This window comes from Zonotrichia leucophrys, chromosome 3 (genome assembly GCF_028769735.1).
Source record: "Zonotrichia leucophrys gambelii isolate GWCS_2022_RI chromosome 3, RI_Zleu_2.0, whole genome shotgun sequence".
In the NCBI taxonomy this organism is placed as follows: Eukaryota; Metazoa; Chordata; class Aves; order Passeriformes; family Passerellidae; genus Zonotrichia; species Zonotrichia leucophrys.
This window is the reverse complement of record NC_088172.1, coordinates 102,531,329-102,639,480: the sequence shown is the minus strand read 5'-3', so window position 1 is coordinate 102,639,480 and position 108,152 is coordinate 102,531,329. Positions and strand designations below refer to the sequence as shown.

General features: G+C 45.5%; 1 protein-coding gene and 1 long non-coding RNA gene across 6 annotated transcripts; both read right to left on the bottom strand.

Moving 5' to 3' along the window:
- Window positions 1-11,703: 11,703 nt before the first annotated feature.
- LOC135445052 (uncharacterized) lies at window positions 11,704-33,508 on the bottom strand. The gene is made up of 2 exons (XR_010439443.1): window positions 33,425-33,508; window positions 11,704-13,438 (listed from the first exon to the last, which is right to left on the bottom strand). It is a non-coding gene; the product is annotated as an uncharacterized LOC135445052 (long non-coding RNA).
- Window positions 33,509-34,984: 1,476 nt separating this feature from the next.
- On the bottom strand, window positions 34,985-105,035 carry CCDC85A (coiled-coil domain containing 85A). 5 transcript variants are annotated; one of them, XM_064709730.1, is made up of 6 exons: window positions 104,904-105,026; window positions 104,238-104,626; window positions 100,851-101,766; window positions 51,883-51,959; window positions 42,356-42,475; window positions 34,985-36,957 (listed from the first exon to the last, which is right to left on the bottom strand). In XM_064709730.1, the coding sequence occupies exons 2-6, from the start codon at window positions 104,454-104,456 to the stop codon at window positions 36,868-36,870; spliced, it is 1,422 nt and encodes a 473-aa protein (XP_064565800.1). In that variant the 5' UTR covers window positions 104,457-104,626; window positions 104,904-105,026; the 3' UTR covers window positions 34,985-36,867. The 5 variants fall into 5 exon arrangements, with proteins under 5 accessions (XP_064565800.1, XP_064565801.1, XP_064565805.1 ...); XM_064709731.1 differs by lacking the exon at window positions 42,356-42,475 and having other exon boundaries at window positions 104,238-105,035; XM_064709732.1 differs by lacking the exons at window positions 34,985-36,957; window positions 42,356-42,475 and adding an exon at window positions 51,492-51,704 and having other exon boundaries at window positions 104,238-105,035.
- Between the last annotated feature and the right edge of the window lie 3,117 nt (window positions 105,036-108,152).

Here is a 108,152-nt window from a genome sequence, read left to right as displayed (position 1 = left end):
CCATTGAAAAGTCCATTCAGCTCGTTGTCAGTTTCTCTGTTGATGTCTGAGAGCCTTTGTCAAGGTAGTCCATTCGTGGTTTGGGCTGCGGGACTATGCAGGAGATCGCAGGTGGGACGATCACGAGTAGGACGAGAAGCAGGCTCGGTCTCATGACGTCTCGAGGCTACACACGAACAGTGGGATCTAAACTGGTACAAAAACTTGAGACAAACATATATTACAAACTATTCCAGATAGGAGGCTTAAATGGAATTTCCTCCAGAGAACGTGCGCGGCGTTTTCTTCTCCAGGCAGCGTGAGCAACCTGGGGTGCTTCTGCAGATTTCTCTGAGACTTTGGGAACATAGGGCTTTACCCATTTGGAAGGAACCCACCTTAAACCAGAGGGGGTGGACACACAGGCGTATCCACGTCCCCAAGTAACCAATTTGTAAGGTCCCACCATTTTCCAAGTCTCAGGGTCCTTTACTAAAACTGGAGGTTTTTCTTTCATCAACCTGTGACTGTTCCCCCCAAAGTGGCGTAGGATGGGAGGGTTCAGGCTGTCAAAAGAACAATTCAGAAAATTTATTGTGAATAGCGCCCTGGATAACCGGATGTGGGGAGGTTCTACCTTCAGAACCTGTTGTTGCTGGTCCAGGACCCTTTTAATATCACGGTGAGTTCTTTCTACAATGGCTTGACCTGTAGGGGAGTAGGGGATGCCAGTTTTGTGCTCTACTCCCCATTGCTGCAGGAAGCTCCCGAATTCCTTGGATCTATAAGCAGGCCCATTATCAGTTTTCAGCTCCTTGGGGATGCCCATGAAAGAAAAAGCCTGTAAGAGGTGCTTAATAGCATCAATAGATGATTCTCCTGTGTGGGCAGAAGCATAGACCGCTCCAGAAAAGGTATCTACACTAACATGAACATATTTCTGCCGTCCAAAAGCCTGTATGTGTGTTACATCTGTTTGCCACAGTTCACAACTGTTCAGTCCCCTTGGGTTTGCTCCCGTACTCACTGTAGGGAGTGCATGTTGTTGGCAATTTGGGCACGTGGCCACAATCGCTTTGGCCTGTTCTCGAGCGATGTTAAACTGGCGAACCAGGCCAGGTGCATTTTGGTGGAAAAGCTGGTGGCTGATTTTTGCCTGTTCAAAAACATTTGGGAGAGTGGCCATCACTGCAGGCGCAGCAAGAGCATCTGCCCTTCTGTTGCCTTCAGCGATAAACCCTGGCAAGTCAGTGTGTGACCTGACATGCATCACATAAAAGGGTTGCTCTCGGTGAGTGACTAACTTTACCAGTTTGGAAAGCAATTCAAAAAGTGCAATGTTAGATACATCTTGCAGTATTGCTTGATCTGCTCTGGATACTACTCCTGCCACGTATGCAGAGTCTGTAATCAGATTAAATGGTTCTGAGAACCTTTCAAAAGCCCTAACAACTGCAGCCAATTCAGCAACCTGAGGTGAACCTTCCACCTCAGCAATGTCCGTCTCCCACTGCTGGGTTTGAGGATCTTTCCAAGTCATAACAGACTTGTGGGACCTCCCGGACGCATCTGTAAAGACAGTCAGAGCCCTTTTTAAAGGTCTCCTACTTAGAGCAGTTCTTAATTTTAAAGTAAATTGAACATCTTGTTCAAACAATTTGCAAGCGGGCCGTGCTACCGAAAATTGTCCTGAGTAGGAATCCAGAGCAAACTGCAACACTTCATTTTCTTGAAACAATTGTTCCAGTATTTTCATAGTATTTTGACCTGATTTTAACTCAACTGGAATGTGAATGCACTTAAAATCACATCCTGCTAACTCCCTGATCCGGGTCCTTGCTTTCCGGATCAGTTCTGCTATCAGCTCTTGAGGCTTTGTCAGCCTCTTGGACCTTTTGTGACTGAGGAAAACCCATTCTATGATCAAGAGAGAGTCCCTCTGGTCCCGGTCCTTTTTTGGTGTGTCCTTTGCCTTAGGTGTTTGTTTTTCCTCCCACTGGAAAATAATTCCATGGAGGTGTGGCAACTTACCTAGGATGATAAATTTGAATGGCAGATCAGGCCGGCATCGGTGGGCCTGTCTTGTGGACATTGCAATCTGAACCTTTTCTAGAGCTTTCCGTGCCTCTGGGGTAATAGACCTAGGAGCACCTGGGTCCTCTCCCCCTTTCAGTAAATTGAAAAGAGGGGCAAGGTCTTCATTAGTCAGACCAAGCCATGGTCTTACCCAATTCAAAGACCCACACAACTTGTGGACATCCGCAAGGGTCTTGATCCTTGGATTGATTTCTAGTTTTTGAGGAACAATGGTCCTATTTCCAATTTCTAAGCCCAAATACTTCCAAGGTGGCATCTTTTGAATTTTCTGTTCCTGGAGCTCGAACCCTGCAACAATCAATGCATCGATCGTTAGGTCAAGCGCATGTGTTAGTAAATCATCATTGGGGGCACACACAAGGATATCATCCATATAATGGTAGATGATGGCCTTCTCTGTGGCTGCACGAACTGGGGAAAGCAGGGAAGAGACATACCACTGGCAGATAGCTGGAGATACCTTTAGGCCCTGAGGAAGAACGGTCCAATGGTACCTTTTCATAGGAGCTTCTGAATTGATAGAAGGGACAGAGAATGCCAAACGCGGTGCATCGTCAGGGTGCAATGGGATTTGGAAAAAACAATCTTTAATATCAATAACAGCTAATTTCCAATCTTGAGGAAGCATTGTTGGGGATGGCATACCAGGCTGGGGAGAACCCATATCTTCAATTACATTATTAATTTGTCGGAGGTCACAGAGAAGTCGCCACCTCTTTTTGTCAGCTTTTTGGATGACAAACACTGGAGAGTTCCATGGGGACATGGTCTCCACAATGTGGCCCTTTCTTAGTTGCTCTTGTACTAGTTCCTCAAGCACCTTTATTTTTTGTTTACTGAGTGGCCACTGTTTCACATCAACTGGTTCGTCTGTTTTCCACTTAAGTTTTTGGGTGGGGCGCTGTTGTTTAATGACTGCTGCACAAAAATGCTGTGGAGAGTCTGGAATATTAATTGTGACACCCCACTGGGCCATTAAATCTCTCCCTAACAAAGGTTCTGAATAATCTAACACAAATGGACGGATATTTGCTAATTGTCCGTTTGGACCCTCGAATTGAATAATGCTTTTGGATTGCCTTGCCAATTGCAGACCTCCTACACCTCGAAGGTGACCAGCAACATTTTGTAAAGGCCAGTGTGCTGGCCAGTCTTGTACTGGAATCACTGTGCAGTCTGCACCTGTGTCTACAAGCATCTCAATGCGTTTAGACTCCCCACCCCCACTGACATTGCACCACAATTTGGGTTTATCTGTCCCAATAACTTGGACCCGGGCGACTGTGGGCTTTTGTTTATCGACATTTTCAGGTAAAGATGGCACAGGGATAGCTTGAGCAACAATTTGTCCCTTGGGAAGAAACAGGGGTGGGTGGAAACAGTGCAGGCTGAGAACAAATTGCTTGGGATCTGATGTTGTCAGTCCCGGAGCAATTTCGATCTCTTGTGGTGTGTTTTTGTCCCCAGTGATGATGTACTTACAACGAATTTGGTTCCAAGTACCTTTCTGTTCAGGATTTACAGAGACAATATGCCAGTCAGTGTCCTTCAGGTGGAGTGACTCTGTCAGCTGCAACCTGTAAGGCTCATTGACAGAAGATGCGGTTAATACAGAATCACTTAAATCATAACAAAGCTTATTTTGTTTCACTTTCAACAGTGGACTAGCAGACTTGGTCTTTGAAGCACCTGCTTTACTTACACAAATGTTAATATTATCGCGCGCTTGATTTGTTTTGCTACCCTTATTCTCTTGGCCTGCTCCTTTTATGTCTGCACGCCTGGCAGGCTGGCGCTTTATTCTTCGTTTTTTTGTTGTTGACCCCAGGGAGGGCTTGCAGTTCTCCTCCCCTGCTATTTTTAAATTCATCAAATTCCCTTTTCAGGGGGCACTGGTTACTCCAGTGCCCTAGCTTATTGCAAAGCAGGCATGGTTTAGTGGGCTCAACCATTGCCGGTCTCCGCTGCTGCCCAGGGTACTGCTGTGCTGAAAGAGAAGGTGCAGGGCTGGCAACAGCAACACGCTGAGGTGGTCTTGGCAGCAGCCTTGGTCTGGAGTCTTCAGCAACACTCATCAGAGGCACTTTCCTGTTACAGACTAGAAGCATATCTTTTAATGTAGGGGAAGGTTCCATAGGAAGGCTCAGGATTGCTGCTCGACACTGTTCATTTGCATTTGTGAACGCTATTTCTTCTAAAATTGCTTCCCTTGCATTTTCTTTTTTAACCTGTATTTCAATGGCTCTAGTTAGCCTTTCTACAAATTTCACAAAAGGCTCTGATGGTAGTTGTTTAATTTTACTATAGGGCTCAAAAGGCCCCTCAGGTTGGAGGGAAAAGAATGCCTTTTCAGCTGCTTCCTTTACTTTCTCAAGTGTTTCTGCAGGAATTGCAGCAGCTTGGACTGAGGGAGAAGACCACTGACCCTCACCACAGAGGTGCTCAAGGGTAATAGGGTTACCATTGTTGTCTTTTGCTGTGTTTGGATCAGCCTGTAAGCTTGGGAGAGCATCTTTTAGCAATTGTTTCAATGCTGATTCCCATAATTTGAATTCCGTGGATGTCATGAGACATGAAAACAATTGTTTTAAATCATGTGGAACCACAATAGTCCTACTTAATTCAGAATTTAAAAGGCCACGGAAATATGGACTGTGTGGACCATATTCTTTATGAGATTTACAGATCTCTTTAATCAATTGTCGTCCAAAAGAACTCCAATTAGCAGTTGGGGCTGCTCCAGCTTGAGCTGCAGGCTGAAACGTAACAGGGGCCAGTGACAACATGGCACCATGCATTGGGTCTGCTGTCCCCTGCTCTGTATCCCTTAAATCAGAAGCATTGGGATCACAGCTACAGGTTTGGGGACAGGCAGTGGGTGTGTCCCCACCGTGGGAACCCGGGGAGGGGGCGGGGAAAGGGAGCCGGCAAGGGGCGGGGCAACCGTGGGAACAAGGGGCGGGGTCAAGGGGCTGGCAGGGGGCGGGGATACCGTGGGAACAGGGGCGGGGTCAAGGGGCTGGCAGAGGGCGGGATACCGTGGAACAGAGGGCGGGTCACCTGGTGACATCACGTCAGCAGCCGCCCCCTGGCAGGAGTAGAGGGGCGGAGCTGAGGCTACTGCAGGAAAGGCGGGGGAGGGGGGAAGGTGTCACGAGGAACAGGAGGAGAGGGGGATGGGGCAGGAATTTTGGATGCTTAAGAGGATTTTGGGAAGAAGAAGACCAGGTTTGGGAAGATGCCACGTGGCACCCACCATTTTGCGGACCCCCTATGGACTGGGGGCCATTTTGGACATCACTGCTCTCCGAAAAGCTAACAGGGGTTTTAGAGGGAGAGGGAGGAACAGGGAGAGCAGAGGCACATGGCTTTACATTTGGCTTTTTCTCCATTTCCTTTTGTTTGAGCAATGCTGTTCGAATTTGTAAACTCCAGAACACAAATTTAGCTGAGGGTAATTTGCCAGATTGTCCTAAGGTTATCAATTCATTCCCAACTTTATCCCAGAATTGAATATTGTGGATTTCTTCAGGGGAAATGTTTGGGAACTGCAGAAAAAGCCATCTTATAAACTGTTTCAATTTTCCTTTAGAGAATTTCACATTACTCTTGATTAGAATGCTAACAATATCATAATACACTCCCCTTTGTACAATGCTAAGTTTGGAACCCATGATAGATGTAAAAAAGCAGAGTACTTAATCCCGCCTGACCAAAAACAAAGCTAAATTCAGCTACCAATTTCTAAAAAAAACCACAGATAGAAAGCGATAACGAGCAGACAAAAGCTTCACAATGCAGCTGTATATACTGCTTTTAAAATTCCCGGGCAGCAGAGGCAGGGCACGCCCTGCCGAACAGAGGCAGACACAAAGCCTCCCCCGCGGTGGAATGCAGGCCCCCCGCGGAGCAGAGGCAGCAGCCACGCCACGTGGCAGCCGAAACCGGGACGCCCCCCCCCCGCCGCGTGTGCAGAGCACTCCCGACCCCGCAGATCCCCCGGCCACGTGGAAAGAGAGCCCCCCCCTCCCCCGCAAAGAGAAAGAGAAAGAAATCTCCTAACACGTGTCTGAACACGCTGCTGAGCCGGGGGGGGAAGGGCAGAGAGCGATCCCGCTCCGGCGCGAATTCTAAAAAACAGTGAAACACGCAGCAGGAAAGCTAAACTAGAACGCTATGAATTCTCGTCTGTGGGGCTGCGCAGCCAAAATGCAAAGGCAAAAAAGGAACAGAACTCGCGGCAGAGTCTGTTTTTGAGCTTCTGCTCTACCGAAAGCAGAGATACTCACGTGAAATGGAAGCTGTAGGCTGGGTACAGGCAGGTCTCCACCGGAAAAGGACTTCTCTCTGGGTGTAAGAGAAGCTACCCTTTTCTTCCTCTGGAAAATCTGTTCACCACAATGAAGCAGGGCTTTCCAAAGGCACCGAACAGTCCACGAAACTTTTTCTGGGAGTATTCCCAAAGTCTCTAGCTGGGAGTCTTGAAGCCAGGCTCCTTTCAGCTGGATGCACGGCTGGCAGAAGCTTCTCTGAGGAACTGCGAGTCCTTTTTCGGGCTGCAGAGTCGAGCCACCCACAGGGACGCCAATATATTGGAATATGTATCCCAATATAACCAGTTAGATGGTGCCTAGGCCAGTTCTGACCTTCGCTGCTTGGCCAGAGGCAGCACTGCGGTGTTTAACCCCAGAGGTACCTTGGCTGGCGGCAAAGTGCAGCGGGGCACAAGACAGGACTCCGTTCTCCTCAGGAGAGAGCTTCTGGCGATGGTAGAGAGAAAGGGAATGGATTCTGCTAGAAGGTAGCCAGATGTTTATTCCATGAGTACAGATACGTCTGCACTGGGCCACTGCTGGTAACAGAATACAATCCGCATGGTCTCATTCACATTTTATAAGCTCGGGGACAGGGGAAGGGGAGGGGACAGGTGAGTTACCAACCAGGTGAAGGGGCAGGGTCTCAAGGTACTAGGGACACCTATCACACAACGCCTTGCTGGTATGTTAGCCTGATTGACAGGGCACACTCAGCGAGGGGCGAGGGGGAAGGGAGAAGGTAAAACAGGATATTGCAACACACCACAACAAGAATCCTCCTGTCCAGGGCTGCCCTTCCTGCCAACTGTAGGAGCTGAAATGCACAGGAATTGCAGTAAGGTCTGTCCTTATTTTCCAAAGCGCAGTGGAAGAACCAGGACTATTGCTCACACTTTACCACTTCCCTTTAGCTCTCTGTAAGAGGCTTTCTAGAGGAAGGAGTATCTTTTAACAAAGGCAATTCTTTGACAGAACATTCCTCTGATTCATCATTTTCATCCTTTGTGTGTTTACAGAACTCATGCCACCCTTCAAACAATCCTTTTGCCACCAGATCCTGAGTGTCTCAATCAATATCCACTCAGTCCCTTACACAACTATTTTTTTAAAGTGTAAACCTCCACAAGAGATTTTAGCTTAATGCCAGAATGGCTTGAACTTTTCTCCAGCCTGAACCAGCTGATTTCCAGTGGCAGCTGGAGGGGAGAGTGAGATCAGCTATCCCTGCTCTGAAATGAAGCTCAGAGAGGTGTAACTCTCACTTAATCCAGCCTCCTTTTCATCACAGGTATTAAGGATTCATCTTCAAGCACTTATGCTCTTGTGTTTAATCTCCCCTTATCTCCGGAGTGGCCATGGAGCAGCCTCTTGGCATTAAGAGGGCTCAGTGCTAATAAGCTCAGGAACAGCTCTGCTTTGGAAATGCCATGGAACACTCCTCAGCCTCTCCCAGAGCACCTCCTGCAATCGCTTCCCTTTGCAGTGCAGTACCCACAGATCCCCTGCTCCACCCCAGCTCATCAGATGAAGGCAGAGAACAAACAAACTTCCAAGGCTGCAGGTCAGGGAGTGCTGGTCCCACGCTGGCTGCTGCTCTGGATGGCAGCCAGGGCCCACAGAGGGTGAGGGGGCTGAGGGCTCACCCAAAAGCTCCAGTGGAACAGGTATGGGAGACACTGGCTGTGCTTTTACCTTGCTAGGGTGTTTGGGGCTTTGCTGGGCTGCAGAGCTCCTCTGCACTCACAGGGGCTCAGGAGGAGATTTCCTGCACTTAAATCCCAGTCAAACCAGGAAATCTCTAGTGCTGGTTTTGTGCCTCTGTTGTTACAAGCTGCCTGGCTGGCAGCTTGAGCAGGAGATCCTTTCAGTATTACTGAAGCAATAAAGAGTTGGAAAGGAAAGATGAGAAGGGACAATGTGGATTTTTGCAAGGGGAAAGAGCAGGAAGGGCCAGGAGAGTGTCAGCAAAGACAGAGAGGGACATTTTGGCTACATCCTCACTGTGCAGCTCTCCCAGGTTTTATCCCATTCCTCACACCCATCTGGACACTCTTCACTGTGGTTCTGGAAGAGTCATGTCTGAAACTCTCCTTGTGCTCAGGGAGGGAGAACTTTGTGTAAATTAATGCAGCTGAATCAGGGAGGGCCATGGATCCTTTCCCAAGGAGCCGGCATCCATCCCTCCATCAATGTAACTGACCAGAACCAATTGTGGATCACAACAAGCACAGGATTTACCCAAAAAAACCCAGACCCAGGAAAAGTGAGGACATGTTAATTTAGGCAGGGTGTCAGTACATCTGCACTCTCACCCAGGCTGCCTTCAGCAGTTTGATCAGAGCACAACACACAGAATTGGAACAGAGCCCTACCCACAAGCAGTAAAATATATTTATTCTTGGCTCATGTTTCCACAAACCCCAGCACAAGGGTTGGTTTCATGGTAACAGCCATTCTGCACTTATTGCAAAAGAAACACCCTAAAATAGATTTCAAACTCTACCTGCAAATGAAAGGTGTGCCAAATGTGTGCAGAGCTGAGATTCCCAAGCAACACAGCCTTGTGCTCTTAGAACTGCCCTGGACAGAAATGATAAAGACATCATATAACATGGAAAGGAATGAAAAAATCCCTTCACAACACACAAAAAGCCTTCCAGTGACTTAGTGGCAGGCCCAGGAGATAAGAAACAGAAGATAAGTGAAGGCAAGCACCCCAAGAGCATTTCAAATACCAGTTCCAGTCTAGAAGAAGAAAATCTATTACTCTTCTCAGGAGAAGGAATCAGGCTCTCTATTGTCCCCAAGCATGGAAGAAAAGAACAATATCTCAAGACAGGGTTTGTACTTCTTGGGAAACAGATGGGAAAGATGTTTTATCATTTTTTTGTTGAACTTTTCTCTGAAAAAAATCACTATTTTACCAATAAATCACATTTTGTCATAGAATTTGTGCTCTGACCTGACACAGAAAAAGAATTTGTACAGAAGATGTGAGAACAGAGTTTTTCAGAAGTGATCCCACATCATTTGACTGGGTGTTACATCTCTGCAAAGACTGCAGCAATAACAAAAATGAACACACCCAAGGCTTTCTTCAGAGCCTTCCCAATGTGCTCCTACACTAATTCACACTACAAACATTCCTCATTTAAGACCAGGTGTTTTGGTTCAGTGGAGTTGGAGGCAGTTGAAAAGGTGTCTGAATCCACTGCCACCCTGAGCTACCAGAGCAGCCTGGCAGGGAAAGGACAGATGTACCCAGATGTACCCACCCAACTCCTGACTGCCAGACAAGAGCAATAAATAAACCCAGTGCCAAAAATCCACAGACCAGGAGGGAGCAGCCTGTGAACACACACACAAAAAAACCAGTTTAACCCAACTAAACCTCCAGAATCATGTTATACTCCATGTCAGCTTGGTTTGCTTAAGCAGCAACGGCAATAAACAGTTTTTGTACAGCTTTAGTGAGGCTGCTCAGCCAAATTTCAGGGACTCTGAATCAAATGCCAGAGAAAGCAATGGAAAAATTCCCATTGCATTGAAAGGTCTTTAGACATGGGCCATCTACCATAATGTCCTGGCAGAGCTATTCCTATGTACATCAGTATAAATACTGACAATTTGGGAAACCTCCTTTTTTTGCCTGTTAGTTACCTTAGCCCAGATACATCCTAGAAATACCCCATTAACATGTCTATACATTGAATCTGAAGCATGGAAGTAACTGACTATAAATCAGCCTCATGTCCAGTTAAGGCCATGATCCTGATATGCAGGATCAATTTACTTAGGAACAATGTGATTGTTCAATTTCTAACCTAACATCAGATTTTCCTAGAAGATGTTGTCCTTAATGCTCACCACTAGAATGCATAAACACCTTTTTTTGCCCCTTTTCCCTAAAGAGATTAAATGCATTTACTCCTGGAACCTACTTCTCTACCAAACTGTTACAGGAGACAACATTTTTACTAGGCTTAATTAAAACTCGTGTTAATAAGAGAAAGTGTAGTAAACTAAATATAGCTAATATTTTATTGTAAGAAAAAATGCTATTTATTTATTATATTAGTTATATTAGCTATATGATGTGTTCACTGTATGCTACATATTTATTATATTGGCTATATGATGTGCTCACTGTATGTTTAAAGCATTTAACATAAACCAGAATGTGTGGTTAATACATATAAATGTTATATATCCATAGAATCTGGAGATTCTTAAATGTAAATTGAACATCAGTATTTTCTGTAGTACACTGCTTTCCCTTGTGGCAGGTAAGAAATGACTGATTTATCACATGTAAAAGCCCTGAGGTTGTAAAAGCTTTTTTCTGAGGTCCCAGTGCAGCCTGGGCTGAGCTCTGCCCAGCCACTGATTCCTTGCAGCACTTTGGGGGCAATCCAGCCAGATTTGATTCCCCTGGAATGCAAGGCCATGCATGTACAGCCAAAGTACAACAAGCACAGCCAGATGCCCCTGCTGTGCCCAGGACATGCACAGAATCCTCTCCTTCTCATCACTTTTCACCACGTGTACAACAAACACTGGCAGCTGCCAAACCCAGCTGTGAGAGCTGCCCCTCCTGCAGAGCCCACAGCAAACAGCCCTGTGGTGCCCAGCAGATCAGCTGTGGGCAGGAATTAATCCCAGGAGAAATACTGGTCCTGCCCTGAAACCCCATGATCTGGGGTCAGGGGTGTCAGAGCAGCAGCCACTCCTCAGTGGGGTTTGTCTGCTCCCCTCCTCTTCCCTCCCAGGCACACAACCAACTCATGGCTGCTCTTTATTTGCATTTGCCCTCCTTGTGTTCGTAAGGCTCAGTCTCTACAACATCCAGATGCATTTTCCCCCACAGTAAAGGATAAAAGTACAAAAACTGCATTTGCAGCACAGATCTGCTTTCCTGGTCAAGCACAGCCCACAGGAGGCCAGGCCTGCTCTAGAGCCCACTGCATGCAAGAGAACATGGATTACGTGACCTTTTCACCATTTTGCTGGGTTTTGCTGGTTTGGTAGCACTGCCCTTCAGGTTTTTAAAGCTCATTCCAACTCCTGCTCCTCACAGGGACCAGTGAAAGAGGCTAAAGCAAGCACAGCCCTGTGGGCCCCTGCCTGGAGGGAATGTCAGGTATGTCCCACATGCTATGACAGAGGTGTATGGTCAGGAACATCTACAGTGTTTTATAGGACATAAAAGGGAAAATGGGCAGCAATAAATTGTAGAAGTTATGCCTTTTAGCATCTGGATGGCCACTTTAGAAATTTAAGACCTCACCTTTAAAAAGTGAAACAACTGAGCTATAATTCATTTTTATTTCACTTCCCCATCAAAGATTTTCACTCCACATACACCACCTTTTTTTTTCAAAAGCTGTCAAGAACATAAGAAATTTTGCCTTGAAGAAAAACACACAGCTACTTCTTTCCATCCTACAACATGATGTGTTTCAATCCAGACAGGTCTGCAGCAGCTCCATTTATGCAGATTTTATTTCAGGAGAATCCACCAAAGCAGGGAATGATTGTTGTATGTGAGAAAGGCTAATGCTCCAGAAAGGATTCTGGAAGGTAGATACTCCAGGAAGGACTCAGAGAGCCATCCTACACTACAGGCTCACCTCCTGCACAAGGCTGAAGCAGCTTCAGCACTGAGCTTATCTACTTCAGCCTTTCCAAAATGTGATTTCATGGTCACAGAGTGTCTCGTTCAACCCATTTCTGAGCACATGGCACTTCGGTTCAATGTTGGGCTGATTTTGCCGTTTCTGCCCTTACATCTTCAGCTCTCAAGGTGGAGCAGCACCTGACCCATGGACACCTTGAAGAAGCAAAGTCACATCTCTCCTGGACCACGCCCATTAGTTGCCATTTCTTCAAAAGTCCATTTTTACTGCTGCTTAGGTGAAAGGTGTTTGTGCAAAGCTCTGAGGTGCCTCCATTTCTATACAGAACTTATACAGAAACTTTTACTAATCCAAAGCAAAGCCACAGTACAGGTCCTTCACTCTTCCTTTTTTTTGAGAAGTGGAAAACCTTTGGAGCTCCTTCACCCCCGATGATGCAATGAAGGCTTCCCCTGCTTCACCCAGCAGTTTATTGTGGTGTGTATCACAGGTTCCTCCCTATGAGCCTGCAAACTCCCACAAAACATTGGGTGGGACCTATTTCTCCTGACTTTGGATTAATCCACGGTCACACACACACATCTTTACACGGGAATTAATACTGTTTAGGATCCCAGCGCCCTTTGGGTCCCATTTTGCCTTGGGCAATGGAAGCTCCCCAGGAGAATGTGGGTATTTTATGCCTCCTTTCCCAATCAATGCACCATAAAACACGCGCTGAGGTTCCTCTCGCAGCTCCAAGGAGCCTCCCAGCAGAGCTGCCGGGAGCACTCGATCTTCCTTCGTGCCTTTGCCTGCCGAGCGCCTCCCGCGGTGCCCTCAGCCGGAGGACGAAGCTGTGTCATTGCAGAGGGCTGCGAACGAGCCGCTGATTACAGAGCACAATTAAGAGACACCGTGCCGGTCCCTGCAGGCGGGTGCATCGCAACCTTCCACGCTCCAAAGGTCAGACGAGCGAGCACAGTGGGAAGTTGGATCCCTGTCACCGGGAAGCTCATTGCAAGCAGGTTCTTGTCTTTGGGGAAAGGCACGTAGAAACATTTAGATTTAATTGCGAGTGGCAAACCAGAATGCCAACGAGATGACAGCAAGCTGGTCCTCTGCAAGCATATGAGATTCAGTCACCAGCTCAAGCCAGGGAAAAAAAAAAATCAACATTAAGAGCTTAGGAAGGTGATAAAGTTCTGTCCAAGGATATAAGGATGTTCCTCAGCTGCAGTGTGGCTTGCATACATTCATTGTCTTTGAGAAACCCATCTCAAGCAGGCTTTACACCACAAGTCTTTCACTTACACCACATTTATAGCACTTTCCTGTAGAGCTTGACAACATTGGAGTTTGGAAAAGCAAAGCTCCACGTGAGTTTTCAGATCTCTGCAATTTAGGCATGTCCTTCCATATTTTGGGTTCCTATGTGAAACAGAGGCTCACAAGATTACAGCCCCCTGTGAGCAATCCCGAAGGGAACAACAGCAAACCCCGTGTGAGCACAGCTCTCCCTAACACCAGCCCAAGTCCTTGCCCGTCCTGCTGCACATCCCTGCTCCAGCTGTGACCACAGGGATCAAGGCAGGCTGATGCTGCACACCTCGTGGGCTAAGCTTTGTCTCTGTAAATAAAACCGGTGCTATTTTTGCTTTGAACAACCTTTAGCAGCTTGATCCTGCCTCTGGGAATGGGATTTCCTTTACAGAAGCACATTTGAAGGATAATTCACACAGCCCCACTAAGAGCTGAGGAAAAGCTCCAGAGGGAGCGGACCCAGAAGGTGAGTGCCACTCACTTTGATCTGCAAACTCTCACATTTTGCTCCATTTATGCAAACTTCAAAAATTCAAAGTTTCTGCAAACTTCTTATGCCAGGATGCAAACTGGCATAATTGCTAAATTTGTTTTGTGTGGACTATTCAAGGAATAAACTTGTAAATAGATGTCTCTTTTCCCCCTATGTCTTCAAGGGGTTTGATGGAGTGTCTGCTGATATTTGGGCCAACAGTTGCCAGGGGCTTACAACTGCACAGTAACTCCCACACCAGGCTAGAAGTGCTGGGTTTGCACAGTCTGATCAGAGAGAGACAGACTGACACTCTTAAAAATATTTCTGCTCAGACTTTCCCTTCTGTCTCAGAGGAATAAAATGTTTTCCAATGAGGCTGAATTTCCCCTTTTGTGGTGCCTTCACATCATTCTCTCAGGCTCCAGAGACAAAAGATTTTTAAAAAAATTCTTTCATGTCTAATTTCAGTTTAACTTCTGTTATGACTCTCTGTCTCTGGCCTTGTACCAGGATTTCCTCTGCCTTCTGAAGCAAGAGTAAACTCAAGTATTAAGCAAAACCTTCTATTTAAAAAGAAAACAATTGAACTTTTCATGTGTAAACCTACACATTTGTTCTAGAAATTTAAAACTGATCTATCATCTCTAACACCTCTATAAAAATCCCATGCTGAATGAAACTGAGGGCTTTTCCCCTTTTGTTGACAGTACAACAAATACATTCAAAACAAGAGACAACTGTGCACAGACAGTGTGAGAGTCAGAGCAGACGAAGAGTTAATATAGAAAAGCTGATTTGCTGTTCATTTTCAGTGCCTGGGTTGTCCTCTCAAGTTTCAATCTGCACGTTGTACTCAGATTTCCCAGAGATCACAAAGCCTGGCAGGCACGGGTCCCTGTGTCACAGGCAGGCGGGCCCTGCACCAGCAGCACCTGCTGGGACACCCCCAGGTGTCTGACTGCCCCCAGCAGCACAGACAGAGTCACAAAGGCAGCCCTCGCGGCTGACAGGGAGAAAGGACACAGAACAAAAAGGGAGACAATGCAGACAGAAAAGATAAGCTGAGGACACAGCACAGCCTTGATCTCTCGCTGATCTCATGCCCTCAGCACGGCTGGAAGCTCTGGCTGAAGCACAGCAGACTGACTTAGACCAGTCCCAGTTTCATTTACTTGGAAATGAAAGTTGCTGCTGGCAGAGGCTCAGCACAGCCAAGGCTCAGGAGCAGGCAGGAGCCAGCTGGGGTACCTCAGGCAGCAGCCATGGCCCCTCACACACACTCAGATAGGGGGGCTGAGCTCCTTCCAGCCATGCTGAGAGCTCTCCATGCCCTGCCAGGGATTTGGGCACAAAAGCAGCAGATAGGGAGGGACAGATCTGCTGGAGTGGCTGTGAGATCTGCAGGCACCATCAGATACAGTGGCTGCAGTCTGCTAAGTCTGTCTGAGGAGGTATGAAATCACACCCAATTGGTTCATTCTGAGAGTTGCAAATATCACTGTTTGTGCAAGAATCATCACAATATAAATGTGATGCTATAAATGTTTTTTAAAATAATCTTTTATGTACCTAGGAACTGAAGTATGCAGAAAGAAGTTTAAAATGCTGGAGCCAAAGGAGAAAGTTGTCCTCTTTGTTCTTGCCAGAACGATGCTCCAAATTCCCCAGGAATACATTGCCTCATAAAGCACAAACTCTATTTCCAAATGAGCTTAAAACCCCACCAGACACACATGTGCTCCCAGACACAGAGCTCCAGAACACCAGGAGAAACTCCTCAAAGATTCCAGCATAATTTTTCCTTACAGTGTTGTACGCAAAGCCCACAGGCCATTTCTGACAGCACCTGTGCAGCCCCACTCTCACCCCTCATCCACAGTGTGGCAATGCTGCCTTTAACAGGATGCTGAAAATCCAGCAGCACCCACAGGACAACAGCCCAACGTGTTCTCCTCCAGGGCATAAATGTGGTGCTGTTCCAAAAGTCACTTTTTGGTTTAGGTAACAACAATCCAGAGCCAAGGCCCAGCACTGCACAGCCCCAGCAGCAAGGGCATTTCATATGGAGATGTGGCATTTTAAAAGGAGTAACTTATGGCTGTATAATTACAAACAGCATCATTATGCATGTGCACGACCAAGGGAGAGGACAAACTGAGGTCACCCAGGAAACTTTGATGCTGGCATTTCTTCACCTCAGAGCATCTGACTGTGCAGCTTTAATAATATTCTTGTCATGAAGGGGTTTTGTTTAATTTATATATAGATTATGGGTTCTGTCCATTGGCAGACACCCACAGTCTTGGCTGGATGCAGTTTAAACAGCAAACCTTCCCTCTGCTGGAAACACCTGTTTCAGCCAGAAGAGCATTTCATTGCAGGTGTTACACTCTGAATGAAATAGGAACCTGTTTTGATTCTGGGATCTGCCCAGGGATGACAGCATCATTTAATGCACCCATCAAAAGTTACTAACTTGATCATTATGGAATGGGGAACAGTGCATATGACCTTTGTTTTAAATTACCATTGCAGACTTTTAACAGGTTTCTCAAAAGTTATTGTTATTAATGTGAATATTACATAAATTAAATCAGCCCCTTACAGTCAGTTATCACAGCGCTTAAACAAGGGTGATACCTGCTGAAGTATCAAGAACTCTGTTGTCCATAAAGGAGGACTTAGATGGAGACAAATCTATTGCCTGGTAGAGATAATGGTAAAGGCATCACCAGAGTTCATCAATTGTTTTAAACAGGACAGAATTTTGCAGCATGTCTGTGGTTAAATGGGCACAAGCTGATATTGGCATCTGCCACACCTGGCTGGTGGGTGCTGGATGTTGGCTGGGAGGGGCAGGGGGCACTGGGAGGGGCAGGGGGCACTGGGGCACCATCCTGTCCCACACGCTGTGAGCCTGCAGCCACCATCCCCTGAGCTCTGCAGCCACCCATCAGGGTTAGTGTCACATTTACAGCCAAGTCTAGAGAGCCACACAAGGGAACAAATTCCTAACTCACAATGGACTGCACTTCTTTGAAGATGCTCCCTTTTAATTTCAATTTCTAAACGAGGAGTGAATGAACTGTTTGGCCATTCAGAAGGAAGGACAACAACCCAGTCACATCCCACTCTGCTGGTTTGTTGTTCATCTTTCTTTGGTGCCCCCCCACTAGGATCAGGGCTCTAGTGGGTCTCACATTTGCTGTGCACATTTGATTTTTTAGTCACTGGAGGAAAAACTGCAGCAGTGGGTCTGGAAAAGGTCAGTTCTGGAAGAGCTGCAGTACACACAGCAGGGATCAGTGGTTCCCTAAGGATGTCCCCTTGCAGGTGCCCCAGTCCCTGGTGAAAGGCCCAGCCCCAGGTTCCAGGCAGGTGTCTGTGCTTTGGCCTTTTCTGGGCAGAAAGGGGTGAGTTCTGATGGTGTTCAGAATCTTTCTAACAGCCTCCCACTCCTCACAGTCCCAGTGAAGAGTTGTCAGGGCCCTGAGTGCCCTCTGAGGGGCCACTCCCCTCTTTACTCCATTTCATGTGCCAAATGCCACCTCGTGAGCTACAGTACCTTTCACAGAAATCAATGTAGAACTAAGTTACTAAGCATGTGAAATTGGCTACAAATAGCAAAGGCATTCTTCCAGGTAAGAGTCACATTTTTTCTATCATGCCATAGTTTTCAGCTATTATTGTCATTTCTTAAGTATAATTATATATAGTTGGGGCTAAACTGAGTTTACAGCCTGTTGTAATTCCATGCTCTCATCTATTTTTCTGCCCCAGCAAGCCTAACTGCCAAAACCAGGAAAAATCCACCCAATTTACAAAGAGAAAATCATTAAACCTATTTCTATCTAAACAGCAACTTAAATACCATAAATTTTAATACTGGGCATTGCAAAGGGCACTTGGATATGTACCGTGCTGCCTCCACTGATTCAGGATGTGCAATAACTGTGCAATACAAGTCACTAAAGACTCCAAAAGCTACTGGAAATGGAGCATGTCTGGACCTGTGGAGCACCATGCCAATGCTGTGTTATCCAGCTTTTTACCTGGCAGCTGGCCCAACCCAATAAAACCAATTACCATGAGATGTTTTACAAATGGAAAGCCTGCAGTTAGAGACAATCCAAGAGCTGAGCTCTGTGCAGCAGGCAAACACCACTGCCAGTTGTTTTGTTCTTGGGGAGAAAGGGACCATTTGCTCCTGCTCACTCCAACAGAGAGAGTCACAGCTCCGTTCTCTGGATCTGCTGCTCCTGGGAGACAGCAGCAGAGAGGACCTGACAATCACTGATAAGATCATTCCCTGAAACACTTGCAGATCCTCTTTCATACTATGCAATTTTTAGTTGATTTTTGCATATCATTTTTTTTTCACACATCCCTCAATCTGCCACTGCCACAAGGTTTCATCCAGTCAGGTCCAACATGCAGACACAATTTCCTTTTACAGAGAATCCCACAGACTCCTTCAACCCAGCATCAATGTAGGAGATTTCTAAAAATCCTCCACTCCCTGCCAGAGCTTTCGGATTTCACACAGGAAAGATCACACAGCTCATGGCCTCGCTGCCACTTGCTTTTGGCACGTGGCAGGAGATCACAAGTGTGACCCAGAGCTCCTGACAGGGAGCAGAGACACAAATAAAGCTGCTAAAGCAGTCCTGGTGCCCCCAGCCACCACACCCAGAACTGGTTGCCACCTGTACCACGGCACATCCCAGTCTCACATCCAGGATTCTGTTGGCATCAAAAAGCACTGTTGGTATTTACCCTGATCCTCTGAAAAATTAGTGGGAAATGAAAAACCAACACAAAACAAGGGTCTTTGCTCGGGATGGCAAAAGCAGGAAGATTATTTGATCAGGAGAGTAAATCTGTCTCCTCCACAGGCATTGATATTTGGGATGGCACTGAGCCACCATTTTCACAGTTCCAGAAATTCCCTTTCTGGGCTGTAACTACAGACAACACCATCACTGTTGGATACTCCCATCCCCTCTCCCAGCTCACACCTAACTCACCTTAACACTACTGTACAACAGCAAGGTGGCTCCCTCACCCTGTTGCCCTGATTTTTTAAGATTTTCTAAGCCTTCTGATGTTTACATTCTTGTAATGAACTTTCTCACACACTTTCTGTAAATAACTCATTTTCTTACATTCTCTTATGGAGGAGGAGAAATTTAATGGACTGTTGGTTTGTCCAGTGGAGAGGTGGCACTGTCACCCTCCAATCCAGTCACTTTTAGAAAACTATAAGTGTTAGAAAATAAACTTCCCTTTTTTCTTCACCTTGAGAGCAGCAGTGTGCACTTGTGTTCTTTCGTGTCTTATAGTGACATCACCCTGTGCCTGAATCCAGCCAGGTGCTCCAGAGCCCCCTGGCTTAGGGCTGGGGCTCCCCACTGCTCCCCACACATATCCATTGCTGTGGCTTTAGGGCAGAACAATTCATTTGCTGCTGGAAGGTTTGGTGCACTGAGTCTATCAAGTTGTTTAAATTATTGAGAATATTTCCTGGCAAGTGCCAGCACAACACAGTTTTTCACTCCTTTTTCTTCACTGTTGCTCCCATCCTAATGGACCCTTCCCAGAGCCCTCCTGGGAACCCATGAGACCTGTCCTCTCCTGCCCAAACTAGCCCAGGAAGCAGTGGCTGATACAAGGCAAGAGGCATCACACCAAGTAAATGGCTCATTAATGAGAATGTTCAGCACAAAACAGACACCAAAGATGCCTCTTGAAAGAGGGGATCTGACTGCAGGGAGAGCCAAAAATAGCACAGTATAAGGAAGGACACACAGCCAGGCTCCCAGGGACGCTTCTGCCCAAGCAGGAATCTTTCCCTGGGAGTCTACAAAAGCCATTCTTGGTGTCACCTGCTGCCCCATTTGCTGTGCTCTGTACAGGTCACAAGCAGCCAGCTCAGCGTGTTCAGGTACAATGAACACCACTGTCAATGCCCAGCCTCCAAAGCAAGGCAGGCTCCACACTGCCAGGGACACCTCCAGAGCAGGGGACTCGGACCAGGCTCTGTGTCTTCTCTAAAGTTCCAAGGGCATTCCCTTCCTCCCAAAGAAGGTTCCCTGAGCAACGACTGCACCACTTTGGAGCACCTTTCCCACTGCTGAGGGCACCTCTGCAGGCTGTGAGCCCTCAGTGCAGAGCTGCCACCAAAGTCATGCATTTGAAACACAGTGACTCTGCAGCCTTGGCCAAGGGTTCCAGCTGCACTCCCCAGCGTTATGCTCACTGTGCTAAAAAGCACCTGCAAAGCTGTTCTTCCTGGTATTTACTTTGTAAAATTAAAGTACAGGGAGGAAAAAAAAAAAAATCAGTATCTTTCTGCTGCCCCTTAGTTTGCATAAGCAGTCAATGGTAAATGTCAAATGGCAGCAGTGCATTAGAAAAGGATCACACTGAAAAATTCCATCTTCAAGGCCAGATCCCAAACCCCTCAGCAGCCCCAAATCTGCTCCAGTCTCACACACAACATCCTACATTAGGAGCATGTACACTAATGCCTAATTTAGCCACCACAGCTCCAGGAGTGGGAGTCAGGGAGACTCCAACAGCACATATGCAGAGGGCTCTCTCTATGCTGAATTTTAGGAAGTGCTCCCCTGCTTCAGACAGCTCTGCCCAGGTTCAAAGCAGAGAACATGGAATATTGTGAGATCCCAGCTCATTAGAGAAGCAGGTGGGGATGTCTGCAGCTGAATAAGCAGGTTGCTTTGGGAATAACTTGAAACAGATGTCCTGTCTTAGTGCTCCCTGAACATTTGCTGCAAATAAATTGCAAGTTCAGGGTTTAAGGCTGAGTCTGTCATTTATCTCTTTAGCAACTCCTCTTCTGTTTTCTTTTGCCTGTTTTCTTTCAGAGCAGAAAATCTCTTCTGTAATAAGATGACTTCAGAAACTAGAGAGCAAAATCTGCTTTGTGATTGAGCAAGGGAAATGAAGGACTCCCTGCTGGCTGAGTTTGCTGATATTTCAGGTGGAGAACACTGGGAGAGGCCCTGCACATCATCCAGGACAGACACACATTCAAACAACATCAAAGCTCACTGAAGAAAACCATCAACCAGGCTTTATTAAGGGAATTTCCCTTCAAGATATTTTCCCAAAAACATTCATTGTTCAGGCTGGGGAGGAAGTTGGGTTTTACATATACTAAGTTTAGCCTGCAAACTGTAATTTCAGCACAGCAATGCATTTACTCATATCAAGTGTCTGAAAGAGATGAGGGACACTGGTTCTGACCCCATACCCAAGTCCTGGGAAATACTCACTCTGGACTAGAACCATATTTGCCAAGAGATTACTTAAAGTGGATGTTAGGGAGGCTTGATTCCCCTTCATTCAGGAACATTTGCTTTGAAAGACTGAAGCACAGAGTGTTTCACCCACAGGCAGTTCTGGGAGGCTGTTTGGAGACACCCCAGCCCCTGCCAGAAAGCAGCTACTGATCATCACAAAGCCCCTTTCACTTCCCTTCTAGAAGGTGCCATTGAGATCCATTCAGGTTTGGCAGCCAGCCCCACCGGGCAAGGCCCAGAACATATTTAAAAAATGTTACACAGATAATGTACAAGAGACTAAAACAGGCAACAGCTTCTAACTCTTACCAGCACAGAAAATGGGATGTACAAGTCTATTGCCCTCACCCACAGTGGTGTGCCTCTTCTGCCTGTGCTGCTGGGATAACCTTTCCTGAGTGCAATTCTCTTAGTAATGTGTCTAACTCAAAACTCTGCAAAAGAAACTTCCAAAAGTCTGCACAGAGGACTAGCTCAAGTCTCAAGACAAAGAGGCAATAATTCAGCCACTCCATCAGCACTACCAGAATCTAATGTAAAATAAATTCCATGGGAGTTTCCAAAAATGTCAGATGACAATAATACCTTAGTGAGGCAGAGCATATTTATGCATCCTGTTCATTAGCTGAAAAGCCTGTCTGCATGACTGTTTTTTCTCATTTGAATTAATCACACTGTATATTAAGAAGAGACCCGCTGAGCTCTTTGATACATAAAGTATTTAAAAGATGTTATTAAAAAAGTTATTTTGGAAAATTGCAATTACACCTCTATGTGTACACTTGCATTTATTGCTTCTCTTCCTGTCAGCCTGCATCAAACAGGAGACACAGGAGCGTTTCCACAGCCAGAGGTTTGGAGCCATGCTAGGGATGTTTCCAGGGAAGTATTACAGTATTGTCCTGGTCAAAGGCTACACATCTTCCAACATGTATTTCATACTAAGTGTATAGAGTCCCTCAGCTTCTACACCCCTGTTCCAAATGCAGAACTCAGAAAATCCAAGCTCAGCCCATTCCATTAAGTAGAACCAACAACCTGCTGTGCATGGAACTCCTCTATGTGCAGCATCTCAGTTAGTCTGGAACGTTAAATATTTTAAAAAGCCCTTTGCAAGGCAACAAACCCATCAGTCCACCAATGTGCATCCCCTTATGTGAATTAAATGTCTTACCTAAAAGGAACATCAACTTTTTGCTTTGGTCCTTACAGGCAGACAATTTTTCTAGCTTGAGATTCTCTTCCAGCCGATATAATAAACGCAGCCACTGCCAGTTTATCTCCATTTACTCTGGGATCAGGCAGCTCTTCTCCCTTTCTGATCTTCACCCCTAAACTATCTGTAGACAACAGCCTGAAGCATCCAGCCAGCCCTTAAAGTGATGCTTGGGCACTGATTTTTGTGTACAGGACAAGCATAATTTCTGCATATAGGGCTATCACCCTGGTACCATAATTAAAAGCAGGAGAATAGCAAAGTTTGAACTTCGGAGCCCTAAAATCTCATGAAATTTGTGAATCACACAGCAAACAGATCTCACTCAGACCCCTGTGGACAGTGTTGGTAAAGGCTGACACAAGGGCAGCAGCTCCAAGTGCTAAATGGATAAAGTGGCATCTCCAGCAGAATTTTTCTTCATTCATTATCAGCACATTTTCAGAGTCACCACATAGCCCTGCCCACCCCTCCCCACAGGGATATGGGTATCAAGTCATTCGTCAGCAGAATATTGTCACATTTTACAATATCACCCTTAAGTACATGAGCTCTCAACAGGACAGTGCTGGGGGTTATTGATTCTGAACCACTGACACAGCAGACAGCATCCCCTCAGCAGGAGAGATGCCCAAGGTCAAACGCCTTCTTAAAATACACATTTGGCTACAGGAGTTTCATTAAGTCCAATAAACCATCAGGTATTGACTGGTGGCACTATTTATAAATAATCAACCTGTGCAGTGCTGACCGTTTTTTATTTAATGAAATTTGCTTCCTCTTGTCAGTGTCAGGTACTTTGAGTCGGCAAAACGCTGTGACCTCTCCTACACTAAAAATGAAACTGTGTGTGAAACTGTCATAAAAGCCCTACTCCAGCTCCGGAAATAGCATGTATCTATTTAGGCAATATAAACAAGATGTCAAGTCTTTAGGAGTGTGAGCTGCTGAAGCAAGCACCAAACCCTCCCCAGACACTTGCACACCACAGACAGGGAGCGAGGGAGCTCTTTCATTCAGCCTTCATTAAATAAATAATACAGTATGCACAACGAAAATTTTTGTTATTGCAGCAGTGACAACAACTCATTCTGAATGAAGACATCCAGGAATGAAAGTGCTCACTCTTTGTGCATTTCCTAAAGAGAAAGAATTTCCTAAAGGTGGGATTTCTTGTGGAGTCCCACAGCACTGTGGGCCCAGCCAGGGCAGGGCAGGGCCTCAGCAAAGCCTCCCTTCTCAGAGCCCCAGTGCAGGCCCAACATCCTGCTCTGCTCAGGCCCCACACCCTTAGTTCAGCATTGCTCCCTCCTCCTTAGCCCAGACCTGGCAGGAGCTTTATCCACAAACTTCATTTTGAGTTAATGGCTCTTTATTTCCCAGTGGAATTTCCTTACTCCTATTCTTTATACCACAGTGGCCGAAGTAGGGATACCTTTTCCTCTTTCTGAGGTAGTTTTGTCACCTGACCTTTAAATTCTCAGGTAGGGGTGGGGAATCACACACACAAAAAAAAAAAAAAAAAAATCCAGGAAACATTAGCTCATCTCTTCAGGCCATTCTATATTTAGCAGTTCCCCGGTGTGCTGCCATGTTTCTAATTGCTGCAGTCAGAATACATGCAGGAGAGGGAGCTGCTGTTTTACAGAGGAACAGCCCTTCCTGCCCAGGTGTGAGGTGTGGGATGGCAGCTGACCCAGCGCAGGAGCTGCCAGGGTCAAACACAGCACCCTCATTGCTCTCTCCCTAAGGCCCAGCCTGGCTGCTCTCGCCCTGGGAGCTGCCTGGGTTTGTTTCCATGCACACCCTCCTTTCTCACAGCAAGGGGTGCACTCCTGGTGTGTGAATGCACACAGTTACAGTCACTACATTGCACGGGTATATTCTGATTTGCAAGTGAGCAGCATTCAGTGACCTCACACTGTAATGAATATGGGGCATGGAGAGATAAGGAGTTATTACAAGGCAGGATTAAAACCCTTCAGTTGATCTGTATTGATTTTCCTTTTGCCGTACTGCTGCCCGATCATACATCTTCCCATTCCCATCCCACTGCCGGGCAGGAGGGGGCACGGCTCAGCCGAGCCTGCAGGGTCTGGCACAAATCCACGGAGCAGAGGAAAAGCCGCCGGCGGCATCCTTGAGTGGTTACAAATTACAGACCTCTCACCGGGGGACCGGGCTGGAGCCAGGATCCAGCTCTCAGCGTGCCAAAGGCAAGCACAGCTAAATTACACTCGCAGTGGCGCTGCCAAGCAGCCGCTGTGGCAGACCCGTGCACATCCACCCACGGCAGCCCAGGCACGGAGGGGCCAAACTGCTCCCAGGCTGTCACACTGGCCCAGGTTTAGCCCTGTCCAGTGGAACAACCAAAATCCCCTCGGGAAAGGCAGACAGCAGTTGCACAGTGGCAGTGCTGAGGGACAGCTCCCACACCTGCACCTCAGCAGCCACAGGTGCTGCCTTTGCTGCTGCTCCAGCACAGAGCTCCCTTCCCTTCCAGCCCAGACTGACCCAGGAGCAAGTGCTATGTGACCAAAGAGCTCCCACCCCTCCCTGCTGACCGGGAAGCAGCAGATCATTGGAAAGCAGGAATTATTTTCAACCTTGTTAGCATTTGCCAAGCGTCATTTCAACCCTAACATTATCGGTGTTTAATAGGGCCATACTGGAAGTCTTTGAATCCTGCAATCAATACAGCTGAGCTGCTGCACAAAATTTACAATTGATCTGTGTTTCACTTCATTAAATGTTAGTTTTACAAGCTTTGAAGATAGGCCTGCCTAAAATTGTTTAACAACCTGTGGCTGCGCCATCAGCTCTAAACGGCCACGCAGCACTGGCTGAAGGCTAACCCCACTAGTCAGTGATCCCTTGCCCTACAGCAGCATCAAAATCACTTTTAGCAACCTGTAACGTGTTCAGCAACATTCCTTTGAGCTCAAAGCATGATGACACAAACCACTTAGAGAGAGAGCACAGACAAGAAAACTGAAACCCTGGGCCCACTTTCTCTGAACACCCATCTCAGACATCGCTGAGCTGGCCACCCTACAAGCCTCAAGAACTCTTAAAACTTCTTCAAATACTAATTTTTTGAACATACCAGCTCCCCTGGAGCAAGCAGGTACAAGTTGTTAGTCATTTGGAGACCACACAATCCTCAGGTGGACTAAGCCATACAGATTTGCAGCAATAATAACATGCACACCCAGAAAATTAATAATCAAATTTCTTTCTGGCTTCTCTTTCTTGATGCACTGAGTTAAGAGTGAAACACAAAACCTTGATTCCTGCTACACCAATGGCTGAGAGGATCTATCAAGCCCTTACTCCACAGGCAGTGCTCTGCATGGGATAAATTATGAGTTCTGATAGCAAACCATCACTCTGCTACCACTACTGACACACAGTGTTACTTATCTTCTAGACAAGTGCAATATTTTAGTGCAAATGGGTTTATGTACTAGTATTTCCTCATTTCTATGGCCTTGCCTCAACAGCCTCTATATTTTCACCTCCACAGCCAACAGCTAGTAATGGAGAAAAATACTGTACATTCATTACAGATGAAAACAAAAAAAATTTCCACATCCATTATTTCTTTATGCTCTGGTTAAAGGTTACGCTTTCCTCTTCATTCCTGTCTCCTGCAATTTATTAAGCCCTTTGCCAGGGTAATTCTTGGAGTAGGTAAAAATCTATTTACACAAACAAGTGATTTATTGTACAAACTACCAGCTAAGAATCAGCATTCCTGAAAATTAAAAAAAAATATATATATGCATACATATTGGTAACTGAGGAACTTTGTCACCTACCATGTGCAGACAGCTGGGGTCTCCTTGCTTCTCCTGCCATCCGGAGCTGCTGCTGGGAACGCTGCTCGGCGCCTTTGGCAATGGCTACTCACGCTTGTGCCGAGGGCGGCTGTGCCCGTCCCGCCCCACACCGGGGCCCTGCTCCCCTCAGAGGGGGCTCAGAAAACCAGGCCAATTTACAGCCCAAAAATGCAGCTCCCCCATTCACCAGGCAAGCAATCGGACATGGCAAAAGCACAGAAAACATTTCTGCATTGGTACTCCATATGGCTGACCAAAACCTCCCAGATGTGTCACTGTCATATTTTCTGAAAAATCCCTTGCCCAGGATTTCTTCTCCTGGAAAGCTGAGAAGCCTCAGAGAGAAATGAAAACAATGATTATCTGATTTGCTTCTCCTGTGTTTTGCTGCTTTGGAATGTGGTTTGGACATTGTTTACCAACTGGCCATTGTTTGATAGGTTTTATGTGAACTGTTTTGACTTAATGATCAATCACAGCCAGCTTTGTCAGGCTCTGAGGAGAGTCAAAAGTTTTTCATTATCTTTTAGCCTTCTCTAAATATCCTTTTTCTATTCTTTATTATGGTTTTAGTACAGTATTCTTTAATATAATATCTTAAAATAATAAATTAGCCTTCTAAGAACAGGGAGCCACATTCATCTTTCCTCCCAGCAATGGGGGACCCCAAAAATACCACACACAGATGCCACTGCTGAGGTGTTGCACTTCAGCAGTTACTCATTCCCCTGCCAACAAATGGGAAACCTCTTTTGGTTGCCAGGAACTCCATGGCCAGGAGGGAGACACAAATACCAAGTGATCCAAACCACGCCTGCAACACATCCCAGAGAGGTTCACAGCACCCACTACAGCAAAGGAATTCAGAGAACTCTCCTTTGGGCATCATTTCTATCTCTCATCCACGTCTTTGCTTTGGGCCATGCTGACAGCAGAGGCTGGGGAGTGGAATGCTGGACTTGGAGCTAAAGCACCACAAAATGCAATGTCTATTGTCCCCGTCTGCAGGAGAAAAGCTGTTTCTCTGACATTCCTCACAAAACAAACACACTCCTACAGGATAAAAGGAGCAGGGCGCTGCTCCAGCCACAGCCCAGCACGACTTCACAAGGCCCAGCAGCCTCTGCCAGCTTGCCTGGCACAGCCACAAAACCAACTCCAGACCCAAGCAGAAGAACTAAAATCAGCCCTCAGGTGCTAAGTTTTAGTCCTCTTTGAGCATTGACAAAACCCAGATGGTCCTTTCACTGAGTGAAGACCATTTTGCACCTGGAAAACTCCAGTTGGGCAGAGAAACCAGAAGGCAAAGGGGAGAAATCTGCTCATGCAAGCACTTTGCTTTGCAAACAGAGCTGTACCCCTCTAATCAGCATCAAATGTTCCTGTGCACAGCAGGAACATGTGCAGAGCAAACCTGTCTCTCAGAGAGATGAAGGCATTTCTTCACATCAATAAATATTTCACACTGATGTAAACAAAAAAACCCAAACAGACACCTGTTGCAAGGTTTAAAATTGAGGGAAAATGTGTTGAACAAAAATGGCGTTAATGAGGCTGTTTGGGATCTACCTTTCTTTTCTGAAATCATTTGAAGGATTGAAGGGCTGAAGTCAGCAGCAGATTGGAGGGACCTTCCCTCAGGAGCAGAGTTCAGACAGGAGGATTTTTCTGAGCAATGTTCCCAAGCAAAGGCCACCAAGCATTCCCAGATGCCTTCCAGTATTACCACAGCAAATAACACCACATAAACACTAAGCTAAGACCAAATAAAATAAGCCTGCTTTTCAGGCCCAGGCTCCACACACCCAGAGTAAACCCCATACAGAGTTACCCCTCTCCACCAACTTGTAAGGTGAAATTGATTTTTAATCCTTTTTAATCACTGCCTGTGACAATTCCCATGTAATTTACCCACTCCTCAGGAAATCGCAACAGACACACCAAAACAAGAATAGAAATTGCATCGTTTTGAGGTAATTTTCCAGTCATTTATACCCATGAAATCCCAGCTAACAGGACTGCCTGTGTAAAGCAGCAAGAGAAACATGAAGGGATTTGGGCCTTTTTTTTAAGTGAATATCTGGTAAATCAGCATTAATTTTCTGGTGGGTTGGAATATTGTAAGGATCACTCAAGTAATTGAAAACAGAATAAAAACTTGGGTTTGTGTGCAGTTACAGTTCAGCACTGCAGTCATTTTTGCTGCCCTTTGGACATCTTTATGTATCTGAAAGAATGAAAACTCACTGGACACATCTAAGCAGAGAGTAACTTTGGTTACACAGCTCTTTTCTAATACTATCCCTAAATTGATATAATTTCAGCTCCTCTCATTCAGGCCACTGGAATTCTGAGGCTAGTAATATGCAAAATAGGAACTAATAATGTGGTTAAGAGGCAGTTTAGCCCAAAATCTTTTTGGGAACATATTTAAATACTACACCTAGGGGAGAAAAAGAAAAAAGCCAGCCTAATATTTCCTCCCCAACCGAATGAATAGCATGGGGTAAGTAGACTAAACATCTTTTTCCCTCTTGCAATCACACTGATTTATGGACTGTTTACATATTTTGTATGATGACAGAAAACTAAAATGCAGCAAATATGACTTAGAACCCATTTTTTATAACGTGCATTCAGAAATTTTTCCTCAGTCTGTGACACCAACAGCTCCTGAGTTACTCACAGGCATAGGTGGAAGCACAATTGACTTATGTAGATTCCATCCAGACCAAGAAAAGTTCCCTCCCTCTATGACACAAAAGACTGGAAATCTCCAAATGCCACTTTTTTTTTCTTTTTCCCATCCAGACTCTCCCAGATCATTATTTTCTGTATTTATAGCAAGTACCTGTGCTGGAGGAGAAGGCCCGGTCCTGTGAGGGGAGAATGGAGCCGTGAGGGAAGATGGCGGAGATGGGGCCATGAGGGGAGAGAGGGGAGTTGTGAGGGGAGAATGGGGCCATGAGGGAAAAATTGAGCTGAGAGGAGAGAGAGAGGAGCTATGAGGGGAGAACGGGGCTGTGAAGGGAGAGAGCCATGAGGGGAGATGGCAGAGATGGGGCTGTGAGGGGAAAATGGGGCCATGAGGGAAAAAGTGAGCTGAGAGGAGAGAGAGAAGAGTTATGAGGGGAGAATGGGGTTGTGAGGGGAGAGAGAGGGGAGATGGTGGAGGCAGGGCTGTGAGGGGAGAATGGGGTCATGAGGGAAAAACTGAGCTGTGAGGAGACAGAAAGAAGAGTTATGAGGGGAGAATGAGGCCATGAGGGGAGAGAGTTGTGAGGGGAGACAGCAGAGATGGGGCTCTGAGGGGAGAATGGGCTGTGAGGGAAGATGGTGGAGATGGGGCTGTGAGGAGAGAGAGGGGAGTAGTGAGGGGAGAATGGGGCCATGAGGGAAAAATTGAGTTGTGAGGAGAGAGAGAGGATCTACGAGGGGAGAGAGTTGTGAGGGGAGATGACAGAGATGGAGCTGTGAGAGGAGAATGGAGCCATGAGGGGAAAATTGAGCTGTGAGGAGAAAGAGAGGAGCTAGGAGGGGAGAATGGTACTGTGAGGGAAGGTGTGAGGGGAGAATGAGGCCGTGAGGGAAAATGGCAGAGATGGGGCTGTGAGGGGAGTTGTAAGGGAAGAATGGAGTTCATGAGGGGAGAGAGAGGGGAGTTGTGAGGGGAGAGAGTGCGGAGTTATGGGGAAATGAGGCAGTTGAGGGGAAAATGGGGCTGTGAGGAGACGGGGTAGTTATGAGGGAAGAATGGCGCCGTGAGGGGAGAGAGAGGAGAGTTGTGAGGGGAGACTGCGGAATATGGGGCTGTAAAGGGAATTGTGAGGGAAGATGGATCCATGAGGGGGGAAGAGAAGGGTTGTGAGGGAAGATGGTGCCGTGAGAGGGGAGAGACGAAAGCCGTGAGGTGAGATGGGAGCTGTGAGGGGAGATGAGGCTCTGAAGGGGCTCTGAGGGTGTGTGTGAGGGAGGTGCTGCTCCCGCCGGTTCCCACCATCCCGGCTGCATCATGTGGAAAAGCTCACTGCAAACACCAGCTCCGGGGAGCTGAGGGGACAGAAACACCCCAACAACCCCTGCCCCAATCCCAGCAAGAGAATCCTGGGATGTGGCAGGACCAAGCCCTCAGTATTTCCCTCAACCAGGCGAGCACATTTCCAACTGAGACCTCAGCACCAATTAATTAATCGAGATCCAAGATAAAACCTTATCAGCACCAGTCTGGGCACTGATCACCGGCTGCCTCTTCTCTCCATTGTTCCTTTTTCCTGCTAAGGTAGGGATGTTAGCAGGGGAAAAGTCAAGCTGGCTGTCACATGGAACTATCCTCTTAAGAAAAGAGAAGGCAGCTTCAAAAGAGCTGAGGGAAGCAGCTGGGAAAGCTTCAAGGTGTCTATTTTTCATTTATTTGCCTTTTTTTTTTTTAACCAACTGCTCATTTTTACACCTGAAAATGCCTCCAAAGTGCCTTTAGAGCAGCACATTGATTGCTCTCTGCTGGCACATACCTGCCTTCCCATCCAGCTCAGCTTTCCATCAGCACTCACAGAAACATTTTCCTGGACACAGTAAAGTTATTACTTAACATAAGCACATATGGATTATGGATGCCCTGCACAGATATTCCTGCACTTTCCATTCTGTCAGGGTACCAACACAACTTCTTCAACCCTCAAAATGCTTCATGCAAAACTCTGAAATCTCTAATGAGAAGCCAAAGAGATGCTGCAAAATGGCCACAACAGGCTTAAAAATAAAAAAACAAAAGGAAGTGTGAAAATCGTAGCAGAAAGGAAAAAGGAAAAAAAACCCACACAGTTTTAACATCAGAATATACAAGAATACTTGTAAGAAAGTCTTTAAATTGAGTTTCATAATTTGTTTTGATTGAAGAAAAGGCCTTACTCATGACATCACTCATCTTGCACCTAATTGTATGCACATGTTGGGGCTCCAGCCTGAAGCAATGGGTTAATTCTCCAATTATTTCACAGGATTAAAACGACTTTTTTTTTTCCCCAGGAAATGTAGTGTGATTGTGAAGCCCATCAAGACATGCTATTTCATAATTAATTCTAAATAAAAAGTGAATTCTCTCCTTTGTCTAAATAGTTTGCTTTGGCTCAGCTAGGAGCAGCAATTAGCAGGACAGCCTCCCTGAACACATTTGATCTGCTACAGGGTTTCCTGCTGTGGATCAGAGGAACAAACCTGATTTCACACAATCCATGGGGTTTATGTTGGCTGGATGTGCTGTAATTAAAATGATCTTTTTTTCCCCAAGGGCTTTGTTTATCTGCTTTTGCTTTCTCACAGAGAGGCATTCACGTAGCTAATTTAGCACTTCTGTTGATTTACACTCCTGCTCTTTACCAGCTCCCTTTGTAGCATTCACTGTTTGTAGTTTGGTGCAGAAACTGGGACCTGTTGTTACTGGTGTTATAGGTCTGTTTTATTAGCAGGAGTAGAGGAACAGTTCCCATGGAAACATTCCCATCTTTCATGGTGTGCTTTTCCTGGGATTCTCAAGGTTGGGTAGGGTGGGCTCTGGGCCTTCCTAAATGGGAGCATGAAGCAGTCTGTGAAAACTTCTCCTTCAGCAGGGGGAGGAAAATCTGTATTTTTAGATTGTGTATTTCCTCTCTTATGAAGCCTAATGCCTGTGAAAACAGAGCAGCTCCACAGCCCCACACCACTGATTGATGTTCAGGCCAATCCCACTGCTCCGACAACAAACCGGATCCTATGTGGAAAGGGCACCGCCAAACCCAAGAGAACATTTTCCTTTCACTCTGACCTTTACACTTAAGCTGTGAGTGGAGCTGTGGTTTAGCAGGGCTCAGCACACCGGCCTGAGCCAGCATGGCCCTCCCTGTGTCACACCAGGCACTTCCCAAACTCCTTGGAAAAAACCCCAAACACACCATCAAACCCCTCCTGCTGCACAGTGGAGGTGTTCAGGCCTGGGAACACCACTGCTCACAAGCCAATCCCAGCCCCTGGCACTTACCAAGGGTGATGAGAAAAATAAAATTAAATCACCTGTGAAAGGATTAAACCACCTTCTCTCTCCCTCAGTGTTTGCCACACAGAGGTGAGCTCACTGCAAATTGATTGTCCCACCTAAACACAGTACAAGATTCACCTGCAGCAGCCTGGCAGGGCAGGAACCCATCCCCTGGCAATGGGCTCCCAGTGTTACTTTTTCCTTTATTTTTTTTTATCTGCAGCCTCACAAATATTTATTTTAATCTACTTCAACCTATACACAGTAGTGGGGAGCAAAAAAATCCAAAGAAACTTCAAACTTCAGGTCCACAGCCAGTGCTTTGAAGAGATCATTACAACAGGTTCTTATTCAAGAGGAGAGTAATTATCATGTTCTAACAAACACATTAAATAATTCAGTATTATTATTTTGGCAGGTCTTTGTGAACCAGGTGTTTAGGAAGCAGTTTCAGACAGGAGCAGGTGATGCAGTCTCTGGGGTCCTTCCCCACAAGCCAGTAGCATGAGGAGAGCCACTGATGCTTGGACTAGGCTGCAATTCCTTAGAGCCTGACTCCAGCAAAGCCCTCATATCAGCATCACAGGACTCTGTGGTTTTACTTATTTCCATCATCCCCATCAATATTTCTCAATTTCAGAATTACTCACACAGAACTGTCTGAGCTTCCACAGTTAAGAAAGATCCAACTAAGGTTTCTCTCTCTGGTCTATGTTATCTTAAGCATTCCAAACACAGTCATATTTTTATTTATATAAGAGTACTCAAAAGTTCATTTTCCTTCACACTACCATCTCTGTGTTGCTTGACTCCCACCAATCCCACATAGTCTTGCTAAGCCTTCCCCTGCTCTGACCTTTCACACACTGAAAATCTCAACCATACCATGCTATTTCTGGGATTTAAAAAAACCCAACCAAACAGGAGGAGTCTGGAGCCACCAAGCAGGAGGGGAAGGAGCTTTTTCTTTAAGAGTGATTCCAAGCAAGAGGATTTGCTCATTCCTCCTTGGCAGTTCCCCTTCCCCCTCACTCCCAGTATTGCACACACCAGACCCGAGTTGCCAGCTCTGGCAAACACCACCTCCCAACCCTCTCCTGCACGTGCTAGAAAGTGCCATAACCACAAATCAGCCCAGCAAATCCCTATTTGCTGCTTGATTAATTAATGCAGAGCCTCTATTTACTCATTCCAGGCAGAGCTGCTATCAAGCCAGCTGTTCTTACCTTGGGGACCTTGGATGACCAGAGCTGCAGTTTGGTGCTGGTTTGGGGACATACATGGCTGCTTCACCTGAGCCTGGAAAACACAAGTGTGGAGACAGACAGAGATTTTGGCATTCCATACCCAGCAGCTGCATTTGCTGGCTCATTCTGCTCAAAATAAAAGACAGTCTCATCAAGACTTTTTTTTCCACTTAAAAGTGGGGAGAAAAAAATGGGTGAGCTATTTTCTTCTGTATTAAAGTGGTGAGATCAGTATAAAGAATTCACACCACCCTGGGATTTACTTCAAAAACATTTGGGGAATTAAACAAACCAGTGCCCTGGCATGGCTGGTATTTGTTGGGGAGGCAACACAGAGAGCCTGGGGGGCATTTGGTGTTTGAGAGGTTTGGGTAGCACAAAGGAGCACTGGGCCAGGCACTGTCCCCAGGCCACAGAGGCTGTTTGGGCTGGCTCTGCTCAAAACATTACAAAGGGCACTCTGGCTTCATGCCACGTTCATAAACACGTCCATCAAGTGCAGCCTTTGGGGAACAGGCTCTACTGAAGCCAGTCACTTGCTGAAAACAAAGTGCCATTCTTTACCTTCTAACCCTTCAGCAAAGCAACTTTCCTGCAGTACAGAAGGTAAAATCCTCTCCATACATCCACTACACAAGTGCTATTTAAAATTCACTTGCACAATGAATTTATAGTTCATTCAGGCTCAGCTCAGATCCTGGGAAAGGCCCTGTAACAACATCGTCAGCCAGAGCAGAATTCTGCTAAAAACAGCCACACAAAGAGTCCACGAGGCTTGGCACAGTTGCATTTCACTGAAAAAGGCTGAACCACAGGGGCAGGGAGCAAGACAGAGGAGCTGAAGGTCCCCAAGAACTACAGCAATTTTTATTCATTAGCACAGAGGCATTTCAGCAGGCTACAGACTCTCCCAAGAGCCCTGACCCCCTTCTCCACACACTGCCCACTTTCTCCTCTTAGGAAGGTGCATTTTAAGGAGTTCCCATGGGATTTATTAGCTCAGAGATATTGATTGTACTAAGTATCTCCTTTCTCCAGAAAACTCAGTGAAAGTTCTCTGCTCTGCACCAAGAGCCAGCCCTTTCTCCTGGCCCACACGAGCCCATCCTGGGACAGGAATGTGGTGACACACGAGGCCACCAACACACTACAGGACACTGCCAGCCCCACCAGCACCCCTTACCTGAACAAGAAGACTCCAGGAGCTCCACATTCTCCTGTCTGCACCCCAAAACTGCTCTGTGAGGAGGGCAGGAAGAAAAAGAAGCAGCCCAACTGTCCTGGGGCTGCAAACACAGCACAGCTGAGGATGGAACGAGTTGCACCTGTGTACAATTACCCACAGCTATTCCTCGTTAAGCAGAAAACAGAGAAGCAACTTCACGTTGCTGGGATTTTTTTAAGACACCTGGCAAGAAAATCAAGCAAAATGCACAGTGTGCTGCTAATTTCTAAACCAAGCATTTTCAATGGCTCCTGCCTGTAAGCCCAAGCAGCTCAGAGCTTCGGTCAGTAAAGGAGAGAAAACAAGAGTGGGATTCTATAATTTATTACCATTGCTAAGATGAACACAATACTTGATACCCCATCGTATGCAGAACTGTAAAAAAATAGTTTTAATACAGTATCAAAATTTACACAAGTGTAGTGTCAAAAGACCAGTGTCCCTCTCTTGGCCCCTGCACACCCAGGGTGCAGGCACAAGTACAGGTGATACAGCTGTTCATACATACAGAGATAGGAATACAACAATTGAAATTGAACTCTGCAAACAATATAGGGCAGAAAACAACCTGGGAAGAGAACAGATCTCTGGCTGGGCTGGGGTTATATCAGAAACCACACAGGAGGGCAATGGGTCAAAACAGAAGGCTGGATTCTGCACTTCCAACTCAAGGAGAAGCAGTGAAAGGGAGTTTTCCCAAGAAAGCAACGCTGGATCAGAGGCCTTACATTGAATGGTACCAAGTGAAAATAACAACAGAAACCAACAGAATTACTGCTGCAAATGAACACACTTTTTCTGAAGACAGATAGCAGATTTACATCATACTCCTATATAACAAAAGATTGTACAGCAACAGAGCTACATTTCACTGCAGATAGCCCACAGATACAGTCCAAGCTCAGAAAAACAGAGGTTCTGACTTTGGCTCAAATCTCAGTAACCAAGAACAAACCAGAAACCCAGGAATTGTTGCATTCCTATTTTTTTAAATTAATTTTTATTAGTCTTTTTGATACTCAGCTATGGTAAAAAGTTAAGCAACAGCAGTCAGTCACAAGCCTGTTGCACATTCATACATGAAACTATCATTGCTTTAAGATATACACAAAATATCTATCGTTGTAATTCAATACACACAACTAGGATCATACACAGAGATAAAAATAAACTAAGCACATCTAGGGCGCCGTCTGGTCAAATCTCAGGCAATCTGAACAAGAGCTTTCTGCCTCATAATAATGAAAGGCATGCTCTGAGGATAATAAAACCTTTTTCTTTGAAAGAACGCTACAGTGGCAAGAAAAGCTTTTTTTTTAATAATGCAGTGCAATCTTTTAGATCCTTGTAGGCTTTTGTTAAACAAACCAGCATGTCTCTAAATTAAACAGTAGAAATTAGCATCCTGACAATTGGGATATAATTTCCAAAATAAATTCTAATGGAAATCCTGACTTGAGACCTGTAATAATGATGCCTAAGTATTCTGTTCATTAAAGGGCCGTTCATTAAACACCTTACACCTCTTCAGAAGATGTGCATCAAAAAGAAAGCTATCTTGACTTTCATTTAGAAAGAAATTGTGGATCACTACAAGTACTGTAGTTATGCTACACTACCGGCTGGTTAGGACTTCATGGTCTTTTAGCACCTCCAAAGGCAGGTATTCTACCAAAGCAAAAAAATCACCTGGAAATTGCCTAAGCACCATTAACGGATCCTTTACAGACTGAAGTGTGAGTTACTAAGAAGCGACTTCCTCAAACCTGCGGAGACCAAAGGCACAGTTTATCAGTGTCTCTCCAGTCTGCTGAAAACCTCTCTTAAATCCAGTGGAAAACTCGTTCAGACCTATCAGAGATTCACTGTAACTAACGAAAATAAAACTTATTTCGCGTAACGCCTGCAGAATCCCAAATATCTTTTGGTTAGGATGGCAATACCTCAGTGCTTCTAAGGGTGGAGTGTTGCAGTGAGGGCGCAGAGCTTCGTTAGCTGGGCTATTGGAACAGCAGGATTGGGGGACAGTGCCACACAGCTCCCTGGCAGGCCCCTGTGCAGAGTGTCCCCCCTTTCCAGCAGTCTCTTGCAGGGCAGACCCCGTGGTCAGATGGGGATTGGGCGGACGCAGGCGGTGCTTCCCCTCTCCTGGGCATTCAGGCCGTGCTCTTCAGAGAGAGGATGTGCTCAGGGCCTCTTACATGGGTCCTTTGTACTGATTTCCTGACAAGTGCTGTCTAATTCCAGGGCACGACCCTGCAGCATCTCCAAGTTTCCTCCACACAACCTAGAGGGAGGGATGGAAAGAGAGCTCGGTTATTATTCCCAGGGAAGGAGCACCGGTGTTCCCATGGACATGCATCTGGAATGCCACAGCTCGGCACACACACCATGCAGCACAGCTGGGACACAGGGCAGGACACACACAGGAGCAGAGACTGCCTCTCCAGGGACACAACATTGCTTCTGAACACAGAAAGCACATGCTGCCAGGTAAAAATGACTAAAAACAGGGACACATGAACTGGCACGTGCATCACTGGGATACTTCACGCTCCACACACAAGACTGAGGGTGTTTGCAGACCTCAACAGAAACTCTGTCCAACAATTTCCCCAACCACATCTCCTGCAGGATGTGATTTAGAAGGACAAAGATCCATCCAGAGGTGTCTAAATGTCTCCAGTTTAAAAACCACAGAGCAGTTCTCTATTTCCAAGGGTTTACTTGTTCTCTTAAAATCAGGCAAGGCATTACAAGTGTTCACTCCACTAGCTCTTCCTTGAAATCAGAGGAATTGTTCCTGCCCTCACTTTGCTTTACATCCATGTTACAATACCGGAATTAAAAAGGCAGAGAAGTGATACCCCCCCCCCCCCCAACACACAGGAAACTATTTTATAATGATTTATAGAAAGGTTGATGGAATAGGAACACAAGAACAGCAGTTTGTATCATGTCCCCAGGCCTCTCAAGGAGCACTAGAGACAAGAATGGTGATTCTGAAATTGTATCACAATTTCAGATTTTTTTTTTTGTAACTGCTACCAAATCACCCACTAATCTCCAGGACAACAGCAATAAAACTGTCAAGAAAAGTAAAAGCTGTTTTCCATTGTCATCATTCATTATTTGTATTTTACCAGTGCCTAAAGTCCAGCAGTGTACAGACTCTGCATTAGCTGGCACTGAATAAAAACAAAGGAGGTGGATCCTGGGAGCTGACATCCTGGAAAGGTAGTTCCTATAGCTGATGAGCAAAGGCAGAACAAACCCAAGGTCCTACTGTGATTCTGTGCAAGAGATGGGAGAATAACCCAGTTTCTCTGAGCCTTAGCTGAAGAAAACCTGAGTATAAGCATGAAAACCAGAAATATTTTAGACTGGAAGCAGCCTGGCTACAGTGCTAAAGCCGAACAAAGTCAAGCCTTTAAAGGGAAGTGTCTTTAATTCCAATGGGTGGGCATGACCCAAACCCTGCAAATTTGCCATATGACAAAATCTTGCAGCCAGAAATCCCAAGTCAGCATCATAAAAAACCTGTGTGCTTTAGGCACGTTTGCTGTGCAGTGAAACACCACAGTGGTGAGAGCATGAAAAACAGGGGTTCAGTGGCACCTCCCAAACTGGGTGTGTGAAGCACAGCCAGGCTGGATCTGACCATTTTTTCCAACCTCTGGTTCCTGATTTTCCTAACTTAATACAAGCAGAGAGGAAGATCTCCTGGACAGCTTTTGTGAGAAGGCACATTGCACCTACCCATGACTTTCAACAATTTTTCTTCTCAAGAAACATTAAGACAATATTTACCGTGCAGTTAATGCTGGCACAGTAACAAACCAGGGGGTGACTCTTCCCAAAGTTCCTTGTCCCACCTGAATGAGTGATCCCTGCTTGCTAGGAAGGGATAAACCTATATAAGAGAGCCCATGTCCTAAGCACAAGTTGGGGTCAAAATGTCCCTCGAAATAATTCCAAATTTCAGCAGAAACCTCAGCTAAAGGACAGCAGTGAGGCTCATGATGCAGCCATGGAGGAGCCTGCACCCAGCTGCAGGGGAGAGCCATTACATCTGCAGCAGCATTCCAGCCCTGTGGCACTCCAGGAAATACCCCTGGAATTCTCAGCTCCCTGAGCCCTCCTGCCCAGCTACAGCCCTAATCCCAGCTGGTGTATCCCACCTTCCCTCGGCCTCCCTTCCCAAGTGAATTACAAACTAAACTTCCCAGTAACCTGAGAAAAATCAGGAATAACACCCCTCCAGACATTCCTGTGCTTTGGAATTACCCCCATGCTCTCTAATACCCCAGGAGCTACCTCCAAACCTGCTGCCACATGTGGCTACATTCTCAAAAGGCACTACAAGGTTATAAATGCAAAGCACAACCATTCCCAAATCCGTTGTTCATGAGGAGGCACCAATTCCATTTGCACATCCTGAGGAGAGAATTCCCACCTCTGTTATCTTAATAAAATAACAGCACTATCATTTACACCACAGAATTCCTACAGCATGAATTACACATCCATATTTGCATTTTGCAATATTTTGGTACCAGATTGCATTTTGGTACCAGTCAACGCCACACATCAAAATTCTGGAGCTCAAAGTGAAACTTGTCATCGTTCCACTGTTTTCACAGGCAAAAGGATGCCACGGCAAATGTTTCCTGTGAAACACCCACAGTGCATCAGGCTGCAGCTAAACACTGAGTTACAGCCTGGCAGGGACTGCAAGGAGAATGCAAAAGAAAAGAAACATTATAATTAGTTCATCACAAATCCCCTGTGCTTTTAATGTGGGCTGGGTGGGTGTAAGAGAAGACAAAACCAGAAAGGAAATAACCAACTATTTAAAAAGTATAATAATATATCAATAGTCAAATCAGGCACAGATTATAAGAGTCAGAGGAAAAGGGAGCATTTCAATGCCAGCAGCAGAGCTCTGAATGGTTGGGGAACAAAGGGACAAGGTGGGATACAAGTATATATTTGAGATTTACACAAAGGAAGTGATAATGTCAAATTGAGCATTTTGGAAGTGGCATTACTTACATCACAAGAATTTTTATGAATTACTGTTAAATATGTATAACTTACAAACTGGGGTTTTAGCCATCAATTGTGAATAAATATCATAGGCAGAAAAATACAAAAGGGCCATTGTTCAGGTGGGGAAACTGAGGCTGTCAGGCTTCATCACACTTGCCAAGTTTTATTCTTATGAAGGATAAATTCAGGTCAGCTGAGTCATACACTACTTTATCCCAGATATATTATACACATAGATTTTTCTGATCAATACTAACCCACATGTTAACACTACAGTGTTCCTAATGAAACAGTAATTGCATTACAGAAACAGTAATTGACTTAATTTCCATATAAAATCTTCAAGGGCGTACTGTCAGCATTTAAACAAAGATTACTCTGCATCTTTCAGGTGATTCCAGGCTCAATATGGAATGCAAAATTCAACACCTTAAACTTACCCTGCACATTTTCCCAGCTGTCTCAGTGCAAAGCAAATCTGTGTGCAGCACCACAGGCAGTTTGGTCAGACACAGTGGCCCAGGCATGGGGACACACACGTGGCAACAACTTCTCCTAGCAGGTCATGGAAGAGCCTTGGCCAAGCAGCTGCATGCCAAAGCTCTGCTCCTGTTCCCCACTTCCTCCACCAGAAGGAGAGTTCAGGCAATTGTTTAAATATTTTTTCATTGTTTTCAAAGCCAGGAAGACAACAGCAGTATTTTAACAACTCCCTCCTCTGTTTCCTAATGGAAATATCCTTTTAAAACACATTCCTGCTCTTTAGGTTTCTTGCTGTGCACAAGTGGCTGCACTAACAATGAGGTTTTATAACACAGACTATTTCTTTGTTGCAGGAATTCCAAGTTGCCAAATCTGTAAAGAAAAGCAAGCTCCTGGTGCTGGCTGGTTCCTCTCCTGCAGCTGATCCTGCAGAGTGTGCATTCCCCAGAAAGGAGGGACCAAACCCAGGTGTCCCCCCTGAAACAGCAGGGTCTGCTCCCTGGCTGGGGATGGGGAACTCGGGCAGTCTGTGAGCTGACAGCTCACTCTCCATTTGGACACAACACTTCATTTATATCCATTGCTGCAGAGCCTCCTAGTGAACTTCCAGCTCAGCTCTCACATCACATTGAACTAAACTCTGTGTACTTCTTATCAATCCATTTCAGCAAGCAAAGCATCAGTGTTGCTCCAATATTTCACTTACACAGACCAGCTGTTATTACAGGTTGTCAAAAGCACCTTGTTAAATGCTCTCTTCAGGGAAGAGCCTTTGCCAAGGGGGATTTTAAGAGAACTACAAAAGGCTTTTTTCCATAATGACACATGATCTCTCGACAAAATTACCCAGCATAGCTTTATTTTCTCGGCAGCAGCAGGTGAAATACATGGAAGATGCAGAGAGGACCTGGAGCACTCTGAACCAGGCACTCCTCAGAGCTGGGAACGTTTTACAAGGGTGAGAACGGAGCCTCCTGGGGCATCCCCCGCTGCCTCTCCCGTCGGGATGCCGGCAAAACAGCGAGGTGGCTGCAGGGGAGCGCTGCCCTGCCCGGGGCTGTGGTGCAGGAAGGGATCTGATTGCTGTCATTTGTGCTCCATTCACTTGCATAAACCCATTTCCTCAGGCTCCACCGAGGTGAAGCCAAATGTCACAATCACCCTGTGCAGGAACTCGGATGTCCAGGTAAGTCAACAGCACTGCTGAGCTCAAAACCAGAGCAAATGTCTGCACAAGTCCCTTCCAGAAAGAGGGCAAACCTCGCCCTCCAAGTATGTTCCTGCAACACCTGTGTAGGTGGGGAATAACACCCAATGAACCTAAAGCAGGTTAGAAATGAGTGAAGCACAGGAGAGAAGAGGTGCCCAAAGCCCCAAACAACCACGACTGAGCCAGCACTGGGAGAGAGGAATACACAGTCCTCACTCTGCTCAGCTCTCCCTCAGTTTTATTCCCTCCAGAGGAACACAGACCCCACTGGTGCCTGTGCTGCAGTGGGGCAGTGAACTCGGCCACTTGTTGTCTCAGGTCACCCCATAAACCTTGGAATCTTGTAACACTTTCTAAGTTTCTTTAATTGCAACAGTTTTACTGCTGACAGAAGGGAGAACTTGAAACTTTACCCCTCTGAGTATTTGTGTCAACTGCTGTGTATCAATGCCACACAGGCCTTTGCAATCCAGCCCTGACTTCAGGGTAAAACACATCTGTTCCCAAGGGAGTTCCAACACTGACCTTGGGATTGTGGTCTTTGCTATTTTTAACACAAATATACTGTGTGCCTTGGCTTTATCTCTGCATTAAAGTCTTTCTCTCTGCACAGGTTACAGGAATCCCTTGTATTCCACTGGAGCACAAACATGAAACAATGAAAGACTTCCTTATTCGGCAAAACACCACTTCCAGCCTCAAAGAAAAACTACAAATGTAACATGGAGAGCAGCTACAGCTGGAACCAACATGGCTGAGAGGGCTGGACCCTGCCCAGGAAACACACAGCCCACAGATGCAATGAGTGACACACAAGAACAACCCCACTGATGACAGCAACATCCCGGTGGTGCCCACGGGGATGTTGCCAGGACAATACACACGTGTTGAGGGACAGACAGGACGTTTTGCATGGACTGGACCAGAGGAGCAGCGTTACCTTCAGAGCATTTACCACTGAGTCAGACTGCTGAGAGGCTGAGCCATGTGCAGTGACGTTGGCTGGCTCGTTTGCAGAGCAGTGACTCCCCTCCGCCCCTCCTGGCATCCTAAGGGCATCCTTGGCAAGAAATTAAACACTCTTTAATACACAAAAGGTTTGGTCACTGATTTAAACAGATGTCAGGCATTTATTGCTCTTTTGCAAAAGGCTGAGAAGTGCTGAAGGTGTGTGTTACTCCAAAGCCCCCCTCTTTCTGTGCCACAGTAACCAAGGGCCACTGAGGCAGCGTGGGTGGCACTGCTTGGCACTCTGCAGCCCTCAAGGGCATCTCCCTGGGAAATCAGGACATAGTAACAAAATTTCTTATGTGTGTACATCGCCTCACAGAAGTGCTACAAAGTTTAGAGAGATAATTTCAACCTCACTGTAAGGTTTCTAGGTGGTGTAATTTTATCTCTGAGATTCTGGAGGTTGTTCCTTCAACAGAACTCATATTTTGGAACGTTGCTGCGAAGTTTGCAACACGAGCTGACCAGGGAAGGAGTCAGGAGCTCCAGGCTGCCAGCTCCCTCCTTCCCAGCCTCCAGCTCCTCCAGGCAAGGCTCCCTTGCCCTGAGAGATGTCAACTTGTCCCCAGCAGTGACAACCTCGGAGGCTGTGTCCTCCCAGTGGACACCTGGAAGGGCTCCTCAGGACACTGCTAAAAACTGCAAGCTACCTAAGCTCTTGCAGCCCAGTCAGCTCCAGCTTTGCAGGATGTAAAGCATCTCCTGGAGTGAGGTAACCTGAGCAAGCAGGCAGCTCTGGAGGAGTGCTAAAAATACCCCTGCAGCATCCGTGGGCAGCGGTGGGAGCGCTGCAGCCGCAGGGCCCGCCCCAGCCCCGCTCCGAGCTGCTCCCAGCCCGCCCTGCCCTTCCCTTCCCTCTCATCCCTCACGCACAACTTTGGGCAAAAAAATATTGAGAACTACAAAGAAGCAAAACGGTGCAGACCGGGGGATGGAAATTTCCTCCCTTACAGAGTAACAAACACCATAGGAAACATTAAGAAATAATGTAGCAGAAATTCCTGCTGGAATGTGTGGGAAATGCGTTTCTGAAGGAGAAATAATGACAGTGGAAGGAGCCTCTGCCGAGGATCGGTGCCCCCTGTGCAGTCATTTGCCCTGCTGAGCAAGCACACAGCACAGGGCAGAGCTTTGGGGGGTCTCTAAGCTAAACAATAGGAAAAGATGAAGGGGGGTGTGGGAGAAAAAGGGCACAGAGCAAAGACACGAGGCTGAACTTCACAGATCCAGTCTGCCTGAAAATTCATTGGAAAATAACCCAGTCCTGATGCTCCTGGGATATGCTAAGGCCACTGTAAGGAACAGTGCAGGCTCAGAGCAGTGCCAAGGGGCAGAGAGAACCCTCCCAGCCACCCAACACATCAACTCCACCCCCACAGTCATCTGGACTGGACCTCACATATTCTTAAAAAAACCCTAAAAAATTTAAATACCTTTAAAAACCACCTAACCTCAGAATGCTGCATATGCTAAAGCCATAGAAAAGGTGCATTAAGCCTGAATCTGAAACCTCATTTCCTAGACAAACCTGTCCTGCTGCCAAGCCCAGGATCCATGTAACCCATCAGAGTGGGCACCAATGGATGGCATAACCAGGCTGACAGCAGCAGCATCCTGAAACCATCCCCAGCAGGGACAGGAGCAGTTGGCTGTGAGGCATGGAGGGGTTTTAGGACTTACTTTGCTTTGGGAAGGATTTATAGATCTGTTAGTGACTGGCCAGACCTAATGCTGTACTTTGAGAAAGGAAATGAAAGTTGAAGGAAAAGGGGTAACAAAGCATATTAGGTTAGGACAAATTCAGTCTGTCAGCTTTGGAGCTTTTACCAGTAAAGATATTCTGTTTCTTTACTAACTCCAGAGGGAGCAAAGATTTTGGTCAGTTTTGAATGAAAATAGAAATGTTGCCATTAAAATGCAGAGAAAATGAGTACAGACTACACATGTAAAGCCTCCTGAACACAATAAAACCCAAAGCTCCTGCAAGTGCTGCTGCTCTCAGAGTTCAAGCCTTCCTCCAGGCAGTTGTGTTCCACAGCCTCTTCCCTGCCATATGTAGCACATTTTGTCTCCTTTCATGAGAAAGAGAAACTTGTGAACACAATGCTTCCAGCAGCCAGCACATGTTGGTAGCAGACTGAAAATTAATATTTCCCCTGTGGACATCCTTCTCCTTCCTCCCTCTGTCCTTGATAAGAGACAGAAGTTTTCTTCAAAAAGTGAGGCAGATTTTGCAGCCCTGAAGGCCCTTCCCCAGCTCAGGGATTTCTCATTTCAGGTGAGGCCAGCAAAGCTTTGGCCTCCCCTGGAGGAAGCTTTTCCCAGGGGTGATGGGGATGCTCAGCCTGAGCATGGCCCTGTGAGCTGGAGCTCCCCAGCATTGCTGTTGGGAGTTCCTGAGGCAGGGAAGCAAAGCAGGAGGAAAAGGCACTTTGGGGGACAAGGACCTGAGGTCTGCAGAGCCCCAAGTACAGGATCCTGAGCAGGACCTCAAGGATGGGAAGAGAAATCTGCTCCCTTCCTCCTCCTCCTCCTCCTCCTCCCTAGCTGCACTCAGCACCTGCACTGAGCCACTGGAAGCACAATCCCCGTGACAGATCTTTCCTTTTCTTATCCAGTAACAAACTGGGAAAGTGGATCCAAATCAGACAGAAGGGATGAAGTCAGAGCTCTGTAGTGCTGAAAGCTGTATAAACTTTAAAAATCTGGAGTAATTGTGAGCAAACAGCGCTGCACAACATCAGCACCTGAGAAATAATTGACTTTTTTGCTCATCCCACACAACCAGCCTTCCCTACAGGGCCTGGCCTCTCCTGAGCCTCCTGAGGGATCTGTGTGCAGGACACCCCACTGCAGAGAGCAGGTAAAACCCACACCACATCCTGTGTGTGGCTTCCCACAAGGATCAGCATCCCCGAATGCACAGATCCATTTGCTGTTAGAAGTAAATCTACAAAATATCTAATGCCAAAACGTGACTCTGGTGAATAAAGAACAGGAAATCTGACTCAGCCCTGTAATATCACCTAAAAAAAAGCCCAGATGAATGGAAATTCAGCATTTCACTCACACTAACTGCAAAATGTTACTACTCAGGCCATTTTCCCACAAACCCTGCACTGTGCCCTGGTCAGGGTCAGAATAAAGACCTCTGTGTAAAACAGTGGATTTTGTGATGGAGAGAATTAATCATGATCTTTTCTACTTAAGTCAGTAGAAAGCTTCATTTTTTCAATCTGTATTGTTGAGAAGGACAGTCATGAATGAAAGCCACTGTAGTGCCCAGCCCAGTCCCTGTGCCTCCCCTCCGGAGGTGCCTGGCACGCAGGGAGAGGCAGGAAGGGAAAAGGAGTCCCTGGCTGCCCCAAGGACACTCACAGCCACCCCATCACAGCTTCCAAGAGAGCAGGAGCTCCCTGCCTGCTGGGCACTGCTCTGTGCACTCACCATCCAGCCCCACCTCATTGTGCAGCAGCTTCTTATCCCAGAGGCAAGAGCTTTACTGGGAACAGATCCTTCCTGCTGGGGAGCTGCCACACCAGTTCAATCACTACCTGATTTTCAAAGCTTTTTTCCCTGATTTCTCCAGGCCTCAATTTCCCTGTACAGCTCAAAGCAAACACAGGCTGTGTTTGTCAGCTTGTTTCAAACAGGCAGGAGGAGGAAAAGCAGAAAGCAGTAACTGCAGCATGTTGCTCTGCTGGATTAATAACACACTAAAGAAAAGTGACTTTTTTAAGGGAACATTCCTGTCAATTAAAATACATAATCTTCAAATGCTGCACTTTTTCACCTGAACTCAAAGACCTCAGCAGTAACCTGCTGCCAAAATCCACATACTCTCACAGTGGCTTGGAGGCACACTCACATCTTTGAGTGGCCAAAACCATTGCTGGCTTCACCCCCTCAGAAACAGCCATTTCCAGCAGGCCCTTCAGAAACCTCCTTTGATAATGAGCAGGCAAGAGAAAAATGTTCTCCAAACTTTTGAGGCCACACATGTGAAATCCAGAAGATTCTGCAGAGTCTACGAGAAAATCCTGAGGACAAAGTAATTCCAGACTTTTTGAGTTATAACTGGGAAAAAGCACTGTCTGTCCTCTGAGAGCTGCAACTCTCTGTACACCAAGTTTTTCTTGAATTTGTGTGTTGGTAACTTGAAGTTCATGAACTCTTGTCTTCCAGCCCTCCCTTGTCAAGCACAATGGACACCCTGAGATAAAGGCTCTGCCCAGAACCTCAGTGCTGGGAACTGGAGCCCTTTTTTAATTAATTTAGGCCTGTTAATTTACACTGGGGATGGGGGCACATGAAGGAACTGGGTGGGTGGATGCTCTTAATTCATTTTCTTTCAGCAAATATTTGATGATATGATTAGGAAATATCAGTTTGTTCAATGGCTTTTAATTACATTTTGGTTGAAGGATTCTCTATTCTACATGCTAAGGAAGGCAGGAGACAAACTCTATGGGACTGTGAGTGACACAGATTTTAGGAAAAAACCACTAACCAAACAATTCTCATCTTCTAATTAGATTTGTAATTTAAAAATACCATGAAAAGGGAAAATAAACAGACCTCAGTGGAAGGTTTTGGAAAGATTTGGAAATGGGTTGAAGTAAAATGTGATAATCTAATGGAAGGGGAAAGAAAGAAGGAAATGGAAATGTTGGAAGAGGTTAAAAATAAAGTAAAGCGTGCCTAAGAGTCATTTCCCAGTTTAACATGCCAGGATTGAAATGGACTAACAAGGATGCAAACCCCCCAAAAAAGGGCCTGAAGCAACAGTGCCAGTGAGAGAAATACAGCAAAAAGAGATGGAAAAGGACCAGAAGCCTTGGAAAGGCAAGGATGAGCAAACAGAGGCAGCAGAGCCCAGGTGAGGGGAGCAGAAGGGCTCCAGTTCAGCCCAGCCCAGCAGTGCCTCCTGCTCCTGTGCTGAGGAGCCAGGAGCTCACTCCCTGCAGCCCAGCTCCAGCCCCACTGGCACTTTGAGCATCCTGGCAATGGAAAGGGAAAGCTGAATTACAAGGACAAAGAGCTGGAAGGGGAAAAGTCTCCTCCTCCTCCTCCCGTGAAACAAATAAGAACTGAAGCAATTTAAATTGGGTGACTTGCCAAGTTTGTCTTTTGCAAATGCATCCACTGTCATTGTATGACAGATGTCCACATTGCCAGAGCATTTCAGCTGAGCTGATCAGCCCTGAAATACCATCCCTACAAAAACTCAGGAATATCTGCAGCTAATTGATGTGTGGATGCCAGATCCTGCTCTGGCCTCCCCCAGCACAAGGCACACGGAGCAGTCAAGCACCACAGCAAGCCTGGGAGGACATTCCTCTTTCCAGGCCTCTGAAGTTACTCCCTGACATAACAGGGCTGTCACAGCCCAGGGAGCTGCAGCTGGGATCCAAATCCAATCTTTGATCCCAACATGTTTTATAAATTATCTCTGAGCATCTTCCTTGCAGCAGCACAGGTGTTATGTCCTGGTATGACAGGATTTGAGTGGTAGGAGAAGATTTAGGGTTTTAGTAATGGGGAGGCTTTAGGGATGGCTCCCCAGCTCACAGCCCTGCAGCTCAGTGCACATGAGATCCATATTTAAAGAGGAAAAAATGCCCTGTCCACCCTGCACTGCTGATGGGGAGGAGATAGAGAAAATCAGGAGTAAAGCTGAGCCAGGGAAGAAGGGAGGGGTGAGGGTAAGGTGTTTTAAGATTTAGTTTCTATTCCTCATTATCCTGCTCTGGTTAGAGTGGTAATGAATTAAACTCTCCAGGCCAAGCCTGTTCACAGGAGAGTGACCTGTCCCTGTCCTTACCTCAACCCATGAGCCTCTGCTGTGTTTTCTCCCCCTGCCCAGCTAGGAAGGGAGTGATGGAGCAGCTTTGGTGGGCACCTGGCCTGCAGCCAGGGTCAGCACGCTGGAGGTGCTTAGAGCACTGCTGATGCTGCATTTTCCCTTCTCCATGGCAGCTGCACAGCCTGGTCCCAGCGGTCCCTGAAGCTCCAGGTGTGCTTTGAGTCAGCAGAAGGCACTGCCAGAGCCCACGTGCTGCTCCTGCCTCAGCCCAGGGGGAGCTGCTCTGCCCTGAACTCCATCCAGCAAAGCAGAAACGTTCTTGCCCAAGCCCTGCAGCCCCCAGGCCCTGCTGGCACACAGCCTTGCCCACAGCAGTGTTTGAGGAGCACCAGGGCGAGCTGCTCACCCCTCAGCACAGTCTGGCATTCCCAACAGAACACCCAGCTGTGTGCCATAAATCTTGGGAAGGATCTGCTTTCTTGCTCAAAAGTCGTGTTTGTGGCCAGAAACTGAAAGGGTCTGGATCATATCTTGTAGTTGGAGAGAAGAAAAACAGAATAACAACAGCAAAAGAACATCTCTCACCAAACCTGCAACCTACAACTCTCTGTAACTCTGAAAGCCCCTCCTATGCTCTGAGCCACCTTCTTAACCACTGTGTGTAGCCATGATATTTCTGAAAAATCCTTTCCTTAGGACTTTTTCTCCTGAGAAGCTGAGAGGCCTGAGAGGAACAAAACATAAACAATGATTATCTGCTGCTGTGGGATGCAACAGGTGCATCTGTGATTGGTCTCGTGTGGTTGTTTCTAATTAATGGCCAATCACAGTCAGCTGGCTCAGACTCTGTCTGAGACACAGCCTTTGTTATCATTCTTTCTTCTTCTATTCTTAGCCATCCTTCTGATGAAATCCTTTCTTCTATTCTTTTAGTATAGTTTTAGTATAATATATATCATAAAATAATAAATCAGCCTTCTGAAACATGGAGTCAGATCCTCATCTCTTCCCTCATCCTCAGACCCTGTGAACACTGTCACAACTGTGCAGCACAGCAAGAGACATTAACAGGCTTAAGTGAATATTCCATTTTTATACCTTTTCTATTACCTGACCAAACTAAAATGTTGACTCAGTGGAGGTACTGCAATTCCCCTGACAGAGCAGCCCTTTGGTACAGCAGAGTGAGCTGAAACTCAGGTTTCCATTTGAACAGTGGTGGCAGCACTTAAAACCATTTGCTTTGGAAATGCCCTTGCCACTAAATATTAATAAAACCTTTACATTAGAGGTCTGTGGGGGTTTGAAAGGAAAACTAATACATATGGAGGGAGACAAGCAAAGCGAAAGAAATTGGAAAAGAACCACATCTAAGTGACAGAGGAACAGAATGATTTGTCTGGAGAGGTGTTGACAAATGTGTCAGTGCATTTCTGTCAGTGGCACATAAGCAGAAAAGGGGGAGAAGAAAAGATATTGAAAGCAGAGAGGAAAAAGAAGAAAAACGTGGCAGGAGGAGAGAATAAAGCCTGAGACAAGGCCAGGGCTCCTCAGCAGAGACAGCAGAGGTGTCACACTTAGAGCTGTGAGTTCTCACCTCTCTCCTAAGTGCAATCCTGCAATTCCCAAACCCTCCCAGTGCCCAGCACCCCATCAGAGAGGGACTGTCTAAAAAGCAAAAGACATCTCTCACGGAGGCAGTCCTGAAATTTTAAGGCAGGAAACTGTAACTGAGTTAGGGCTGTGCCAAAAACCTTCATCAGTTGTGGAGCTTGTTGTAGATTTTCAGATTATTTGTCAAAAGCATTGGCTTGGCTTCATGCCCAACAAACTCCCATTCCTCCCATTAAAGGGGATCAAACCAGTGCCAGGAGTTTATGCATTTCCATCCTGCATCCTTGTCTTTGGGACAGGGCCTGATCACACTGAGGTGAGCACATTCTAGGTGGGACCCACAGGAATAACAAACCCCAAAACAAACTCAGGCAAAGGTAACACCGAGGTGATGAGAGCAGAGTTAGAATCAGCTCGGTGTCTGCACTTCCTTCCTCTCCCCAAAGCCATGACTTCAGCCAGGAGGAAGAGTAAAATACTCCAGGAAATGTGAACTCTTGCCACTCATTGAGTCTCAGAATGAAGTACCCAGAGATATGAGGAGATTGTTCAGAACTCTATCACAGATCCTTGTGCCAACAAAACCATGCATAAGACAAACTGACCTGGCTATTTGAAAACAAAAAGCAGTTTCCAGGCTTGCTTGCCTCACTCTTCCCTTTTAAACCTCTACCCTCAGCATATTTTGTTTCAATGTGTTTTGCAACAGCTTCAGGCTTAGGTGCCAGGCTGTTTTTACAGGGACTTTTCTCTGGTTTGGCACCCCAGCCAAGGTATTTTCACTGAACCCAATGCACACAGGGTGGGTGTTCCAGGCTTTGGTCAGATTTGGGAATGCTTTTTGTAGGTTCTGCCTCAGCACCTCAGACCCAGACAAATCAAACATTAAACACACAGACACTTCTAAAGATTTGGCCCATGAAGAATGTTCTGCACAATTTATTTCCCAGTGTTGTTCCACACCCAAGACAAACCACACAGTATTTTTGGGTGGGTTTGTTAACATTTGCCCTGAAAACCATTCTTGAAAAGAAAATAATATTCATTATCACTGAAGATCAACCTTTGCCTTTCCTACTGAAAACTGTTTACATGTTAATGAGCAGGCATTTCTTTCTGTCCTTCTTTTCCAGATTCAAAAGTTAAGGTAGAGAGAAAAAAAGTGCCCAAGGTCACCAAGCAAGAGCTGTAGAGGCCCTTCCAACTGTCACATGAAAGGTGAGGGGAAAATCCACCACACTTTACCTAAAATCTGCCTTAGGAAAAGGGCAATAATCTGAGCCAGTGGATTTTACTTTTTACTCCATCACTGTTACTTTGGATTTTACAGTCAAACAATGGCACTAAGTCCAACAAAATTCACTTTTCTTCGTCAGACCAAGGACCAGTGTTCAATTAAAACAAAATCCAACTTCTTTTCTTTTCCATCATTTGAAGACCTGATAGGCTTTTCTAAGTATGAGCATATATGAAGATCACAAGTGTCTTTGATTCATTTGTACCAGACTTTTAAATTTTTCATTCTTAGAAACATGTTAGGAAAACCTTTAAGATCACATTTGCTTATTTATTCAACTGCATTTCAGCAATTGCATTATGTAGCTAATTGCATTAATGTAGCTAATATAGTCCTTCAAGCATTAAAAATAATATAACCCAATTATCACTTATAATGTTTGTACTTTTAGAGCAAAATATTTTGGTTGACTATAAAAAGTAGTTGATATTTTAACAAGAACCTCTTGGAATAAAACCAGAATGCAAAGGGTCAGTTCACTGTGATTCCCAACCCATAAATTAATTAATTAATTAGAAGTAGCGGTTTCCAGGAAATTTTTTCTTAACAAAGTATCAAAGCCTGCAAAGGAAAAATAATTAATGAAAGCATTGTCAGAGCCTTAAATGAACCCCCTAGTGGAAGAGAGCAGGATGAGCAAACAGATGTGGGAGCCTCTGGGTGTGTGAGTGTGGAGAGGCGGGAAGGACAGGGCTGCTGGTCCCTCTGCAGCCCGGCACGCCGCGGGGCTGGCACCCACCTGGGGCAGCATCCGATTTTCCTCCTCCAGCTGTCTTACTCTGGCCTCCAGCTGCCTAACATAGGACAAGGTTGATTCTAAAAAATCAAACAGAAAAAAACTCGTATTATCCACAGAGATCTGCTCGTGTTCACCAGTGCCAGAGCCTGCGCCACACTCTCACTTGTACTCACAGCAGACTGCCTCTCCCAAATATCCACGGAACATCCCACTCTGCTCCTCCCAGGGCAGAGCAACCACCACTGACCCTGGAACTGATCAATTCCTTGCTGCTTGTGATTCTGCACCTTAAGGTGGTCCTTTCTCAGACTCAAGGTGTAGCCACAATTCTCTTCACAGAGAAAAGCAAGGCACAACTTCCCAAGGCTATTTCTGGGATTCACATTCTCTGAACCTCAGGGAAAGAAAAAACAATTCTTATCTCATTTACTGCTCCTGTGTTGTGGAATGCATTGTGGAAGATTGTTTACCTGAAGGGAATTGGTAACTGGATTCTGGTGTGAGTGTTTTGATTCATTGACCAAATGAATCCAGGTGTGTGTTGGGACTGTTGGCTGACAGTCACAAGATTCTGGGCATTTGAGTGCTTGGCAGATTCAGTGTAACAAAGTGTAATATAATATAGAATAATAAAGTAATTAATTAGCCTTCTGATAAGATGGAGTTCTCCTCATCATTTTCTTGCTTTTGTCGGGGTCACCGTGCTTTTCCTCTACCAAGGAATCTCACAGAAAGACAACACAGGTTTGAGTTCTTCCAGCTCATCCCCACCTGGAAACACTCCACATGGATAGTGCACTCCCACATGGATAATGCACGATCCCACATGGATAATGCACTGTCCCACATGGATAATGCACTGTCCCACATGGATAATGCACTGTCCCACATGGATAATGCACTATCACATGGATAATGCACCATCCCACATGGATGATGTACTGTCCCACATGGATAATGCACTATCATACATGGATAATGCACACCCCACGTAAATAATGTACTATCCCACACAGAAAATGCACTGTCCCACATGGATTAATGCACTAATCACTGGATATGGCACCGTTCCACTGGAAATGCACCGTCCCACATGGATAATGCACTGTCCCACATGGATAATGCACCATCCCACACGGATAATGTACTATCCCACACGGATAATGCAGTGTCCCACGTGGATAATGCACCGTCCCACGCGATTAATGCACTGTCCCACATTGATAATGCACCATCCCACATGGATAATGCACCGTCCCACATGGATAATGCACCACCCCACGTGAAATGTACTATCCCACACAGAAATGCACTGTTCCCACATGGATAATGCACTGTCCCACATGGATAATGCACAGTCCACATGGATAATGCACCATCCCACATGGATGATGTACTAACCCATATGGATAATGCACTATCCCAATGGATAATGCACTAACCCATATGGATAATGCACCGTCCCATGTGGATAATGCACTGTCCCACGTGGATAATGCACTAACCCATATGGATAATGCACTATCCCACATGGATAATGCACTGTCCCACGTGGATAATGCACGATCCCACACGGATAATGCACTGTCCCACATGGATAATGCACTATCACATGGATAATGCACCATCCCACATGGATGATGCACTGTCCCACATGGATAATGCACCATCCCACATGGATAATGCACTGTCCCACATGGATAATGCACCATCTCAGAATGGTGATAATGCACTATCCCACATGGATAATGCACCACCCCACGTGGATAATGCACCACCCCACGTGGATAATGCACTAACCCACATGGATAATGCACTATCCCACCGGGTCAGCACAGCAGAGCCCAGGGAGTGCAGAGGGTGCTGTGCAGGCAGTGGGGTCAGGGTACCCCTCACACCCTCCCAGGGCTCTGGGGCACCCACAGCCTCCCCAGCAGCACAGCAGCTCCTGGGCTCCACCCAGCTCCACCAGGCCGTGCTGCCACAGCTGGGGCCGGGCTGGAAGCAGCTGTGTGTCCCCAGGGCCTGGGAGGTCCCCAGCTGGTTGACAGCAGGACAAGCCGAGGCACAGAGCAGCTCACGGCATGTCCTCCTCTGCCCCAGGGACACGTTCCCACTGCCCTGCTCTGCCCCCAGGACTGCACAGAGAGCAAACCCTGCTTACCAGGCACTCACTGACCTCCACAAGGGCAACCTTTGGTGCCTTGTGAAGAACATGAGGCACTCCCAGTCCACTCCCAAGAACTTGACATAAGAAGATCCCTGATCCAGCACTAAAAGTACCCACAAGATCTACCATCAGACATTTCTTGGGTCACTGAGAAGTGCTGCTCTCAAAGTCCTGGATCTAAGAGAGAGACATGTCTAGGAATCCAGCACTCAGGTGTAAGAAAAAAGAGAAAAAAGGTGCAGAAAAACTGCTGTGACTCCTGCACCTCTTTGTATGTAGGTGGAATTCTGCATGTTCTCATTCCTGACTCAGTGAGCCACTCAACTTCCTGTGAGATGTCAATTCCCATCACACATTTGTACTCACACTGCCATGTAATTAGCAAAATTGATGATTGATGGTATGGAATCCATGGGTACTGAGGGACTGCTGATGCTGATACAGCCCTTCAGAGCTGCATTGACAGCACAGCTGTTCACTGGTTTAAATTGACAGATGAATTTGGGCATGAATTTGCTCTGATAGCTCAACACTGCTGCAGCCTGCCCATAAAATAAGGGAAATAAGGTGTCACTAACTGCTCTTACAAGGCTGCAATAGGCTAAAATATGCATGGGAATTTACACAACATGAAGACAACAAACAGTAATTTGTCAAAGATGATTAATGCGCAGCCAGGCACTGGATTAAAAATAGCCTCGTGCAATAAAAGAGGAAGAGGTAATCTGAGGTTCTGCAGGCTCTGCTGCCTGAGGAGTTTCATAGTTAGTGATGGGTGCATCTCTGGAGAGCGCCGAGCCCGGCTCAGATGAGCACTTAGGAGATGAACAGCTCATTCAATTAACTGCCAACGACAGGGACCCTCCCACCAAATCAGCTCCTTCCCAGCACAGGCACTCCTGGGAAGGGCTGCAGGAGCTCCCTCACATCACATTAGCACAGGCAACAGCCCCCAGCACATCCCAACCCTCCCCTCTGCTGTTTTCTATCTGAGATGGCTCCTGAGCACTCATTATGTCAGAGGGAAGGACCAGGAGCTCCCTCTGGCACTGGCCAGCCCTAAATTCCTTGGTTACAGGTTCACTGCTGTGTCAGTGTGGGTTTGGACTTCATGCTCCAGTCCAGCTTCCCACCAGCTCCCTCCATGTGAGCTCCCCTCTGAATTCTCTTCAGGTCCAGGCTGTCACAGACACATTTTATGAAAAATCCTTTCCTTAGGATTTTTCCTCCTGAGAGGCCTCAAGAACAAAAGGTAAACATTGATTATCTGCTGCTGTGGAATGCAACAGGTGCATCTGTGATTGGTCTCACGTGGTTGCTTCTAATTAATGGCCAATCACAGTCAGCTGGCTCAGACTCTGTCTGAGACACAAACCTTTATCATTCTTTCTTTTTCTATTCTTAGCTAACCTTCTGATGAAACCCTTCTTTTATTCTTTTAGCATAGTTTTAATATAATATATAGCATAAAATAATAAATCAGCCTTCTGAAACATGGAGTCAGATCCTCATCTCTTCCCTCATCCTCAGACCCCTGTGAACACCACCACACCAGGCCTTCTGTGATTTCCTGGCTGAGCATTCCTTATCTCCACAGATAACACACACCTCTAGGCAACATCTGCCTCTTATCAGTTTTATTCCTTCACTTGTCTGTTGGGAGTCCAGAGCAGAGATCCCTGCTGCTGCAAATCACACAACTCTGCCTCACTTCTCAACTTCCCAATGCCAGCTGAGGATTTGGTCTGGAATCTCTGTGCCTCTTAACCCTCCTAAAGTGTGAAACAGCTACTTAAATCTCTCTTGTAATCTGATTAAAAGGAAAAATTAGGTCATCTACCAAAGGCTTGAGCAAGCAAATCCTAATGTATGCGAGTCTTCTTGACACACAGACTAGACACATATATATTTCAGGATCTGTTAATATATTTATGCTGGGATGTTAAGGAAAAATGAGCAGAAAAGCCAGCCAAGGACACAGCAGACAGAGAAATTGAAAACACAGTGGAAGTGAAACACAGTCACCAAACTTTAAAAAGACCCAGCCACACAAAAGTTGCACTCAAAGTGTTTATGAGAAGACCTGCATGATCCGTCTCTTCTGCTCCGGAATCTCCTGTGCAAACAGGTCAGTCACTGGTTCACAATATTACTGCCAGATTTGACCTCTGTGGGCCCCTTGGTTACAAGATTTCCATTCCTTCCCATCTCTCTTTGTGAGGCATTGCTAAGGGTGTAATAGTCAGGAAAAATTCTCATTCTCAGGAATAGGCTACCACCAAATGAGCTCCCCTCCTTGAGCTTCCTGTGCTCTAAAATCACTGAGAACATGATCAAGGTGGTGCTTCATTCCAGGGCTGAAATAAAACCATTTTCTGAGCTATCAGAGACACAGAAATATCTTGCTCTTAGGGAAATGCAGTGACAATTCACCCTGTCTCCACATCTGTCACTCTAACATGTTGTAAGAGAACATCAATATTTACGGAGCTGATCTCTTTTTTTTTGACAACCACACTCTTGAAGCAAGGAGATATTTTGGGGTTATGTCAAACTTTATCAGACACTTCTTACATTGCTGCCAAAGGCATATTTGTGCATTGGATTTATCCATTTTTATATGACTGTGCCTGGTCTCAGTCTAGCAAGGAATTCATAACATTCTTTAAGTCAGATTATCCTCCGCTGTTTTAGAATGGGGGAGGATGTCATGTTAAATTCTGAAATTTCCTTTTTTCTTTCTGGGTTTGTTTTAGGTTTTTAGTTTGGTTTTGTTTGGTTTTTTTGGAGGCTTACAACTCACAGGCAGCTGTGGGACTGCACTGGAGAACATTTTAAAGTCTGAGATCCTCTACACACTTATTGGATCCCTTGAATAGGAATCCCAGCCCACAGAAGGCAATAAATCCCAGAGGTTCAACCAACTTTTCTGCTTGTTCATAGGAGCTGGAGTAGCAAGCTCAGTATGGCAGGTGGAAAGGATTTTATCCAACAGAGGAGTACTTGAGGGAAAGACAGAAAGGGAGACCCAAGGCAGTCCTCACATTCTCATGGCCAGAAAATGGAAAAACACAATTTGGTGATAATGCAAAATTCACCTGGGTTCTGTTACCAGCAGCACTTCCAGCTTTGGGACTCATGTTCCTAAAGGAGGCCTGCAGAATCCTTGGAATCCCAAGGCACATTTTTAAACACTCAGGGTATAAACGAGGGAAACTGCCAACAACTCACCTGGGCAAAGGATTCAGCATGTTGGGTGTAGAGATACTTTGATGTGTGGCAACAAGGGTTTGGCTGAGGTACATCCAACTTCAACAAACTCCATTTGTTATGCTGCTCTTCCAGAACCACAGAATTAACTAGGTTGGAAAATACCTTTGAGACTCCTGCACTGTGCTGGCAGGAATTTAATAATTGCACATCAAATCAGAATTTGGTCATTCAAATCCACACCCAGCACACTGCAGTGACAACTAAATAATCTTTCAATAAATGGGAGATGAAAACCAAGGTTGTGCAAGGGGTGCTCTAAACCCTCCTGTAACTGCCTGGCAGCTCCTCACATTTAGGAAAGGGTTTCTCTGCTAACTGGGGAGCAGATTCAATGACATGCAAACCATCTCCCTGTCCTAGAATTCCTAGTCATCTGATTTAATTGCCTCAATATTAATATTCATGACTGAGACAAGCTATCACTGCAATCCATCCCCTTTCAGCTACCTTGCTTGGCTATTAAAAAATAAAATGGCACTGCTGGATTTACACTCTCAGCAATTCACACCCCTTGCACTCAGGGCTGGCAGTGTCCACCTCCCCAGGGCAGGATCAGGAGACCTCCCAAGGTCATTTTTAGCCCTGTCTCCTATGATTTTCTATCAGGGCTGCACATCTTACATAACATCCCTGACTGAGGAAGTGCTGGAGAGCTCCTTGTGCAGCTGAATTCCCCCACATGCAGCAATGCTGGGATTAGTGCTGCCATGTAGAAAGACAGACATCTGCCCAAGGCAGGGTTTTATTAAGCTCACCAGAATGTTTAGGAGCTATTTCTGACAAAGGCACATATTCTCAGGAAGTTTTGGGACAGTGAGCACCATGGCGCTAAGACAGGGTTTGCATTTCTCAGTCTTGCTGTTCTCTGGAATTCTCCATCCCCAAGCTCAGATTCCTCTTGATTATGGATCCAGCAATTCCTGACTTCTCCCAGTAATTAAAAATATCATTAACTAAGCTGAGCTACTTCACCAAGTGTGTCAAAACTGAATCCTAGCAAAGGGAAAAGCACATGCTGGTTCAAATATCCAGGGTGCAGTGGCAGCCCTGCCACTTCTCAGACATTGTGTGCCATCTTTCCCCTTTCAGCACACATTACACACAGACAGGTGCTAATTACCTTATCTCTGTAATCAGAGATTTTTATTCAGATTTCACACAAAACCTGGGTGTTTTCTCAGGTGCAGCAGCTTTCAATCACAGATTAACTGTTTATTAGAAGAAAGCATACTCTCCTTATGCTAAGGCAGCCCTTGCCATGCCTTTACCCATTCAGTGATGGGGTCTGACTCAGACTCCAAGGTGTTTGCATTTGCCTGGATTTAGGTGCCACTGTGGATCAGGCAGCTCAGTGAGCAGGTCTGGGCTGACTGTGCACACACTCCCCTGTGGTGAAGCTCTCCCAAGGCTTTCCTTCTTCCCCAGGTCACCAAGGAATGCCCCAAGTCACCCAAATGCTGCCTGGGACACAACTTACTAGAAATGTAATGGTGGCTTCCACTTAAGAACATTACTGATTTAGGCTTAGGAGGTTTTGTTGCACATTTAGCGTTAGGTACAACAAAATTTCCAGTTGAATTCACCTGGAAAAAAATAAACTCAAAAAAAAAGCTTGAAAAAAGGTTTAAAAACCTTGCATGGAGAATGAAGGATTCAACTACAGCAGCACCTAAAATTATTTTAGATGTCAGCTGAGGCAATGCTCTTGCTAACAGTTGATAACACTATCACACTAATGGGCTGCTGAAACACTAACCTTGCTTTGTTTGAGGTTTTTTGGTGCTAGAGGTGACAACAGCAAGGCTTTCCTTGCTGGCCTGTTTGATGCTCTGTTAGCTCCCCTCCAGCCTGTGCTAAATGCATTTGGCACAGTATTGATGGAAACAGAGAAAATCAAACCCATTATGCTGTTGCTGAAGCCTTTCCCACTGGCTGGCAGCTTGTTTTGCTATTGACTGCTGCGGTTTATGATGGGTAAAATCTTTATTGCTTCCATTTACTCAGGTTTGTCCCTGTGCCACCACACTCTCCTGGGCTCATCAGGAGTGGCCCCAAAGCAGGCACAGCCCCAGGCCAGGAAACACAGCAGAAGGAAAGGGGGGTGGATGTTCAGCAGGCTCCTGCATGGAATCCAGTGGAAGGCTGGAAAAGGCACCAGCTGGGAACAGCTTTGCTTAGGGAAGGGAGATGAAGCACTCATTCATCTCTCCAAACCACTGCCCTCATCTCCTCCCTTCCCCAAGCCAGGCTGTTCTCAGGTTTGTCTTTTCCAGCTGATTTCACACAGGAATCTCGACCTCACACCAGTGCCATTGCATCTTGTAAGTGTCCCTTGCTGAAAGGGCCCCAGGTCCCTTCCAAACCTGTGGCCACTGAGAAACCACAGTACCCACAGAGCCACCTCCAGCTTTTCCCAGTTCTGCTGTGCCTCTGTAAAATGAACAGTTACAGGACAAAATGGAAAAAATACTATAAATGAAAATACAAAGCTTCCCAGCAGCAGCAAGATTTGTGCAAGAACCAGAGGGTCAAACTGACTGAGACACCAAATGCATGCATTAATGGTCACTCACAATCCCCACAACTCCCTACATGCTCACAGCCACTTTTCTTAGCTCATAAAACTGTATTTCACAAGCTGCAATCATCAGATGTTGAAGAGACACGGTTTAGAAAAGTTAGATTAGGTGAGAATTTCACTACTGGTACAACAATCTCAGGTTAATAATACATTGCCTTCCACCTGGCAAACTGCAGCTTAGGCCAAAGCTGAGAACCACATCTCCAGGAATTGTGAATCAGAGCAAAGCTCTCAATCACTTTTATGCTCATCTAGTGCCTTGTTAGGAGGCAGTTATCCAACCTGTAAACTCCTCTTTTATGGGGAATTGTTTGTGTGACTCAATCCCAAATCCAAACAATGTCCCTGAGAGTACAGAAATAGAAGCTCCCTCATTACTGAAATCATTGAACCATTGAACATTTTGTTGCTACAACTACAAAAGAGATGCCAAAACTCACAGCAAAGATCAATAGGCACATGAATAAGTGGGGGAACAGCCAGCCCACAACAGTCCCTGTTCTGGGTGTATGTGGGGTAAATTTGAAGGAGAGAGAAGGGCTCCAAGAGATGTTGGGCATCAGGCAGTGCCAGAAAAGCAAGAGGAGCAGCAGGGCCACTCTCAGGCTGTTCCCAGCTCCTTGCCTCACTCTGATCCTGCTGATGCTTCATTCCCTGCAACAGGAGCATCCTGCACGAGCTGTGCTGTGCACACAGCATCCAAACACAGCAGGAAAAACTACAAACCCAGTAAACATCCAAGGGAAAAAGCAGCAAGATGTGCACAATGATCCAGCTCTGTGAGGAGCATTCCATGAGCAGGCAAGGCAGGAGCTGGGGAACTGCCAGAGGAAGACAGGCCAACTTGGGCAAAGCCAGAGGAGATTTAAAATTATCAGGACAAAGGAGGGTTTGGATTAATTTCTCTACACTGAGTGATTAAGATGTAGGACAGGCTATTAAATGCAGTAAAAGATGTTACAAGATTAAATATGTCCTGGGGACTGAAACCACCCTCTTGCTTCCAGAGCCCATTAAAGAACCATGGTACAGTAACACCTGCCTGCCCCTCCTGAGCTGGGCACATTTAAAGCAGGAAAGGTGAGCATTTTGTAAAATTACTGCACCAGCAATCTCAGCACAGCACCTAATTCCAAGGAAAAATTAGCTCTATCCATCTCAGCTGGCAGCTACACAACACACAAAAGGGGAAAAGACTCCTGGTGCAGTATCCATCTCCTCTGTAAGGCTCTTTTGGAATGATTGGAGAAGGGATAAGAGAAATAAACAAATGACAAGGTATTTAAGATCTGTCAGTGCAAGCATGATTCTCTCTAGGGAGTCACTTCTCCACAGCTGGAGCATCCATGTCTGCAGACAAAACCCTTGGGAGGGGAAGCCCTAAGAGGAACCTCAGGGATCAGGAATCTGTGTCCAGCTCTGGCTGAAACCAGCACTCAGCTACTTCAGCACTCAGGAAAGCTCTGCAGATGTCTCCTGCATGTTCCTGACAGCCCAAACATTCTGATTTCAGGGGTAGAAAGATTCCAGAGCAGAGCAGACATCACCCAACAGAGGATACTGCCCCAGTTTCAGCTCATTATTTCCCTAATTTCTGAAGATCTGCATGTCTGATCAGTATCCCTTCTGTATTCTTTAGTTTAGTATTCTTTAATGTAATATAGTAGCATAAAATAAGAAATTAGCCTTCTGAGAACATGGAGCCAGATTCACCATTCCTTCCCTTGCTTGGGAACCCCACAAATACAACACCTGACCAAAGGGGTGAGGGAAGCACTGTCACTTTAATACACTTCCAAGACTCAACTATCTCTCCATGCAGTCTTAACTAAAGGATTCAATTGCCTTCCATGGACTGGTCTGTCCACCCCTGTGCATCTGTGTCCACCCAAATCAGCCACCCAGCACAGCCATTCCCAAATCCATGTCCCTCTCAAGCACAGCAATTGATGCCCCTGCTGTTGGCTGCCCCAGCACCTTCTCCTTTGATGTTCCGAGCACCATTTCATCCAACAGGGATGAAATCAGCCAATGCAGGAAGTGCTCTAGAACCTGAACATGGCAAATCAGCATTGCAATAATTTCTCAAGTTTCTAAATCACCTGCATCCATTTGCAGGATGTGTTCATCCATCACAGTGCTGTGTTCAACATCCAGCCAAAGCCGGGATGACTCAGGGAGAGCAGCCCAACCTGAGAGCTCTCCCAGCTGCTTATCTTCACCATCAGAACAAAACAAACATTTTAAACAAGGTCTCCTCTGTTTATTTCCTGGTTATTCACTAATGGGAAAGCAATTTACGCATTTCCTCTCCCCAGACATACAAATAATTGAGCAGGGCTTTGGTTCCAAAGGCTGCTGGAATGGTTTGTGTCCTGCTGGCTGAGGTTTACATGGAGCCCATGACTAATCCGTGCCCCTGGCTCAGGGAGCTCCTCAGGGCCCTTTCCTGCCCCTCAAAACCCACTGAAAGATGAGTCAGACTCAAAAATCAAGTGCATGTCTTTGTGTGGACATGTGCATGTGAGGGGAGGGTTTTTTCCATGAACTACCTGCCCTCAAATTACCAGGATTTCATTCTGGCCACTCTGAAAGCTGCTTTTATAGGGTTAAAAGGAGGAAGAATTTGCCCCATCAGCAGGCAAAAAGCAACAAGAGACATTGTAGGCATTTCCCATTTATCATCTCTGATTAATACTACTAATTAAACTAAAATATAGTAATGTTGTGAAATAGAATAAATTCTAGAAAACTAAAAAAAACATTTTTCTCTACCAGCAGCTGCAAAGTAGCACTGAATCTCCTGAGATTTTTTAGAATGAGGACAAAAATTATTATTCCCAGGGTTCTGGGCACAAAATACAGATGTGACTGTAACTACAAACTGCAGGAAAACTCCAAGTAAAACAGTTGTGGGGGGAAAGGAGATTCCAAATCCCATTATATGACATATGTATGACCACAGCAAGTCATATCAGAGACACAGGCAAAGCAGCCTTCCTGCTGCTTTATTGCAGGGGGATCAGCTCAGATACTGTAGTGCTGCGGGCAGGGGAGGTAAAATCAGTGTAAAAATGAGCTGTCAGGGCAGCTGCTGTAACCAAATGCAGACAGCATCCCAAAATTTCTGGAGAAAATTGAGACATATAGACAGCCTTGGAGGTTTAAGGCTAGAAAAATGCTATTAAAACAAAGCAGTCTGGCTTCCTGCCCTGTGGAGACAAAGGAATTTTGATAATAATTCCAGGAATGCCTGGTTTCCTTTTCACTGCTGGAAGTGGATATGGTTGAAAGAAATCTGTGGGCTTTTTCCTGTAAAGAAAATCTTGGCAGAAACAATTGGACCAAAATTAAATTTATGAATGAGGTTTTTTGTGTGACTTAGGACATGAACATAAGATCTGTAGCAATAAATTACTGCAGGAGGATTATATATTTCATGGATTTTGTGAGCCTGACAACCAGTTCCAATCCACATGCACTATTTTTGCCATTCCTTAAAACAACCCTGCTTTCATGTTCACCTGTGGAAACCTGTATCAATTACCTGCAGGAGAAAACCTGTATCAATCCCCTCTGTCACTGCTTTTACAGCATGCTGAGCACAAGAAGCAAACCCATCCGTCCCAGATAAAAACCACAGAACATCCCACAGTGTTTCCTGCATCCACCTGCTCTACAAGGGTATGGAATTGCCTCTGTGGCACCAAGATTTGGCACATTACAGCTGTCAACAGCCCAAAATCTTACACAAATATGACCCCCAGCACCCCCCTGCTATTTCCTGGAAGGCAACAAGCAATCCTGGCCTCCCTAAGGGAACAGGGATCTGCCCTCAGAGCTTCCAGTCCTAAGGAAGACTGATAGAAAAACAGAGCACAAAAGGAGAAAAACAGAGACTAAAAGGAATCTCCTTTCCTCCCATTCTTCCCAGAGCAGCAATTACAACACACTGACCCCAGAAAGGGCTGGCACACACAACAGTGCCTGCCTGGGAAGGTGCCAGCAGCTCAGGGAAATTGTAAGCTCACTTTTCCCATAGCATAAACACATTTCAAGGAGGTTCCTTGAAAAACAAGGAACCTTTCCTCTGGCAGAGCAGCCACTGAGAGATCCACACTTCCCTACCCAGCCTGCTCTTCCCAAGGGAAAGGGAACTTTCTGGCACAGCTGAAATACCCTTTTTGGGCACTCAGGTCCCAGTTCTGATGGGAACTGAACTGAACTTCTAGCAGTGGCAAGTCCCACAATTCCTCATCAGCCAAAAAGCACTTGGGCAGCAAATGGAGTGAGAAGCAATGGGAACTGCTCCATTTGCTTTGTTGGTAGAGCTTTGGTTGGTTTGGTTGTACCTTTTTTGGTCAGAAGGCAAAAAAGACATTGAACACATCTCTAGCCCATATCCCAGGAAGCTGCAGTGAGATTTCCCACCTCAGTCTCCTCCTGCTCTTTGAACCTGCTTGTTCAAAGATGATATTCCCAGGTTTCATTTTCACTTTTTGGGGAGGGAATGCTGGCAGAGGCAGCTGACACAGCTGGCTGAGTTCTGCTGAGAGGATTTGCTCCATGCTGACCCGGCCTGGCTCCACAGCCAGCACCCAGGGACATTTACACAGGGCAGGACAGCAAGAAAAGTGCTCCCACTGCAGAACACACGAGGTTGTAGAAGGGCTTTTCCTGGTTTTAGTGAACTCCTTCCTTTAGTCAGTGATCCAAGGATGCCCTGAAGGGTTATTCCCACACTCCCAGGAACTCTGACTCCAAGGGATGCTCAGAGAAAGAGGAAAAGCAACCCCAGGATCAAACCAGGCTCACCCAGGTGTATGACTGTGGCAGCCTTTTTTGGTGAAGTCCCTCAGTAAAAGGACTGAGAGCTGCCTGGCCAACATTTAATGAGACATCATTTCCACCTAAACTTGGGTCAACTTCCAGATTTTTGCTTGCTGATTCCTTTCCTTACTGAGGACATTTTATGTTTTGACAAAAATCCTTCTCCTTGAGTGAAGCACGGACACACAAGTTACTGCTCTGTCTTAGAATATGAGATTAAAGGGTCAGATCTCTAAAGGACTGGAACTTCTAGTAAGAGAAAGATTGAGGGATAGACTCACACCTGGATTTGGAGCTTTTGGAAGGGAGAGACAGAGTGGCAGAGTCAAAGAAAGGAAACGTGACCTCAGTTTAAACTAACAAGTGACACAAATCTCTGCTGGTGGAAGTCAGAGGAATGCAGACCTGTTTGGGAAAGTAAAATCAGAGGAAGTGAGTAACTATCAGCAATCTTATTTCCAGAAAAGAACCTTATCTTTACTGCCTCATTTTCAGCATCACCACAATGTTTCTTATGTGACAGTAAAGAATTCCCTGTAAAGAATTTGTGGTTTTTTCTTGATATCCATTACATCCAAAGTCTCCAATCCCTTGAGCATCAAACATTTGCCACTGGACACAGTAAATGTTGGCAGTGGCCAATTTTGTCTCAGTGTAATTGTTCACTGTGTCATGACAATTCCTACCCTGTTCTTGTTCTTGCCAGAGCCCAAAGAACATCCACTGCTGGGGCCACAAACCAGCTTCCCTCACAGAGCCACAGAGCAGTCTGAGTTGGAGCAACACAGCACATTTCAGAACAACAAAATAAATATATTAAAATAAATTGAAATTGTTTTTGCCAAAAGCCCTTCCCTTGCAGCAATAGCTGCCTCAGTTCATAATTCCCTGGTGTTCAGGCCCTCCCTGTGTCACAGGGATTTCCTAGGAACAGGCCATCCCATCATGGACATGAATTACTTCAAGATCCAAATCAGTTTTTGTAGTCTTTAATCAGAGACACTTCACTCTTCAATATTTAACACACTGACCTAGGACTAAAGCAGGACACTTGTGATTTGAGTATCAATTTTTAAAGTGCTTCTGAAGTCTCAAGAGGCTTTTCCCACTAAAATTCAGCCCATGCTTAACCTATTTACATAGTCTTTCATCTTCCTGTTGTAAGAACATTCAATCATATCTGCTGAGTCAGATAAACCCCTTTACAGGAAAAAGGATATTTGTCCTTTGGATTCGGGCTTGAAAAAGATAATGGAAACCACAAGCTTTCACAAATTCTGTAGTAAGTGCTGATATTCTGGGGAAACATCTTTGTGAGTTATTATTTGCTGCTTGGGGAGCACATCTGAGGAAATTCTGCATCACAGGAAAGCTTTCCCATGCTGTAAAAAGATAATTTCCCATTCTGTACATTGCAACTTCTCAAATTAAATTCCTTTTCCGGCTGAAATACCGAATCCAACCCATCCAGCCTACAGTTCATTCAGGGTACTGAGCAGATCACATGTCGAGCCAAAGTCACTTTGATCCTAGGAAAAAGTACACTGATGAATCAGCAGAGCCATCCCCTAGATTGAATTTGCCACTAATCCAATCAGACCCAGCATCACTTTGCCCTCCATGGTGAGCAGCCCCCCCAGTCTATTAAGGACAGAGGATTGTCACAGATACATTTTATGAAAAATCCTTTCCTTAGGATTTCTCCTCCTGAGAAGCTGAGAGGCCTCAGGAACAAAATGTAAACATTGATTATCTGCTGCTGTGGAATGCAACAGGTGCATCTGTGATTGGTCCATGTGCTTGTTTCTAATTAATGGCCAATCACAGTCAGCTGGCTCAGACTCTCTGAGAGTCACAAGCCTTTGTTATTCATTCCATTCCTTTCCTTGCAAGCCTTCTGATGAAATCCTTTCCTTTATTCTTTTAGTGTAGTTCTAATATATCATTCTCATTTAATATAATATACATCATAAAATAATAAATCAGCCTTCTGAAACATGGAGTCAAGATTGTCATCTCTTCCCATGTTGGGACTGCCTGCAAACTTCCACAATTATATAAAAGATAAAATATATATTCTCGAAAACAAAAACTAAAATATCCTAGTTTAAAAGTTATAATCAAACCAATCAACACTCAAATATTAACAACTAATATAACCACTAAAAACATAAATACACCTCTAAAACCATAAAAATTTAATAAATAAAAAACTCCTAAAAAAACTCTCTCTTAATTCCAATGCTTAAAAACGCTCACATTCACTTATGGGGCAGCTGGCACAGGTTCAGCTGCATCCCCTGCTCTCTGTGCCACTGCTGCTGTAACCTGGGGCTCACCAAGCCCCAGGGGAGCCCAGGCTCCCCCTTCCACAGTTTCCATTGAAATCCCACTGAAAATCAGCCAATTGAAGTCCCCAAAGCAGGGACCAAAAGGAGATACAAATGTGCCTCTGCCTCGTGCCCAGGCAGCTGTAAACACTGCGAGTTCAGAGCTGCAGCCCCAGGGCAGGGCTGGGCCAGCTCCCCCAGGACAATCCTCCCAGCACACCCAGCATGATGTTAGGACGCCTGTGTGTCCATCCTGCTGGGGATCAGCTCCAAATCTCCCAGGACAATCCCTGCCCTCCCCAGCACAGCCTGCAATGGATGTTATGGACTGCTCTGTGTGTCCATCATTATGGACTGCTCTGTGTGTCCATCCTGCTGGGGATCAGCTCCAGATCTCCCAGGACAATCCCTGCCCTCTCCAGCAATGGATGTTATGGACTGCTCTGTGTGTCCATCCTGCTGGGAGTCAGCTCCAAATCTCCCAGGACAGTCCCTTCCCTCCCCAGCAGCCTGCAATGGATGTTATGGACTGCTCTGTGTGTCCATCCTGCTGGGGATCAGCTCCAGATCTCCCAGGACAATCCCTGCCCTCTCAGCAATGATGTTATGGACTGCTTGAGGTCCATCATTATGGACTGCTCTGTGTGTCCATCTGCTGGAGTCAGCTCCACTCCCCAGACAATCCTGCCTCCCCAGCACAGCCTGCAATGGATGTTATGGACTGCTCTGTGTGTCCATCATTATGGACTGCTCTGTGTGTCCATCCTGCTGGGAGTCAGGTCCCAGCTCACTGGGGAGCTCCCAGTTATCACCAGGAGTTGCCTCTCACCTGCTGCTCCAAACTCAAATAGACCTTAAACCCTCCAGTCTCCCAGAGCACAGGCAGTGAAGTCATTTCACACTGGAATTAATTCCTCCTGCTCCTGGGAACCACAATACAAAAGTTAATCAAGTGAAAGAGAAATTAAGGATGTTGTTACTCAAACATCCAAGTCGTATTTCTGGACTCTGAGATTATTTCACATCTGTCATTCATTTGTTAAAGCTCCTCTGTGAAAGCACTGCAGAAAAAATATGTTTATTTGAAATGTCACCTTTAAGGAGCCTCACAGCAAATTTAAGCTCAGTTAGCTCATACCCCACTAAATTGAAAATCTGTTAAATGAAAGATGAATATGACTGAATTGCAGTTTCCATAATGCAATAGCACATAATCAAAGGTAGGATTGCTGTCACCAGCAAAATTCTCTCTAGAAAAAAATCTGTTTCATTGTAACAGGACAGGTTAATTACTTTTTGCCCCCCAATAAAATTACTTTTATATAGTTTTTGGTTATTACATTAGAACAAATGATGCATGGACAATTTTAAACATGATTTCTCTCTCCATGAAGACAATCAATTAGCAAATTCCCAAGCCCTTCTGCAGTTTTTACTCTGGGTTTATTGAAATTCTCTTCAGATTTTCCCCCATTCTCATTACTCTCGTTGCCTGATAATTTCTGAGCCTGGGAATTATTAACTAAGTAATTAACTTTCACACATCTTCATATCACCCATTAACATAACCCATTACCTTGAACACAGAGAGGTGCCAACAAAAACACCTGAAAGCCACAGACAGCACTAGGAGTGGACATCTGCCTCCATGCCCTCAAAATGTTGCTGCTCTCTCCCTGTCAAACCCATCTCTTACATTTGACATGTTTATCAGCTGCATAAATATGCACATTGTTCAACTTCACACTCAGAAGCATCACTTTGGCCCTGGGGCAGATATTCACATTGTATATTTTTGCAGCTGGAGGACCCACACAAGAGAAATATGCTTTGAAAAAGGCAGCCAGGTCAAGGCCATAGGAGTGAAGATTGAACATTAAGATTTATTTAAGCAAAATAATTTTTTAAAATAATGATCGTCCCCAAAAAAATAACATTCCAATGAAGTTAGATCCTGCTGCAAAGAAAGGTGAGGGGACAAGTGTGGAAGGAGTGAAAAAGCCAACTTTCAAGGGTGCCATTTAGGGCTTTTTTAAGGGGTTAGAATTCACACAGAACCTTTTGCATGTTAATTAATCCAGCAGGTGAGGGGCTGTCCTTGGCCAGCAGGTGGCTTGTCACCTCTGTTATTTGTCTGACATGTCACTGGTACTTCTGGCATTGTGACTGCTGCTCTGTGTCCCCTTTGCAGCCAGCCAGGGACTCAGGGCTTGTTTCTTTCCACGGGGATTTTCAGCAATTGTCCTCCACATTTTTGCTCCTAACTGGCCTGTTTTGTTACAGGAACAAACCCTTCCAAATGCTCCTTGCAAAATGGGAATTGCCCATATTTATTCCTGGAGCCTGTCCCATCTCCAGAGAGAAAATGTCTAATTACTCTGCTCATCTCAGAGATTATTCACTCACTCATTTAGCTCCAGGGGAAGTGAGCACTCGTGGCATTTTCTTTTAAAGGCTTCTAATTCTGATAGTGTCACCAATGTAATGAGCATTATGATGTGAGTGACCATGACATGTATTTTCTCTAATAAACCAGCTCAAGCAAGGTCCCCATCCTAAAGAGCCACAACAGGGAGCTGCATGGATAAGATGATTAATCATGCAGGGGATGAGTAAAAATTTGCTCTTGATTTATTTACTTGAATTAGTCAATGCAAGCAGGTGTGAAGGGAAGCAATTTTCCCTAAAAATGCAGGAAAAGCTTTGTATTCTTTATTCTCTCTCTGGCTTGTGTCAGAAGATCATAAAACCTTTCCAGCTTCCTTTTAGAAAAATGCAAAGCCAACACATAAAAGCTGCTGTGAAGTCAAGTACCTGAAATGATGGACTCTGAGAATTTGGTCACAGCTGTCCCCAAGTGGGGAACAATCTGGAAAGAGCCCCTGGACCCCTGGCAAATGGGAACAGAGCAGAGGCACAGCTCCTCCCAAAGCTCTGGAGCTGGCACATGCACCCTTGGAGCAGCTGGTGATGGCTCTGAAGAGGGACACACAAGTGGCCACCACAGTGGCTCTGGGTGCAAGAGTTGGAACAGACTTAGACACCTTGAGCAGGATTTGGGGGGGACTCAGGGCGCCAGATCCCAACTGGGCTCTTTAGATGCCCTGCTTTGGGCTCCCTGGGTAGAGAGAAGGCTGAGGAGGGAATTCCCCAGCACAGGAGAATGTCACAGGGCAGCTCTGCTGCAGCACAGCCACTGCTGCTCTCTGTGTTCCTCCCACTTCAGCCCGGGGAAATCTGATTTTTGCTCCAATATTTATCTAGACACCAAACAAAACAGGTACACTTCTTTGCATTTTCACACAACTGCTGCATTAATAATTGCTGCAGGCACCATTAGAGGAACCCTGGCTTGAGTCAAGAAGCACAGGCTGGCAGAAGGGACAGGAGATGTTCCCAAAAGCAGAATACACACTGACCACACCACCAGCACAGCTCCCTAGGAAGGAGCCCTGTGCACCCAGCCAAACCTGGACAGCCCAGGCTGGGCTAACAGAGCCCTTCCACTCCTGTCAGGATTAACCTAATGGGATATTTCTGGTGTAAATGCTGCTCACAGCCACTGCAAATGCTGACACCCACTGCAAATGCTGACAGTCATTTGTTGTTTATTAAGTTATGGGTCTGATTTTCAAAGGCAGCCAAGTGCCAGCTTTGTTCCCATTGAAGCCATGAAGAAAAATCTCCCTTGATTTCACAAGAGTCAGATGAAGATTTAAGGCTTTTCAAAGCTCTTAATTGTATGGAAATGCAAAACCTCGCTGAAACAAAATAAGCCTAGAGAAACTGAAAACACTCAAAAATATTCTTCAAGTCAAAATTTTGTAGTTTGCAGGTACTTCACATCAAAGCTATAACAGATGTGAAAACCAAAAGGAGCAAGAGTTAATTGAGATCCATGACTTCTCTGTTCCTTAAATCCAGATACAATGCAGAATGACTGAGTCTTGACCTTGCCCTGAAGTTAATACACAGCACTACAATGTTTCTCAAAGAAATATCTGTCTTATGGCAGCAGCACATCAAATTTAAATTATATGAATATTTAGGAAGATATTAATAGGTACCTTTAATAAACAATGTGTCATGAAAATGGCATCACATAAAAGTTTTAAATCCCTTAATTGAAAGGGTAGTACAGCACTTGCAGGAAGTCATTTTAACTTCGATAAGAGTCTAGAAGAGTAGCTGAGCATGCATTCAGAGCTGGCATCAAAAGAACAAAGGTTTAGCTGTGGATCACAGTTCTCAGGACAAACCCAACATCTTCAATAAATTCCAGTTTGTTTCAGAAGTATCTCCCATCCCATCCCTAGCACATCATCCTCAGCACCCAGAGCTTTAGGTACACCCGGGGAGACAGAGCCCAAAACCCAAAAATCCCTTCCAGCACTTCCAAGAGCTGAAATCAGCAGCTGCAGAACTTCAGGGTGCTCAAGGCAAAGGTAACCCTTACAGATCTCTAGTAAATAATTGTTACTAAAATAACTCCTACAGAGGTATCAGGTAAATCAGGGACTCTTGAAATGCAGAGAGGCTTTTGCCAATTCAGGTATTTGGGTGCAAATCCCAGAAGCCAAATTGCAGGTAAGGGAACAGCCCAACTTTCCATCCAGGACACCAGAGACCTCAAACAGCAGCTCTCCCCTCAGAATTAATGGTTCAATGTTGAGTTAGAAATCTCCAGAAATAGAACTTTGAGATTATAATTTTCACATTCCCTTGGCTAAGGTGTTGCTCTAAAAAGAAACTGCTGAAAAGAGAGATCTATCACTGAATTAAAAATTCAGGGCAGGTAAGTTCCATGTGGAATGTCTATGTATTTAAGAAATCCATTTATCCCATGCATTTATATTTCTCCCTGAGCTTCCTTTTCATGAAAGTGTATTTAGAATTAATAGGATTTAGAATTATATTTAGAATTACACAGTCAACACTCTACAGCTGGGTCCATCTTTTTAAGATGCTTTATAAATTTCCTAAATTTCCCAAAGATTTCTCAGCAATTTGAGCTAAATATGGATTTTTTTCCCCCATTTTGCAATTCTGCAGATATTTGGATTTTTTAAAAAATGCTTAAACAAAATGAAGCTTAAAAAAGTACCTGCTAATGACAGCCATTTGCTTAATGGCAGTTGTTCAGCCAGTGCAGCAGGAGGCTGCTTACATCTGCCAACAGAAACCGTTTGTAAAAATTAGTCTTGTAAACCACCACACATAAATCCATGGAAAATCAATGCCCATGGCTTCTATTAGGAAGTAGCAATAAATTATTCCTTATCCAAGAAGGGAAATAAGCTGCCTTTTTTCTTTTTTTTTTCCTTTCCACCTGCAAAATTCTAGAGGCCAGATCCAAATCCTTTATCAGTGAACTTCTCAGTAACTCCTGTGGGCTTCGGGTGACACCATTCGCCTGTCCTTAATCTTGTCAACAAATTCCATCATATCCTTTGGAGAAAATCCTGCCATTGTTTTAAGTATGTCTAATCCATAAGGACAAAGCTTTAATGAGTTTCTAAATTTGTATCTTAAGCAGTAAAATAAAATAAAATTTAAAAAACCCCTGTGACCTAGAATCCGTTCCGAAGCGCTGCTCACGGCTTCACTCCACAGTGAGGTTTCAAGATGGGATTTATCCCACATCCAGGAGGAAGAGGCACAAAGCAGGAAAGTTTCCAGTGCTTCAGAGATGGTTTTCATATCCCTCAGAAGGCACCAAAGGGGGCATGGCCTGCATGTCCCCATCACTGAGAAAGTGCCACCATTGTATTGGCAGGGAAGCCCCAGTGAAGGCAGGAATGATGCATCTGACTCCATGTTCTCAGAAGGACTAGTTATTACTTAATTATACTGTATTATATTAAAGAATACTATACTATACCAAAGAATACAGAAAAGATACTGAATGCTAAAAAGACAATAATGAAAACTTGTGACTCTTTCCAGAGTCCTGACACAGCTTGGCCCTGATTGGCCAATGAGCCAAAACAACTCAGAATCCACTGGAACAATCACCTGTGGGTATACAATCTCCAAACACATTCCAAAGGAGCACAGCACAGGAAAAGCAAATGAGACAAGAACTGTTTTCCTTTTCTCTGAGGTTTCTCTCTGCCTTTCAGCTTCCCAGGAGAAAAACCCTGGGCAAAGGAATTTGTTCAGAGAATGTGAATGCCACATGGCACCTCCCTCCCTGCAGGTCTGTGTGTGTGTGGCAGCAGGACACCATTCCTACATGAGAAACAGCAATTTTGGTGAAAACAAGGAGTCCAATAAATGAGAGGTGCAGGAGGCTCCTGGGTGTCACTGTCATATTTTCTGGAAAATCCCTTTGCCCAGGATTTCTTCTCCTGGGAAGCAGAGAAGCCTCAGAGAGAAATGAAAACAATGATTATCTGATTTGCTTCTCCTGTGTTTTGCTGCTTTGGAATGTGGTTTGGACATTGTTTACCAACTGGCCATTGATAGGTTTTATGTGAACTGTTTTTACTAAAGGACCAATCACAGTCCAGCTGTGTCAGGACTCTGGCAAGTCACAAGTTTTTCATTATCTTTTTAGCCTTTTGTCTGTATCCTTCCTCTATTCTTTAGGATAGTTTTAGTATAGCATTCTTTAATATAAGTACATAAAATAATAAATTAGCCTTCTAAGAACATGGTGTCAGATTCATCTTCCCACCATACCTGGGAACAGCAAGAGATTTCTCCATTCTCACTGTCCATCCCTCAGGTGCTTTAATAAAGGGCAGGATATTGAGCATGGCAAAATGAAAGATAAAATTCATAAGAACTCCTTGTGTTCCATGGAGTTTGTTTCTATTTTGGCAGTTGTGTAATTTAAAAGAATTGAGCAGCACTTCCCATGCAGGCTTTATCAACCTGAGAGCAATAACATCCTTGTCTGTTACCTGGGGTTTATTACACTTCCAGCAAAATGACAGACAAAACACCAACCTTTCACCTGCTTCTGGTCAAGAATTTAAATTCCTTCAAATGGCCCAAATCCATACCCTGCAGGAAGCTGCAAGGCAAAGTTGTTAACTTGGTCCCTTTTAATTTAATTTTTCATTTCAATCTATTCACTTAGATAAAACAAATTAAGGCTGGTGAGGAGGTAGGGGAGTGGAAGACAAGTGAGTGTAAAAATAGATGGGGTTGTACATCCTGCACCTCTTCCTTTCTGGTGCTGTGTTAGAACCCTGGTTACTGAGAATTTCAGATTTTCTCTGCTGACAAGCACTGACCCCCAAGAAAACGCTGCATTTGATCAGAGGCCATAAAGACTTCCAAAATTAAATGATAGAACCAAGATTATTAGTGTGTAGTTTGGATAGAACTAAAACATCTAAGTCCAAACAAGAAATAACATTTCACACATTTAAAACAAAAAAAGACAAGACTCCACAGTCCTGTGGCTCTCTCCTCTTGATGCTGGTGCATTTCTAGGAAGGATGCCCTTGCTCTCATTCACAGGCACTGCTGGAGGGCTCCTCCCTTGGTTCATATTTTATTTCTGCCCAACCTATTCCCTGACTGCTCAGCCCCACTCTGACACAGAGGTATGTGTGTTTCTTTAGAATGCAATCTCTGTGCTGCTACATCTGCACATCCAGCCCAAACAAATTTCCACTTGCAAATTCCCTTAATTATACCCATAATAAGGCAGAGTGTTTAAAATCACAGCATCCTCAGGAGCACAAGCCAAACCAGGCACACAACCTGGAGCTGCACTGCCAATGCAGGCAGGCTCTGCACAGAGGGATCCCCTCCAAACAAGCACAGCTCTGGGCCTGATCTATCAAAAAATTACCAACAATTGATGGGGTAGGACTTGAGAATGAAATGAAGCTTCATTTAAATGGTCCACTGGAGTTTGGAGCACACAGGAGTTGGGATGCTGGGCTGCAACCAGTGCTCTGTCACTCATGAGTTGACAGCCACATTTCAGTCTTTCTGCTATTATGAATTCCTCCTAAGTATCAAATTTTATTTATATGTTCAAACAGCATCTTCATTTCTTTCATTGCTTTTGAATTTCCTGATACTGCACTTCATAGAGCTTCTCGAATATCTTCTAGAAGTAAAATGAAGCTTCAATCTGACTTTTGCAGTTACTCATTGTTTATATATTTTCACTTTCCCCCCTGCCTCTCCTCAGAGATTAAAGTCTTTTCCAGTTATCCCTGACCAATTAATTCTTTTTTGTCCCCAGGGAGGAGATGACCAGAGCTTACTCATTATTAGCAATGAAGCTTATACAAAACACATACATTTGTATTTAGGTTAACTGATATCAAATTCTAGTGGAACTGGACTAATTTATGATATTCGAGTAAGCTGATCTCAAATAGTTTGTTTTGCTTTGGGATGCATCTTGAGTAAGTTTATTTTCCCAGGCATGACTCACTTGTAAAGCAAACACCATCCAGAGTGTGGTTTTACTCCCAGAGACATTTGAATCTTTTGCTAAAATAGTGACAGAAGAATAAATATTTGAGAGCTCCTCTGGGAGAAACCTCTGGTCAATCACTGCTTTACCTGGGGCTTTCTTCTGATCTCACTCACACCTGGTTATGAATTCTGTGGATGCTCCCTTTGTTCACCTTTAAATGTCACTCTCTTCTCATGTCCCAGCCATTTTAAGGCAGATTTTCTCAGCTGCTAAAAGGGCATTTGAGAAGGCACAGCAGCAGTCTAACACTTTCAGCTCCAGTCCTGCACTGTGTCAATTTAATCTCATCACTTGCCTGAAAGTTCTTTCATTCTCCTTGGTTTGGAAGCCCCAGACATATGGCAGCAGTTGTCTAGAGGCAAAAAGAAGTGACGTGTGGCATGTGCTGTGAGCAAGCTAAGGAAAATGAACAGGCAGAATGTGAGGTTTCACTGGAGGTAACAGAGCTAAATATGGAACTGAAGTGTCCCAAATCCAACAGCAGCCCTTTCCCCAGGGGTGCCCTGCTATAAATACCTGGGTTTCTGATGGCACTCTCCAGGTGAGGAGCAGGGTTCCTGCCCAGCTGAATGCCAGGGCTCCCCCAGTGCAGCCCACAGGAGACAACAGCAGCAGCACTCAGCAGTGAGGGACCAGCAGCTCCCACTCCTCTGCAAGGTCAATGCTTCAATTCTTTGTTGACAGCAAAAACCACTTTCTAGGGGAACTTGCAGGCATTTATTTCCCTGGTTGCTCTCACACTGGTTCAGCAAGAGCCCAGGGAACAGGGCTGGGGATCTGCTCCTGCTCTTAGTGAAGAGCAAAATGCACAGAGATGAAATTAGAGGAAAGGAGATTTAGTCTACATAGATAGGAAGGTATTTGCTTCCTTTTCTTTAATGAAGTTATTCCAAACTCAGGACCACCTCACAGTCAGGGTTTATACAAGCCCACAAACCTGTTAGACACATTTTCAGGTGCAAATCAAACACAGAGCAATAGAGATGCTCTTGTGAGTCAGAGGTGTTTAACCCCATGTGCACCACACCCTCACCTGGTGGAAGTTGACACAAAACTGCTCTGCCCACCCAGAGCCCTACAGAGCCCAAGCTGCAGCTGAGAGAGGCTCAAACAAAAACAACATACCCAGCCCAGCAGATGTAAAATGATGGATATCCTGTTTTAACTGATTCCTCTTCATGAGACTTTTCCCTTACCTTCCCAGGAAATACTGAAAAATCTATTGTCTTTGATAAGTTTTAGTTTTAAGCCTTTAAGGAACAAAAGGGAAAATTAGCAGGGTTAATGTCTGAGCACAATAAAAATAACTGCTGCTAAAATTCCCTATAAAAGTGAAATACAGCTTATTCTGCTTGCAGCTTTACATGCAGCTTGCATTTCTTCCTAGAGCTCCAGCAAAGGCCAGGAGATAGACTATTTATCAGAAAACCATCAGGTTGGAATTTCATACCAGGCTAAGAGATCCCAGCTGAGCTGTTTACTTCTAAATAAAAGAACCCATGAAGTATGGTATGGAGCTTGAATTCCTTCACTTGGAACCCCAAAGCTGAATGCTCAGACCCAGAAAACTCCCTCCAGAGTTTAATTCATCTCATTTTTGTAGTTCTGCTGCACCTGGTAACCAGATCCACTGTGTAGAGCACAGCTTTAGTCAAATCCCTATCATGAATTGCATAAAATACACTGGCTGAGCTTGCCAGGTAAAATGAACTATTTTATTAAGCAGTAAAGTCAGGGGATGGAAGGAAGATGGAAAAGAAAAACTTCTGCATCACTGAGGTGGCCACTATCCAAATCTTTGCAGCTTTCAGAAGAGCTGTCATTATTTGATGCCATGTATGAAATGCCTTGAAGATCTAGAAACAAAGCCAAATTCCCCATCAGTCAGAAGCCCTTTGCATTATGCCACCTTAAATTAGTTAAGGGTTTGGCATCTCATCTGTTCCATTTTTATTCTTTTATCTGGTGATTTGGAACACCCACACAAACCATTTCCCATCCCCTGTGGCTGCAGGGGGCTGGTTGCATGGAGTCACATTCACAAGGTCCTTCTCTAGCAAAAGAGAAGGAAAAAGAAAGGAGAGATTTAATTTCCACAGCTCTGTGGTCAGGAGTCATTTTCTTCCCTCCTCATTACAGTGTCTTTGCATTTGTTAAAACTCTTTTGGGGAGAAAAGAGAAAGTGAAAGGAACAAGATGCATTAAGAGGCATAAACAGCTAAACAAAAAAAAATCTCTGTATTCCAGCTGTTACTAAATCAGATTAAACCAGCTCCTGCAGTCAGAGCCCACTCTTACTGAGGACAGAAGTGAAGAAATGGCTGAAAAAAGAACTGGCCTCAAGAAAAGCATCATTATTATTTCCTTTCCATTTCAAAACTGTAAACAGATTCAGTCTTCCTTGGTTTCATCAAGATCTGCTTAGGCAAGCTGAGGGAGCCCCAGCCCGTCCATCCAAGGCCAGGACACCTCAATGCCTTGTGAAGGCTGGCCTAGAGCAGAGACTGGGTGGAGCTAAAGAATAAAGCAGGGATTTAATAGGCGGCCTCAAACAGATCCATCTCGGGCAGCACAACCCCAAATGGCCACAAAATGGATGACAGGTCATGGGGTCTCACAATTTTATAAGTTTTGGTCCATATTAAAGTTAATTGTCCAATTACAGCTTTGGGTTATCAAGTCCCATCATTCCAGTCCACCACTGTTTGTGCTCTTGGGCCTGAGATCTGGATCAGCTGTCCTTGGGCCCCAGCTAGAGAAGGAATTGTTTTGCCTCCCTATTCTGTGGAGAGAGCTCACCATCCCCTAATTTGAAGCCCAGACTTACACACTAAAGCAGAATAGAATCTGAAGGGTAGAAAAGCAAAAAGCTGAGGCATCCCCTGAGCAGAGCTGTCCTCTCCTGCTCTGACACAGAGCGCGTTCCCAGGGCCTGCACACTCAGCACAACCCAAAGCAGCCCTGACAGCAATTCAGGGCTCTGCTGTTCTGCCACCTCTACTTTCTCTTTGGAACAGTTCCTATTTATGTGTCCTACCAGACACAAGCACCCTCAGCACATTCCAGGGCTTCCTGCCTTTCTCCCCTTTCCTTGGCTCTGGTACAACACCTCCAAAACTTGACACCAAAGCTGCTTATTGTTTTAGCCACTGATGGCATTGAGTGTAAGGAACACTGCCTAGAAACCACCCAGTGCCCTTTTCCCCATCCTCCTGTCCTTCAGATTTCTCATTCCTGCTGACACTGCCCACCTGCAAAAATTCAGCTGGGGGAAGGAGTTCAGTTTGCTTTCTCTAAGGAAAAGAATATTAAAACAAAAAACAAAACCAAATCACACCATTAAACAAATTGCCTTGCTCATTAGTCAGGCAAACATTTGGGGGTTTTTGTTTCATTCATGTCCAAGAGTTTCATTTCTGTTCCCTCTGAATTAAACACAAACTTTCCACCACAGCAGGTACAGAGGGACTGCAACTTCACACACTCATGGAGTTGGTTCAGATTTGTTCTGGATTCCCAATATCAGACATTCATTCCTTCTCTACTGGTTTTTTGCCATTTTTTTGCCTTTCAACCAGGAAAAGCTAAACTGAAGCATGCAGTGCAAAGCGGATATGTAACACCAAGTGTAATTTATCCTCAGGGAGGCATCAAATCCAAATTCTGCCCTGGGACATAAGGACAAAGCTTCTGCAAGTGTTTAAGAAAGAGAGAGAACTTTGTCAAGATTTAATCAGAACCACAAAGCTGAAGTCACCTGAATTTCCAGAGCCAGAAGCTGGAATGATACCTGTGGCTTTAGGAAGTACAATCTCCTTTCTTTGCTTTAAAGGCATCTAAACTGGGCTATCAACCCTTCAGTGTTTTCTATCCCAAAGTTTTATCCTGTTTCAAGATTATCTCTCATTCCTTGCTGACAACACCCAGCTTTTTAGGAGTTTTAATTCTACTAATTAATTACATTCCAAAAAGCAGCATTTTTGATGCATATGCTGTTCTTGGCCAAAGGCTGTTTTACCCTTTTTCCTCCCTTGAGGAACCATTTTTGTTTGCAAATATCCAGGGAAGGGACACTACCAGCACTGAAACACACAGCATCTCTGACATAAAAATAAACCCAGCCTGCCAATTGTTTGATCAGCCACATCTCACACTCCTGAGCAAGAGAAGCTTGATCATCACCCATCAGGACTTTGATAGACACGGGCTCCTGTCTCAAGGATAGGAACAAACTGTGGTGTCTCTTCTGACAGCACCCAAAAGGGGTTTTAAATTTACAATGAGATTCAGAACTATGCTGATTTCCCCATTATTCATAATAATAATAGAAAGGTTTCTTATTTCTGTTGAAAGTGAGAAGCATGCCATGGAGACAGAAGAGAAACTGAAGCAGCATTTGCAAAAGAAATCAGTAAAGTGTGTTTGACCACTGCAAGCAAAGGCAAGGCTGAGAAGCGCTCAAAGCTCATGCCTTGAGCACCTGGAACAAGGCAGAACAGCTCGAGGAGATGTGGGAAGCCTCTTCCAGAGGAACAGCAAGCAGGGCTCAGGTTGGGCAGGTTTGCTCTGTCCAGCCCAGGGAGGAGCACCCAGCACCAGCCCAGCCACATGAGGAGCATTTCAGAGAGCTACAAAGAACCCACAGAGGTTTGGCTGCTGAGGAAGACAAAACTATTTTTGACCTCAGATACATTTCTCCAATACAAAAAGATTTTTCCATTGTAGAAGTTTGATGACTTCACATTCCAGATATCAATAATTTGAAAGCACTCTTCTATGACTACCTTAAGCATAAAGCTCAGTCCTTGAAAACAAACCCAGGTCTCCCACAACATCTTTCATTTTCTCACAATTCTTCCAGGGGTGAGGACTGAGTGCCAACAGCCCTTTAAGGAAAGTGTCTCATGGCCACAGTTGTTTGTCAGACAGTCTGGCCAGATTTAGGGATGAAAACCCAAACATGGATCATTCTGATGAATTCAAGGTGACAGATAACAAAACAGGAGATGTAGAAAGAATATGACAATTGATTTTTACCAAACAGAATATTCCCTGGATTGCTGCACTGCAGGGCCTGGTGTCTGTAATGGAGAGAGGAGTTGTGAGCAGCTCCAAGTCTGAGCAGCTCAGTCACCTGATACTTAGTTACTCAAAGATTAAGGCCAAAAAACTGACTTAGAGATCATAAAGTTCTTTAGCAATGAAATTTCTGAAGATGTGTAGGAAAGCATAAGGGAAGCATAAGGGAAACAGCATTTCCAAGAGATAAAACAGGTCAGAGAAGGGAGATTTTTTTATCCCAGCATGGAATGATTCCTCTTGACATAGTCCTGCACCATGCCACCCTCAGCAGGCATTGTTGATTACAATTAAATCTATTTTATCTAGCAAACCACCAGCAGAGTGGTAGGGACAAGGGCCAAAAAGATATAAGGATGGTTGTGAAAAAGAGCATAAATAGGTGCTGTGATGAGAGAAGAGAACACAAATCAGCTTCAGGACTCAGAGGAGAGGGGGACACAGGGCTGTGTTTGCTTGGAGCACAGGGCAGCACTGCACAGCAGCTCCTGACAAAAACTGAATGATAATTCCACACCAATGTTTGCAGAGAGCCTTGGGAAAACTTTCAAGCTCTTGGTATTTCAAAGAGCAAGTAGAAAGAATCTCAGTTTAATATTTCAACCTTTACCCTCTCAGTATTTATGACTGACTCAAAGATAATGGTTTTTCCACCACAAGCTCACCTGTGTTCTTTCCAGGGTTAAAAATCCAGGTAACAATTCAGACTGACCCTGCTCAGCTTTCAGGTGCTGAGAAGAGCCTTGCTTGCAAAAGTACAGCTTCTTTCCTTTTAAATAAATAAAGGATTAAATGAAACACAGAGCCTTTGCTTTTGTCAGCTAAGGCATTGCCGAGCCCTTGTGTCACCCCAAACCTGCACAGCAACCTAAAGGAGGATTATGAAACAACCTCTCCCAAAGCAAAGTCATCAGGGCAAGGACCAAAACTGCTTAAAGACCACAAAATTCCACCTGAGTCCAACATTTAGCTGCTGTGGAGCCTGTGAGAGCACAAATCCCTGGATGTGGGAAGCACAGCTGATGGTTGCAGCAGCAGACAGAACAGCCCTGGAGGCTGACCCTGCCGAGCTGAGCTGCTCCCTGCTCCAGCAGGACTCACCAGAGCTCAGCTTATAGACCCAACATGGCCAAAATGAGACCCCCAGGACAGACCAGTACAGAAATGGGGATTTTACAGAGCTCTGAGTGTAAGGAACCCACTGGGGGAGCAGCACAGGATTTTTCAAATCCCCATAGTGCCAGAGGCAGAGCCAAGGCTTGCTTGATAAATCAGATAGATTTCTTTAGAAAGATAAATCAGGATAAACCCCAAAACTCTGTGTTGTGGTGTGCTTGTCACAGGGAGACAACCACAGCACATTTCATCCTTTTCCTTGCCTCTAACACACCTCTCCATCTCCTGCTGGCTGGATTCTCCTCTCAGCTTTCTGAATCCTCTGCCTGAGCAGGTTGCTCTCCCCAGAAGTTAAAGGGTTAAAGCAGCTACAAGGCTGAGTGTCCGGTTTTCGGCTGTTTGGATGGCCTGGAAAGGCCCGGGGTGGCCTTGGGGCAGCCCGCGTTTCAAAGGACGAGAAGAGGCTTCAGTTCTTTTCTCGGTCTCGGTGTTTATTAATTGTTTATCTAAAATATTTTCTTTCGGTCCTCCAGAGCTCTGCTCAGCAGCCAGCCATGAGCACACTCCCCTGCCCTCCAGGCAGTTACCTATCTTTATACTCAAAGTTACGTGTACAATATTTATCATTTTTCCCCAATACCTTTCACCCTTATTGACCAGTGCACTTTTAGTAATGACCAATCCAAAAGTGCCACCATCACCACAGAAGATGGAGGAGAAGAAGAAGAAGAAGAAGAAGAAGGACAGGACACGCCCCAATTCCTCCATCTTACTTCTCTAAACCCCCTGTACAGAAATCCTAAACCCTGTGTTTCACTCTCTAATTAACTTATCCCTTCACCATTCACTCCGGTGAAACCCTCCTATCCTCATACAGGTGTCGTCTCCTGTGTAGGATCAAAGTCCAGCCATCAGACACTTCTGGCAACATTCCAGGACTCCCGAGCCCCCCAAGGGTGGTCTCGGTGACTCGGCACCTCAGTCCTGAGGTGCTGAGATCCCACAGCTGGGAGCTGACAATCCCCCTGCTGTGGGCATCTCCCAGTGCCTGGGGCTCCAAAGGGAGGGCTGCCAGCTGGGATCAGCCCAGGGATGAAGGACCATGCACAGGGATCATCCACACACTGCAGCTTCACTCAGCCCCTGGAGAGCTTTCCAGAGGAAAACCTGGAATTTGATAAGGAACCAGATAAAGTGAGCTATAAACATCTTCTGCAGCACAAAACTGCTGTGCATGAGGTTTGTAAAACATCTCAGGGGAAAACGGGGGTGTTCTAAAATGCACAACCTAAAAATCTCTCATAGTTCATTTTTGAGTTTGGTTTTTTTTTCTTTTAAATTGTTTATCAATCATACAAGATTCCAAGGGATAAAAACAATGAATAATCCACTCAAAATTAATTCTGCACATTGGTCCAACAGTTTTGAAGGTAATAAATCATCAATCACCAGCACAGGACCACAGCATCTATTTTGTGCACGAAGCAGCACTTTATCATGGTAAATTTAGCTGTGTCTCATTAAACTGACTGCAGGCTCTGGCCAGCCAGTAAAACCTGAATAGGTTTTCACATTATATTCCTCAGAGCTCAAAATAAATCACAAAGTTTCAGCCTCATGTATCTAAGTGATCTTTAGAAAATGAATTAACCATTGCCACTACTGAACAGTGTGGAGTTGTCTGAGCAGCAAAATTTCAAGAGAATCTTTCTTCAGCCTCCACAGCTCCATAAAAACCATATTAGAGATTTAAAAGCTAATTTATTCTCCATGCAGTGAAGTAGAATTTGTTTATTTGTGGTGGTTTTTGTTTGGGTTGAGGTTTTTTGGAGTGTCAGTGAGTTACTCTGTACCAAGAGGAAAGCCCAGTCACAGGCACACAAGGTGGCACATCCCATTCCCCCAGAAATCAATGGCAATATTTCTGCAAGAGGATCCAACTGTGCATGATCAATTTCTCATTCAAATTCATTTCTTCTTCCCACTAAAAATGAAATTAAAGCCAAATTCCTCTGTCCCTTCCCCCCCTATGGTTTACTGGCCACACTTTTTCACCCCTGTTAATGCTCTGAAAGATGTTCTACATGTGGCCAACTGTGCCAAGGTTTTATTCCAACCCCACTTGTTTCCTTCACTGCATTCCCACTGATTTTTCATATTTTAGTTATGGTGGGAAGCAGAGACTTAAGGAAGGTGTTGACAATGAAACATGAAACATATGTTCCTGTGAAAATAAAATCAAGATAATGATTGTGTGAATAGTTCTCTGCAGCAAGATAAATGTCCCCTCTGCCTCTGACATCCTATTTTTCATCAAAATGGGCTTGGACAGGCTGGGAACTCTGCTTTGGAACAACCCTGTGATCTGCCAGCTTCCAGCACCCCAAGTGTTGAAAGGTCAGTGTTTGCTCCTGGCAATCCCAATGCTCATTCCTGCTTCAAGGACTGCACTCCTGGCAGGAGAACAGGCTCAACAATCCCAGTTCAGAATTTCCTTGATTCCACTTCAAATCTCTCTCCTGAGGGTGTAAGAAATAACCTTGGCTGTAAGTGAATGTGGATTTTTCTGTTTTACAACTTCAGTGAAGGGAGTGACTGAAAAAGCACATGATGCTCTTTTCATTCAAGATATTTGAACACCAGAACATCTCATGTTAGGACACATTCAATAAATTACTTACCCTCAAGATTCTGGGCTTACCACTGCACCATGTTTGTTCCTGTGATGCTCACAGGAGTAAATGCAGCAGAATTTCATCCAAAGGTTCCACAATCCTGTGCTTCACCCTCTCCACAATTTAACCAGCACCATGTTTCTCCATCTAGTTCCATTTCCCAGTGAAATGCTTTAAGAAATTCCTCGGTTTAAGAGGAAAAAAGCTCCAAACCACACCCAATATCACACAGTAATTGTAATTTTTAATTATCAGTGACTAAAATCTGCATTTCCTCAAGGAGAAGAGCCCTCAGCCTACCATTATCTCTTCAGCAAACACTGCTGGCCCTCAGCTGTCACCAGAGAGATGTCAAAAGGAAGCAGGCAAACCCCAATTCCAACCTCCAGAAATGCAATCCCAGGTTGTTGCACCCTGAGTGCAAGTCACACACAATTCTTTGAAGCACCAGGCTCTGCAAGGAAGGATCCCAGACTTCCATAAAATCACTTTGTGGCTGATTTCCTGCCCTCAGGACAGTAATGGATTGGCAACACTTGTATTAATTCTATTTTCTCCCTTATTGTGAAATCTCTGAGAGACTGTGCATTTGAATATTGAGCTTATTTGTGCAGCTCCAGAACAAGCTCCGTGTCATCCCCAGAGAACCTTCCTGCTACAGACTTGAAATTTCCCACCAAGAGCTTCACATCCAAGCTGGAAGCTGTCCAGGAGCACGGAGGGAATGGCCTGTGTTGGCTGTGAATGAATGCAGCCCACAGCTCTGGATTTCCCTGAAAAGCACATTTTATCTTACAGTGAAATTGGAAATATAAAACCCCTCCCTGATAAACATTTTGACTGCTCACAAACACCCTGGCAGAGGGAGGGATGGATGGAGGGATGGATCTTTGTTCCCAGCCAAATGCACATTATCACTTTCTGTCTGCAAACCAAAAAGGCAATTTCATATTAACCTGTGCAATTAAAACCAAACTTATTTATTTTCTGAGTAACCTTCCAGAAAAGCTTTCCATCCCACAGTACCTTTGATTCATGTTAAATTTATCAGAATTACCATTTGGACTAACAGAGAGATTATTCAGGTTATAGTTAGAAATAGTCCTAAGGCTAAAACTAAGCATTAAAAAATATTCAATAAAGCTTTCAAACCTTCTACCTTTGTAAAGCTACTTAGCTAAGCTCCTTGACAATGCTGAAAACAAAATAAAAAACCCTCAAAACTCATGTTGGGTCAGAAATTTGTAGTTTAACATGTTAGTTATATGGTGCCTTCTACCTGTGTAAAATAGGATTAAATTATTACTGAGCAATTTGTGGCAGCCTTTGTAACTGAAGTTAATTCACTGCTTTTACCTTAATTAATCTGATCCCATCATAGGTGTACAGATGGATATTCCTATTTGTGCAGCTGAGTGAGCATTTTCTGGTTGAATTAAAATGAGAGAAATGGTCCCCTAAATGAGCTGCTGCCCTGTATGGCCACGTGTCAAATGAACCATCAGATTCTTACACATTCACTTCGCCTGGGATTTTTTTCCAAGCCCCAAAGCACCTGTAGGAACTTTTTATTGCCATAAGATTCAAACAGCTGCTAGGCAGGGACTAACAAGGAGGAATTCCTAGATCCCTGTCTCACTCTCAATAATAAATCACCCACTACCAAAAATAAATCAAGGAAAAGATCTAGAACTGTAGGTTTTAATCTCACAATTGACTTTTAGTTGGTTTTCCAATGTAATTGTTTTTCCACCAGCAATAATAATCAAAGGACTCATAGTAACAACTTGCACAAATCATTAAGATTCATTTAGTAAAAGTGGATTAAAGACAATATCTTGCTTTCTCCTTTTTTAATAGGAAAGCTCAGATTCAGCAGCAGAGTCCAACTAACACAGACTATTGACTGATCCAGTGGCAGCAGTCATTTGAAAAATGAAATACTCCATAATGAAAGATTTCTGCCTTCCAGCACACAGGGGAAGAACTTCATGGAGAAGTCTGGGAGAGGAGAGGCCACACAAAAAGAAATTCACTTTTGCAGACTATCAGCTGCCAGAACTGCCAAAACCCCATTCACAGTCATGAGGAGAGACTGGCAGGAGCTCCTCCAGGTGCTCAAACACCAAAAGCCAAGGGGAGCTCAGAGGTGCTATGGAAATATGGAAATAGAAACCCTGAGCAGCCCCTTGGAGCTGGTGAGGAGCAGCAGCACCACGATGGTCACTGGCCATGGCTGGCACTGTGACAAATGTCCTGTTTTCCACCTGCAGGAGACCAAACTGAGCCCTGTGACTGACTGATAAACTACAGCCATTGACAAAACCCTTCAGCTGTGCATTCAGCACCCACAAGCAAGTGATATATAAGTGGTCATTATCTACAGCTTTTCCTACCATTTCAAACTTGGAAATGCTGGACCTTTGGTTGTCCTGTACCCTAATTCTGCTCTCCCACAGCTCCATTTTCAGGAAGCAGGAACACTGTTCAGAAACAGGGCAAATTCAACATAATCCAACTCTAAGTAACTGGATTATTTTCCCTTGCCCAGAGTCCTTCTAACATTTTTGTTTTTTCAGTCCTTCACTTTACAACCTGTGCACTCTTAGATATAACCCTCAATCTGTCTGACCTCATCCACTTTCTTCTTCCCAAAAAAACCCCTCAGAAACCATTTTCTGAGCAGCTCCAGTGTCTGCTCTCAGCAGGGTGCGACTCCAAACTCCAGCCTCAAGCACAGCCTGCTCTCACTGCAGCTCCAAAAGCCACCTCCACATGGGGGTGATGCTTCCCCAGAGATGGCAATCAGCCCTGAGCCCAGCTGCAGGAGAAGGGAGATCCTGTGCAGTCCATCCTACTCCTGCCTTTCCACTTCCAGCAATTGTGTGCTTGCTGCTCCATCTGGGATCCCTCAGGGGGAGAGGGCTCTGCCCCCCAGGCAAGGCTGGGCCAGCTCCTCCTCTCCTGGAGATGTTTCATCCCTGCAGCTTTCTCTGAGGTGCCTGGCTTGTGGAGAGCTCCAGCCTGGGCTCAGCATGGGAGCTGGCACATTGCCCCTGGAGTGCTGGAATCCATTTCCCACTGCTGTGTGAGAAGGGTTTCAGATCTGCATCATTCCCGAGATATGGATCTTTATACATTTCTAAATATGTTTGCTTAACAGGCCAATTTGCCTCTCACTAATCATCTCTGGGTAAGAGTCTAGCAATGTAGACAAAAAATATACAGAATATTCCAGTTATTCCACTCCTCTGACTCTCCTGGCTGTGTCACACTCAGGAACATTTCCAGTCTCCCTTCATTGTGTATAGATGAATGTGCTGCTGATTTACATTTTTTAATGCATGCTCCTGACTCAGGCAGAGGAACACCATGACTTGGGAAGCCTGTTCACCAGACTGAACACAAACAGAGATGTAACTGGCTTCCATGTGAGGTTTCTGGACACTGCATTAGAGCATTCCAAGTCTACTGACTGCCAAGAGCTCAGCTTAAAAATAAAATTACTGTTTTGACCCTTTCAAAATACCTGGGATGTGTTTTGATAAACTATTTTATTTACTTTATACTATTATCATTATTTCTTACTACTCTCTTTGAATTTCTAACTGCTTACTGCTGACTTGTCTTATTCAGGGTTCAGAGTTTAATTTCTTGACCCACATCCATGAAATGTTTGCAATTATAAAAACATGATAATCCCATTAAGTAGCTGTAAAACCAGTTAAACACAGTAGGAATATTTTTCCAGGAGAAAATTATATGGCTCTGCAGAAAATTTTACAAGGAAAGGTATTTAAACAAGTGCTACCTCAGAAGTAGCACCATATGTTCCTGTACTTCAGCATGAAAGACAAAACGCCTGCAAAATGAAAAGCAATGACTTTTTCCAGAAGTTACTGCCACGAGATTTTAAAAATACACACTTATTTCAAGTACCAAATAATCAGAGCAATTAAAAGACTAACAGGTTGCTAAATCATGCTCAGGACACACAACCTGGTGTCTGCTCTGGTTTGTAATTGAATTGCAATTCCAATTCAATTGCAGATGAGAATAGGAGCAGTATTACTGTCTCTTTAATCTCTGCCCAGCTCTGAAACCTTGGCCTGCACTCAGAGCACATTTTGGCTGAGAGGGGCCGTCAAGGACTGGCCTGGCACGGCAGGGAGCGGCTGGAACTGCAGGAACTTTGTGCTCCCGAGCAGGATCGGTGCTGTGTCCTGTCAGCACAGCTCCCAGGCCGGGAATGTCCGGGCTGTCACCCCGGGATGGCAAACCCCGGGAATGTCCGGGCTGTCACCCCGGGATGGCAAACCCCGGCTCGGAATGTCCGGGCTGTCACCCCGGGATGGCAAACCCCGGCTCGGGAATGTCCGGGCTGTCACCCCGGGATGGCAAACCCCGGCTCCCAGCACCGGGAATGTCCGGGCTGTCACCCCGGGACGGCAAACCCCGGGAATGTCTGGCTCCGCCCGACGGCAACCGTCCCAACCCGGAGTCGGCTGTCACCCCGGGATGGCAGACCCGGTGCTGGGGAGCTCCGGAGCCGGCCCCGAGCCGGGTGAATCCCTTGCTGAAGTGCCCGCGCTGCAGTGACCTCACACAGGACAGCTCCACTTTTGGCAGCAGGCAGAACCTTTCCCCAGCGCTCCCTTGAAGGCAGCCCCGGCTCCGCAGGACTTTAGGCAAACATTTCAGCCCGCAGAGTTTGACAGAGAGCAGCAGCCACCTACCTGCCAGAGCAGATCTGCCGGCAGGCAGCCAGAACAGCTCCGAACCCCGAGCTCCTCCCTTCCACATCTGCCAAGGCACAGATGTTCAGCCTGAGCCTCGCCGTGCAGATTTATTTCTGCTAAGCACCACTTCCCCCTCCCTGGCACACTCACAATATGCCACACTGTTGATGGATGCTGAGGGCCAGATGACCATCTTGCCAAAATACTGTGTTCTCTCTTTTTTTAAGCTCAAGAATGTTCATTTTCAAATTTTATTCTGATGGAAGACAAATGCTCCTCTGGATTTTACCAGTTAGCAGCTTGAAATCCACAGCAAGAGCTGCCCATGCCTCTGGCTGGTACCAGCACCTTCATTTCCCAGATCAAAACAACTACAGCTACACAAACACTCTGGAAGAGTAAAAACAGGCCATGAGGAACAGGACAGAAAACAGAGCTTCCTCCAGAAAAGCTATCACAGCCCTTCAGGTGGAGATCCATTGTAAATCACTTTGTGTGCCAGGACATCTTTAAGCAGCCCTGTAAATGCAAAAGGCAGATTAATGGCTTCTAACAGGAATGCTGCACACACAAAAGAGAATTAAAAATAGCTTTGTTTCCCACTAGCCCAGTTCAGGAAATTCAGGAAGGAAGCATTGCCTTAAAAGTTGATTTTGAAAGGAAACACATTGAAAATGTTTGTCTCGAGCTCATTGTTCATCAAGGTGTTTTCTAGGCATGTGAGTAACTTCAGCCCCAGTTTCTACACCATGCTGAGAACAGACTAATCTAAGAATAAAGCTGTTAGAAAACTGACATGATGCAATGGCATAATCAGCAGCAAAACCTCAGGAAACCTGCACTAATTGGTGGCTGATTAATCCTGTCTTGTCTTTTGTTTAGCTCATGGTTCCTAACACACAGGTGATGATGACAATATTTCTGTGGTTGGTAAATTGTTTCCAGGAGTATTGATAAGAGCTGCAAGCAGAACCAGGCACTACTGACAGGTGTAACATTTCCTCAGGGTAACTGCACACCCACAGCTCTCCATACACATCAAGGTCTCACCTCCATAAAGACATTTTTGTGGCTGGGCTGCCACCAGGGGAGCGTTCTCACAGGTAAATCAATGTTCCACACATCACTGCTGCCCCAGCCCACACACAGGAGCTCTCCAGGGCCACAACCCCATGAATTCATCCAGCCCAGCTCTCTGGGCAGAGCTGCCTTCTCTCCTCACTCACACAACTCTGCTCCCAGACCCTCTGCAGGCTCAAACTCCAGTTTAAAAGTTGAGTAAGGGCAGGACTTGCCAATGGCTTTGCACAGCAAACAAGGGAGAAAAGGAAAACAGCAATGTCCTCCTTTGCCCTGGGTACCCCAGGAGTCACAGACTTGCTCTGGACCTTTCAGATGCTCACAGGACTCCATGGAACTCAGAAAGCTTCTGCAGCACGAACCAGAGCAGAATTTTGGGCCTGAAAAGGACAGATATACTGCAAAGGCCATTTCCAGAGGAGGCATAAATGTCATTAATCTGATGACCAATGTTACAGATTTTCAGTCTTTCCCTCTGATGGTGAATTCAGCACATAACACCAAGGCTGTGGGTCCAATCTCCACACAGGCCACTTCCTAAAGTGTTGGGCTCAATGAACTTTGTGGGTCCCTTCCAACTCAGAATAAGCTGTGAATCTGTGAAAATAGATGTCACTGAATATTTCTTTTGCTACCTTTCAGATCTGCCATACACTTGGGTTTGAGCTTTTCAGCATTTGGCTATGTGTTCAGAGGGATAAGTTTTCTGCACAACACATACATGAAAACACAAGTTCACAAAACCAGAGCAAAAAGGGGTGCAAGGTCTGATTAACCCCATGTCTGATGAGCTCTCCCCAAAATCCCACAACTCCCCATGGTCAGCAAACCAATCAGCTGGGCTAGAGACTATCAGAGCAATTCAGAGCAATTCTCCAGGCATGGAGAATAAACACAGATGGAGCTGGGCATGGACAGACCCACAGACAAACCAGCACCATGCCAAGCCAAGGTCTGCAATCTCACCCACCTGGGCAAGGCCTCAGTTAGAAGCTGAACCCTGAAACTCTCCCAAAAACCCTTCCCACTGTGCTTGCACAGACATGATGGGACACAAATTTGGCACTTGGGCCCCACATCAACAGCTCCATGAGCTGGGATGCAAATCAAGCAGCTGGCTGAGGCAGCAGCCAACCCTCCTGACACCTGACAGACCAGAGAGCCTCAGTGTCTGCCATCAAAGTGCTCCTGCTTCCCTGGGGAACAGCGTTTCTTAATAATCAAAATGCAAATACTATCTGGATTTTTCTCATTCCAGGGAGTTAAAACCTACCAGTAACTTTTATCTTTCACTACAGATTCTTGCCCAAGATTTTCCAGAGCCTCTTTGCTTCCTGTGCATCATTATGGGTTTCTGAGCAGCACTGCACAAATAAATAAATCAAAATCTAACAAAACCGGGAAGGTATTAAAAGTACTTAAAGTGTTAAATTTGAGAAAAAGCATCACCTGACTGCATCTTTACAGTCAAGATCATGTTTCCCCTGCAACAAGGACAAGGAATATTCAAAAATCTTTAAGTGACATGCAGGATTAATATCTAACATCAACTGACTTAAAAATACATGTGCTAAGTGCAGCTCTACTGAGCACAAAGCAGACATAGCCAAGGTTTGCTACATCCCAACTGTAGATCTTTCCAGTGATAAATTCAGCAGTATTTTGCTCTCAACACCAACAGAAATTGTTTCTCATTCAAACATTCTTCAGCAATCCTTCAAATATCCATTTTCCAAAGTGACACTGGAATTAACTGTCAGGTTTTCTTAGTTAAGAAAAATGAATAAAATAAAAACCACAAAAAAGGAAAGGTGGAATGGAATAAGTTGCTCAGGGAACTGACTCCAGTGCCTGAAGGACACACTTCAGGTGGCAGCTGATCAGTAAATACACTGGAATTTGCATTGCTGTACAAAGTGGGTCATGCCAGCACTTTTGTGCTTCATCTCCTTTTGGAGTTCCCCAGGCACCTTCTCAGGATTCCAGGGATATAACTGGCTGTACATGCAATATTGCAATCAATACAAGGCATCAACACTGCTCAGCTCATTCTTGACAAATCCAGGATGATGGAGTGGCTTGACAGCACAAAACTCTGAGATCTGTGCTTCCAAGGCAGTCTGATCAGTCACTTCCATGCTCTTGGCCAACCCAGCAATTCAGGCTGAATAGAACATTCCAGTCCACTCAAAAAATGAAAAAAACCCGTAGCATTTGATTATGTTCATGGAGAAGCTAAAACACATAAAATCCCAATGTCTTCACACTGAAATTAGGATTTGTTTCAATAAAAACTCAGGATCTTTTCTCCAAAACACGTGCACATGCTGTGGTTGTAAGTGGTCCCAATGCAGCCCTCAGCATTATGGGCTGGAGGACAGGCCAGGCATCAAATTCCAACAACAGGAATGAATCAGAGCTCTCAGCACCTGTACCTGGAGGAGACAGATTTGGTATCTTCTGCTGCTCAGTTAACACTGAAGAGCCTTTGGTGTCAGTGGTTGGAGAGCTGGTTAGGAAAAAATCATTGCTGGAATGCTTTCTTGTCATGCTTTCTTTTTGGACTTAGTGACACTGCAAAAACCTAAAATTCAAATTTTAACTTCAGGTTACACAGATTTCTAAAATGGACCCAAACAAACAAGGTGAATGACAGTGACAGACAAGTGACTTCATTCAGAGCACTGCATGAGCAGGGGTATTTAAGCAGCTTGCTCTGTCTGGGCATCCCATTTCAGTGCAAGGAGTGAAGGGCTCAAATCCTTGGAAGGATCTGAGTCAATGTGCAGGTTCTGCCTCACAGCAGTCATGTGGTTGTGCTTGATATCTTCATCTGCCTCCAGTGGAATGTTCTTTTTGTTTCTCATAACCCAACACTATTTTTAGAGGCTCATCTTAATGTCCTCAGCAATGTTTGCTGACCACAGAAGTCATCAGATGGATTTTGAACATCATTAAAGTTGGTTCACTGTAAAGCAAAGACAGGCTCAGGAGCCAAGAGGGGATGTGGGTCAGGAATCAATGCTTTTCCCCAGCCTTAGCTGCACTTGGCCTAAATGGGAGCTTATCACAGAGTGATGAATCAGCCTTGCACCCTTGGTAGCAAGCACTGACATTTTCCTTTGAATCCAAGTCACAGGTACAGGCTCCACTGTTGATCAAGGCACATTTTCACAGCTCACAGGAGCTTAGAGAGATGCAGTGAAAGAAATCTGGTGAGATTTGAGGTCAAACATTTGAAGGAGCTACCTCACCACTGATCAGATTAGAGGTATTTAATATTGCAGGCATAAAGGCTCTGGAATAATTTGTGCAACCTTGAGGAAGTACCAAAATGGAGGAGATCTTTAGGAGACATTCCATATTGTGGCTGCCACATGGCTCACTGTGCTTTTCCAGCTCTGACACATCTTTTACTCTTGACAGTGCCTGAACTGCTGTTTCACTGGTCCAAATAACCACTCCATTTATTATATGGACTCCTATAAACCAGTGAAGTTCACAGAATCATGCAAATAAAAAATACAGGGTAGAAGAAGCAAGTCCTTGCTGAGCTACACAGTCCAGAGCTGCTGCCTTCTTCACTCCCCATGAATGTTACAGAAACAATGCAAATATGCCCAAATTTGATAGAAGAAATGAGGAGTAGCACTGAGACTATTTGTTATTCACAGCCTTCACAGAACTGTTCATCTTTTAAGACAGCCCAGCTCAAGCTAGCAGCTTTCCCATTCACAATCAATAAATTTGCACACACTTCTATGCTGCATACCAAATGCTCATGGACACAGATTACAATCCTGGCCCTCCTCTGTGTGCCTTGCAGAATTAGAAACACTTTAAAAAGAAATTTCAAAGTCCACTAAATAAGCATGGAGTAATATCATTACTGCTTATTTTTCCAAAGACAATTTTAGTTGCTGCCCTTCACCCCCCATGTTATACTTGTAAAACTCCTTCCCTCTCAAACAATTACTGCACTGCTTTGTGCAATAAGCAAAATTGAAAGCTCTGTTTCAGTCCTTGCTGATTCTCCTCACAGAGGCCACCCTTGAACCCGTGAAGAAGCCCAGGCAGACAAGATTTACATCAAGATCATGACTTGAAGATAATTCTCAGTGCTCCCTCAGTAACTATATATCTCTGCACATGACAATATGACCCAAGATAAGCTGTGCTTCAGTTTACTAATTAAGACATCACTTACATGGACATTACCAGCTCAGAAGCCAATGAATTTTCATTGCCAGTCATTTTCTTATGAACACAAGGCTTTATTAGAGCTCATTAAATACCCTGTAATTTGGAATGCCTTGCTGTCCCTTACTCCTGTCAACATCCCTGCACTTTGTGTGTGTGGCAGTACAAAATGTGAACCCCACTCTACCCTGCCTGCCATGCTCTTCCCTAACTCTTAACCCACTCAGCTCCAAGCCCTGCACAGCCCTCCACTGTTAACTTCATAATAAAACTTAAAAATAAACAAATAAAAAACATTAAATAGGTGAACAGAAGAGACAGGACATTCTGACTGGCAAGTATAATACACACTACAAGGCTGAATGTATTAAACAAGCATCACTCACCAAAAATTACTGTAATATACTGACTGTATTGTAAGTGCTATAGTTCAGAGAATTTTGCAATTCAATCACTAATATTTCTAAACCCATCTTTTATTTTTCTAAACTTATAGCACTAACTCCAAAAGCTGTGTGAAGAACTGATACATGAGGTCCTGAGCTCAGGTTAAGGGCACTCTCTCTATGCAAGGACTCAGACAAGGCTTTAATGAAAGGATTTGCCATTCTGGCACTAAAAAAAATAAAATAACACCCAGATGTGCCCACTTATTTCAGGCAGACAACGCCAACAGCCGTGCAAGCTCTCTGAGGTAAAGGCAAGTGGCTCACACCTTGACCCAATCGCCATGAAAAATAAATAAGCTTCTCTGCTGTTTCCTGTACACAGCAAAACAAACTCCCACTCACCACTCAGAAAGTACATTGTTTCTCAGAAACGCCCAACGAAATAAAGAAAACAGAAGATGAACATGCCAGCTCCATGTCAGGTGTACCAGCACCACAGCCAGGGGGTGGGAGCAGGGCTGGCTCGCACAGTGGGGACACGCTCGGTCCCGGCGCTGGGATGGATCAGCCGCCCGTCCCTCCCGGGGCCAGGGACATTCCAGGGACACTCCAGACACGGGATGGCCACACGTGCCCAGTCACGGAGCCAGCGCGGATCCTCCCCTTCTCCCGCTCGGCAGAGACGGGCACAGCTCCGGGGCTGGGCTGTGGGAGCCACGGGAGCAGCGCCCAAATCCCGGGCGGCACCGACTAACAGGGACCCCGCTCCCAGAGAGACCAGGTACGCTGGACATGGCTCAAAGGGAATGCCTCTGTTCCATCCAAGAACGGCTGAATTAGCATTAAGTCCTCAGTGCAAAACAGAGCCTCCTGGGGGAAAGGAGAAGCCAATAAAACTTGGAAGCAGTGATTTCCCAGAAGGTGCTGGGGTGTTCTCAGTCCCCCTGCACATCCCATTGCAGCAAGCCCTGCCCCCAGCACCTCGGATCAGCCTCTGAGCTGGGCAGGAGTCAGTGCTGAACATCCAGACAACCTGTGGAACCAGGCTGTAGCCATGAGATTTCCTGAAAAATCCTTTCCTTGGGATTTTCCTCGTGAGAAGCTGAGAGGCCTCAGGAACAAAATGTAAACATTGATTATCTGCTGCTGTGGAATGCAACAGGTGGGTCTGTGATTGGTCTCGTGTGGTTGTTTCTAATTAATGGCCAATCACAGTCAGCTGGCTCAGACAGAGTCCGAGACACAAGCTTTTGTTATCATTCTTCTTCCTTTTCTATTCTTAGCTGGCCATCTGATGAAATCCTTTCTTCTATTCTTTTATATAATTTAATATAATAGATATCATAAAATAATAAATCAAGCCTTCTGAAACACAGAGTCAGATCCTGGTCTCTTCCCTCATGCTCAGACCCCTGTAAACACCACCACACCAGGCCACTCTCCATAAGGAGAGGCTCAATCTGCCACTGACACAGCCAGAGTTTGCTGCAAGGATGATCCACTGCACACTAAAACATTCACATCTAAAGGAGTTATGTCAGCGAAGTTAAGGACATGGAATTGTAAACCTCTCCCCAAAGTCCTACAATGTGGCTTTCTAGCAGGTTCATTGTTTTCATACTACAAAACACATTTCCAACATGATAAATCACTCCCCAAAAAAATGAGTTGGGTAATGAATGCAGTGTGCTGTAGTCACATCCATATTCACAACTCCTGCCCCAGTTCTCTTACAGTGTGTAACAGCCAGAACCAATTTACAAGTCTGACATCAAACCTACAGAGCTCAATTGAAAGACTCTGATTGACAAAGCCTCAGAGCTCTACACTTCTAAATTAAATACCCAAAATAAACATGACATCACAAGAAAAAAAAAAATTCTACTGATCCTGGTGGCCTTTGGTTTCACTCTGAAAGGTGAGCAATGCTGCCCCAGGCTCCAGCTGCACAGTGCTGGGTGCCACCAGGACAGCTCAAATCACAGCCAGAGTGTGTGCAGTGCCATTGATGACAGGCAGATTATTTGCATTCCAACTTGAAGAAACATGAAGTGTAAGAAAACACACATGGAAACATGACATCATGCCACTCTTGAGCCAGCCAAGGGGAGCTGTTTGCACAGAGAGGGTATCAGTTAACTCAGCAACATTGTTAGGAGTTTTTTTCCCCTCTGGAGCAACACTGCAGTTTCCTCTTTTTACTCAGTGCAGTGTTTTCTAATTTAATTTTCCTTCTCACAAATGCATTTATAAGAGAAAGTGTCCAAAATTTATGCTGAGTCTCTGTTTAGCCTGCAAACACCTTTGCTCAAGGAGAGGTGAAGCTGCATTTGTTCTGTAAGAGCCCTCACACCTCCAGCAGTACAGGAGGTGTTAGTCAGCACTTTGACTTCTCTTCATTAATAACCTCAGCAGGAAGCAAGAAGCACACATGAAAGCCTTTGGATACCTTCCTTTCACACAAAAGTCAAAGCTCAGAGTAAAACAAAGGACTTCTTAAAATAGAAAGTTGAAAATAAATCACTTAGATGAAAAAACCAACACTCAGACTGCAAATGCTGAAAGCAGATCAATTTATAGAGGCACTCACACCCAGATATCTGTGTCAGAGCTAAACTGTCAAGTGTTCTTCTAGGGTCTATTAATGCTCTCTTCTCAAAATGTTTTTACTGCTGCTATTTTCTCATCTCATTTCAGCAATCTTTCTATCCCAAATACTTCTGTTCTCATTACCCAGAACATTTAGGTGTGATTACTGCAAAAGATTGTTATCATGTTTTATTTGGTTAAAACATCTAGAATTAAATACATGTGTTTTCAATTAACAGGCACCAGGCCACATTTAGCTCTCCCATCCCATTTTCTGTCACTCCAAAGTCTAAGGACACTCATTTCAGGAAAATATGTAGGAGAACCATGAAGCAGAGGGTATTTTTAAAGCCTTATAAATCTTATTAATGAAAGCTGACATGTCATACAAGAAAAAATACCAAGATCAAACCTTTGAGCATAGAAGATGAGAAGAATTATGAAAGGAAATGTTATCACCTCATCCTTTATTCCTCCAGCTGTGCCTGTGAGCGAGAGGCTGAGGTAACTTCCCCCATAGCTTAAAACATGCATGAAGGCCAATGATTAATGCATAAACACACCCTGCAAAGCAGCTCCAGCTGCACCCAGCACGTTGCTGATGGCACTGCAATGTCACACTGCAACCTGCAAACCCTCTGCTCCACCCCAGCTCTGGGGAGGTCACACCCCCTGTGGGATCCACTGATCCCTGTGCTCACAGCACTGCAAATCCAGCTAAGTGGGAGCTGCTGGAAATTCCCATTTCTCCAGGAATAGCCAGGCTGCTCCCAGACATGCTCCCAATTAGGAACAGCAGCTCCAGGTGGAGAGTACAGCACTTTTGGCATGAGGCAAGTACAGCACTTTTGACATGCAGAGGAATAACTTCTCCTCTCAGACTTATTCAGGGCCCAGCTCAGAGCAAGGAAGAAGGGACAGGCTTGTACTGACTCTGGTAAACTCTGACTATGCAGTTAAAATATTTTATTTTACTCCTTTAAATATCAAAACACGTTTGTCTCTGCTGTTTATCACCAGCACTTCACTCTTGCTGCTCACATGACAGCCCACAAGAACTACAATAAGTTTAGAACCTGTGCAAACTCATGACACAGATGTGCAAACATCTGCCAGCTAGAGATCCTCCAAATTTGCAAACAAACTGGATGGCACCAATGTGATATAATACTGTATATACTGTGTGACTTTGGGATCACAATCAAACATTGTCCTTTTGTGCTGCTCAGTTTGGGGCCAGGTTTCCAGGTCATTTCCTAACTCCCACTGTCACAATTTCAGCATTCCTTACAACAAACTCAGGATTTTTATTGCCTACACTCAGCTGGCAGGGTCAGGTACACACAGAACATCCAAATTCACATTTACACATTATTTTCACAATTTATAATGACCAGCACTTCCTCATTAACTGTTCCCCACAACTTTACAGTAGCAGACAAAATCAGAACGCAAAACACCCAGAAGGACTCAGCCTTGCTGTGAAGACCAAGTATTTCCCTGAAGTTTAAAGCCTTTTCTTCACAGCTGAGCTGTCAAGAGTCTTACCAAGTTTGATCAAGGTCAGACAGATGTCAGAATTAAACCTCAAGCTTGCAGCAAATTATATAAATATAAAAGAAGAGAGGTTTGACAACTTTCTGGTGAGAGGAGTTGTCAAACCAAAGAGCACTTCTCTGTAGAAATGCTTCTATAAAGCCCAGGGCAGGCAAAGCTCTGATTAAAGTCAATAAAGATTCTCCCAGAGCAGCAGCTGCCCTGTCCAGCACCTTGTGGCCTGAGTCCAACCTTTTGACAGCTGAAATATGCTGCACAATGGATGCCAGTCAGCTCAGGAGTAAAGTAACAACTGCTTTCACTGCACTGCTAGGATATGGTTCTTAACAAGGCTACTTGGGGCAAAAAATCCCAAAAACAAACAGCCTACAGTGCTGGTAGCAGAAACCCCATATCTTCCTCCCCCTGTGAGTGAGTTTTAAAAATAAATACTTAAAACCTTGGATCACCTTCCTACATAAACTGTGGTGGACTGATGAACTCATGGGTGCAAGAAACAAGTCATTTTTAGAAATCTGGTTCCACACTTTGTGCTACTTACAGGTCAATAGTAAACACAAAAATCTGAATGGAGAAAAATAGAGCATTTAATGGAAGTTGTGTAAGACCCCCTTTTGTATTGCACATCTTCACACATTTGTCACACACTCACCTTTTTAATCCTTTCCAAGCCTTTAAAAAGAGGAGTCTCTACACTTACCATGTTGGGGTTGGTCAGCCCTGTCAAAAACACACATTGCACTGAAACCAATGTGGATTTGTCCCTGCAGAGAGGGGCTAACTGAAGGCATTGTGCAAGTGAATCCCAACAGGTCACTGACCAGTGTGACAAAGGTTGGGGACAGCACCCATCTCACAGCACATCCAACACGTAGCCACTTCCACTGCTGCCAACACAGCTTTCACAGCTGCTCGTGAAATGGAAACACAGGAGCTCCACCCCAGACAATTTGCTGAGGCAAAATCATCACTTTCTGTGCAGAGCTTGATTTTAAATCTAAGCATAAAGGTCTGAGAAAAGGGTTTTCAACCAGGACACTAACTGCCTTCATGAGAACATCCCAAAGCACGTGGAAGAAATAAAAAGTAGCAGGCTATAGGAATTGTGCTAAGTCTAAAATGAGTGATTTCCACAGCAGAGTAGGATGGCTGAACTTTGTAGCTTTCAAAATAACAAGATACTTACATTGTGACTCTCCTAAGACAAATAATTTATTTCCATCAGTCAGGATATACTGCACTTAAAACTAGGCAGGTTCATTGGAAACCTTTCTAAAAGGCAGCAATAACAGCAAAGAAACCCCTTCTTGATCTTCTTAAATTTTTAATTTGTTATGATTAAAAATATGCAAACTCAAGGCTTTGAAAGGAGCTTTCAGATTCATTTCTATTGAGCCTACTCTTATCTGGGGTCTTTTCCAAAGTTTATGGATAAGGAGAAAAGAAGCCTTCAATCAATAAACAGGAAACTTTAAAATCTTTAAAATTACAGACAAAGCAGATTAGGAAGGTGGAAAGAAATTGGAGACACTCACCTCCACTCTGCTGACTCAGATACAAGCAGGACAAGAAACATAATGCAATTCCTCTCTTATGCAAACACAAATGCACCTGGGGACAAACAGTTTACATCTACCAACCACAGAGCAGGGTCAGGGCTGAGATCTTCTCCTTGATACCCCACACCAACACTCAAAATGCATTTTCTCCCTACTTCTTTAATCTGCCCCACACCTGCTGGATGGACAAACTCCAATGAAATCACCTGCTAAAGGAATAATGGTAACACCAGACTCACTGCCTTTCATTTCACACCAAACATCATTCCTGCTGCAGAAATAGCTGCAATAACACCAAAACTACCTTAGCAACTTTCAAAGGGAGCTTTTGCTCCAAGCATTGACCCACCATTCATTCCGTTGTACAAACTCCTGTGGTGAGGGGACAGCTCATCTGTCACTTGTCTCCTGAGGGTCCCTTCTCTGCTGCCTCCGCTGAGGTGTTTGAGGTGCTCTGGGCTCCCTCCATAGTGCTGTTTGAGGTGCTCTGGGCTCGTACCCCTCACCTTGTGCAGGTGCTCTGTACTTCCACTGGGCGTGTGCTTCTGCAGGTGGTCAGGGCTGCCCCCGCTGTGCTTTTGGTGCTCAGGGCTACCCCCAGGCCTCTGCTTTTGAAAGTGTTCAGGGCTACTACTCAAAACGTGCTTTGGGATAGTTTCTGGGCTGCTGCTGCTGTGCTTTTGCGGTTCAGGTACTTTGACAATGGTTTTGTGGTGCTCAGGGCTCGGCCCTTTCAGGTGGTGATCAGGACTGCCAGAACCCCTGGGCTTCTGCAGGTGCTCGGGGCTGATACTCCTGTGCTTCTGATGCTCAGGGCTCCCTTCCCCCCGAGGTTTCTGCAGGTGCTCTGGACTGGTGCTTGGGTGGTGTTTGTGATGGTCTGGGCTGTCAGTGCTGCCCGTGCTGGAGGTGCTGCTGCCATCCCCCACATCTCTGATGTAGGCGCTGGCGGCCGTCAGCTGGCACAGGCTGATCTGGCTGTCGATGGAGCTCCGGCTGCCTGCTCCTCCGCTCTTCTCCTCATCCAGCAACACACACAACTCCTTCAGCTCCAGGTTCTCCTTAACCACTTCTTCCTGCCTCACTTCCAGCTCCTTCAGCTTCTGCAGGTACAGGGCCACCTCCTTGTGCATGACGCTGGCGCTGTACCTGCCCAGGCGCTGCCACTCGCGGGACACCCTCTTGCCCTTCTGCCGGTCGTCGTCCAGGAAGCAGCACAGGTCCCTCAGCTCCTGGTTATCTTCCTGCAGCTTCTGGTTGATGTCCTTGAAAAGAAAGATCATCATGGCAGAGGGGTGTCTAAAGGAATTGATGTTAAACTGTTACTGCAGACTCGTGTTTAAGCACTCCAGTGAGGCAGAAATAATCCCATGTGCAGATCTGGCACGTTGGAACAGCCCCGTGCTTTGAGCAAACAAAGCTGCTGTCCAGCAAAAACTTCCCTCAGCTTGGAGCTAATTTCTAATCTCTGAGACAGCAGAAAAGTTTCAGGTGCTTAATTAATTTTCATGCTAAATACCAGAGTAATTTAGCTCCCAAATTGGGCAAAGATTGTAAGTGCTCTCATGATGATCTCGCTCCCCTGAGAAATATTCACCTGCAAGTTATTGCTAGATAAAAGTGCAAGGTACATCAGAAATTGTAATCTCTCTTAAATAATTAATTATTAACATTTAGACTCCCTAAAGCATAGTCACTTATAAAGACGACCATTTTAGAGAGTTTTTAAAGAGAGGGGTTTGCTGGATTTATTTTCTGATTGGCATAGAAAGCCTTGTCAGTTATGGCTTTAACCAGGACTGCTTCAACCACTCTGAAATGAAATCATCTGCTTAAACAGATTTCTTTTTCACCCCTAACAAAATGAAGTACATAATTCTATGCCCTTCCCTAAGTGAGGAACAGTCTGAAGCAAATGCTCTGAAGTAAAAATGTTCAGGGTACTACTACAGCAGAATAAAAGCATTTCCAGTATTTTATCCTTCTAGCTTGGACTTGTGACCATATTTGTCTTTCTCCCATCATCTACATGTCCATTCCTTATGTATGACATTACAGCCAGAGATTAGCCAAAGTTGTTAAAAAGTCAGTCTTACGGAAACACCATTTCAGTAAAGTTTCCTAAGGAAAGGAAGCTTTTGCAACTCCATCAGATTTAGGTGCATGAATGCTTGTGTTTATCCAATTTTTGCCTCAAATAACCTGGAATTTTAACAATTTCAACCTGTACTTGACAATGGCAAAAAAAAAATCTCAATGAGGCTTTAAGGTGTCCTTAAAAACCTCTCCTAGTGAAACATGCTTGAAATGATCCCACAGTGGAATAAAAAAGTTGTGGAAGTGCACAATTCCTCAGTGAGGAAGCAGGAGACACCCATCCAGTCAGGCATTCTTACTCATGGAGCAGTTATTTCACACAGGACAAAGGAGGGAGATGCCCAGACACCAACACAGGCTCAAAAAAACTCCTTCTCCCAGATTCTTTCTGCAAGTTCCAGCTGAGGCATCTGAACAAAAGGAGGAAGTCAAACAAGACTCAAGGAGTTTTGACTTGAGAGAGGAATTTGTGACTCTGTCCTACCCACCTGAAGTGTGTTTGGTCAGTTATCTGGAAGCTGCAGAAATCCAGATTTAAAATATGAGCTTCAGTTTTACTCAATACCACCATGGGTGGGTCTTTTTTACCCTCAGACACCACCAAAGGGACACACATCCTTTGCAGAACACAAAATCTTGGGAGGCAGGAATTACCTTCCCCCATGGGCTATTTATTTCATGCCATGCCATTATCAAAGACACTTTCTCAATAATTCTGTCATTTAAAGCCATTGTACAAGTGAAGAACTCTCTTCTAATGCACTTTCCTGTAATAATTCAAAATCCCACACTGCATCTCTGTCTCTTCTCTCCTTCCCTCCAAGCTCACCTCACTGAAGGAATTTCCTGAAAATTCTCAAAGCAATGAGCCAGAAAATGCTCTGTAGTTCTCCCCACTCAAAGGTAACTTTCCAGGTCTATAATCCACAAGCAAGGTATTGCTCTGTAAATAGCAACACTTTCTTCCCAGCCCTCAGAAGTGGGAAGGGAGCATTAGGGACTAAGCTCCTCATCCACAAGCGAGTGAAATTAAGAGTGGATAAAGCACTACAGACTTGCTCTGCCTCTGACTGCAGCCTGCAGGAGCACAGAGCTAAGAATGGTTTGATCAGAGATGTGTTATGTTACCAGATGTCTTTTCAGACATTAGGGGTTGGTTCTGACCATCCCAAACCCGAGCCCAAGGGTTTGCCATCCCCTGCCAGGCTGCACTGCATCCTGGAAACGACCAGCTCTCTCCAGCAGCCTCCAGCCTGCCTGACAGACTAAGTCTGTATGAAATAGTGACAGAAAACAGCGTGAGCTACAGAAACCTTATTTCTGTGCACTTCAGGCAGGATCATTTAACCTCACTCTCAACCAAGGAACTCTAACACAAAGCTGACAAGACTTCAGCGTTTTTAGCTACCCAAAAAGTACCGGGGCAGAGCATAAACCAGCCGTGCCCCACAGCCTGCCGAATCGCTGGTGATCCCTTAGCCGGATACTTTGATTATTAAGTGGGATCAGACACTATTCACCCCGCTCCTCATCCACTTTTCTCGGGAGCGGCTCCTCCCAGACCATCCACCTGACGAGATCGCTCCCGGCGGGAGGCACCGCTTAAACTTCACGGCTCCCACCCAGCCCACCCCGCTACCTTCAAGCCGCGGATCTCGCCGAGGTGGAGCTGGAGGCGGCGGTTCACCTCGCGGATGAGGTTGCTGTGGTCCAGCATCGCGCTCATCTTCTCGGCCTCGGCGCGCCGGAGGCTGCGGATCAGCTCCTCCTTGCTCCACTTGAGCAGCTCCTCGTCCGACACCTTGGACAAGTCCTCGGCCGGGGCTGCTCCGCAACTTTCCGCCGCCACTTTGGACATGGTGGCGGCGCGGCAGCCCGGGGCACTCGCGGAGCCTCCCCGCGCTCCCGGGGCCGCCCCGCCGCCGCCGCCGGGGGAAAGGGCGAGCCCGGAGCCCGCGGGGTGCCCCCGGCTCCAGCGCTGGGCCGGGGGGAACGAGGGAGACCTCTTCTGGCCCCAGGCAGCGGATCCTGGAAAAAAGGAGGAAAAGGAGGAGGAAAGGGTGTGGAGGAAGCCGGGCCACAGGCTGGGGAGCAAACTTCCCCCGTCGAGAAGGAAAAAAAAAAATAGAAAAAAGACCGAGACAAAAAGATCCGCGAGACAAGCCCGGCTCTTGCAACAGGTCAGCGCCAGCTGCGTGCGCCCGGTCCCCGCCGCAGCGCCAGGGATGCGCGGTGGCTCTCACGGTACCCGCCGCCCCCGGGCTGCGGGATGCAGGGGAGGATGCCAAGTGCCGATGCTGCGCACCATGGCGGAGGGCAGAGCGGGCCGGGCGGCGGCGCAGCGGGAACGAGCAGCGGGAATGAGCAGCGGGAATGAGCGCAGGGCCGGAGCGGAGCGGGCGCTGCCGGCGCCAGTGGCGGGCGCGGGGCCGCTCGCGGCTTTTCAGCGGGGCGCGCGCCACGTGCGGGCGGGGGCGGCGCGGGCCCCGCGCGGCTCGCGGGCGCCCCCTGCCGGCCGAGCCCCGCCAGCGCGGCCGGGACCATCCCGGGGCGGCCGCCGGGACGGACGGACACACCCGAGGGACGGACACACACACCTGCGGCCGGGACACACCTGAGGCAGCGTCCCGGCTCTCCCAGCCGGTGACCGCCGCGCCCCGGCGAATGGAGGCACAAAGGCAGCCGGCCGCACCTCCAGCAGCGCGGCAGGTCACACGCATTACATCACCGGCAGGCAGCGCCGCCCCGGCTCAGCGCGGCTCGCACCGAGCCTGGGGCAGCTCCTTACTCCAGCTGGGGGTCGCACGTCATAAACTAAACCCCCCACAGGAACTGGGCTTGGGCTGCTCATACACCTTCCCTAAGAATACTCTGCCGCAGTGTAGCAAGAGACTCACATTCCCCAATTCGCTCAGAGATACAAAGACTCTGCATAAATCTGCCTTGCAGATGATTTGAGAATGAAACTTGATAATCCATTCATGCTGCTTACAAAGAAAGATGAGACGGCAGATCTCAGAGGCAGAGGTGGATGAACTGAAACGATTAGATGAGTAATTGGTTGAATCCCTATTTTTCAATCACAAAGTTCCCCCTGAACAACCCTCCTGCGGGCAGAGGAGGCTGCTTCACTTAATGGGCCCTTCCTGCCTCCAGTTCTGCAATTTTAGAATTATGTAGTATTAAAGAAGATTTCTAGCTCTTGAGGGGAAAATTGAAGTAGTTAATGCCAGCTCTGGCAGATCACAGGGTTGTAGCTGGCTCTGCACAGGCAGATGCAGAACCTGTCCCACGTCACTGTCCCAGCCGGCTCCCTTGGCATTCCCTGCCAATGCCAGAGGCCCAGCCCAAGGATTATTTTCTGCTCTTAGTCCTGTTTAAAAGTTGCTGCTTAAATGGTTAAATCAAACATTGTCCCTTTGTCCTTACTGCTAATCCTCTCCCTGAACTGCCAGCTGTACTTGACCACAATAAAAGTTCTCCTGCTCCTGTCCATCCTGGGCTACACTTGGGCTTTTCCCCACTCAAGTCCTCCATGTTTCCCCTCCCAATTGTCATGAAGAGAAGTTCTTTCAGCTGATCCATTTTCCGTGTGCCTCCAGCCTCCCAGGCACATGCCAGACACTCTGGTTCCACAGGAGGGTGGCTCAGCTGCAGGAGGAACCCCAAAGCCCATCCCTGTCCATCACAAGAGCTCCACCCAAGCACAGAGCTTTGCCAGCATGAAATCCCATTTCTTGAGCAGCACCAAGGATTGTGTGAAAATTTTATTTTCTCTGCAAACTCTATCACTCTCTTAAATCCCCTGATTTGTTTTTCCACTGCAAAGAACAAAGCTTGAGATAAAAGCATCTGACCAGCCACAGCAAAAATACAGTAAGAGGCCATGAAAAGGAGCTGTCATCGTTTATGCCCAAATATATTTCATTTTAATGCAACTGAAAAAGAACATCTTGGCAGCACTAAATAAAGGCTTTTCTTCTTCTAATTCAGCAGTGTATGAGTTGAAAGGTCACATGATGTCAGATTTTTAAAAGTTCAAATTAATTTCCATCCATGAAATAAACAGTTAACTGAAAAATGTCCAAGAACTTTTTAATCCAAAAGCTCCAGGGAAGAGTGCCCACTTGCCTCAGTGTTTCCAGTGTTTCTCTGGAGCAGCATTTCACAGCTTTGATCAGGAGGAGCCATGGAAAGCACGGATTTGAGAGGAACAGCTCCAGGGGACACCGTGTTCCCCACAAATACAAAGCACCTCCACAGTTGTCTCTTCAGGAGGCACAGTGTTATTTCACAGGCACCAGGGAGACAGGGGAATTCATGGAGCACGGACACTGGAAGCAGTTCAAACTTCAAAGGCCTGGGACAAATGTAGCTCTAATAATGAAAGCAAAAGTGTATCAAGTGAAACTAATCTGGAACGTTTCTATAAGGAGAGGATCTAATTTCACATTCACTCACACTGGTGTAACAAGATCAAAACCAGAGTGGAAGTGCAACATAATTACTCCCATCTCCTTTAAGTTTAAAATTTTCCGTTTAGACAGCCCACCTCACTGCCCAAACGCCAAGAACTTCCCTACTCCTGGCCTTTACCTCAGGGGTGAGGACCACAAAACAAACACTCTGCTTTTCACATCAAAGCTGCATTTCTGCAATACTGCCCTGAATAATTCTCATTCTCAGCCTGCAATGGAGAGTCTGGGCGAATGGGTTTGGAGACTGCAGTGCTGGGATTGCTGCAGCCCCTGTCCTGTCCATCCCTGGCAGCTCCTGTCCATCCTCCAGCTCCTTCACTCAGGTGCCAAATGCCAGCAGCAGTGTGGATCCACAGCCAATGAAACCTCCATAGCTGGCCATGCTTTGCCAGCTCAGGAACATTTTCACTGCTGTGTCCTGCTCACGCCTGGACATGCAGATATCAAGGAATTGTTGCTGGAAAATTTCTCTGGCATATCCTCAAGGACTTGCTTTCATGGCTGTCTGCAGACCTCCAGTGCTTTGAGTCCCTGACTGCTGGGCAATCTCTAAGGATTATTATAACCAATAATAATTATCTGATGATTTTAAACTCTTGGACATTTCCAATGAGGCCCTAAAGCTGTTCAATAGCTCTCTGCCAAAAATATGTCATAGCCAAGTACTTGCCTAGCAGTCATTTTACACAAAGATGGCTGAACTGTTTTTGTTCAGACCTTCCAAAAATAGTTTTGAGAAGAGTTCAGACTTGAAAAATGTCATTCCCAAATTGGTAGGAAGTGGAGAGAGCTTTAAAAATGAAAAGTTCAAGTAATTTTAGTTACAGTTGCTTCTAGATGTTGTTCCCATCAGTCATGTGTCTGGAGCTGACACCCAACACAGCATCCCCAACATCAGCTGCTCTCCAGCACAGCCTGTCCCTGGGAGAGCTCCACACCTTCCCATCCCTAAGCAAGGAGAGTGTTGAAGTGAGGGAGCGACCTCCTTTGTTGATTTCGCATCTGACTCCGGTTTATTCATCAATCCGGCACTTTTTATAACAGTGTTAATTCACTTCATGCATATTGCAAAATCT

Coding starts and splice junctions, on each gene's coding strand:
- CCDC85A (XM_064709730.1), bottom strand. CDS start 104,456: ATGTCCAAAGTGGCGGCGGAAAGTTGCGGAGCAGCCCCGGCCGAGGAC. Junction 101,767..104,237: donor GCGAGATCCGCGGCTTGAAG/GTAGCGGGGTGG, acceptor TTTCTTTTCAAG/GACATCAACCAGAAGCTGCA. Junction 36,958..42,355: donor CAGTGGTAAATGCTCTGAAG/GTAACGCTGCTC, acceptor CCCTCCCTCTAG/GTTGTGTGGAGGAAACTTGG.